Source organism: Lactuca virosa, chromosome 5 (assembly GCF_052849685.1).
Source record: "Lactuca virosa cultivar CGN04683 chromosome 5, Lactuca_virosa_CGN04683_v6, whole genome shotgun sequence".
NCBI classification, from domain to species: domain Eukaryota; kingdom Viridiplantae; phylum Streptophyta; class Magnoliopsida; order Asterales; family Asteraceae; genus Lactuca; species Lactuca virosa.
Genome location: NC_136430.1, coordinates 137,466,432 through 137,610,610, shown reverse-complemented (window position 1 = coordinate 137,610,610; position 144,179 = coordinate 137,466,432). Strand labels below are relative to the sequence as shown.

General features: G+C 38.3%; 1 long non-coding RNA gene across 1 annotated transcript; it reads right to left on the bottom strand.

Moving 5' to 3' along the window:
* Window positions 1-37,124: 37,124 nt before the first annotated feature.
* Window positions 37,125-38,792, bottom strand: LOC145117168 (uncharacterized). The gene is made up of 4 exons (XR_013712532.1): window positions 38,574-38,792; window positions 37,974-38,188; window positions 37,333-37,876; window positions 37,125-37,256 (listed from the first exon to the last, which is right to left on the bottom strand). It is a non-coding gene; the product is annotated as an uncharacterized LOC145117168 (long non-coding RNA).
* Between the last annotated feature and the right edge of the window lie 105,387 nt (window positions 38,793-144,179).

Sequence of the window (144,179 nt, the reverse complement as noted above, 5' to 3'; positions counted from 1 at the left end):
AGATGCTTTAGGGACGTAAAGTGAGGATAACGGGAACAGGTAATTGGGTTAGTAATTTGATGAAAATAAATAATGAACTTATTATTGTGGGTTGAAACCCTATATGCTCACCAGGCTCCCCAGCCTGACCCACCCAGTTTTCTTGTATTACAAGTAGTGGCAAAAGCATAGTTGGATGACTTGACGAGAGATTATGGATTTAAGACCAGATTGTGTTTTGTGGCCTAAGATGTTTATTTCTTTTTGGTTTATGCTTATGGTATGTATCGATGATTGACATCCCGAGTTTTTGTAATGAAAATACATTTCTTTAAGAAATGCTTTGACAAAATTTATATCATATTTTGTTTTGGGAACAAATTCCGCAATACTTTTCTTGACAAGTTACTCTGAATTTTATTAAAAAGCATAAACAAAATCGGTCTTTTCTGGCCGTAAAAATGGGGATGCCACATTTTAATAATGAATTGTTAATCAATTAATTAAATACATAATTGTTCTTTTAATTGGTCTAAGTAACAAATAAGACACTTGTGTTATGAAATCATGTTGGTGCAATGTAAATTCTCCGAGCTTACGTGATGGTTCATTGTGTTTGGTGTTTCGTTTGTGCTTTAATGCGGCTCTCACCTAATTACAAATTGCTCGTTTGATAATTTTGTAGTGAGTCAGTTCTAATAAGCACTCGTTTTAGTTAGATAAGTCTGCAGCTTGGTTAAAGAGCTTGTTTTAATCGAGTGTCTGGCGAAACGGGTTGTCAGAGCTTGTTGACAACCGCGTCCAAACTAGGAATTGTATAAAAATCATTGCACGTAACAATCCATGATCAGACGTCTAAATAAGTCTTTTGATGTTAATTCAATCATCAACTAGTTAGTACTTTGTAGCATTTACTTATCGTATTTTAGTTAACACATCCGATTTGTAGTTTGAAATTTATTTTTATGTAGTTGATCATATGATTTGATGTTGAATTTGTATTCTATCTGGTGAATTTGATTTCGTTTCAATCAAATGTTTGATTTTAATTTTAGTTCTTATTGTCCATTTGCATTAGGGTTAGATCATTCAAGTTATTTATTTTGCAAAATTCGTAATTGTTTTGTGAAATAGAGCAAGTAACAAGCACTAAATTGAGTTCTTTTGAATAAATATAGTGTAAATCATATTCACACATTCTTACGCTCCCGAGCTTGTGAGGAGTATTGAATATTTTTGGGAACATTCACATAAAGTTTAATGCAATCTTTCAATCTAAATCTAAAAGCTTATTTAGATTGGGTTAGTAAGGTTAGGTTTAATTCAAAGAGCTTGTTTTGGTTAAACAACTTGGTGAATAGGAAGTGTTAGAGCTTGTTAATGCTTTCAAGTACCAACTTAGACTGGAATTCAATTTGACATGAATTTATCACCAGCTTGCATCATTAGGTGAATATAACTTGAAACCAGATTGTTTTTATTTTTGTTTCTAGTACTTCTTTTATCGTATTTCATTTTAGTTTACTTGTTTTGCAAAAATCATCCCCCATATTTATTTTTGATGCATAGGAATAAAACATGGCTATTTTGGTATATTTATAAATTAAAACCGAGTCCCTGAGGATCGACCCTGTTTGCCACTATTACTATTATTTTTAAATAATATAAGTGCAAATAGGATTTATTTGTTTTATGGATTCGACATCTATCACCCTTTTACCCCAGATTTCCTTGTGAGAGTGTTCTTGAGCTTAAAAAGTGTATTTGTGGCCATTTTAGAGATTATTCAAGAAGAAGAAGTTAGTGAGCAAGCTTGGTGTGGCATTGAGCTTTAAGATCTTGCATCTAGTTCATCTTGAGGAGCTTCTGGAGGTATAAATTCTTAATCTTGTCATCTTATTCATTAGATTGAGCTAGGGTTTGCTATATTGTCCTCTTTTGGGTTCATTAGTCACCTCTTGGGAGTTTGAGCAACTCCAGAGCTTAGGAAGAGTAGATCTTAGGTCCCCTAGTTTATTCATACCATAAAAATGCAGTCTTGATGGGTGTTTTGACCTCATGCATGAGTTAAGACCCTTGGAAAGGTCTTAATGGGTTGTAAAGGGATGTGGGGAGCATATGGAACATGCAAACGCATAAAGTTGCCAACTTTATGCATTAAGACATCTTAATGGACTCAGATCTAAAGTTAGATGTTAAAATCCTAAGCATTAAGAGCTTAATGGTCGTTTGTGCATGTCTGACTTGTACGTCACTCGTAGTAGCATGCACGCAACGCGTACTGCTTAAGGAACTAGCGATGAGCGTACTGGAGTGGTACGCAAGGCGTACGCACTCAGATGGGTTTTGGTCTTGTTTTGGGCCCGCAAGCCATTTGTCCTTATTCAAACATTGGGTTTGGACTCCTTTTTGAGTTTTTGGCTAATTTTGGTGTTTTGGGGCCATAGTTGTTTTGGTTGGGCCTTATTGAGCCATGTGGCCCATTAATAAGCTTTGGACATGGACTTTGAGCCTATTAGCAAAGGAAAGACTCTTGGGCCATTATGGAAGGACTTGGGCTTAGGTAATTGGGCTCCTTAATTAGATTGTATTTAATCCTAATTTTGGGTTAATGGCATTATTGTTCAGCACGGGTGGTTTCAGACTATTAGGCGAGCAACTTTCGTGTTCAGCAGACTAAGGTGAGTCTCCTCACCATACCAATGGGTCGAAGGCACCAAGGTTGGCCCATTATTTGCTATGTGGTATGCTAGTTGATTATGCGGTATGTGGTATGCTAGTTGTATTTGTGATATTTGCATGAAAGACATCGGGGGGTTCCCGAGGCACTTGGGTGTAAGACCTTGGAGGGTTTCCATGGAATCGTTAGTAAAGACCTCGGGGGGGGGGGGGGGGGGGTTCCCGAGGCACTTGGGTGTAAGACCTTGGAGGGTTTCCATGGCATCCTTTGTAAAGACCTTGGGGGGGTTCCCGAGGAACTTGGGTGTAAGACCTTGGAGGGTTTCCATGGCATCCTTAGTTAAGACTATGTTGGGGTTCCCATGACATTGGGCTAAGACCATGTGGGGGTTCCCATGGCACCCAAAGTAAGACCCTGGAGGGTTTCCAAGGCATCCTTATATGTTTGTATGCATGGATTATGTAGCTTATATGACTGATATGTTTTCTGTGATTATGTGGATTGTGTGGGGTATGTTATGGGGAACTCACTAAGCATTAGCTTACAATTTGTTGGTTGTTTCATGTACTTCAGGATCTGAGGGCAAGAGCCCAGCGTGATGGTGCGGCATGCACTCCAATCTCCTGTTCATTGAGGAACCAGTTGAAATCATGGACAGGGAAGTGAAGTGTACTAAGCAAAGTCGCATTCCAATTGTGAAAGTTTGATGGAACGCAAAGCGTGGACCGGAATTCACATGGGAACGCGAAGACCAGATGAAGCAAAAGTACCCTCACTTATTCTCGCATTCTCAAATCTAGCGTCAAAAAGAATTTCGGGACGAAATTCCCTCTAACAGGGGGATGATGTCACAACCAGGAAATTCTATGCTTTTGTAATCATTATCAAGGACAAACTTGTAAACAAAATCTGGAAGCATGCATGATGTTTATTTAATGACAACAAAATTACATCAAAAACTCTATACAAACACTTCAAATGGTCAACGAAAGATTGGAAACCCTAAAAATCCTGGTTTAACTCCGTTATGGAGTAGGATTTCCTTATTGGGCCTAATGGGCCAATAAGTTTCCAATTTGACTAGTTTCGGCTTAGAACCCTTAATTGGGCTCTAATTCAACCTACTTTCATGAGAATTAACATTTTGGGCCATATTGGGCCTAAAAGGGAATAAACTACTCCAATAAGCCTTATTGGGCCATAACTAACTCAATTAGCTGTAATGGGCCATAAAACCCATTCCCTCATGCAAATTGGGCCGTGAACTATCCAAAGAAGCCCAATGGGCCGAAAAGTAAGCAATGGGCCTAAGAAATTCAATCAAAGCTAAGAGATTAAGCCCAACATCATTCTCTTCATATCTCTAGGCCGTTCTCGGCCCAATGAGTAAAAAATAATGTATAATGCAAGAGTGATTAGTGAGGTGCCACCTCACTAATAACCATTAGTCCTCCATGCAAAATACACAACATACATCCATAAACTCTCATGTTTCCATGCACCCATCATTTCAAGCTTCCCTCCCGTCTCTTCTTCTTGTCTTCGGCTGAGACTACCCACACACACACACCACCATTTCAATTTACTTCAAACACTCTCCAAGAACTTCTACACTTCCTCTAAATTTTCGAAGCTTTGTTTGGATCTTCAAGGAGTTTTTCACTTAGATTATCATCTTGGTAAGTTTTCATTTGGATTCATGGTTTAACTTCTTGATTTCCTCAAAGATCTCTCCTTAAACCATAACATTTCATGGATTATACCTCTTTGCTTCATAGATTTCGAAAACCACTCAAGGGAAGCTTGTTCAAGGCCGAAAACTTCTTCATCTTTTCTTCAAAATTGTGAGAAACTAAGCAAGGTGAGTTCATACCCCCTTGTTTTTGGGGGAGAATACAAGTAATATGTGTTGATCTATGTGTGTATGCTTGTTATATGTGATTTTTTTGGCTTGTGTTGTAAAAATATGATATTACTTGCTATATCTCGAAATATATGGCTAAAGGGTGAAGGATACATGAACTATAACAAAATAAAAAACATATTTCAAAGATCTAAGAATCTTTATGTTTAAAAGGTGAAAAACAAGGCCAAGATTGTCATAGGAGTCATTTTTGCAAAAATAACAAAGATTTGGTTAAAAGATGACATTTTCGATTTTACAAGGATAATATGGTATATATATATATATATATATATATATATATATATATATATATATATAAGACATGATTTTTATGGAAATAAAACTTCTCAAAGGACCAAAAACATAACTTTTTGCTTATTGGGCTTATATTTGGGCCCTAACGGTTTTTGGGCCCAAATTTGCGAAAATATGGAAGTTTGGGACTAAAATTGTAAAGTTATCAAAGTATAAAGTCAAATATGTGAATGAATTAAGTTCAAGGGCTGAAAATGACCTTTTTGGCTAAATTGGACTAATAATGCAAAGTTTTTGGGATTTGGGCCAAAAATGTAAAACTTACGGCAAATGGGCCAAAAATGTAGATTTTTAACAAATAAGGGCTGAAAATGTCAAAAGTTGTATTTTGGGATGAAATTATAATTTAAGATTTTATTTGGGCCGAAAATGCAAAGTTAAATAATCTAATGGACTAAAATGTCATTTTTCATCAAAAAGGACTAAAGTGTCATTTTGCACCATTAAGGGTTGAAAATGTAAATTTTGTATGAAAAAGGGACTGAAATGGTCAAATAAACATGTTGGGCCAAATGATAAATTTATAAACAATTTGACCAAAGATATAAAATTTCTACAACATGAAGGTTTAAAAATGGTATTTTTGTAAAAACTAAGAATATCGTTATAAACCAACATTGAGTATTTTAACATCGAAAGTAAACATTAAGTGTAAACCAAATCCCATACTACAACTTATATCGATAAACCTATAAATGATACGACGGTTGGGCCCAATGTTTCCTATTCGTGCTTATTGGGCTTCCGGTGACCCAGTTACACGATTATTGGGCCCAATATAATCAACACATGTTTATTGGGCTTCCGGTGACCCAATTACATGCCTAATGGATCCTCATTAGCTTTTACATGCTATTGGGCCTTCGTGGCCCATTTGCATTGCTAATATGGTCCAAATCAACTATCATATGCTTGATGGGCTAACGTGTCCGTCGCATACTCGACAGTCTGTAATAACTTACATGATTAGTGGGCCACAGTTGTCCTCTTTCGTGTTTGTTAGGATTTATTCATATTCATGTAAACATCAAGCGGGTTGTAATCAATGTTATTCAAATTCATGGGGTAATATTAGGGATTTAGTGAGAATTATCGGTTGGCACCAATAAATGTCGGCCGTAGCCTCTAGTTATAACCAGAGTCTCCTGGAGGGAGGGCGAAAGTTTATGTATAGATCTATACGGGGGTGACTCCCCCACACCTGAGCTGTTCGCTACAGTTAGACTCGGCCAGTCTAGGGTGACAAAATCTTAATTCAAAACCGGCATTTGATAAAATGCCAAGACAGGCGAATTAGTCATTATTATGCATGGTTATAACGACTCACATAGAGATCCATTACCATCTAAGTAATCATGGGAAATCATATTCATACGTTGCGACGATACAAAGTGATTCATACAATAATACAAAGCTATCATACTATTTATATTGGAAAACATCGGGTTTTCCGGGGAACGACATTATTCACTTCTACATACAACAACTACAATACAAAGAGAAATCATGAAGAACATTCACTTTTACATGTTTTGAAGTCACATACATATACACTTGTGAGATCATCACACCTTTTTCGTAAACAGCTTTTGTTACAGAAAATATCGAATTTTCTGGGTTTTACAAACAATACAAACTATTCTTATATCAAACGTGCTTATGAACTCACCAACATTCTATATGTTGACCGTTTTCAAAATAACTTGTATTCTCAGGTAACCGTTAGAATGAAGAATCATCAAGCGTGTTTCTGAAATTTCTTTTTGTGCAATGTCAATCGTTAAACAATTATGTTCTATGATGTTGTAATGTAAACAATGTACTTGATGTGAACAAGGTCAGTTGTAATATATTAATGCATGGTGATGTTTATGTTATGTTTCATGTATATTCAATGTGATGATATTTCAATTTAAGTCACACGAGCCCTCGGACGTTTCCGCCGTCTGGTTCGGGGGTGTGACAGATTTCGTTACTTAAAAATGAAAAAATTTATTCAAAATTTGGGTTGTTACATATCACACAATAACTCCTTAACTTTCGCAAAGGCCTTCTGAGCATCTTCCCCCCATGTGAAAGCTCCTTTCTTCAGATAGCTTGTGATTGGACTTGTAATGGTACTGAAGTCGCAAATGAACCTCCTGTAAAACAAAGCAAGACCATGGAACGATCTAACTTTTGAAACGTTAGTAGGAGTGGGCCATGACTTAATCGCCTCGATCTTGGACTGATCCACCGATACACCATCCTTAGAAACAACATAGCCCGAGAATATCACTTTCTCCACCAAAAACGAACAGTTATCCTTTTTCCCATAAAGTTTTTGTGTTATAAGGGTCTTGAACACTTTTCTTAAATGCACCATATGATCCTCCTCGCTTTTGCTATATACCAAGATGTCATCAAGGTATACGACTACGACCCTACCCAAAAACAATTTCAACACTTCATTCATCAATCTTATAAGAGTACTAGGTGCATTCGTAAGTCCCAATGGCATCATAGTCCATTCGTACCACCCAAGCTTGGTCTTAAAGGATGTCTTCCGCTCATCACCTTTACACATGTAAATCTTATGATACCCACTTTGCAAGTCACTCTTCGAAAATACTACTGACCCATGCAATTCATCCAACATGTAATCAATTCTAGGAATGGGAAACCTATACTTGATCATTATATTCTTTACAACTATACTATCCACACACATTCGCCACGTTCAATCCTTATTGGGCACGAGTAGGACCGAAACAACAAATGGAATTAGGCTCTCACGAACATAGGCCTTGATCATTAACTCGTCAATCTGATTTTGCAACTCCTTCATTCCCTCCAGATTGCAATGGTAAACAGCCTTGTTAGGAAAAGAAGCACCTGGAACAAGATCAATATGATGTTCAATACCACAGATTCGGGGCAAACCCAGTGGTAAATCAGTTGGGAATACATCTCGAAACTTCATGAGAAACTCAGCGATTGGACCTTCTTCTTTCGCAATCTCCTCCACCTTTGGTTCTTCTTTCGCAACAAGGACATAAACATCACCCAATTGGCTAAGAACATGTTCCACTTCTTTTTCGCTAGCCAACATAGTAAGGTTTGGCATTTTGGACTGCTTGTTGTTCATTGATCGCACCTCTATTGAGGACATGGGTGACAACACAATTCTTTTACCATTGTGGTTCAACTCATATTCATTTCTCTTTACCTTATACAATACATCCTTAACGAATTGCCAAGTACATACCAATAGATATGGCAAGCATCCATTGGAATCACATCACAAAAAATTTCATCTTTGTACGATCCCATGGCTAGGCCGACCTGAACCTGTCTCGTCACCTTTACATTGTTCCCATCATCTAGCCAATGAAGTGTATATGGTTGAGGATGGGCGGTTGTGATTAAGCCCAACTTCGTAACCATATCACTTGAAGCCATGTTTGTACAAGTACCACTATCGATAATCAAACTGCACCATCGGTCATTCACACAACAGTTGGTATGAAAAATCTGATCCCTCTTATCGCATTCAACATGCACCACTTGTGTTTTCAAAGCTCTAAGAACCAAATTCTTATCACATTTTGGTGCTTCGTACTTTTCCTCCCCCTCTTCTCTACCTTCACCAACTTCTTTAGTTGCAAGAATATCTTTCAACCCTGCTTCTTCGTCAAACAACTCATCCCAGATCGCAACAGCCTCTCTTAACGTCAGTACTCTATTGTTTGGACACACGTTCTGATAGTGCCCAAACCCTTGGCACTTGAAGCAACGAACATTGGATAAGCTAGTGTCCTTGTCCACATTATTCACCTTTGGTGTCGCCATAGAGCTATTCACAACAACAGGAGTAGTTGTTGTGGTCGTCTTCACACCTGTTTCAGATTTCACCCGAGGCTTGCGTTTAACATTTTCCCCACTAGAACTTCCACATAATTTGCCTTACCTTGAGCTTCTACCTTCAAACTAAGACTACAAATTGCATCAAAATCAAAACACGGATAGAGTTTCACCGTACCTAAGATGTTGTAATTCAGACCACATATAAAACGTGTCATCTTTTGTTCTTCTGCCTCCTCAATGTCTCCCATTAATGATAACCTATCGAACTCATTAATGTGTTCTCATACGCTTATCTTCCCTTGCTACAAACCTGTCATCCTCATATAAATGGTCGTCCTATGATGAGCTGGTACATATATCTTCCGAAGTTTCTATTTCAAGGATTCCCGAGAAGTAATCTTTTCTTTTCCATCTCGAGCCCTCCTGGTCTTCAAACCTTCATACCACAGTGAAGCTCCTCTACTCAACTTCAAGAATGCATACTTACAACATGTATCATCATCCAACTCCTTAAACTCAAAGATTTGATCAATCTTTCTCTCCCAATCCAAATTCACTTATGGATCGGTGCCACCAATGAACTCGGGCAATTCGTTGACCTTACAATCCTCATCATTCCTAAACTGTCCACGTCTAGCCTGCCTCCTATCTCCATCTTGCAATCCACACAAAGCTTCACATAAAACGTTCACAAAATTAGGATCGTCAATGTTCTTGGTTTCTTGATGCAACTTTAAAAACACCAAAAAAATCTATCAATCGAACAGAGTCGAACAACTTGTTAGGAAAATCGTAATTTGAGCTCTGATACCATTTATGACGCGAATACGGTGGGGGTTTGTTTTCAAGTAATATGAATGCAATAGAAAAAATAACTTAATCGACAATAAAACGAGAAAAGTTAGATTTGATAAACAATCTAGACCTATCCGTAAGGGTCTTTTAAGTTATCATATAAGTTATTTATATGGTGCCTAAAATACTCCTATAGTATTTTAACGTAATGTACTTGGTATGTTTTAAACTTGATATCGCGTTATGGGATCATAAAATACTCCTATAGTATTCTAACTCTAATGTACTTTGATCTAGTATTCTCTTGACTGGTGTTAGGTAAGTTTTAAGACTGTTGCAACACCACATCACTCCCAAACACATGTCGGTCACATCTCGAATGAATATAGTTGATCAGACTATATTGATCCTAGCTATGATTACATAACTGTTCAGGTTTGACGACAGTGTCCAACCTTTAAATACGTTAGTTCTGTTCTTCTCGTGATACTTGGTCTAGTATGTACATGTATAATCAAGTAGGTATATTTTTATAACTTATCGTTATACTCTTAAAATATATCATTATCCAGAGCACTTAAGCCCCATTGTATTTATAGTTGTATATCTTTTATCGGTTGATATACTTAGTTCACTATAAACAATGCTCTGATACCAATCTGTCACACCCGAAAACCGGAACGGCGGAAACGTTCGGGGGTGGAGGACGTCATGTTTAGTATCACAAGATATGCATTATAGTAAGCAAGTAATGAACAACCATTTCATTAGAAAGAAAGTGTTTACAATGTGTGTGTTCACAAAACATAGAATTCATAAGCAAATAACAAAACAAGACTTGAAGCTATAATGCTCCATCTTCTGAATTCCCAACACGAGTACCTGTCTACTAGGCTCCTGAGAATACAAGTTATTTGAAAGAGTTGATCAGAAATTAAGCTGGTGAGTTCATAAGATTTTAGTGATGTGAGTAAGTTGTAAATGTCGTTGTAAAATGTCGTAAGTTGTAAGTTCTGTTTAGAAAAGTTCGCCTGTTCCTCTAGAAAATCCTATATTTCCTACTTTAATGAAAGATAAGTAAAAATGACCCTACAATCCTTTCTATGAGTACTAAATGGATACAAGTTATATAAAACTCAGAGTAAACAAACAATCGACTGTGCGCATCTGCCCTAAGCCCACAACCAAACAAGGAACAGGAAGTAATGCGGATAGCACACATCCCATTGGTTGTTAGATCATTGTTGTATATAACCCTGGTATATTCACTTGTTACTCATGGAGTTAATTGTAATGGTTCCTTTATATTTAATGAAAATATTCTTTAAGAAAACCCTTATTTATTATAATAAAATGGTGACCACAGTGATTACTTTTATAATAACTTAGTTTATACTGGATATATATGATCTAATATCGGATAGAAAGTTAATTGAGTGAATCTGCCCTAAGTCTACAACCAAACAAGGAACAGGAAGTAAGGCGGAAAGCACACATCCAACTACCTGTTGGGTATTAATTATATATAACCATGATGTATAAACTAAAGTATTATAGAGTTAACCACCTATGGTCCTTTAAGTTTATACTGGTTTAATAAAATGGATTAAACCCTTAACTGGGAAGTTTCTAGCTTTGTATACCAAAAGTTCTGATTTGGAAAGTATGTTTTGTACTAGAAAACTGTGCATTGACTCTGTGTCTTATGACTTGACCCATACCTGGTACCCTTATGATGACTTAATGTATACTGAGCATATATATATATATCTAGAATCGAATAGAAAATAGACTGTGTGAATTCGTTCCAAGCCCACAACCAAACAAGGAACAGGAAATGAAGCGGAGAACACACATCCTATTACCTGTCGGATCCTATTGAATATATATATATCCTTTGATGTATACATTAAGGAATCATAAGGTTAGCATTATGGTCCTCTCTACTAAACGTAGCCTTCTACCAAGGCATCTAATGTTATGTGTGTTTGTTTCTTGCATGAGTTGTATATTTTCCCAAGTGAGACTATCATTAACCAAAAATATAGTTTGTATTGACTTTCAAGTGGTACTGTCACTTTTATGAAAGTAATGGGAGATGTAAGTACACAATTGTCATTTATAATGACATACGGATGTACTGATGACCTGAAACATGTTTGTTTTAATATGGTCAAAATGTGAAGGCTAGTACCCCTACTAAACGCTCTCACTGTCTAGAGATTAAGGGAACCAAACGCGACCTCTGCAAATTCTTGCAAGCCGTGTAATTCACATTAAAGTTATATGATCATGTATACCCAATATACCTATCACCTTTTGTTTAAAACAATGAGTTAGTGATTCATTGGTATAATTAGATCCTGTAGTAGTTCAATGCTATAGCAACTTAGTATGTTTGTTCTGTTTCTCATAATAGTATGTTTTGTTTGTTTCTCATCATAGTATGTTCTTTCTCATGTATGAACTGACTATTTGTATGCTTCATTGTACTAGAAGTAATGAATAGTATCTTCCTAAAATATACCTATTATAGTTTACTAATGTTGTTACTTGAACTGTTATTGAAAAGACTCATTTTACTACTAAGTTATGCTTGTACTTTAAAAACGAAGTTTGATTAACTATAAAGTAACATAACTTTAAAAGAGTTTTTGAAATGTTTTGATCACTTATAAAAGACATAAGCAACATTTTGAAAGATGTTTATAACAAAAAATTACACAATTATCATTGTGTTCAACTTGTATCCCCCCCCCCCCTTAAAAGCATTTAAAACAGTTAAAAGATTCATTACGGGGTATGAACTCACCTGAAGTGGGTGATTCAACGAATACGCGTGTAAGGATGAGAAGTTCCACGAATGAAGTCCCGAGACACAATAAGTCCTAAATGACATATATTGGCATGAATATAGTGTTTATAAGTAACTATATGAAAGGAAACACCTTCCGAGACTAGGAAACACCTTGACTAAGTGTTTGAATCACATGTGATTCATCAAAGGAGAGTGGAATGGAAATATCATGAGTTTACTACCATGGGTTTACGGACAAAGGGAGTTTACGGCCGTAAACTCATGGTCAAACATCCATAAGTGTTTGTTTGAAGGCTAGGGAAGCTTGAGGGACTTTTGCTCTACACAAGGATGAGAAAGACCAACACAATGGAGGCTTTTGATGAGTTTACGGCCCAAAGGAGTTTACAGCCGTAAACTCATGGTCATTATGCATTTTGAGAGTAGTTTAAGGTCCTATTCTCATCAATGAAGGGTTCTAGGTCACAAGCTTTGCATCTAGGAGGGTTTATGGCCAAAATGGCACCCTTAAAGGGGTTTACAGCCATGGGAGATGGCTTGGCCGTTAACTCCTTTTGTTCTTGTGTTCTTGATGTTTTCAAGGCTCTAAGCATAAGTCCTAACTAGATATCAAGTGTAGGGAAGAGTACTTACGATATAGAGGCTTGAAATGGTTGATTTTGGCCAAGAACACTAGTGTGTGTTCTTAGTGTTCTTGGTGAAACTTGAAGATTTGAAGATCTAGATGAAATGAATGTTTTCATGGATGGAATAGAAGAGTGTAACTAGATTAAGAGATGTATCAACAAATCAAGGAAGAACACTTACAACTTTTGAAGATCTAGGATGAAAATCGGGATGATAGTTGAGAGAGAAATGGAGTGTTCTTGAGTTGGAAATGAAATAATGAAGAAAGTTGAAGGAAATGAGCCTATATGGATGGAGTTTATGGCCCACCTTGAGTTTACGGCCGTAAACTCAAGTGTTGTGGCCGTGAACTCTAAATGAAAAGGGTAAGGCTTGATTTGTTGAACAATGTCTCTAGCGGGTACATTCTAACACTCATTCCTTAAGTGTATTAGGCTTAAAACTCCTTAGAATGACCTTTAACCAGGCTAGAACTCAATACCAATGAGTCTGACACTCAGTTGAGTTGACTGACTGAGCTTCCAAAACAAAAAAATTTCGGGTTGTCACATGTTCCGCTTGGGTTTGGATACTGGATGATGAATCTGTCCTGGTGGCTTTCCTGAGAACACAAACATAAAAGGATCGTTAAAGGACGTCTGGGTGTTCTCCCGGGACGTCGCTCAGACGATCAAGTTAGTTTTCTGGGAGAGGTAATTTTAGGGTAATATTCGAGAGAGAATATGGGATCCTTTCCTTGAGGCGGAAAAGACCCTTTTATACCTGTTTCTAACGGATCGTGGAGACCTCATCCAATGAGTGTGAGACGTGGCCTCCTCTGACTGGGAGGATCACGCCCACGTTAACTAACCGCCTGGTGACGTCAGTTCTGGGCGTCACCTAAGCCTCTTGTCACGTCCTAATTGGTCGTGAGTGAATGAGAGGATCACGGGGAATATTATTTCCTTGTGAAGGAAAGTGAGCTGTCGTCCTGGTCCTGGCTCTCTTAGGCCGAGACCGGGTCTTGACCAAGGCTCTGGTGCGGTAACATCTCTGTTACATTTTCTGTTATATTTAACATGGTCGTTCGTGGTAACGTTAACAAGTCCCTTAGACCAGTAGGATTTTGTTTTCGTGACATAGCATAGTTGTTCTGGTCTACCCACAGACACGTGGCGGGCTGCTATTGATAGCTTATGCATTTGGCAGGGCGAAATCACCGTTGTTTGGCGGTTTCATCATGAAAATGGTTCGCTGCCCCTTTTGTGGCATTTAAGGCTCTGTTCCTCCTGGCGTCTCCTCCTTACCTTATACTTGTCTCTCTTTGACTTCTTGTTCTTAGGAAAAACCCTTTCAACCATTTCTTCATATTTTTCCATGGCTGCCACTCGCGCTTTGGGGAGAGATCTTACCACCAAAGAATGGGGATCTTTTGAGTTCCGATTCGGGTTTGTTCCCGAACACAGAGTGCAAATCCCCCTGCCCGGTGCATCACTTTACAGTCCTCCTGAGGGCAAAGTCGGCATCCCAATCACCTTGTTCGAGGCAGGTCTGCGCTTGCCCACCACTGATTTCTTTAACCTGATTATCTAGGAATACGGGTTTTCAGTGAGAGAGTTGACCCCTATCGCTATAAACAATATAGTGGGTTTTGAACTCCTCTATCGTGCCCTAGGCCGCCTGCCGACTGTTTTGGCTTTCAAGCACTTCTTCAATGCATCTACTTAGTCGGGGACTCGAACCCTTTCTTGCCGGCGGGGAGCCCCTACTCTTATCCACAATAAGAAGTACAAAAAGAACTGGCAGGAGAAGTTCTTATGGGTGAACAACGATCTCATGGTGCTCAATTACCCGAGGGCTAAGGTGTACGTCGACCGTGGTCCTACACTGTTTGGTGCTGACAAGGAACTGGCTGATGTTTAAGAGAAGATCAGCATCAACGGTGAAGATTGGTTTGAATGCTTCTTGGCCGCCAGCGGGATGAGCGCCGCTTGGAGGGCTCGCGGGAAAATTCCTGAGTTCTTTGTTGAGAAAGAGGGTATTTCTCTTACGACTCCCCCCCCCCCCGCATTTTTTCCTTTTAAAAAATTGGCAAGTCATGTTTAAATCAGCGTTTTGGTTAACCGACATTGTTTTTTTTGTTGCCAGGTGTGGAGGAATCTGTTTCTTTAGAGAAATCTCTTCAGGGTCTGTTCGACGGTGAGCTTCAGTGTCGTGACGTCGATCTGGTGGAGTCTTCGTCGGGTCAAGAGGTGTTTCGCTTTCTTGGAAGCCTCTTCCGGTGGTCTAACTGAGACAGCCAGCACCGGTCCCCCTCTACGTAAGAAACGTAATCTGAGTTTCTTACTGGGGGGTACCAAGGATTGCAACCGTTCCCCCGATGAAAGTCCTCCAAAACTGCTGGAGGGGGCACAAACTAGGGAGACTGAACCGCCTTGTCATACGGGAGAAGGAAGCACCGAGAAAGCCAGCCATGTTCCCACAACTGGGGGGAGCCAAGGCGAAGACTGGGTCTTCGCCTCCCCAAGGTCTCACCTCAACCTCTTCTGATAAAACCACAACTATCCCCCTTCTTGTGGGTTCTCATTCGGATGCCTATAAGCCAACTTAGAGACTAATTGCCCAAGATCTAGTCTTCGATTACGACACCGCTCTCGAGTGGTGTCAGCATGCTTTTCCTCCTGCTACCATTGAGGCCCTAACTGTCCTATCAGACGAGCACATGACCGACGGCTTGCGCTACGCTTCCGCCCAAGTGTCATCTTACTTGGTCGCGACTGCTGAACGTATCTTCGATATGGAGACCCTCCAGTCTGACTCTGACAGGAAGAGCGTTGAATGCGAAGAGATGAAACCCCAGTTGGCGAAGTTAGAAGCTGACAAGCGCAGCTGGGAAGCTAAGCAGGAGGTAACGCTGCTCGAGAAGGCGAGCTTGGCGGATCAAGTGGCAAAGCTGGAGGTAGAGGTGGGGCGCCTGAACGATCGCATGTGAGCCCTGAGTTTTGAGAACGCCGGTCTGAGCGGGCGGACGGCAGAACTGGAGGTTGATCTGGTTGTTGAGAACGCCGCGAGGGGAGCGCTGGAAAAGGATATTTCTTGGATCATTAGTGACGGGCTCAGCCGGGTGGTGGACAAGGTAATTTAGAGCCCCCAGTTTCTCCAAGTTTTGGTTCAGGTACGGGTGGCTTGTGTGGCAGCGGGGGTGGAGCAGGGAAAGATGGCTGCTAAAGAGCTGGTGATCACCGGGGAGTTTAACCCAGAGGTTGAGTTGGACGTGGCCACCAAGGTCCAAGAGATGGAAGATGCCCTGGCTGATTTTACTGAAATAGACTTTGCTGGCTATCTTCGCCTATGTAATATGGATATAGTCGGGCTTCGTGACCTTTGCCAAGATGCTCAGAGCGATGGATCGGTCCCTGGCCCAAGCTCTTCCCCTGGTGATGGTAATACTCCTGCCCACAAGTAGTGTCGTTTCTTTGATTTGTTGTGATGTAATCTCAGTGAACAATTTTATGTTTCCTTTTTTTTTCTTTGCTGCCCTCAGAGGCAGCCTGAAAGTCTGGGAGTCCGACAATCTGACAATTTCTACTTAATATTTGTGGGTATGAATGTTTTTTGCTACCACATATTCTCTTGTTTGGTTGCTTCATGTATGGTTTATGTTGGCCATCACATGGTATTTTCGTAGGGTTTGCTTGTACCCCTGGCTTGCGTTCTGTTATTGGTGAGCTCTTTGTGCTTTAGTAAAGATGGTCTTTGATAAATTTGTTCTAATTTGCTGCTTAAAGACCCTAGGTGTAGCCAAGATCGTCATCTTGAGGCTCACCTGATTTTGTTTATTATATTTTTTTATTTGTGGAAGTTTATGACCCTTCTACACTCATGTCACATGTTCTTTCGTATGTTCGCTATAATGTAATTGATGAACATGTTTTGGGAGGAAGGTTATGAGCCTTCTCTATGCAAACTCACTAGTTGTTTCCTTGAAACGATTTCGCTCATGTGACGTTGGATGATCAGTCCTTGTTGTCACACGGTAAATGTACACAACCTCTTTGTTTTGTTTTTCAAGCTTGAAAATAAGGGGCATCTGAATTGGCCTTTCTGTTTACTCTAGTTTTGTTTAGAGCATAATAAGACTGAAAGTAGTAAAGTAATTTTTGCTAATTACATTTACATGTTAAAATTAATACACAATGCCTTCGCTAGCACTGATTCTACCTTTAACACTCGTTTTAAGAGTAAAAGTGACGCAAGTTTTGCGCATTCCACGTTCTTGGAATGACACGCCCGTCCTGAGTTTCTAGGGCATAAGCACCGTTCTTATGGGCTTCCACGATTTTGTATGGTCCTTCCCACGTGACACTGAGTTTCCCCAATGGTTCAACATGGCTAGACTCGTTCTTTTTTAACACCCATTCTCCGACTTTGAAGTTCTTGACCCATACTTTGCGGTTGTAATAGTTCTCAGTTCGTGATTTGTATAGTGCATGGCGCATTTCTGCCGCCTCACGCTTTTCATCGAGCATGTCTAGGTCCTAGCGTCGCCCTTCCTAGTTGGTTGCTTCCTCGAAACTGTTTGTTCGCAGGGATCCGTCTACTATTTCCAATGGCAAGACTGCTTTTGTCCCATAGGTTAGAGTAAAGGGCGTTTCTCCCGTGCTTAACCTTGCTGTGGTATGATATGACCACAACACGGTCGGGAGTTCATCCACCCAGGCAGACTTTGATCTGAGTAACCTTTTCTTCAAACAATCGACTATGGTTTTATTTGATATCTCAATTAACCAACGTTGGCCTGAGGGTGCGCTACTGATGTGAACTGGCGGTGGATTTTCGTGTCTTCGCACCACTCCTTGAAGGGACTTCCTTCAAATTAAGTGTCTTTGTTACTTATGAGGATCCTAGGAGTTCCAAAACGGGCCAAGATGTTCTTGATCATGAATTTTATCATCTGTTTGCCAGTGACGGTGGCCAGTGGTTCCGCCTCTATCCATTTGGTGAAATAGTCTACGGCTACCAGCAAAAACTTCACGCCTCCCCGCGCCGGTGGGAATGGCCCCACTATGTCGATCCCTCATTGATGGAAAGGCCATGGGGTGGTGATGCTGGTCAATGGCATAGTAGGTTGATTTTGGAAAGGGGCGAATTCTTGGCACTCCTTGCATTTCTTGGTTAGGGCCGCGACGTCGTTGTACACGTCCGACCAGTATACCCCTAGGCGGAGTATTTTGCCTATGAGTGCACGAGCGCCTTCGTATGCGGCTGCATCCCCGAAATGGCTTTCTTCGAGGAACGTCTGCCCTTCTGTCTTAGGGATGTACTTGATTCATGGGCTTAAATATCCTCTTCGGTAAAGTTGATTGTCCCTGATTGCAAAATACGGTGCTCTTATTTTGACTTTTCTTGCCTCCTCTGGGTCGTCCGGAAGCACACCATGGCGCAAGTAATCGACAAAGGGTTTGGTCCACTGTGGAGGGGCCGATATTGTATCGACCTTTTGGTTATCGATACTTCTTTTCGGGATTACTTCAACTAACACTTTCTTTGTGAGATGGTCATACGAAGTAGAGGCCAGCTTGCTGAGGGCATTTTCCCTTGCATTTTTTTCCCCCGGGAGATTTGTTTTATTGAAAAACTTTTGAATGTGCTGACTAAATTACGGACCGCGTCTAGGTATTTTTGCATCCTTGGGTCCTTTGCCTCGTATGTTCCGTTTATTTGGTTTGTGACAAGTAACGAATCACTGAGAGCCGCTAGTTGTTTTGCGCCAACCTCCTTGGTTTGTCTCAGACCTACTAAGAGCGCTTCGTACTCGGCCTCGTTGTTTGATACTTGGAAGTCGAATCGCAGCGCGCAAGTGATTTCTTCACCCTTTGGGCTTTACACGATCATGCCCGCTCCTGAACCTTCCTTGCTTGTTGTGACATCGGTGTATAGATTCCAGAGTTCTTTGCCAGCTTCAGGCTCGAGTGGGTCGACGGAAATCGTCGTTGGCACTCCCTTAATGGTATCTGGATTTCAACCAGGAAGTCTGCGAGGGCTTGGGCCTTGATGCTAGTCCGGGGGCGATAATAGATATCATGTTCGCCTAACTCTATGGCCTACTTGGCTACGCGCCCGGACTTTTCCGGCCTTTGCAACACTTGCTTTATTGGGTAACTAGTCAGAACATCCACCTTGTGGGCTTAAAAATACCTTCGTAGTCGCCTGACGGCGTATACCAGGGCGAGGACTAGTTTTTCCAAGGCCGGGTAATTGACCTCTGGTCCTTGTAGGGCCCTGCTAACAAAATGGATGGGAACCTACTTGCCTTCCCTCTCCACCGCTAACACAGATGAGATAGCTTCTTCGGAAGCTGCTAGATACATCTGTAGTGTTTCCACCGCTAACGTTAACACTCCAAAATATGAAGGTAAAAATTTCATTTTTTTAAAACAACCAAAAACCCATTTATCATTTACTAAAACACTTAAAGATATTTTATAATAAAAACAATTATCATAGTACAATCCCAAAATCTCAAGGTTGCGGAGAAATAAGGGTGTATGCGCTGCGATCAAGCCAGGCCCTTCCCTTTCGAACCAGGCGTATTTGAAACCATAAACAACAACTGTAAACACAAATATTAGTGAGTTCCCCAAATACCACATACCATACATAATATACAAGTCATGCATATCATAAATATCTAACATTCAATAGGGGGTGCTATGTGCCAGCCATAGTCTTGCCATTATGCCATGAGCTGTGTCATGGTCTTCTTTTCCAGGCCAGGGACCAAACCCTGGGTCTTATAGAAAAGTGCCAGGAGCCACCTCCTGGTCTTCCATTCAAGCATCACAAAGACAACTAGCATACAGTATACAACTACTTATCTACTTAACTACCAGAGTCTACACTCTGGTCTTACATACAGATTTGCCAGGAGCCACCTCCTGGTCTTTCATACAAATGCCAAGGGCTACCCCCTGGTCTTCCTATAATACATAAATCAATAAGTTGACATTGGTGCCTTCGACCCAAAAGTATAGTGAGAAGACTTACCTCGCACTGCTAAATCACACTGATAATCCTTGACTGCTGATCCGACAATTCCCCAAAATATCAATATCAAATAACACCCAATTAACAATTGGAGTCGAATCTATATCCTTCAATCCATACATAAGGTAAAAAGGACCATTTTACCCCTTACCTAGTTTTCCCCAAGACTAAGACCCAAACTTCAATCCAAAAAGGTCAACAAACCCATTAACCATCCAAGGCCCACATATGACCCAATTTTCCAAATTGGGCCCAAACCCCTACATGGGCCTTACCCTAAGGCTCACCAATTTCCCCTAGTCCAAGCACCTTCATTCAGATGGCCCAACAATGCCCCCAAGAAAATAAGCCCAAAAGATGGCCTAAACCCGAAGCCTAAACATGCGAGGCCCAACAGACCGAGTATGTGGGGTGTAGTCAGTACGTACGCACAATATACTCGCTTGGAGGCTTGTACGCTAAGCGTACCTACTTGTATACCTAGCGTACTCACCCTATTCAGCCCAAAACTTGTTTCAACACTTAATCCCTTAAGACAAAGCTCCAAAACATAGATCTGACTTCGTTGAGCTGGATTATCACATAAAGTTGCCAACTTTACGCTCATGCATGGCTATATGAAGCTCTTAATCTTAGTGACTTAATTCATGCATGTGACCAAAAATCCCATAAATCTTGCACCTTTATGCTTAAAGAGACCAATAAGAACTCGGATCTAAAAGTACAAGCCCTCAAAACGTCTTAATTCTTCCATCAACCCAAGAAGGAACAAAAACATAACAAAATAAGCTATAAGGAGATATAAACATCTACAAGCCAAGGTTAAAACTTGATGCCTCAGAAAGCTTGCCCAAAAGATGATGATTATAGATCCAAAAGCTTCTCACCAAGCAAGACAACTTCAAGCTTCTCTACTTCCTCCACAAAGGCAAAAATGGGCACCAAAGTCTTCTTAATAGCTCAAGAATTCCACAAAAAGGATAAAGGGTTGATTTAGGGTTTTAGGAGGTTTGGGGGCTGGTAAAGAAGCCAACACTAAAGACTTAAGATGCTTAAATAGGGTACAATAACTCAAAATTAGGGTTGCAAGCACCCCTCATACGCCCAACGTACTCCTCGTACACCCAGCGTATGAGGCCGAGTCTTTGTGATCCTTCCTCCTCCGTACGCTAAGCGTACACCATTGTACCGCCCTTCGCACCAGTACGCCCCGCGTACTCCCTATGTACACCCTGTATACTAGGGTTTTCTCTTAAACCCTAAAATACTATGAAGGCCATAACTTCTTCATTATAAAATCCGATTTTTACGATCTATATATCCATGAAAAGGTAACGAGAAGCTCAATTCATACTCACCATAAAATTTCCCGAACAAAAAACATGACCCACACCCAAATGGGTATCGATTTGCTACAGGGGGTTACAGTAGAGCGTACACAAGGGGTACGCAGGGCGTACTCGGATGATGAGAAAAACCTAATATTGAGGGTTTGAGCCCTATTTAAACAACCTTTGGTCCTTTAAACCTTTCCACCTTCAACCTCCATCCTCCCAAATGACCCCTTGCAAACCCTAATTTTTATTTGATATTTTTTGAGCTATTTTCGTGTGTTGTGTTCATCTTTGAAGGAAGAAGATCATTTGAGTGCACTTGGGAAGCTTCAAGCCTTGTGGATTTGGACATTTGACCTCCTTAGCAACCTCCTGAAGGTATAAGGTTCTGAACTTGATGAATACTTCACTAGATCATGTTAGTTCTAAGGTTCTTGTGCATTTTGGTCCCATAATCTTGGTCTAGTTGAGTATTAGCTACTCCATACCTTATGAGTAGCATTTTCAGATGTTTTGAAGTGCATGGAGTCATAAAAATGTTATCTTGATCCTTTCCTTTCATCCATGCATGAGTATTGGGGCTTAAAATCTTGTGATATGTTAGGGTTTTTAGATTTGGACACTTTCTAGTCATGTAAAGTCATCAAGTTGGAAACTTTATGATTAAAGATATTATTTGGGGTTAGATTTGAGATTTGGATGTAAGGACTTAAGGGAATAAGCACTTAATAAGGATATTGGGATTTGACTAAGTACACACGATGTACCATAGGAGTACGCAACGCGTACTGGATTGAAGCCCTGTAATTTGGGTAGGCACTCACTACGCCATGCATAGAGATGGAGTATGCATGGCGTACTCAGCCTGACTTGGAACTTTGACTTTTGACTTTTAGCCATTAACCGTTGACTTTGACCAAGTTTGACTTTAGGTCATTTTGGGTAAATTGAATATTAGATTGAGATTGGGTCACTGTATATTGTATAGGTGACCAGTAGAGTTAGTACTTAGAGCAACGATCGGTTCAGCTATCATTCAGACTGTGATGTGAGTTATCTCACTATGCTCATGGGTCAAAGGCACCAAGGACGACCCAATCATTGTGTTATGTACTTGATGTAGGATTATGATATCATTATTTGTTATTTGCGTATGTCGATATATTTGGATGGTTGGGTTGATGTGGGAAGCCAACAAACCCGGATGGTTGGGTTGAAACTCTATGTCAACAAACCCGAATGGTTGGGTTGAGGCAATGACCAACAAACCCTATATGCATGCACTGTATTATATTTCCATTGTGTTGGGTATTTTGGGAAACTCACTAAGCTTGGGCTTAAAGTTATGGATTTCTTGTTTTAGGTACTTCGGATGATCGGGGAAAGGCGAAGGCTTAATCGTACACATCTTCTGCAGTTTTTGATTTCCGCCTGTTTTGGATACTCTGATTTTTGTGGCATTTGTATTTGACACTTATGTTTGTGAATTGGGTTTTATGAAAAAACAAAATTTATTTAAATGAAAAATGAAAAAAAATTATCATGATTTTTGGGATGTTACAACATCCATTCGGGTCTCACAATCGCAACACATCTTTCGTGTTTCGCAATCGCAACTACCCTTCCAAGATTCACATCCGTTTACTAGGGACTGGGACGGGTTGAGATCGTTCACATCCATTCGCACCCAGTTGTAACCAACACCTGACTAGGACTGCGAAAGGTTACATTTCGCATTCGAATCACATTGGATTAGTGCAAATATCAATGGTTTTAGCATGTGTTTTTGTGGAATTTCCACACATAGACTTGCACGATAACCATTCTTGTGGAAGCGATTTTGAATAAAAAGTTGCGATTTTTTTTTTGTAAAGTAAAAAAAAAATTAGATATCGCAAAGTAATTTTTTATGTATTTCTAGGGTTCCTAGGGTTTTTTTTAGATTTATCCATTTTCTATTGACCTCCCACTATATATATATATATATATATATATATATATATATATATATATATATATATATATATATATATATATATATATATATATATATATATATATATATATTATACGCTTAAATATGTTTAAAAATGTACTTATAGCTTTTTATATATTTAAAAAATATATTTATATGTAATTAAAACATTTTTAAAATATATACATACATATAAAAGCATATTTTATATATTGAAAAACGTATATATATTCATAATAATAATAATAATAATAATAATAATAATAATAATAATAATTTAATTGTATTTATATTCTTTAAGTGTTATATGTTGTATACAAAGTAAACCATTTGTTCAAATCTTACCCATTGGTAACAGACATGTATCGGTTACAAGAAAGATTTTACCTGTGAAAAATAATTAACGGAAAATACATTATGAAATTGCACTATTATGTGGATTAAGGGAGAAAATCAAAAAATCAAACAAATTTCAGTAACAGGATAGGAGAAATACAAAACGTGAACCGGTTATCTTCTTTGCGTCAAGCACCAGGTTCACTCCTCCTTCTTAAAATCAGATCGATAGACCATAGTCACCAAAATAATTACATCATCTCCTCAAAATCAAATGATGGGATTCAAGCAATGCTCCGATCAAGCCGTAAGTTTAAGTAAAGTTGTGTATTTTTTTTCTTTGGGTTTTTCCTGGTGAAATGTTTGGTTTTATCCTTTGGGGTTTTTTTTCTTCAGTAAAGCCGCATGTTTAAGTAAGGTTGTGTATTTTTATTTAAATTGTGGAAACTGATTCAAATGTTTCGACAATATTAACTAATTTTAAAATGGGCTAATATCAATGTTCTAAAGGACGCACAATGGCGCGCGCCAATGCGTGCCATGGCCTGAGGCGTGGCTTCACCGTTACGTAAAACATCATAACGTTGCTGTTACGTGTGACAACCCACAATTTTTTTTTTACTTTTAAAGCCCAGTCAATCAACTCAACTGAGTGTCAGACTCATTGGTAATGAGTTCTAGCCCGGTTAAAGGTCATTCTAAGGAGTTTTAAGCCTAGTACACTTAAGGAATGAGTGCCAGAATGAACCTGCTAGAGACACTGAACCAAGAATCAAAGCTTAACCTCATCAAAGAGAGTTCACGGCCACAAAGCCAATGAGTTTACGGCCGTAAACTCATGTGGTCGTAAACTCAAGGGTATATATATGGCCCTTAGTCATTTCTAGCAATTTCTTGCATTCCAACCTCAAGAACACCCCATTTCTCTCTCAACTATCATCACAATCTTCATCCTAGATCTTCAAAAGATGTAAGTATTTTTCCTTGATTTGTTGATACATCTCTTAATCTAGTATCCTTCCATGATTTCATCCATGGAAATCATTCTTTTCTTAGATCTTCAAGTTTCACCAAGAACACCAAGAACACACACTAGTGTTCTTGGCCAAAACCGACCATTTCAAGCTTCTAAATCGTAAGTACTCTTCCCTATACTTCATATCTAGTTAGGACTCATGCTTAGAGACTTGAAAACATCAAGAACACAAGGACAAAAGGATTTTACGGCCAAGCCATCTCCTATGGCCGTAAACCCCTTTAAGGGTGCCATTTTGGCCATAAACCCTCCTAGATGCAAAGCTTGTGAACTAGAACCTTTCCTTGATGATTGTAGGACTTAAACTTCTATCAAATACATAAATGATCATGAGTTTACGGCTGTAAACTCCTTTGGGCCGTAAACTCATCAAAAGCCTCAATAGAGGTGGTCTTTCTCATACTAGTGTAAAGAAAAAGTCCCTAAAGCTCCCCTAGCCTTCAAACCAACATTTAGGCATGTTTGACGATGAGTTTACGGCCGTAAACTCCCTTTGGCCATAAACCCATGGTAGTAAACTCAAGTCAGTGCCATTCCACTTCCCTTTGATGAATCACATGTGATTCCAACACTTGGTCAAAGTGTTTCCTAGTCTCGGAAGGTGTTTCCTTTCATATAGTTGCTTATAAACACTATATTCATGCCAATAGATGTCATTTAGGACTTGTTGTGTCTCGGGACTTCATAGGTGGAACTTCTAATGCTTACACGCATACCCGTTTGAATCACCCACATCAGGTGAGTTCATACCCCGTAATGAATCTTTTAACTGTTTTAAGTGTTTTAGGGGGGGGGGGGGGAATACAAGTTGAACACAATGATAATTGTGTAACTGTTTGTTATAAATACCTTTCAAAATGTTACTTATGTCGTTTATAAGTTGTCAAAACATTTCAAAAACTCTTTTAAAGTTATGTTACTTTATAGTTATACAAAACTCCGTTTTTAAAGTACAAGCATAACTTAGTAGATAAACGAGTCTTTTCAATAACAGTTCAAGTAAAACATTAGTAAACTATAATAGGTATAGTTTAGGAGGATGCTATTCATTACTTCTAGTACAATGAAGCATACAAAGAGTCAGTTCATACAGAGAGAGATACTATTATGAGAAACAAACAATAACATACAGAGAGAGATACTATTATGAGAAACAAACAATAACATACAGAGATAATACTATGATGAGAAACAAACAATACCATACAGATCAAACATACTAGGTTGTTATAGCATGAGAACATACAGGATATAATTATACCAATGAATCACTAACTCATTATTTTAAACAAAAGGTGATAGTTATATTGGGTATACATGATCATATAAATGTGAATTACACGGCTTGCAAGAATTTGCAGAGGTCGCGTTTGGTTCCCTTAATCTCTAGACAGGGAGAGCGTTTAGTAGGGGTACTAGCCTTCACATTATGACCATAATAAAACAAATACGTTTTAGGTCATTAGTACATCCGCATGTCATTTTAAACGACAACTGTGTACTTACATTTCCCATTACTTTCATAAAGTGATAGTACCACTTGAAAGACAAATGCAAACTATTTTCGAGTTAAGATAGTTATAAACTAGGGAAAACTTACATTTTTACAAACGACAAACAGAACAGTCGAGGCTAGCACATAACAGTAGATGCCTTGGTAGAAGGCTACGTTTAATAGAAAGGACCATAATGCTAACCTTATGATTCCTTAATGTATACATCAAAGGATATATATATACCAATAGGATCCGATATGTAATAGGATGTGTGCAATCTGCTTCATTTCCTATTCCTTGTTTGGTTGTGGGCTTGGAACGAATTCACCCAATCTATTTTCTATTCGATTCTAGATATATATATATATATATATATATATATATATATATATATATATATATATATATATATATGCTTAGTATACATTAAGACATCATAAGGGTACCAGGTATGGGTCAAGTCATAAGGCACATAGTCAAAGCACAGTTTTCTAGTACAAAACATATTTTCCAAATCAGAACTTTTGGTATACAAAACTAGAAACTTCCCGGTAAAGGGTTTAATCCATTTTATTAAACCAGTATAAACTTAAAGGACCTTAGGTGATTAACTCTATAATACTTTAGTTTATACATCATGGTTATATATAATTAATACCCAATAGGTAGTTGGATGTGTGCTTTCCGCCTTACTTTATGTTCCTTGTTTGGTTGTGGGCTTAGGGCAGATTCACCCAGTTAACTTTCTATCCGATATTAGATCATATATATCCAATATAAACTAAGTTATTATAAAAGTAGTCACTGTGGTCATCATTTTATTATAAGAAATAAGGGTTTTCTTAAAGAATCTTTTCATTAAATATAAAGGAACCATTACAATTAACTCCATGAGTAACAAGTGAATACACCAGGATTATATACAACAATTATCTAACAACCAATGGGATGTGTGCAATCCGCCTTAATTCCTGTTCCTTGTTTGGTTGTGGGCTTAGGGCAGATGCGCATAGTCGATTGTTTGTTTACTCTGAGTTTTATATAACTTGTATCCATTTAGTACTCATAGAAAGGATTGTAGAGTCATTTTTACTTATCTTTCATTAAAGTAGGAAATATAGGATTTTCTAGAGGAACATGCGAACTTTTGTAAACAGAACTTACAACTTACTACATTTTACAGCTACATGTTACAACTACATTTTTCAACAACATTTTGCAACTTACTTACATCACTAAAATCTTATGAACTCACCAGCTTAATTTCTGATCAACTCTTTCAAATAACTTGTATTCTCAGGAGCCTATTAGACAGGTACTCGTGCTGGGAATTCAGAAGATGGAGCATTATAACTTCAAGTCTTGTTTTGTTATTTGCTTATGAATTCTATGTTTGTGAACACACACATTGTAAACACTTTCTTTCTAATTGAAATGGTTGTTCATTACTTGATTACTATATGCATATCTTGTGATACTAAACATGACGTCCTCCGCCCCCGAACGTTTCCGCCGTTCCGATTTTGGGGTGTGACAGATTGGTATCAGAGCATTGTTTATAGTGAACTAAATATATCAACCGATAAAAGATATACAACTATAAATACAATGGGGCTTAAGTGCTCTGGATAATATTATATTTTAAGGATATAACAAAGAGTTATAAAAATATACCTACTTGCTTATACATGTAAATATTAGAACAAGTATCATAAGGAGAACAGAACTAAAGTATTTAAAGGTTGAACACTATCGTTAAACCTGAACAGTTATGTAATCATAGCTAGGATCAATATAGCCTGATCAACTATATTCATTCGAGATGTTACTGACATGTGTTTGGGAGTGATGTGGCGTTGCAACAGTCTTAAAACTTACCTAACCACCAATCAAGAGAATACTAGATCAAGTACATTAGAGTTAGAATACTATAGGAGTATTATATGATAGTATAACGTAATAACAAGTTTGAAACATACCAAGTACATTACATTAAAATACTATAGGAGTATTTTAGGCACCATACAAATAACTTATATGATAACTTAAAAGACCCTTACGGATAGGTCTATAATCTTACAATGTATACTTCCAAGGTTATATATAATTGATAATTTATAGACTTAGAATTTGTGATCTACGCTTCACTACCTGTTCCTTGTTTGGTTGTGGTTTTGGAGTAGGATCACTTATTCGAAGGTCTATTTAATCTTAAGTTATATACAACTTGTATACATTGTGCAATTATAGGAGGACTATGTAAGGATCACCCCATAAAGTTACCTTAAATCTCATAGATTCTTTAGTCACTTCCATTCTCGCACGACAAACCCATATTGATGTAACCACTTCCTCATAGTAGACAACAGGGGAGTCAGGAGGAAACGAGGACAAGTTCATGAGAAGCTTTCAAGGAGGGATCAGCCTAAGTAACCAAAACGTCTTACACGTCACACTAATAAATAATAATCTTGTTAACTTAAATGAGCAAGTGGAAACACTACTCACATTATGTGTTAGGATTATTTTCTTACATGCAGCTGGTAACAGTTATTCAGGCAGCGGATATTCATTCGAGGATAGCCATTTCAAATTCATAGAGTTTATTAGGTATAGACTCTTTTATGAATTGTTTCTAGAACCCTATGGAAGTCAGGACCTGATACACCCAGAACTAGGATAACCTTGTCTTTTCAGCTTTCGGCTTGTGTCCATTGCATTAGACTTATTCCGTCTCATCTTTGTGTTCTTTTAGCAAAGATGCCTCCTCGCAGATCAAACAGACGCACTACTCTGATAACTCCAATACCACCTCCTTCACAAATCGATATGGCAGCTATAAACGCTGCAGTGGCTGCGGCTGTGGCAACAGCCATGGCTCAATATCACTCCACCAGTACCAGCGGAGGTGGAACGCCTACTGATTCTACTCAAGGTGAGGTCCCCGTGCGCTCGAGAGAGTTCTCCTACAAGGACTTCACCAAATGCCAGCCATTGTCCTTTAATGGGACTGGCGGAATCATTGCCCTCTCGCAAAGGTTCGAGAAAACAGAATCGATCTTCGAAATCTGTTCGTGCCCAGAAGGAAGCAAAGTGAAGTTTGCTGCCTGCACCTTCTCTGGGAAAGCCCTAACATGGTGGAACATCCATGTTAAGTCACTGACCCTATCAGTGGCTAACTCGATAGGTTGGGAGAACCTAAAAGAGTTAATGCTGGAAGAATACTGCCCGAGGGGCGAAGTACAAAAGCTGGAACAAGAACTATGGGAGCTCACTATGGTCGGCTCAGACATAGTGACCTACACTGACCGCTTCAGCGGCAGCTCTATGCCCCGGGATGGTTACCCCGGAGAGCAAGAAGATAGAAAGATACATTTGGGGTCTGACTGCTCCGACCCAAGGAAATGTGTTGTCTTCAAACCCAGCCACATTCGATAGTGCTAAACGCCTGGCTCAGCAACTCATCGACCACGGAGTCCGCCATGATGTAAAAGTCCCTATTCCCGAGCCATCTAGGGAAGAGGACTATAATCAGAAGTCGGGGAACAAGAGGAAGAAGAAGCGAACAACACAGGACACCCCGCAAGAACAACAAGCGATTACTATGTACGCCGCTACAACGCCTACTACTCCAGCACCTGCCAGTCGATATGCTGGAACCCTCCTGAAGTGTGGAAAGTGCAACTACCACCATACCGGAGTATGCCGGGAAATGCAGTGTCTGAACTGCCACAGAAAAGGACACACAGTCCGTTTCTGCAGAGCACCGGCTCAACCGATCTCCCAAGTCCCCGGAGCTAAAGAAAACCAAACCTGTTATGGCTGTGGTGAGACTGGACAATATCAGAGGGACTGCCCGCCCGATAACAAGGAACTCAGGCGCGGATGGACGTATTCTGATGATCACCACAGGAGAATCTACCCCGGAGTCGTCGACGATCAGCGGTACGTTTTCGAAATAGTAATTACTTTGAAAATTAAATTATATTCATATAAGATTAAAGCTTGGGGAAAACACTTAAAAAGTAATTATAATAACTCACATATTGAAATAGGTCACAGTATTCGATAGAACTAAAAGATCCGTTTAGAGAAGCTATGATGGCTTAGCATATACATCATGGTTGTGCATAACTAAGATGTTGCAGACTTAGAGTGAGTGATTCCGCTTAAATCCCTGTTCTTTAGTTGGTTGAGGATTTGAGGCAGAGTTACTCAGTCGACTGTCTTATTCATCTTAAATATGCATAACTTGTATCTGGCAGGCGATCGTAGTGGTACCAAGGAGGATCATGATATAAAGTATCATCACCAGTTATCAAAGCACTTTCATTTGTATGTATGCGCACATAGCGGTACGATACGTAGGAGTGTTAACATCAAAGGGAAAGCAGAAAGCCCTGGATCATTTACAGAGAGTTCATTGTCGAACACACTAGGAGTACATTGTCGAACACACTAGGGATACATCATCGTATAACAGACGTTTCTTTCAAGTTGGCCAAAACTTTGTTCAGTAAAGAGTTCGTTACTATCATTCGTCATGAGTTGGCGTGGTCCTCACCATACTAAGTTCATATGTCTTTATCGCCTCGATCGACAAGTTCTCGAAACTTTCGTCATTTGTAACGAGAGTCCGACCTAAACCTAAGTTTTATCTTTCGTATTCTAAACCCTGAAGTACTCGTGCGAAGGGTACTTTGTCCTCCGAAGCCTTATCGTCAGATATCCGCAGACCGTCACGAGATACCACTCGTCCAACAGACCAAGTTCGAGCACAGAGGCTATGGACGAATACAGCCCACCTATCACTATTCAGTGTATACGCGAGGGTGGTATATGATTATGATTACGCAGATTTAGTATGTGTGTTTCCGCCCTATCTCCTGTTCATTGTTTGGTTGTGGACCTGGGGCAGAGTCGCACATCCGACCGTCTTACTAATCCTAATCATATACGAATTGAATACACGAGGTAATGATAGATGGACCAAGTACGAATCCTATCATGAACACTAGGACAAAAGTTGCCAGGTCTACGAGTAGGTATTCTACCAATCAGAGGAGCGCAACCCCAGTAGTAAAGCTAAGAAAGCTAATTTCGGGACGAAATTCCATCTAACGGGGGACGATGTGACAACCCGAATTTGTTTTTTACTTTTAAAGCCCAGTCAATCAACTCAACTGAGTGTCAGACTCATTGGTAATGAGTTCTAGCCCGGTTAAATGTCATTCTAAGGAGTTTTAAGCCTAGTACACTTAAGGAATGAGTGCCAGAATGAACCTGCTAGAGACACTGAACCAAGAATCAAAGCTTAACCTCATCAAAGAGAGTTCACGGCCACAAAGCCAATGAGTTTACGGCCGTAAACTCACGTGGTCGTAAACTCAAGGGTATATATATGGCCCTTAGTCATTTCTAGCAATTTCTTGCATTCCAACCTCAAGAACACCCCATTTCTCTCTCAACTATCATCACAATCTTCATCCTAGATCTTCAAAAGATGTAAGTATTTTTCCTTGATTTGTTAATACATCTCTTAATCTAGTATCCTTCCATGATTTCATCCATGGAAATCATTCTTTTCTTAGATCTTCAAGTTTCACCAAGAACACCAAGAACACATACTAGTGTTCTTGGCCAAAACCGACCATTTCAAGCTTCTAGATCGTAAGTACTCTTCCCTATACTTCATATCTAGTTAGGACTCATGCTTATAGACTTGAAAACATCAAGAACACAAGGACAAAAGGATTTTTCGGCCAAGCCATCTCCCATGGCCGTAAACCCCTTTAAGGGTGCCATTTTGGCCATAAACCCTCCTAGATGCAAAGCTTGTGAACTAGAACCTTTCCTTGATGATTGTAGGACCTTAAACTTCTATCAAATACATAAATGATCATGAGTTTATGGCTGTAAACTCCTTTGGGCCGTAAACTCATCAAAAGCCTCAATAGAGGTGGTCTTTCTCATACAAGTGTAAAGCAAAAGTCCCTAAAGCTCCCCTAGCCTTCAAACCAACATTTAGGCATGTTTGACCATGATTTTACGGCCGTAAACTCCCTTTGGCCGTAAACCCATGGTAGTAAACTCAAGTCAGTGCCATTCCACTTCCCTTTGATGAATCACATGTGATTCCAACACTTGGTCAAAGTGTTTCCTAGTCCCGGAAGGTGTTTCCTTTCATATAGTTGCTTATAAACACTATATTCATGCCAATATATGTCAATATATGTCATTTAGGACTTGTTGTGTCTCGGGACTTCATTCGTGGAACTTCTCATCCTTACACGCATACCCGTTTGAATCACCCGTATCAGGTGAGTTCATACCCCGTAATGAATCTTTTAACTGTTTTAAGTGTTTTAAGGGGGGGGGGGGAATACAAGTTGAACACAATGATAATTGTGTAACTGTTTGTTATAAACACCTTTCAAAATGTTACTTATGTTGTTTATAAGTTGTCAAAACATTTCAAAAACTCTTTTAAAGTTATGTTACTTTATAGTTATACAAAACTCCGTTTTTAAAGTACAAGCATAACTTAGTAGATAAACGAGTCTTTTCAATAACAGTTCAAGTAAAACATTAGTAAACTATAATAGGTATAGTTTAGGAGGATGCTATTCATTACTTCTAGTACAATGAAGCATACAAAGAGTCAGTTCATACAGAGAGAGATACTATTATGAGAAACAAACAATAACATACATAGAGAGATACTATTATGAGAAACAAACAATAACATACAGAGAGAATACTATGATGAGAAACAAACAATACCATACAGATCAAACATACTAGGTTGCTATAGCATGAGAACATACAGGATCTAATTATACCAATGAATCACTAACTCATTATTTTAAACAAAAGGTGATAGTTATAATGGGTATACATGATCATATAAATGTGAATTACACGGCTTGCAAGAATTTGCAGAGGTCACGTTTGGTTCCCTTAATCTCTAGACAGGGAGAGCGTTTAGTAGGGGTACTAGCCTTCACATTATGACCATAATAAAACAAATACGTTTTAGGTCATTAGTACATCCGCATGTCATTTTAAACGACAACTGTGTACTTACATTTCCCATTACTTTCATAAAGTGACAGTATCACTTGAAAGACAAATGCAAACTATTTTCGAGTTAAGATAGTTATAAACTAGGAAAAACTTACATTTTTACAAAGGACAAACAGAACAGTCGAGTCTAGCACATAACAGTAGATGCCTTGGTAGAAGGCTACGTTTAATAGAAAGGACCATAATGTTAACCTTATGATTCCTTAATGTATACATCAAAGGATATATATATACCAATAGGATCCGACAGGTAATAGGATGTGTGCAATCCGCTTCATTTCCTGTTCCTTGTTTGGTTGTGGGCTTGGAACGAATTCACCCAATCTATTTTCTATTCGATTCTAGATATATATATATATATGCTTAGTATACATTAAGACATCATAAGGGTACCAGGTATGGGTCAAGTCATAAGACACAGAGTCAAAGCATAATTTTCTAGTACAAAACATACTTTCCAAATCAGAACTTTTGGTATACAAAACTAGAAACTTCCGGGTAAAGGGTTTAATCCATTTTATTAAACCAGTATAAACTTAAAGGACCTTAGGTGATTAACTCTATAATACTTTAGTTTATACATCATGGTTATATATAATTAATACCCAATAGGTAGTTGGATGTGTGCTTTCCGCCTTACTTCATGTTCCTTGTTTGGTTGTGGGCTTAGGGCAGATTCACCCAGTTAACTTTCTATCCGATATTAGATCATATATATCCAGTATAAACTAAGTTATTATAAAAGTAGTCACTGTGGTCATCATTTTATTATAAGAAATAAAGGTTTTCTTAAAGAATCTTTTCATTAAATATAAAGGAACCATTACAATTAACTCCATGAGTAACAAGTGAATACACCAGGGTTATATACAACAATTATCTAACAACCAATGGGATGTGTGCAATCCGCCTTAATTCTTGTTCCTTGTTTGGTTGTGGGCTTAGGGCAGATGCGCACAGTCGATTGTTTGTTTACTCTGAGTTTTATATAACTTGTATCCATTTAGTACTCATAGAAGGGATTGTAGAGTCATTTTTACTTATCTTTCATTAAAGTAGGAAATATAGGATTTTCTAGAGGAACATGCGAACTTTTCTAAACAGAACTTACAACTTACTACATTTTACAGCTACATGTTACAACTACATTTTTCAACAACATTTTGCAACTTACTTACATCACTAAAATCTTATGAACTCACCAGCTTAATTGCTGATCAACTCTTTCAAATAACTTGTATTATCAGGAGCCTATTAGACAGGTACTCGTGTTGGGAATTCAGAAGATGGAGCATTATAGCTTCAAGTCTTGTTTTGTTATTTGCTTATGAATTCTATGTTTGTGAACACACACATTGTAAACACTTTCTTTCTAATTGAAATGGTTGTTCATTACTTGATTACTATATGCATATCTTGTGATACTAAACATGACGTCCTCCGCCCCCGAACGTTTCCGCCGTTCCGGTTTTGGGGTGTGACATTAGGCGTGGCACGTGGAAAGACGTGATATGGCGTGCCATGACGCGTTATGATGCGTGATTTTTCGTTTGAAACAAGTTTTTTTGCTCTTTGTTATGTCTTTTCTAATCGGGGATACACATTTTGTGTTTTTTGTTAACTTTTTGTTATTGGTTATTGATACAACACTTCTAAATATAAATATAAATTAATACAAAATCGTCGCCTTACATTATGCCTTGAAAAACGCCATGGAGCGCCATGGCTAGTTAAGCTTGAGGCTAGGCCTTTCCGCCACGCCACGCCTCACGCCATTTAGAACCTTTGCTAATATCATAAAATTGAGTATTTTTTGATGTTTTAAGGGGTAGACTGGCTAACAATCGGTTACATAGACACATGAGTAGTGATTGGCGCGCTACGTTAGCGCTGATGTGGAGCTTTGCTTAATAATCGGAGGCACAACACACGAAAATAAGGTAACATGATTTGAACCCGACCCCTTCCACTTCCAAGCCAACTCCCTTATCTCTAAGCTTGGAGTTCTTTTGTGTTTGTGTTCCCCAAACATTGTATACGATGTATAATACCAATTATTATTATTATTATTATTGTTATTGGTGTTGTTGTTGTTGTTGTTGTTATTATTATTATTATAACATATTTATATATTTATACATATTTAAAAACATATACATATATTTATAAAAGCTTACTAGTTTATAACCTGTGGGAACCACACTTACAAAATTAATTAAATTTCTATAGTAAAAACTCAAAATTAATAATAAATTATTTAAACAAGTTATTAATTAATAGATTTTTTTAGTTATATAAAATTATAATCATTGATTTAAATAAATATGTGAAATTATATCACTTTATAATTTGTTTTAATTTTATTTAAAAATTTATTCTAATGTTATTAATTTAATGTAATTAGAGTGAGAAATTTAAAATTTGAAATGGATAATCAATAGGTTGACAAGTGACATGCATTAATTACGAGGCATAATACAGTGACACATGACAAAAAGAAAATAAAACATACATTAATTAGGAGGCCTAATAGGATCACACATGTCAAAAAAAGAATAAAAATATTTTTTTATTAAAATAGGAAGATTTATAAATTCGTAAGAATTATTTTTGAAATAGAAATATATATGTATTTATATATATATATATATATATATATATATATATATATATATATATATATATATATATATATATATATATATATATATATATATATATACTACTACTACTACTACTATATAATACATAAATAATTATGGGTCCTATAAATTTTAAGACCAAAGTCTTAAAAACAAGGAGATTAATTTATAACCATTAGATCTAATATGAATGGTCTAGATTGTGGAGATAGTAGGCGTGTTTTCTTTATTTTTTATATATTGTTTTTAATTGTCATGATATTTTACTGATTTGTTTTTCCATTTGTCTCTATTTTGTATATTTTAAATGCATGGATGAATGTGTGATATATATATATCTATACTACTACTACTACTATATAATACATAAATAATTATGGGTCCTATAAATTTTAAGACCAAAGTCTTAAAAACAAGGAGATTAATTTATAACCATTAGATCTAATATGAATGGTCTAGATTGTGGAGATAGTAGGCGTGTTTTCTTTATTTTTTATATATTGTTTTTAATTGTCATGATATTTTACTGATTTGTTCTTCCATTTGTCTCTATTTTGTATATTTTAAATGCATGGATGAATGTCTGAAGATGGAAATCATATTGTTTAATTTTACGTCGTCAATGTGTCTTTGTGAATGTTGATCTAATCCATATCTGATTGTTCTTATATATGTATAAAGTTTCAAGCCAGATTATTATGTATGTATTTTGCATTTGATTGAAGAAAAAATCGATGTTTTCTTCATAAGATTATGAGCAAAATGATTACGATCTATGTTTAACTTGTATCGGTGTTGAGGAAAAAATTCACTTGTATAGTTTAAAAACTCTCTAGAGTTTAGAGATATAGCAAATATTGTAGAGATAAGAAACGAAGAGTCTTATATGGAGTTTTTGACCTTATAGGTGTTTTTGAAAAACTTATTTATCTAGGTATACTTTTAAACATATTACCATATAGGGTTATTTAATATTTTATATTATTTTTTAAAACAGGCATACGTGCATAGACCACAAAGTAAAGTTTTATATGCACTCTAAAGTCTAAACCTTCACTGTAACCAATTCTTTATTTATTTAATATAATAATTTTTTTTAGCTTTTCTTTGCTTTTACTGTTTATTAATTGTTTTTTACAAACATCATTATATTTAACAAATCTTCTTATAAAAACCAAGAAATAATTTTTAAAGTTTAAACCAACCAACAATTTTTTAAATTTAAACCAACAAACATCATATTAAACTAAAAAAAATTCATAAGTAAAATATTTTTAGTACAAACCCAACAATCGTTTGTTACAAAAGACAAAAGAAAATAAGAAACATTCCAAATAACTTTGATTCGATAACCACTATCTGTAAAAAAATAAATAAAAAATAAGATATAAAGTTATACGAATGAACCAAAAAAATATTGAATGTCTTAATTTACCTTGGTTTAGACGGACGTTTTCTTCGATTGTGATCACTTTGCTTACTAATTCCACAATGGTTTGCTTTTCTTCCATCTTTAATGTCCATTCCATTTCGAAGTCTTGTTGAACGGGACGACCTTTTTTATTCCGTAAGAGCTCTAAATTTGGAAGCAATTTTTTAAACAATGATTGTGCCCAATACGCTTTATGAGTAAGTGGGGAAAATTCAGAAGCCCAAGTATCACAATATTTTACAATTGAATAACATTTATCAACATATTGCCAACTATTCAAAGAAAGTGTGGCACATGCACTTAAGACATGAGAACAAGGATATTTAAACACTTCCCACTTATCACATGTGCAAGTTTTTTGCTCCAAATTAACTACTTGCATATTTCTTCCTCTTTGAGTTATCAACTCAAATATACCTTTCTCTCGATTAAAAGATCTCAAGGAATGTGCACTTGCTTTTTACATCAAAGCTACTTGTTTGACAAGAACATGAGGGGTATATGCATCTCCATTAGCTCGTGAACTATTTCCTAAAGGGCGTCTCACCTCAAAGTAATGCACCAATTTATAAAAAGTAAGTTAGACACAAGCCGTGATTGGTAAAAAACAGGCACCTTTAAGGACATTATTAAAAATCTCTTACAAATTTGTTGTGAGCAATCTATATCTCCTCCCACCATCATGTGCAAGTGCACATTTCTTCCTCTTTGAGCTATCAACTCAAATATATCTTTCTTCTAACACATCATTTGCACCAACTTCATTATCAATTGCTATTGCATTGCTTGCAACAACAACTTAAGAGATTGAGTGGAAATCCTCATTGTGAAAAATGTCTAACATGACATTAGCATCCATCTACAATCAAATACATTAAAAAAAACAGAATTTGAAAAGTGTGATTGGACATATTGAAATCAGAAATCAAACAGCATCCTATCAAACAAACCAACCCTAACAAACATAAATCGATTTCACAAATATACAAATCAAAAATCGAATTTCAAACGAATCTAAACTAAAATCGAAGCAATTATAGCCTAAAAAACACTTGATTGAAGCAATTACAGCCTAAAAATTGAATTTCACAAAATGTAATCAAACAGGAATCGATTTTACAAATATAGAAATCAAAAATCAAATTTCAAATGAATCTAAACTAAAAATCGAAGCAATTACACCCTAACAAACACGTAACTGAAGCAATTACAGCCTAAAATCGAAGTTCTAATTCAAAACGTACCTGGAAGGCCGAAGTCGCTGATTACGTCGCTGGGGTCGCCATCGGAGTCGCCGGCAGTGGTGTGTCGGAGATGATGCTCTTGCCGCCGAAGTCGCTAAAATCGATTGATTATCGGAGTCTTGCAGTCGTTGACGATGGAAGAAGACGAAGGGTAAGAATCGGTTTCAGTAAGAAGTAAATTAGCGCACGGTTGTTTTTTTTTATTATTAAATTGCTAAATAACCCTAGATGGTAAATAAGTTTAAAAGTATACTATTAGCTAAATACGTTTTTTAAAAACACTATATCGTCAAAAACTCGTCTTATCTGCCTTTTTTTTTTGGCATACCAGCTTTATGCATGCCTATAAAATCTCTATCTCTCTGACATAAGATACCCTAATGTTGCGATAGTTTTTCCATCTAATCAATTTCAATTTTATTTTCTAATATATATTTGTGTCCTACGATTATATTGTGTTAATAATAATTTGCAAAACTTATATTCAGCACAATAATATTTAGAAACTAAACATAGGTGACTTCTGAAACTAATAAAAAATATATTAATTAATTCAATTATAACAACATATGTTATTGTTATTTATATTTAATAAAATTTCGTATATTAGATTTTTATTATTAAAAATGATTATCATATTAAGTAAATCTTATATTTTAAAAGTTATAATGCTTTGGTTGGAATTTTTTATAAGTAATATAGACTTATATGATATATGACCTATATAAAATAAGATACTAGCCATTATTTTATAATTGTTTAAAATTTATAATAATCACTATTTTTAAAAAAAGAAGGATTTAATTATATATTTTTACTTTTATGTAGTCATATAAAAAGTCTAACTATTTATTTTTTTAACGGTCGTTATTTTAGAAGTTGCATGATTTATTTATGCAATTTAGTTATCTCTATTTCATAAAAGAGATATACATATGATTGTATTAAATTTTTTTATTTAATAATACAAAAAAAAAACATATTTTGCTTATAAAATGTCCCTACTTAGTTTTTTCTTAATAAATACATACGAAATCTACATATTAAAATATATAAACTGTATATAATTTTTTGTTTTTTATATATATATTTTTTCTGTTGCTATGTTCTAATAAAATTACCGAGTTCAAAAAAAGATAATCAAATATAATTTTTATACAAACATTTTTTTTTTGAAATCAACAACCTACATTGTTATCATAGTTAGGGAAAATGACTTTTGAGGGTAATTAACTTTTGCGTTTGTACTCTTTTGGTCCCTTTCCTTTTTTTGTATTCAATATACCATCGAACTTGTTGTTTGCGTTCACCATAACCCTTTTGACCGGCTTTTGACCTGTGATAGCCGGTCAAAGGGTTATGGTGAACACAAACAACAAGTTCGATGATATATTGAGTACAAAAAAAAGGAAAGAGACCAAATGAGAACGAACTCAACAGTTGGTTACCCTTCTGAGTCATTTTCCCTGAAAAGTTAAATGAAATTAAAGTTGCAAAATTATCAAAGACTGCAACCTTCTTTGGCTATAACGTATATGAAGAGCGTTTCAAAGGGGTAACCTCGTTAAAACATGGTCTATGCTATGCTTACTGTAGTTAGCTGTCAACACTTCTCTACAAAAGGATATGACTGTGTATGAGAGGTATATTTATCAGCATAAACGTTTACCTCTAAGGTATATTATGGTGATGTGTCTACAAAAGCAACATGATATTGTATATATTGATGTTGTATCTTATCCCATGAATTCGATCTTAAAACTAATTAAAATAAAAAATCACAACACTTGTGATTCCACTCGTTTGTAGACTTGTCTAGAATCCATGATACGCTAAATCATTTGATTGGAAATGTAAATGTAGTCATGAAATGCATCTGCTTAGTCAAGATTCCCCTAATAAGTATTCAAGTGCATTACAAAGTTGTACATGTATGAATAATGTTCTTTCGTGGGTTATGTTTTGAAGAGAAGCAAGAATGAATCTCATAAAGTCATTAATATCAGTAGGAGATGACGTGAGATTTGTTGTAAATGAGTAAAAGGAAAATTAATCAGGAGGGTAACCAACTGTTGCATTTGTTCTCATTTGGTCCCTTTCCTTTTTTTTGTACTCAATATATCATCGAACTTGTTATTTGTGTTCACCATAACCCTTTGACCGGCTATCACAGGTCAAAAGCTGGTCAAAAGGGTTATGGTGAATACAAACAACAAGTTCGATGGTATATTGAATACAAAAAAAAGGAAAGGGACCAAATGAGTACAAACACAAAAGTTAATTACCCTCAAGAGTCATTTTCCCTCGTAGTTAATACCGGAAATGACAAAAAGGTGTTGCATGTAGGTTTGAACAGAATCTCTTGCTTTTCAACATATTTTGTTAATCATATTATTTTAAATTTCTTTAAATTTAAAATTTACATGACTTTTATTTTCGCATGTATATATTTAATGTACATTTATCATTGTTATAATGAATAATATCAATTTAAAAGATAATGAGCCAAAATATTTAAACAGTTGTAAATAAATTGTGTTATCATATTTAAATAGATAGCGTTTTAAAATATAAAAGCGTTCCAAAGATTTTAATCGATCATAAGTTTAACCTAACTTAACAACATGTTTTTTTAACTCTAAATTTCTAACACACTTTTATTTGTAAAGGAAAATGACTCTGGAGGGTAACTAACTGTTGATTTTGTTTTTATTTGGTCTCTTTCCTTTTTTTGTACTCAATATGTAACATCCCAATTTTCAAGGACAAAAATTTCATTTTTAATTAAGTAATTTATAAAATAGTTAACCAAAACATTGCCGTTGTTACATCAATTCATAAAAACCATAATATCGCATCTCAAAACCAATTCACCAAAAGTAATGAAAATCAGAGTACAATCCCAGAAAGCTCCATGCGGAATCATGTGTGTGTGTGATGCGCTGCTACACCGCCGGCTCCTTCCCCTTGAATGAAGAGGTTGTTGGATTAGGTGTCTAAGCCCATAACTATAATTGGTATGTACTTGAATTGATAGCAGCACAGTCCTTTTGGGTTGCCCTCAACCTAGCAACTGGACAAGGAAATTATGAAAGGAGAGATATTAATTTATAAGATTAATAAATTAATATATATATATATATATATATATATATATATATATATATATAAATGATTTATTAATATGTTAAAAGAGTAATATATTAATTAGAAATCATTATGTTTAATTAATAGTTAGCCAGAAATTAATCAGAATTAATTTTGGGGTTAAAAGAATTAATTATAAAGTGCAGGAACTAGTTTGCAATTAACTAATAGTTGAGTGGAAGGTTCCAGAACCCCCTTGGAAGGAGGTGGACGAAATTCTTAGGGGAAACCATAGAGATTTCGTCCAAGGGGTCCAAATAAGGCCTTTGGATCTTGCTTAGGCCCTAAGCAAAGGATAACTAGGGTTTTCCCTAAACCCTAGATCCCTCAGCTATTTAAGGAGCCTCCTGGCTCACATTTGAGGTCACTGATTTCTTTGGAAGAAACCCTAAGGCAGAAATTGCATACTCTCTCCATCCTCTCTCCTACTACTTTCCTTCTTGCTAGTTCTTGGGTGTGATTCCATTAGAGGCATTACATTTGTGGTGCTAAGCTTCCAAGAAGATCAAGATCAAGATCAAGAGGATTATCAATTGTTTGCTATAACAATTGAAAGGTATGTAACTCCTAAACCCTAGTTTGTTAATTTCGAAATTAGCCTCTCTCCTCTAGGGTTCTTGTTTTGCAATTCAAAGTTGTATGTTCAATAGTTAAAGATAGATCCAAAGTAGGTTGCATGTGAACTTAGGAATTGTTTTCTAGTTTATTTGTTTTACCTAAAACCCATCAGTGGTATCAGAGACATTGTTTGTTTTAAATTGAATTGCTATAATTGTTGAATTGCAAATTAGGGTTTATAGCTATTAAACCCTAAAGGCCAAATTTTCGATTTCTAGGGTTTTGGATAAAAGGGTTTTTTCGAAAACCCTAGCCTCCAAAGAACCCTAATCGAAATTAGGGTTAGGGTTTTGAAAACCCTAGCCTCCTTCCTTGTAAATTTCGAAATTGCTAGAAGTTTTAGGGTTTCTTGTTTTGGATAATTGTTACTTAATTAGATTAATTGGATAATTATCCTTACCCTATTTTTCGAAATTTAGAGGGATAAGGATTAGGATTAAATTAATTGATTAATTTAATTAGATAATCCTTACAAGATTTAATAATTTGATTAATAGTTAATTAAAAGATAAATATTAAATCTAGTTAATTGGTTTATTTAAATTTAAATTTAATAGTTTGAATTTCGAAATTTATATAAACCCTTGAAGTTTTAAAAGGTTTTAAAACACACCCTATATATGTATTATGATTAAAAGTTTAATATTATATATGTATAAGAATATGGTCAGTCAAATTGCTAGTATGCCTCATTCACGAAGCTAATCTATAAGGGGGGTATAAGGAAACTGCCTATAAAATGGTAGTTGAATGGGTGTCCACTCTCACCCACCGCTTCCTTGATTAGTGGAGGGTCGTTAGCAGAACGGATTTGATAGGAAAACTACTTCTCATTAAAAGTATAATGACATTAAAGAAAGTACTAGAACATTATTTTTAAAATCCCAACTCTAGTTACTTTAGGAAAAATGTGAAAAGTATGCTAATCCATGAAATTGCACATTATGCTTTATTGGTCGTTAGTGGAGCGTGTGTGGTTAACCAGCACACTAAAGGGCACTAATAAAGAGTAGTAATGGGTATCTCATAATTGTCATTTTGATGGAGCGTGTGTGGTTTACCAGCACATCAATAGTTAATGATAAAGACAATGAGGTTACCAAGCACATTTGCATGGTTATTCACATCTTGTTTGTGATCCTCGGCATCCCAGTCACAAATAGAAGAGCATAATCTGAGATTAAAACATGCCATTGAATAGTTTCGATGTATCTCAAAAGAATTAGGAATTTCACTTCGTTTGTTTCGTCTAATGGTGGAATTGGTGAATCGTCATTCACCTACCTTTATGAAATTTACACTTGGATCTCGGCATCCCATTTCTAAGTTGTGAATCTTCATAGTTGGATCCTAACCTTGATATTTTATCTTTGGGTTATTATATTGAGGTATCTTGAAATCTAACTAAAACTTTCTTTCTTTTCAGATGTCTACTCCTGGAAGCACTTCTGCTTCATCCTCCTCCAACCAGAACTTCTCTTTGCTCAATATCTGCTCCAAAGTCGTTATGGATGGCTTAAACTATAACGATTGGATGCGCAACATCAAGATGGCTCTTCATTTTGAGAACAAAGAATATGTTCTTGAAAAAGGAGCTCAAAGAGCTTGATGAGTCTGAAGCTACTCCTGAAGATCTTGCTGCCTACAAGAAACATTATGACGATGCTACCAAAGTGGCGTGCATCATGGTGGCAACCATGTCCCCAGAACTGCAGAGGTACTATGAGGACTACTGGCCTTTTGAGATGAACAAGGACCTTATGGAAAAGTACCATAAGCGAGCTCGTCAAGAAAAGTTTGAAGTAGTCAAGTCACTCATGGCTTGCAAGATGAAAGAAGGGGAATCGGTTGTGTCACATGTGCAAAGAATACAACGCTACATAGAGCGTTTGGTCAAGCTCAACATTCACTTTGATGAGGAATTAGCCATTGACATGGTCTTGAACTCATTACCTGATTGTTATGGTCAGTTTATTCTAACTTACCATTTGAACAATACTGAGCAGACCTTGGCCCAATTGCACAACTTGTTGCAGACAGTTGAGGCAGGAATGAAGGGTAAAAGTATACCCTCCACGCCTACAAGTGCCCCTGTGTTGGCTATTGGACAGGGAAAGGGGAAAAAGAGGAAAGGTCCTCCCAAGAAAAACTGGAAGAGCAAGGCTCAAGCTGGGTCGTCTAGTAATGGCCCAAAGGCTAAGCCCAATGGTTCCACTCCCCATGTTTCTGATCCAAAAGAGGCTGTTTGCTTTTACTGCAATCAAAAGGGGCATTGGAAGAGATCTTGCCCACAATATCTGCAAGATATCAAGGATGGCAAAGTGAAGCCATCTTCGGCAGGTATTTACACTATTTTTGCTAATAACTCGTTATCTTCTCGTTCATGGGTCCTTGATACAGGATGTGGTTTTCATATCTATTCTGATTTGCAGGGACTAAAGGAAAGTGAGGAGATAGAGCGAGGAAGGATAAACTTGATCATGGGAAACAGAAAGTCTTCACCAGTGACCAAGATCGGAGTTTATCAGCTTCTGCTTAGCAATGATGTTAGATTAGATTTGATAAATTGTTGCTATTCGTCTGAGATGACGAGAAACATTATTTCATTTCATGCATTGTTCAGACAAGGTTTCAAATATTCTTTTAATGATTTGAATGGTTCAATTTCTGTTTATAAGAATGGTGTTTTTATGTTTGAAGCTTTACCTTGTGATGGTGTGTATGAAACAGTGACTTGTGTTGATAGCTTAGGAAATAGTGTACTTAATATTGACTTGTCTAATAGTGTAGACAAGGCATGCTTGTGGCATTGTCGTCTTGGACACATTAACAAGAAACGCATAGCCCAACTCCAAAAGGATGGAGTGTTGGAATCATTTGACCTAAAATCAGATGATATGTGTGAATCTTGTCTTTTGGGAAAGATGACAAAATCACCATTCACAGGGTCTTGTGAAAGAGGTGAAGGTCTGTTGGATCTCATACACACAGATGTGTGTGGGCCCTTCAGATCAACTACAAGAGATGCTAATCGATTCTATGTGAATTTCACTGACGATTATAGCAGATATGGATATATCTACTTGATCAAGCATACGTCAGAAACTTTTGAAAAGTTCAAAGAGTTTAAGCATGAAGTCGAAAATCAATTGGGCAGAAAGATAAAGATACTTAGATCCGATAGAGGCGGGGGAGTATCTTAGTATCGAGTTTAACGACTATCTGAAAGAATGTGGGATAGTCTCACAATTGACTCCTCCTAGGACACCACAGTTAAATGGTGTAGCTGAGAGGCGTAATCGAACCTTGTTAGACATGGTTAGTTCTATGATGAGTTGGACTTCGCTTCCCATTCACTTCTGGGGGTATGCCTTAGAGACAGCCGCCCACATCCTCAATCTTGTCCCTACATAGAAGGTTGCCAAAACACCTCACGAAATGTGGACAGGGAAAGTTCCCTCGTTAGCACATATTAAAGTCTGGGGTTGTGAAGCTTTTGTAAGACGAGAGACTCACGACAAGCTAGCAGCTAAAAGTGAGAAATGCGTTTTCATTGGTTACCCAAAGCAGTCTTTTGGATATTTGTTCTACAGGCCTAGTGAGAACGTGGTCTTTGTAGCACGAAGAGGAGTCTTTCTTGAAAGAGAGCTCATATTCAAAGAGGACAGTGGGAGCACTATTGACCTTGAAGAAATTCAAGAGTCAGCCAATGAAGGAACCTTAGGTGACACTAGCACTCAACCAGAGGAAACAGTTCCTGTTGAACCAATCGATAACTCATTACCTCTTAGAAGATCCACTAGGGTGAGTGTGCCACCTGAGTTGTATGGTTTTCATATTACTTCAGATGGTGACACATTCATAAGTGACAAAACACTGGTAAACTTAGATGAACCAGTTACTTATAAGGAAGCAATGGTAGGCCCAGAGGCTTCCAAGTGGAAAGAGGCAATGGACAGCGAGATTAAGTCCATGTATGACAACCAAGTTTGGAATTTGGTTGATAGTGCACCAGGTCGTAAGACAGTTGGGTGCAAATGGATCTTCAAGAAGAAGACAGACATGGATGGAAATGTGCATACATTCAAGGCTCGACTGGTTGCAAAAGGTTTCACTCAAACCCTAGGGGTTGACTATGATGAGACCTTCTCGCCAGTGGCTAAGATTAAATCTATTAGGATATTGCTCGCCATAGCTGCCTTTCATGATTATGAAATCTGGCAGATGGATGTCAAAACTGTTTTCCTTAATGGGAAGTTGGCTGAAGATGTTTACATGAGTCAGCCAGAGGGTTTTGTTGATGCAAAGTTCCCCAATAGAGTGTGCAAGCTTGAGAAATCCATTTATGGATTGAAACAAGCATCTCGCAGTTGGAATCTTTGCTTCCATGAGAAAGTCAAAGAGTTTGGTTTCTCTAGAAGTGAAGATGAGTTCTGTGTGTATATCAAGGCTAGTGGGAGTATAGTAACTTTTCTGGTGTTGTATGTCGATGACATATTACTCATTGGTAACGACGTTCCAACCTTGAAAGAAGTTAAGTCTTGGCTTGGAAAGTGTTTTGCCATGAAAGACATTGGAGAAGCTGCCTATATTCTTGGGATTAGAATATTGAGAGATAGAAAGAAGAGACTAATTGGACTTAGTCAGAGCACATACTTGGATAAGGTACTAAAGAGGTTTAGTATGGAAAATTCCAAGAAGGGAGAGCTACCTATCCAGAGCAATACCAAATTGAGTAAGACTCAATGCCCGAGTACAGATGTTGAAATAGATGACATGAGTCGTGTACCTTATGCTTCTGCTGTCGGATCGATCATGTACGCTATGACATGTACTCGCCCTGATGTGGCATTTGCTTTGAGCATGGTCAGTCGCTATCAGGGAAACCCAGGTAGAGCTCATTGGATAGCAGTTAAGAATATACTCAAGTATTTGCGAAGGACAAAGGACTGGGTCCTTGTGCTTGGTGGCAGTGATACTTTGAGAGTAGATGGTTACAGTGATGCCAGCTTTCAGACGGATAGAGATAACTTCCGTTCTCAGTCGGGCTGGGTGTTTTTACTGAATGGAGGAGCAGTTACTTGGAAGAGTTCCAAGCAAAATACAGTGGCTGATTCTACTTGTGAATCAGAGTACATAGCAGCAAGTGAAGCGTCGAAAGAAGCAGCTTGGTTGAGGAACTTCATCGGGGATCTCGGAGTTGTTCCAACCATCCAGGAGCCTATGGAACTGTTCTGCGATAATGAAGGAGCGGTTGCCTTGACAAAGGAACCGAGAGATCATGGTAAGACCAGACATATCGACAGAAAGTACCATTTCATCAGACATAGAGTTGAAGAAGGCCATCTTATAGTAAAGAGGGTGTCATCTGAAGATAACCCAGCAGATCCCCTCACAAAGGGTCTGAGTAGGGCTAAGCATATTCAGCATGCTCGGAGCATAGGACTGAAAGATGATATTAGTTTTAGTAGTTAGATTAGTTTTGTTCTGAAACTTGTAACAAAGTAAATGCAATTGACTTTTGGTGATTAAATAATAAAGTATTATTTATAAGTTTGGTTTCTGCCTTTTGTCAATTGTTTATTATTGTGTTTCATTTTTGCATGTTTTACTTCCCGAATAATAAGATTATTCAAACTCCACAGTCACTCATACTTTTGGAAGTAAGTAGTGAATTAAGACTGTCATGAACTGGATTGTAGATTGTCTAAGGATAGACATGGCAATAGAATTGCTGCAACGTTCATGAGTACTCAGAAATTGAGATTTGAGTACTGGATAAACCCTCGCTCAGAGTATCACTTCATGGAATTCATCACGAGTAATACTGAGACGATAATATCTTATCATCTTGAAACGAAGATATATGAGTTGCAATTTACAAGTGGGTCATGCATTGGTGATACGAAAACGCATCAGTAACTTGGTGTTATAAAACGTATTGTCATGCATAATTTGATGAGTAAAAGATACAAGCATATGAGTTAACGTTTATTCGTTCCTTTTTCCCTAATAGGAAAAGCGATATCTGTGGGCCCCTCGATGATTTGGTGTTGACTTATGTGCTGGGCCCATCCAGGACTAAATTGATGTGTTCAATTAGAAGTCCTACAACATCACAAATCAGGAATCGGGAAACATAGATTCTGGACAAAGAGATTGATTACATTCCATGTCTTATGTCTAGGGATATCTAGCAGAACTAAGGATTATATGATCAATTATCTTAGGACACGTAACTGACTGGGTCAGAGTTCGGCAGCAGCTTTTGGAAGCTACAATTTGCTGGTCAAATTTAGAAGGCATACTAGCAATTATAGTTACAGACTTATCCAAGTGGGAGACTGTTGGATTAGGTGTCTAAGCCCATAACTATAATTGGTATGTACTTGAATTGATAGCGGCACAGTCCTTTTGGGTTGCCCTCAACCTAGCAACTGGACAAGGAAATTATGAAAGGAGAGATATTAATTTATAAGATTAATAAATTAATATATATATATAAATGATTTATTAATATGTTAAAAGAGTAATATATTAATTAGAAATCATTATGTTTAATTAATAGTTAGCCAGAAATTAATCAGAATTAATTTTGGGGTTAAAAGAATTAATTATAAAGTGCAGGGACTAGTTTGCAATTAACTAATAGTTGAGTGGAAGGTTCCAGAACCCCCTTGGAAGGAGGTGGACGAAATTCTTAGGGGAAACCCTAGAGATTTCGTCCAAGGGGTCCAAATAAGGCCTTTGGATCTTGCTTAGGCCCTAAGCAAAGGATAACTAGGGTTTTCCCTAAACCCTAGATCCCTCAGCTATTTAAGGAGCCTCCTGGCTCACATTTGAGGTCACTGATTTCTTTGGAAGAAACCCTAAGGCCGAAATTGCATACTCTCTCCATCCTCTCTCCTACTACTTTCCTTCTTGCTAGTTCTTGGGTGTGATTCCATTAGAGGCATTACATTTGTGGTGCTAAGTTTCCAAGAAGATCAAGATCAAGATCAAGATCAAGAGGATTATCAATTGTTTGCTATAACAATTGAAAGGTATGTAACTCCTAAACCCTAGTTTGTTAATTTCGAAATTAGCCTCTCTCCTCTAGGGTTCTTGTTTTGCAATTCAAAGTTGTATGTTCAATAGTTAAAACATAGATTAAAAGTAGGTTGCATGTGAACTTAGGAATTGTTTTCTAGTTTATTTGTTTTACCTAAAACCCATCAGAGGTACCTAAAACAAAAACTGGAACTGTAAGCACAAAGCTTAGTGAGTTCCCCCATCATACCACATACCAAAACCACATACATATTGTCGGGCAATTCTGGGGTGCCCGACCTACCCGTGTCAAGCCATTCTGGAGTGCTGACCAACCCGTGTCAAGCCATTTTGGGTGCTGACCTACCCACGTCAGGCTATTCTGGGGTGCTGACCTACCCATGTCAGGCTATTTTGGGGTGCCGACCTACCCTCCGGTCTATCCCAACCGAACACGGGGACTATTTCACCCCCTACTGCTAGCATATAATATCATATCATAATCATGCTGTGAGACATATCTGGGGTGTCCGACCTACCCATTGGTCCTAACCACCGAATCGGGGGCTAGTCCCTCCTACTGATACTATCTCACATAACATAACATACTAACATACACACATATCGAGCAATAGCAAACCAGATAATTATCACAAAGACAATCATCTCAACTAAACATCTACTAGTGGGCCGGCCTTGGTGCCTTAGACCCACTTCTACTGGAAGGTAACTCACCTCGCTGTCGCGTAGTGTCTGCACTGATCTTGGTGTGGAATACGACTCTCCCCGACTCCTCAATTCCCTACACGACAACTCTTCTAAGTTATCAACTCATACTCGTAACCCTTACAAGGGTCACTCAATCCCAGTCAATGTCAAAGTCAAATCCATGGTCAAAGTCAACATCTGGTTGACTCGACTCGCCGAGTTGGCCCGCCAACTCGTCGAGTCCCCATATCCACAAAATGCCATAACCCCGTCCTTACTTGTCGATTCTAGCAAGAGCTCGACGAGTTCGCCTTCAACAACACATCGAACAATCTTCATCCGACTCACCGAGTTCGTTCTTGAACTCGCCGAGTTCATCTTCATCCATAAGAAGATGTTCAGTCTATGACTCGCCGAGTTGTATGAACAACTCGTCGAGTACATCTTCAAAGATTGGTAGATTGCCTTGGACTCGCCGAGTTTGCTCAAACACTCCTCGAGTCTCATGATTCCCAGGTCCCTTATGAGTCTAAACAACTGAGGGACCTTCCACACTATCATCTGGTCCATCGACAGAAAGGATTTGGTGGTCGATACACCCCGGCCCGCCGAGTCCCAAGAACGACTCGTCGAGCCCATCCTTAACCATTACTATACAATCGATTTAAATGGGTCTTAACACATCAAAACCATAGATCTGGCCTCCTAATGTCCATTTTACACGTAAAGTTCTAAACTTGGTGCACATGCATGGGATCTTTGGCTCAAAAAGCCATAAAAGATGGTCTACAAGATGCATGGGGTGTTTATGGCAACAAGGTGGGCACCTTTATGCCATAAAAACCCCCAATAGCCCTAGATCTGAAGCACAAACTCACTTCTTACACTAAATCTCGAATACATCCTCACTAGGGCTTAGAAGGATGTAGAAAAGGTCCAAAATCAAGATCCAAGCAATGATTAGACAAAGTTTCAGCTTTATATCTCAAAGAAGCTGGAAATTAGTTCAAAACTCTGGATCTTCTTGTTTCCCCTTGATCTCACAAGTCTCCTTCTCCTCTTCAAGCTTTAATCACACAAAAGTAACACAACAAGGCTCAAGAACACACTAAAAACGGCTAGGGTTTCGATGTAATGCTTTCTGGGAGTAATAGGGACTATGGAGGCTGAGATAAGTTGTTTAAATAGGGTACAAACCCTCAATTTAGGGTTTCACTCAAACAGCGTCTACTCGCCGAGTCGATCTACCGACTCACCGAGTAGGTCACTTAACTCCCGCGTCCACGCCCGATCCTACTCGACGAGTTGATCCTTCAACTCGTCGGGTCCCCTCATTAAAATGATAATTCTTCATTTAAAAAAAATACTTATTAGGAACCGGGCGTTACAAATCTCCCCCACTTATCTTAGACTTCGTCCTCGAAGTCTGCTGTGGCGAACGATTTTGTAATGTTCTCGCTTCTCGGCCTCCGACCCCCAAGTCTACTCGGATTCCCTTCGACGTTCTCATTACACCCTTTCCTAGGGTATTACATGGCTACATAGAATCTTCGCCTTCCCTACCACCACAACTATTGGTCTCCTTACGTAGTTCAGGCACTCTCCGGCCTGATTATCATGCAGCGAGACAGCTGCCTTCTCATCCAATATGCGCCCTTCCGCAATAGCAAGACGTGAAGTAAACTGCGAATCTAACTAGGTTTCCCCCAGAAGATCTAACCGATGTGTCATCTGGCCAATTCCAACAACAATCCTGACGATCCAAGGTATCGGGGTCTCTACTCTTCTTTTCCTGAAATGAATCCTTTCGTGCTGACGGGATCCTACATCCTTCCGCCCCAGCAACTGTAGCCATAAACAACCAGCCATCTCGCGGAACACTCATACCTGGTCCAATCAGCCTCGGCTGGAATACCAGGCATGCTTACGATAGGTCCAGTCATCCCTAGGATGGAATACCCTCGTATCACGCACATGTTTGGCCCAATCAACCCTCGGGCTGGAATACCAAACACGTCAGGTCCAAACAATCATAGGGTCCGATCATCCTCACGATGGAATACCCTAGATTGAATACTACTATTTACATAACTTGGGCTAAACCCATAACTTGAGATCCAAGGACATATCCTGACATCTCACTCGAAACCCTCTGAATTATCACAACCCACTTCTACCCGTCATCTGAAACACCGAGTTCCCACCTGGTTACCGAGCCAAAGGCTCCCATGTAGTCGCCCCTTGTGACTTTCGATCAGAATCCTTATCTGCCAATAGTTGTCGTTAGTTATCTTACTGCTATGGTTCTAACAGCCTCCCGATCCAACCGATCGGGTCCATGCGTCGAATCCTGACGTCACCGCATCCACGGCTAAAAGCGACTGCTACCTGACCAATGGTAGCCGTATATCATAAGCAACCTTATACGATCCATTGCTTCCCTGATCCCATACTGTAGCGGCGCTCCTATAGTCTTATTACTAGCTCAACTAGATTTAATCCATCGGGGAAATTCTTAAATCCGATCCGTGATTTCCGTGTCCACACTGCTGCACCCCAAACTGATGGGTACTACTGTTCTCCTCGTGATCTGACATCACTCCCATACTACTGACAACCTTGTGAATGCTACAGCTACGCCCGCAGACTTACAACACTTCCAATACTATCTGAGAACCCTGTGAATGCTACGGCTACACCCGCAGACTTACAATACTTCCGAACCGGGTCGAACACATACTCGACCTAACTCTCAATTGAACTTGCATTCTAATTGGACCTCTAACCTGGTTTCCTAAACCTGTTTCCTGATGTCAAGGAAATGAGTGAACCAACCGTTGGAACGTTTTCTGAACTCCCAACTCGCCCAATCCTCAACCTAGACGTCCACTTGACCGCCTTTCCGCCCTGACGGGGATGCAAAACTCCTCCTAGTTTCACACCTATTTCTGCTCCTGAATACCTGATCGATTCTCCCCCTCTTAGATTCGACTAAGTCTTCATGGCGAGTGGGAATTGAAGGATTCCCAATAACATCACAAAATTCAAATCCATGAGGCTTCAACTGCCTCGAAGCATAGGCGATAACATGCCCCCCCCCCCCCCTCTGCATCAATACCGCGCCCAAACCCAAGATGGACGCACCGCAATATACCACAAAATCATCCATGCCCTCTGACAGGGCTAAGATCGGCGCCTCGCACAATCTCTGTCTCAGAGTCTCGAATGCAGCCTGCGGCTCTGACCCCCAGCGAGGGACCACGACTTTCCTTGTCAACCGTATCAAGGGCACGACCATCTTGGAGTAGTCCCGAATGAATTTCCGGTAACAACCTGCCAATCCCAGGAAGCTCCGAATCTCAGATGGAGGCTTCGGGACCTCCCACCTCGTCACGGCCTCCACCTTGGCCGGATCGTCTGAAATCCCGTCCTGATTGACAAGGTGCCCAAGAAACTGCACCTCGCACAACCAGAACTCACACTTGGAGAACTTGACATACAAGCTCTCCCTCCTAAGAGTGTCCACTACCTCTCACAAGTGCTCCTCATGCTGCTCCCGAGTCTTGGAATAGACCAAGATGTCATCAATGAAGACTATCACAGACCGATCCAACATCGGTCTACACACACGATTCATGAGATCCATGAACACGGCAGGAGCATTGGTGAGCCCAAAAGGAATCACCATCAACTCATAATGACCATATCGCGTCCGAAAAGCAGTCTTCTGCACATTCTCCTCTTTGACCCTCATCTGATGATAACCCGAAAGCAAATCCATCTTGGAGAACCAAGATGCTCCCTGAAGCTGGTCAAAGAGATCATCAATCCTCGGGAGTGGGTAATGATTCTTCATCGTTACCTTATTCAGCTCCCGGTAATCTATATACATCCGATGCGACCCGTCCTTCTTATTCACAAATAAAATCGGGGTTCCCCAGGACGAACTGCTCGGTCTAATGAATCCCTTGTCTAACAGCTCCTGCATCTGTGTAGACAACTCCTGCATCTCAGGAGGAGCTAACCGATACGGTGCCTTGGCTATCGGAGCCGCACCAGGAACTAGGTCGATCCTGAACTCTACCTGCCTCTCCGGAGGTATCCCAGGCAACTCCTTGGGGAATACATCCGCGAACTCTCGTACCACTGGCACATTGCCCACCGTCGCCTTACCCGCATCCCGGGTATCCATAACATAGGCGACATATCCTACACAACCCTGCTGGAGGTAGCGCCTAGCCCTCGCTGCTGAACATAAGACTGGTCCTTGCTGTGGCCTCTCACCCTGAATCACCAGCTCTCCCCCATTTGGGGTCCTGATCCACACCAACTGCTGCGCGCAGTCGATCACTGCCCCATTGGGGATTAGCCAATCCATGCCTATAATAACCTTGTTCCCCCGCAAAGGTATGGGAACCACGTATACCAAGTAGCGCTCCTCGAACAATCTCAAAACACAGTCTCTGAAAACTTCTAATACTCGCACTGACCGGTCGTCCACAATCTCGACCTCTAGAGGGCAATGCAACATGCCCGAAGACTCAGGAAACCTCTTGCTAAGCGCAAGAGAAACAAATGATCGGGTAGCACCCGAATCAAACAATACCTGAACTGGGATACCGTTCACATAGAACGATCCCGTCACCACATCGGGTGCGGTGCGTGCCTCCTCGGCTGTCAACTGAAGCGCTCGGCTCCGCACCACTGGAGCCTCTGACTTGACCTTGCGGCCATCCGCAACTCATGCAGTCGCTGGAGTTGGCGCCACCGCTGGCGCTACTGCTGTTGCCGTCAATCTGGGACAGTTGGCCTTTTTATGGCCCCTCTGATTGCAATGAAAGCAAATCATGTCTGATGTCTGAACCGTGGAAGAAGGGGCAGTACAATCCCTGCCAAAGTGCCCCGTCTTGCCGCACTTGTAGCAGCCCGAAGATCCTGCTCTAGAAGCTCCCTCATGCGACCTGCCGCATTTCCTGCAGCGGCTCTGGCCTACTGGCCCTTCGACCTAATGTCGGATCCCTTGGGTTTCTTCCCTGAAGCCCCCGTGACCTGCTCAGTCTCTGCCTTCCTCTTCCTGAGGTGCTCCAAATCAATCTTCCTCTCCCGCGCCCTGGCAATCATGGACTCCAGGGTCTGGCAAGCTGAATAGCTGACATGCTCCCGGATATCAACCCTCAACATATCATGGTAGCGGGTCTTCCGCATCTCCTTGTCCCCCGCATACTGAGGTACCAACAAGGCCCTCTCCCTGAACTTGGCGGTGATCTCCGCCACTGTCTCAGTCGTCTGTCTCATATCAAGAAACTCTCTGGCTAGCTGCTGAAGCTCCACAGCTGGCGCAAACTCAACCCTGAACCTGGTCACAAAATCTGACCAAGTCATAGCCTCGATGGCTAGGGCTCCCAGCGAGTCACCAACTGACTCCCACCAATCTCTAGCTCTATCCCTCAAACATCCCGCAGCAAAGCGGACCTTCGACCCCTCCGGGCAGAAGCTCGTCAACTGCGTAGACTCAATGTCTGCGATCCATCTCCTGGTAGCAATGGGGTCCTTCACCCCGTGAAATTCTGGCGCACCACTCCCCCTGAAGTCATTGAAGGATAGTGTGCGCGTACCCGACTGGCTGGACGCCGAGTCCCTCCTGAATGCTTGGAGGCGATCCTCCATTAACTCGATAATCCCCTCCTTGATCGACCCGAACATGATAGGGGTCGACTCAAGGATACCTCTAGTGATCTCATACGCGATGATCCTGATCCTGACCCAGGTCCTGCTCGGATCCCGCACCCGAGCCTGATCCTGATCCCGCACCCGAGCCTGATCCTGATCCTGACCCAGGTCCTGAACCTCCTGCTCCATGTCGCGTAACCGCCATAATGAAAATGAAAACGTCGGGATCATACATACTCTCGAGAGGTCTTACACACTCTCCAAGTTTCCTAGTTCCATCTTGGCCCTCCTTGACTCGAGTACGGATCCTCTGCTTCCAGTAGTACGGGCCCATACTACCTTCCACATCTATCCATACTTTCCTCAAGGATTGCTTCAACTTCACCAAGTCCCTTTTCCGATACTGCTTTCAACTAATCTCATCCTAGGCTTTCCTAGGGCACCCTCCGACCTACTCTCCGCCATCAGCTGCACTAGGAGTCCCTACCACCTTTCCCTAACTGGCTTGCGAATATTGTTACATATTCGCTTACTAGTTAGTTAAAGCTAGCCAGAACCCCTATAGCACAAAGCAAGCAACATTCGTGCATTGAGTAACCAAATCAAGCATAACCTAATCAGGCTATCTCACTGCTGACTAGCAGCTCTAACATACGACTCAATAAGCTCCTACAGCAGGCATACAAGGTATCCTTCCTAGATCCTTAGCCTATTCTAGCATGTAGTTCTCATGAGCACATAACAGGCATACAAGGCATCCTCCTAGATCCTTAGCCCTAATCTAGCATGCAGTTCTCATAATCATATAATATAATAAGTATGGGTATCTTGGGGAAAACTTACTTGAGCTCGGCCGGTCGCACGCATCACACACCTCGTTCTTTCTCAAAATTCTTTAACTTAGATTTTAGAAAACCATTTTCTTGTAAAAACCTTTCAAGCCCTCGATTTGAGTCCGGACACCCCCGAGGGTGTGTCCGAATCCCTCAAACCAAGGCTCTGATACCAACTTGTAACATCCCAATTTTCAAGGCCAAAAATTTCATTTTTAATTAAGTAATTTATAAAATAGTTAACCAAAACATTGCCGTTGTTACATCAATTCATAAAAACCATAATATCGTGTCTCAAAACCAATTCACCAAAAGTAATGAAAATTAGAGTACAATCCCAGAAAGATCCATGCAGAATCATGTGTGTGTGTGATGCGCTGCTACACCGCCGACTCATTCCCCTTGAATGAAGAGGTACCTGAAACCAAAACTGAAACTGTAAGCACAAAGCTTAGTGAGTTCCCCCATCATACCACATACCAAAACCACATACATATTGTCGGGCAATTCTGGGGTGCCCGACCTACCCATGTCAAGCCATTCTGGAGTGCTGACCAAACCGTGTCAAGCCATTCGGGGGTGCTGACCTACCTATGTCAGGCTATTCTGGGGTGCTGACCTACCCATGTCAGGCTCATCTGGGGTGCCGACCTACCCTCCGGTCTATCCCAACCGAACACGGGGACTATTTCACCCCTTACTGCTAGCATATAATATAATATCATAATCATGCTGTCAGACATATCTGGGGTGTCCGACCTACCCATTGGTCCTAACCACCGAATCGGGGGCTAGTCCCCTCCTACTGATACTATCTCACATAACATAGCATACTAACATACACACATATCGAGCAATAGCAAACCAGATAATTATCACAAAGACAATCATCTCAACTAAACATCTACTAGTGGGCCGGCCTTGGTGCCTTAGACCCACTTCTACTGGAAGGTAACTCACCTCGTTGTCGCGTAGTGTCTGCACTGATCTCGGTGTGGAATACGACTCTCCCCGACTCCTCAATTCCCTACACGACAACTCTTCTAAGTTATCAACTCATACTCGTAACCCTTACAAGGGTCACTCAATCCCAGTCAATGTCAAAGTCAAATCCATGGTCAAAGTCAACATCTGGTTGACTCGACTCGCCGAGTTGGCCTGCCAACTCGTCGAGTCCCCATATCCACAAAATGCCATAACCCCGTCCCTACTTGTCGAGTCTAGCAAGAGCTCAACGAGTTCGCCTTCAACAACACATCGAACAATCTTCATCCGACTCACCGAGTTCGTTCTTGAACTCGCCGAGTTCATCTTCATCCATAAGAAGATGTTCAGTCTATGACTCGCCGAGTTGTATGAACAACTCGTCGAGTACATCTTCAAAGATTGGTAGATTGCCTTGGACTCGCCGAGTTTGCTCAAACACTCCTCGAGTCTCATGATTCCCAGGTCCCTTATGAGTCTAAACAACTGAGGGACCTTCCACACTATCATCTGGTCCATCGACAGAAAGGATTTGGTGGTCGATACACCCCGGCCCGCCGAGTCCCAAGAACGACTCGTCGAGCCCATCCTTAACCATTACTATACAATCGATTTAAATGGGTCTTAACACATCAAAACCATAGATCTGGCCTCCTAATGTCCATTTTACACGTAAAGTTCTAAACTTGGTGCACATGCATGGGATCTTTGGCTCAAAAAGCCATAAAAGATGGTCTACAAGATGCATGGGGTGTTTATGGCAACAAGGTGGGCACCTTTATGCCATAAAAACCCCCAATAGCCCTAGATCTGAAGCACAAACTCACTTCTTACACTAAATCTCGAATACATCCTCACTAGGGCTTAGAAGGATGTAGAAAAGGTCCAAAATCAAGATCCAAGCAATGAATAGACAAAGTTTCAGCTTTATATCTCAAAGAAGCTGGAAATGAGTTCAAAACTCTGGATCTTCTTGTTTCCCCTTGATCTCACAAGTCTCCTTCTCCTCTTCAAGCTTCAATCACACAAAAGTAACACCACAAGGCTTAAGAACACACTAAAAACGGCTAGGGTTTCGAGGTAATGCTTTCTGGGAGTAATAGGGACTATGGAGGCTGAGATAAGTTGTTTAAATAGGGTGCAAACCCTCAATTTAGGGTTTCACTCAAACAGCGTCTACTCGTCGAGTCGGTCAACCGACTCGCCGAGTAGGTCACTTAACTCCCGCGCCCACGCCCGATCCTACTCGACGATTTGGTCCTTTAACTCGTCGATTCCCCTCGTTAAAATGATAATTCTTCATTTAAAAAAAATACTTATCAGGAACCGGGCGTTACACAATATACCATCGAACTTATTGTTTGTGTTCACCATAATCCTTTTGACCGACTTTTGACCTGTGATAGACAGTCAAAGGGTTATGGTGAACACAAACAACAAGTTCGATGGTATATTGGGTACAAAAAAACGAAAGGTACCAAATGAGAACAAACTCAACAGTTGGTTACCCTCCTGAGTCATTTTCCCTTTACTCATTTATAGAAAATCACATGTCATCTCCTGCTCATATTAATGACTTTATGAGATTGGTTCTTGTTTCTCTTTAAAACATAACACATGAAAGAACATTATTCATACATGTACAACTTGTAATGCACTTGAATATTTATTTGGGGAATCTTGATTAAGCAGATGCATTTCATGACTAAATTTACATTTCCAATCAAATGATTTATCGTATCATGGATTCTAAACAAGTCTACAAACGAGTGGAATCACAAGTGCTGTGATTTTTGAGTTTATTTGGCTTTAAGATCGAATTCAAGGGATAAGATACAACATCAATATGTACAAGATCATGCAGCTTTTCTAGAGACATCACCATAGTATACCTTGAGGTAAACGTTTATGCTGATAAAGATACCTCTCATACACAGTCATATCCTTTTGCAGAGAGTTGTTGACAGCTAACCACAGTAAGCATAACATAGACAATGTCTTAACGAAGCTACCCCTCTGAAACGCTCTTCTTGTACGTTATGGCCTAAGAAGGTTACGGTCTTTGATACTTTTGCAGCTTTAATTTCATTTAACTTTTTGAGGAAAATGACTTAGGAAGGTAACCAACTTTTGAGTTTGTTCTCATTTGGTCCCTTTCCTTTTTTTTTGTATCCAATACATCATCGAACTTGTTGTTTGTGTTCACCATAACCCTTTGAGCGGCTATCACAGGTCAAAAACCGGTCAAAAGGGTTATGGTGAACACAAACAACAAGTTTGATAGTATATTGAGTACAAAAAAAAGGAAAGTGACCAAATGAGAACAAACTCAACAGTTAATTACCCTTAAGAGTCATTTTCCCTATTTTTAACCCAAAATAACATGTCTAAAGAAAAATTAATCATCGGAAAATATTCTCCAAAATAAAACAATCAACGTGGGGAAATTATTCGCCGAAAATAAAGTAAATGCAGCTTAAAAACTTCATATTGAAAAAAAAACTATTTGCAAAAAAAAAATCTAAATACGACCGCTGCATCGCACGGGTACCTTACTAATATATATATATATATACTATATTATAATACATATATCTTATATGTCTTAAATACAATTATTAAAGCTTGATGTACAACAAAATGTTGCATCTCTTAAAAAATTGTCTTAAAAACAACTTATAAAGCATTGTTTACATGTAATTGATGCATAAAAAAATAGATAGTCGGTTCAGCAATCCTTACTCCTTCATCCTACTCTCCGAAGTTGAACATATCACACGGATCACGATCCTAGCTTTATACATCCAATGGATGAGAATGGTTTCAACAAACACAAAATCAATCCAATGGATAAAATTACCCATGTTGTATTTAGACCCTTCGTTTTTCCCACAATCCTAGACAGCCGAACCCAAATTAATTTTGAATCCACACTCTCTCTCAAAATATGATCCCCCTTCTTCTCTATAACTCAAACAAACGACTGGATCTCTCACCAAGGACCAACTCCGGCAACGACACCACCTCCGTCTCCAACATCAACCACCATCGCTAGTACTAACATCAGCCACCGCCGTCATGACCACAATTCTCTGTATCGCCTGTTTTCTCTACCCTTAAAAATCGAAGGTAAACCCTTCAAACAGATCTGATCTGGGGATTTTTGTAGCAACACATATGCCTTTTCATTTATTCTACTTTCAAGGTTTCCCATGTACAAGATTTTGTTTTTTGATTTCCCACATACGAATATTTTTTGGTTATTCATATGCATCTTCAAATAAGTTTCTGATTTTCTGATTTTTTTTATTTTTATGTCGGTGTTGATTTATTACAGATACCATGTTTTTCAACAAGATAATTAAAAAGATTTATTGAAAGCTGTACGAAAGGTTTTAAGCTAAAGTTTGTACATCAAGAAGAAATGTGACAGAAGGTATGCATTTAATATTTTCCAACAAAGAACCATCTAGCTGAAATTGTGCAAGAAAGAAACAGGATTCCTTCTATTTACATTAGCTGCTTGCTGTCAAGGAACATGCCAAACTAAAGATCGGGAAAAGTTTAACGAAAATAAGGTACACTAATTCAATAATTATACCACCAATATCTCTCTGAATACCCCCTCTCTAGCGGTATGTGTATTTAACTCTTTTATGCATATATGTACAGGTCCTGAAATGGGAGGACATTGGATCAACCGACCCAAATTTCTCCTGCAAGATAAAAGTTTAGAAAAGAGAGTTGTCCTTTTATCCGATCATGGTTGCTCATACATCTATCTCCATTCATTAAAATATTTAAAGTTGGATTAATAAGCAGTGCAAATCTAAATGAATTTCATATTGCATCCGTGTAAGCTCTAATTCCATGTCTCCTTCTTTAGCTCCGCCATTTAGGAATCATATGGTTTTAAGGAGCAAACTGGAGCTTCATGTTGAATTAAGTATAAGTTTGTTTTATATTGGTATCATTTTTGGTATTATATTACATATTTTCAGGTTAAAAGTTTCTACATTCAGATTTATGTTTTATTTCATCTTTATTTATCATTGTCACAACTAGCAATTGTAATGCTTTGTAAACATTAAACAAGGATAACATTGTAACTAAAACATGAAAGCAATGTATGATGCTTATTCAATGACAACAAAATTCCATCAAACACTCTATTCAAAACACTCAAATAGTCAACAAAAGGTTGGAAACCCTAGAAATCCCAGTTTAAGTCCATTATGGACTAGGATTTCTTTATTGGGCCTAATGGGCCACTAAACCTCCAATGTGACTATTTTGGGCTTAGAACTCTTAAATGGGCTCTAATTGGACCCACTCTCATAAGACTTAACCTTTTTGGGCTTTATAAGTCTAAAATGGACTAGTTTACCTTTAATGGGCCTTATTGGGCCATAACAATCCAATAAGCCCTAAAAAGCCACAAATCCATTCTTTCATGCACGATTGGGCCGTAATCCACTCCTAAGGGCCCAATGGGCCATAAGTTTTCCTTATGGGCCTCGTGAACTCGAGCCAAGGCAAGAATAGGCCAAAGTGATTTCTTCCTTCTTCCTTAGCCCATTTCGGCCCAAGTAAAACAAAAAATATATATATAAAAGAATGGATAAATGAGAGTTGACTTTTAATGGTGCCACCTCATAATTATACATGGGGTATCCATGCATCATTCTCATGTTCCCATGCATGTCAACTCATCTCACTCTCTCCCCTCTCCTCTCTTCTTCTACTCTCGGCGGAGGATCACCAAAACACACACATATCACAACAAACTCTCTTAAGTTCTCTCAAAGCTCATCCATATTCTTCATCCAAAATTCTCGAAATTTTGCTTGTGTATCAAGAGGATTTCAAGAGAATATCATCACTTCTTGGTAAGTTGTACTTAGATCTATGGTTTAGTTTCTTGATTCTTTTATAAATCTCCTTCTAACTCATGAAAGTTCATGATCATGCTTCTTAGAACCTATCTAAGCCAAAGTCTTCTCACGAAGCTTTCTAGGGCCGAAAATAACATCAAACTCTTCCATTCTTTCTTCAAATCGAAAACATCAAAGCAAGGTGAGTTCATACCCCTATATTTTCGGTTTTCATATGATTTATGGGGGAGAATACAAGTAAAATGTGAAGATCTATGTTTATTTGTATGTTATGTGTGATTTCTTGTGTTTTTGTGGTAAATATGTGCTAAAAATAAAAGATATTTCGAGATCTATAGTTCAAGAAGGAAAAATATGTGATCTAGGTCATATTTCACTTAACATGTCAAGATAAACTACTATACAAGCTTTAAAATAACATACTACAACATAAAACTTATTATTGGACTATTTTTGTCAAATAAACAAAAGTTTGGGAAAAAGTTGTCATTTACGGATTTTACCAGGCTCAAAGTGTCAAAACAGTTAAAATAGAAGTTTTCATGAACATTATGCTTTTCAAAGGACTAAAAACGTAAATTATAGCCTATTGGGCTAAAATTTTGGGCTTTTCGACCCATAGGCCCAAATTTGCGAAAAACAAGGTTTTAAGGGGGCTGAATTGGTAAATTTCTCAAAACAGTGGGTAGAAAAGTAAATAAATTTATTTCAGGGGTTAAAATGACCTTATTTGCCAAAAAGGATTGAAAATGCAAAGATTTTGGATTTTGGGTAAAAAGTGTAAAAATTGAAAAAAAATGGATTAAAATGCAAATCTTTTAACTAAAGGGTTGAAACATTCCAAAAATTTACTTTTGTGCTTAAAACATTATTTAAATAAGTGTTTGGGTCAAAAATGTCAAGAAAAATAGTCCAAGGACCTAATATGTCATTCTTTTTATAAAAAGGACTAAAATTGCCAACTTTACTAAAATAAAGGGCTGAATAGGTCAAACTAATATTTTTGGGTCAATTGTGTTAATAATAAAATAATTGGGTCAAAATATACAAAACTTTATAACTTATGGGTTTTAAATAGAAAAATAACTATTTTTATAAATCTATAAATCGTTATAACACAAATTCGTGATTTTTACGACGTATCGATTTAACAACTCGAATCATTAATACTATACAAAACAAGTAAATATTCTAATGGTTGGGCTTGAGAGATTTAAATCATGACTATTGGGCCTTCGTGACCCATTAACATGACTTTTGGCCCAACATAAATAATACATGTTATTGGGCCTCTTGTGACCCAATTACGTGCTTAAGGGACCCTCAATGACTTTTACATGCTATTGGGCCTCAGTGGCCCATTAGCATTGCTAGTAAGGTCCAAATAAACCTTATGTGAAATGGGCCAACGCGCCTTTTCGTATATTCGACAGCCTTAAATAACATACGAAATTAGTAGGGCCTAGTAGTCCTCTTCTCCTCGTCTGTTAGGCTTACCTTCCCTTCAAGTAAACTAGAATCAGATCATTAATCAAGGTTAATCAAATTCATGTGGATTGAGTGAGTAATAACGGGTGACACCAATAGGTGTCGGTAGTCTGTAGTTGTAATCAAAGTCTCCTGGAGGGAGAGCGAGAGTTTGTGTATAGATCTATACGGGGGTGACTCCCCCACATCTAAGCTGTTCGCTACAGTTAGACTCGGCCAGTCTAGGGTGACAAAGTCTTAAGATCAAATTTCGGTGTTCATTAGAATGCCAAGACATACGAACTAGTCATTATCATGCATGGTTATAACGACTCACGTACAAATCCGACATCATTAATCAAGGGAAATCATATTCATTCGATGTAACGATACAATAATGCAAAACAATCGTAACTTTTATCGGGAAACATCGGGTTTTCCGGGGAAATCAATTTTGCTCATTTGTACTTTCAAAAACTATAATGCAAAACTACTCATTTATACTCATGTTGAAATCATTCACGCATATACTTACAGGATCATCACAACATTTTCAAGAAAAGTTTTAATACAGAAAATATCATATTTTCTGGGTTTTACGAATGACATAAAATACTTTACATCAAACACACTTATGAACTCACCAACATTATATATGTTGACTGTTTTCAAAATAACTTGTATTCTCAGGTAATCGTTAGACAAGGAAGCATCCAGTGTGTTGAAAGTTTCTTTTGTAGTTGCTAATCACCAAACACTTTATATTTTAGAATCATGTAATGTAAACCTTGTACTTGATGTAAACAATGCCAGTTGTACTATGTAATGTTTGGTGATGAATGTGTTATGTTTCATGTATATTCATTGTGATGATATTTCAATTTAAGTCACGTGAGCCCTCGGACGTTTCCGCCGTCTGGTTCGGGGGTGTGACAGGTTGGTATCAGAGCGCTGTTTATAGTGAACTAGCATATCTAACCACACATTGATATGCAACTATAAACCCATAGAGGGACTAAATAACTCTGAACAAAACAAATAAAATATACTAATAAACACTCTTATCTACGCGACTTAGAAAAATGAACATAATAACAAATCACATAAGATGATTGGGAGAACCTGACATCCCGGTTAAGCTAGGACTGTTCACAGTTGTATTAGGGACGAATGTAGCCTGATCAACTACATTTCTTCGTAATACCACTATCACATGCCCTGGAACGAATCGCGATGGTCAGCAAACCCAGGGCATACCCTATTGTTAATCAAGAAGAATGCATCAACCCAATTTTTATAACAACTAAAAATATTTTAGGATTAATAATAGCTTATTTATATACCTCTTTACGTGTTCCCCCTCACAGTCACCATGGAAGAGGAGCATCAGGGCATCCAGTTTCATCAGGTCTTGGTGGTCCATGGGATGATTGAGGACGACCTGGGGGAAGAGCAAGGGAGAGCACACGGCGTTGGACCCGACGAGTACACAGACACGGACTACGAGTTTGATGGAACCGATGACGATATGGAGGAAGAAGGAGGCACAGACGAAGCCTCCTTCACACCACCTACTAGCGAGACACCACAGAACCACCCCGCCCCACCAGGAAATCCCGTAAGAGGGAATCATTCTCCGGAGGCTGAGGCTGCCGCACTACGACAACAGCTATTCGCCATGGAAGCACGAGCGGTGCAGGCGGAACAGGAAAGAGATAAAGTCATTGGAGAAATGACTGAGATGGCCCAGTTGTTGGCACAACACTTCAGCATATGATCTCACTACCACCCTTGGGTGCTTCCTAGTGTGTTAGGACCAGCTTTACCCTACTAGTGCTATGCTCTCTATGTTCTCTATATTATGTACTACCGACTCCATGTTTAAGTGATTACACTACTCATAGAGTCGTTATGCTGTCGAAATTTGTACCTCTATGTATGCTCTTTCGAGCAAATTTTCATGTATCAAAGTACGGGTATTATTAGTGAAAAATATTATGTGTTTTATGGTGATGTTGTGACCTGCTATGTGTTCTATACTATTATTGTTTGGTGTGAATATATGGGAACAATTAGATACAAAAATCGATTCACGAAATTCTCAACTTAAAAACAATACATACTCAACATCTTTCTGTTCCGTAACAGCAAGATGCCTCAGAGACCAAACCGCGGAAATAACCAACCACCGACACCACCTGAAGTCAACTTAGTTGCATTTCAAGCCGCTGTATCTGCTGCAGTCACAGCAGCCATGACGCAAATCCACCAGGGGAACAATGGCGGAGGAAACGGGCAGGGAGCTGGAAGTTCAAAGAACGGAATAAATCAAGGACCTACCAAAACATGCTCTTACAAAGACTTCACCAACGCCAAGCCACGAACCTTTAATGGAATGGGAGGCGTTATAGCCCTAAAGAGGTGGATTGAGAAAATCGAATCCGTCTTTGAAATTTGCAGGTGTCCAGATGGGTGCAAGGTCAAGTTCGCAACATGTACCTTTGTTGATCAAGCTCTTTCATGGTGGAATGGTCACATTGAAGCCATGACCCTTCCAGTGGCAAACACGATGCCCTGGGAAGAACTGAAGGAAATGATGTTGGCAGAGTACTGCCCTAGAGGCGAGATACAAAAGATGGAACAAGAATTGTGGAACTTGACAGTTCAGAACTCCAACATCGAAGCATACATATCCAGGTTTAGTGAGCTATCCCTTCTGTGTCCGGGTATGATCACCTCGAAAGGGAAAAAGATTGAGAGGTTCATCTGGGGATTGACTGCACCTATCCAAGGGAATGTCATTGCGGCAAACCCTGAGACGTTTGATAGCGCCAAAAGATTGGCCAAGAAACTGTATGATCATGGCAGCAAGAAGAGTGTTAAGATTGTGGAAGCGGATGTTAAGAAGGAAGAAGAGAATAAGAAAGGGAAGAACAACAAGAGAAGAGGAAAATAGAACTCTGAATCATCTAAGAAGCAATAGACAGTGACTGTCCACGTAGCAACCCAAGCTACCCCAGCACCACATGCTCCAGCCTCATCCATGCCGAATACTCCGAAGCAGTACACAGGGAATCTTCCCAAGTGTAACAAATGTAACTACCATCACCTCGGGGAATGCAGAGAGATGATGTGCACAAGATGCAACCGGAAGGGCCATACAGCAAAATATTGTAGGACCCAGTTTCCACAAAACTAGATGCACAACAACAACAACAACAACACCAAGGACGGAGCCAGTTATACCTGTTATGGGTGCGGGAAAAACTGGACATTTCAGACGAAATTGTCCCAATGCGAACACCCAGGCGACAGGAGCAGCATGAAGAGTGCTGACTATGGGGCAAGGAGAAGCGGTTCAGGATCCCGCTGTCGTCACCGGTACGTTTCTCCTTAACCACTCATATGCATGCATCCTGTTTGATACCGGAGCAGAGCGAAGCTTTGTGAGTAACAAATTCAAACACTTGCTAAAACAACAACCCCAAAAGCTTAATGAAACCTTTACGGTGGAAATGGCTAATGGGAAAACAGAATCAGCCGGGGAAATCTATGTAGGATGTACCCTAACTTTAAATCAGCATATCTTTCAAATAAACTTGATGCCTGTAACTATTAGGAGTTTTGATGTGATTGTCGGCATGGACTGGTTGAGCCCCCATCATGCCGAAATTATGTGTCACGAGAAGGTCGTTCGCCTTCATCTCCCTAATCACGAAACCCTAATAATATACGGAGACAAACCCAGTACGAACCTTCGTCTTATCTCGTGCATTAAGGCACAAAAGTGTCTACAAAAGAAGGACTTGGCGTTTCTGGCACACATAGTGGATAAGTCCAAGGAAGAGGTCAATATTCGAGACATCCCGGTGGCTTGCGACTTCCCGGACATTTTTCCCGAAGATCTTCCGGGGATACCCCCAGAAAGACAAGTCGAGTTCCGAATTGACCTGGTACCGGGAGCTATGCCAATGGCCAAATCACCCTATAGGTTGGCTCCTGCGGAGATGTAAGAACTGTCAAGCCAACTCAGTGAGCTCTTGAGTAAAGGATTCATCCGACCTAGCTTCTCACTCTGGGGAGCTCCGGTCCTTTTTGTTAAGAAGAAGGACAGATCCTTTAGGATGTGTATCGATTATAGAGAACTGAATAAGCTCACTATCAAGAATCACTACCCACTTCCACGAATCGATGACCTGTTCGACCAGCTCCAGGGAACAAATTACTTCTCTAAGATAGATCTACGGTCCGGCTACCACCAGCTCAAGCTTCGGGAAGAGGATATTCCCAAAACCGCTTTCCGAACCCGCTATGGACATTATGAATTCGTTGTAATGCCCTTCGGTCTAACGAATGCCCCTGTCGCATTCATGGACCTGATGAATCGAGTCTGCCGACCATTCCTCGACAACTTTGTCATCGTTTTCATCGACGATATTCTAGTCTATTCTCGAAGCAAAGAGGAGCATGGCCGACATCTCCGGCAAATCTTGGAAACCCTACGAACTGAAAAGTTATACGAAAAACTCTCTAAATGCGAGTTCTGGCTCCGAAGCGTAAACTTTTTAGGTCATGTTTTCAGCCAAGAAGGGATACATGTGGAACCTTCTAAGATCAAAGCCATTGAAGGATGGGCAGTCCCAACGACACCCACATAAATTCGTCAATTTTTAGGTCTCGCAGGCTATTACAGGAGATTCATTCAAAACTTCTCCAAAACAGCCAAGCCACTTACCATGCTTACACAGAAGGGTGTACAATTTAAATAGACAGAAAAGCAGGAGGTTGCCTTCCGAACTCTGAAGCGAGCTCTCTGTAGTGCACCAGTATTATCACTACCAGAGGGAACAGAGGACTTCGTAGTTTATTGCGATGCTTCGAATCAGGGTTTAGGCTGTGTACTCGTGCAGCGTGGTAAGGTAATAGCTTATGCATCCCGACAACTAAAAACACATGAGGTGAATTATACCACCCATGATCTCGAATTTGGAGCTGTGGTCTTCGCTTTGAAAATTTGGAGGCACTACCTTTTATGGTACCAAGTGCACCATTTTCACTGACCACAAGAGTCTCCAGCACATTTTGAATCAAAAGGGGTTAAACATGAGACAGCGAAGATGGGTTGAGCTGCTAAACGATTATGAGTGCGAATTCAAGTACCACCCATGCAAGGCTAACGTGGTAGCTGATGCCTTGAGTCGGAAAGAATACTCCAATCGTCGTGTGAAGAATCTTTCAATAACCATCCAATCCCATCTGTCCTCACAAATCAAAGCAGCCTAGTTCGACGCCATGAAGACAGAAAACAGAACGAGCGAAGCGTTACGTGGAATGGAAAAGAACTTCGAAGTCAAGGAGGACGAAACATATTATTTCATGAACCGAATTTGGGTCCCTAAACTTGGAGGATTCAGAGAAGTAGTCATTAATGAAGCTCATAAGACACGATACTCCATCCATCCAGGGTCAGATAAATGTACCTGGATGTCAAGCAATGTTATTGGTGGCCTAACATGAAGGCAGAGATTGCCACTTACGTTAGCAAATGCCTCACTTGTGCTAAAGTGAAGGTAGAGTATCAAAAGCCCTCGGGACTATTACAACAGCCGGTAATACCCGAGTGGAAATGGGAAAGGATTACTATGGACTTTGTGACCAAATTACCCAAGACAACAGATGAATTGGATACCATATGGGTAATAGTCGATAAGTTGACAAAATCCGCTCATTTCCTGCCAATAAAGGAGACATACAAGATGGAGCGACTAACAAGAATCTACATCAAGGAAATTGTGAGACTCCATGGAGTACCAATATCTATCATCTCAGATCGAGATAGTAGGTTCACTTCACGCTTTTGGAAATCGCTACAAAAGGCTATGGGGACACAACTCGACATGAGCATTGCTTACCACCCACAGACGGATGGTCAAAGTGAGCGAACCATTCAAACGCTTGAGGATATGCTTCGAGCATGTGTGATAGACTTTGGAAGGTCGTGGGATACCCACTTACCTTTAATTGAGTTTTCGTACAACAACAATTATCACACAAGCATCAAAGTTGCTCCTTTCGAAGCCTTATATGGTCGTAAATATAGATCCCCGTTGTGTTGGACAGAGGTAGGCGACACTCAACTGGCAAGAGGGCAGACACCAAACAATGCACTAACAGGATCAGAAAACATACGCGAAACGACAGAGAAAATAGTTCAAATCAAAGCTCGACTTCAAGCATCACGCGACCTGTGACAACCATCAAATTTCGGTCAAGTCAAAGTCAAACAAAGTCAACAAGTTAAACCGGTCAACTCCATTAACCCTTGTATGTTAGGGTTTACGTTATGTAATCACTGTATAATTCGCTATTTTAATGAGAAAACATCATTTGGAAAGTTCATGTGTTTGATATTCCTTAGCCTTAACAGTGCTAAACAACGAACCAAAGCGATAAAACACTATTGCACAATCATCGGGATTGTGTAGGACACTAAATCATGGCTTAACGGGGTCTATGGACCTTGCGTTGCGAAGCCGGACACTCAAAAAGATCACAAACGAAACCTCTCTCAATCTCATTCAAACCCTACTCAAGATTACTTGACGCTAATAGGATCAAAACTCATACACTACGATATAAATTGACGTTAATAGCAACATAGTATAGTACAACGTTATAACTATAATCAAATTAAATTATGATACCATATTAAAACAAATCAAAGTATAATGCTCTAATTAAATTTAAAAGAATCAAACTTGAATGCTATAATTAAACTTCAAATCAAAGTAGATTGTTATAATCAAATAATAACTCATCTTTTATAAAACTCCATTTTTATAAACTTTACATTAAATTTTATAAAACTCTATTTTTATAAACTTTACATTAAATTTTATAAAACTCTTATATTAATTATGTAAAAGATGCTTGTGTTAGTGAGAAATTATGAAGACCACCAAAAGCAAAAAGATTATTCTCATGGTCTCCCACTCACACCTCCCATCCACTTTCCTTTCCTTTTTCTCCCAACACATTATTCTCTTCACCACTTAAACCTTCTCTATTCTTTCTCTCACTCTCAATCTCGAAATTCATCCAAGAAATACTCATATTCCAGCCAAGAACAATCTATTATACTCAAATCTTCATCCCTCTTGAAGCATTCATCAAGGTATGTTGTTAAAAGTTTCAAATTCATACAAGAAACAAATTAAATCCACCAAAATATCTAAAACTCATTTTATGCATAAACCTGATTTTTCTCAGAATCCCATCAATAAAATAAGAAGTTCTGGAAATTTTCAGAAAATAACTTATTTTTATTGAATTACTATAATTATTGCAATAAAGTAGGGCAATAATTCACATAAAATACTTTTTGCATTCAATAAATTCTGAGAAAATTCTGGGATGACCAATATATTGTCTAAACATAATTTATGAAGTTTCATGCATTTATATTACTGTTTACTATTATTTATGATTTTATTGATTAATTAATAATGAAATATATAAAAAATACTTCCCACAGTCACAAATATCCGAAACTTATACACCGGGCTCTATATCATGTTATAAAACTATGGTTAATTTTACAGAATTTTTGGGAATCATTTAGTATTTTTCCCGAATTTTGTTGTTGTTTAATCATTAAAGTATTAAATAAACACTAAAACAGTTCAGAAAAATATAAAAATTTTACAGTAATTAATATTGTAGGAAATAATGATTTCCTAATAATTTCATAATTTTTCAATACTGTGTACTATTTAAAACCATTTTCCTAAGTATTTAAGCATGTAAAAATACATTTTAATGATTATTTCATATAAATAATTGTTAAAATCTGTAAATAATTATAATTGGGCAAGTTATTATTTTAATAAGAAATTATTAAAATCTGGCCTAAATTGAAAATATAAATTAATTATGCAAAGTAATTAATTCAATTTAAAATTCATTTAACAAATGAATACCTTAATATTATAATCAAAATGAATTATTGTTAATTCATCTAATATAAGAATATGTGTCTAATTATTTGTATTAGTACTCTATTCTCGTTTAGCAGTTCCTAAACCAAAACTATTAATTATATTAGGTTCTACGCCATTTTGACCCGAACCGTCTATCGTACGACACACGCATTTCATTTTGGGACTAATGTGAGTAATCTACCCCATACTTTATAATTTTCAATACTTTTGGGGTGTATCATATGGTTCTAATATATTCCAACTTCATTTTATTGTTTTATCACAATTGAGACATTGTTGGGACATTTATACGTGAGTCATTAATTGTATAACTATTGTTTGTTTACGCTACATGTACTTGTAGTGCATTACCATTTTTAGTCTAATCTCCATGACTATGCCCGTATTCTTGAGGTACGTTATGGACAATAATAGCGCTATTAGGTTGACCACCCCGCCTTGGGACGCTAAGGTGATTGATCGCACGTGGTTGAGTGTGTATGATGATTAGATGCTCCATCCTATATATATTTATATATATATACATATGTATATATAGGGTGAGGACTTATTGTTGTTGTTATCATTTGTTAATCAATTTTTGATTTATAAACCATTATCTCAAATACAATTGTTTGCCGACTTCAAAAGAAAACAAATTTCAAATTATAAATGTTTCAACTTCACAATTTTCTCTACTAAAATTAGATTACTCACCAACTCTCGTAGTTGACCTGTTTTTACCCATGATGCAGATTTGAAGAATGAAGTTGATGAAAAATAGGTTGTGCCTTAGAAATCCACAAGACTATTTAAATTTGATGTAATAAATGTTGTTCGTATTTGGATTTGTATTTATATGTTGTGGATCTTGTTTGCATACTTAGTACTTAATTGAATCTAATCATATTATAACATAGTTGTCATGAGACTTTGAACAATATATCACGCCTTGATCGATTCCGACAAGGATCGGGGTGTGACAGATTGGTATCAGAGCCCTTGACTATAGGGAATTAGGTTAATTGCCTTGACCTAGTCTATAGCCTCTAGGGTCCTCTCGTATGCTAGTTTATAAAATGCACACACAACTGCATGCAATTCACACTTAGAAAATCCTAGGAATACCTTTGTGTGTTAATTGCTCCCTTATGTGCATACGTATTACTCCTGACACTTATATGTGTGCATACACTTGTGAATATTCTCCACTTTCTCTGAAAATCACACACATACTCAAGTTGTTTAACAAAATGTATATACATATATGTATTCCTTAGAGCTCATAGGAAATTCAAAGTCATCCACTCTAGTTGGGTAGGATCATAGTAATGGACGTGTAGTAACTGGAAGGGGGAGGTGCCGGTAGCCCGAAAGTCCTGACTAGGTAAGCATTCGTATACATCCCAATCAACCGAGGGACCAGTTTGCTTATCTGGGGACCAAAGGCGAGAGTTCCCAAACCTATAGGCCAAAGCGCGTCATTCACATTACTTTTGAGCCATCAACATACCCGACCTTATCAAACGTATCCGAAAGGATACACTCCAAAATGGCCAACTCATTGGACTATTAAGTTCCCTAATGGGCCTAGAAGTGGGAAATAAATGTGAAAACTTAGTTTTGTGGGGGCCCACGCAAGTGCTACATGTTTCACATTTAGTAACCATGGAAAGCCCAAAAGCTGCCCAACACTCCTAACCATGGCCCAACAAGTGTTTTACAATTATTTTACCCAAAAATGTCTAAAAACTTTATTTCCATAATCAATTTACAAATAACTCACAAGTCCATATGCGTGTTTCTCGTAGTTGACTTGTTCCTTGTTTGGTTGTGGACTTAGGGTAGACTCATTAGGATCAACAGTCTAATAAAATTTTAATTACACGTAACTGGGGGCATGTCGAGTGAATCTTAGGAGTGGATCAGACATGGAACAAATCACAAGATTATAATCAAGTTATTCCTACTAAATTCATAAGTCTATTTATATAGACCTCTAGTATAGAGTCGTCGGCGTAGTCGTGTCGGCAATCTAGAATATGGCTAAATACATAATACAAACTATAATACCTAAATTATACAAAATTTTCTGCATAAAAAAATCAATAGACAAACAAACACAATGAAACTAAAAAGGGTATCAAACTATCAAGAGAAAAACACATACAATGTAGATTAAAATCCACTAATTATAACAAAATGGCTAAAAGAAAAGGTAAGGACTAAGGATTGTTAAGTCCTCTCTTCTTATAAATAGCTTTGAAGCAAGCTTGCCTAAGCTTCTTTGTTCTTTCTGTCAATTCCATACCTGGCAATTTCTCCATCATCTTCTTGTGCCCTTCTAACGTCTCTATCTCCTCCTTTAATCCCAACTCCTAGTTTTTTTTTAAAAAAAAAAGGTAGATGCAATATATTTTTCGTGTGAGTTCACAAAATTTACAATGAGTTAAGTTTATATAAATATAAATCAGGAAATCGTAGTAAATCAATTGAATTGATGTGGAATATGCCTAGGACCATTGTTTATGTTATAAAGAAACTAATAATTAAAATTTTAGAAAATACCAAAACTACTTTGGTTACCAAGTGCAGGCATGCATGCATGAGTAATGTATAGAAGGTTATTATCGTAATTTACCTTGGCATTTTGAATGAGGGATTGTAGGCTCGTAAGTTTTCTATGAGGCCATCTGTTTATGTTTAGCTCTCTGCATCTTTTCTTCAACAATGTTAACCCTATCCCTAGTTCCTTTGCCGCCATGATTATCGGCATCTCAAAGTACTTCGCTATTTCTTCAAACTCCAATGGTCTCAATCTCTTTACCACCTTCCGGCCACCGTGATCAGTGGTGGCAGCACTAGAACTACATGTAGCCTCACCACCGGATTTACAGTCTTCATTGAAACTAACCAATGGTAAATTACCATCCTCCCAACAATCCCATAAGCTTATGTCTTTAAGGGGATCCAAATCGTGAAACTCATTTCTAGAAATGATGTTTTGATCTTTGTTAAGTACTATGGAAACGTTCTGATCGAGCACTTCATGCAATTTTTCCGACAACTCGTAATCAGGACGGTCGAGCCTGTCACCACTGCAAAAATCCAAAAACTCAAGATAATCAAATCCAACACGATGGAAGACTCTTTTTGATCACTACAAATCCAAACCATGTTTTGATCAATATAGACAAAATCACTTTTTTATGCGAAAGATGGGGTAATGAGTGACGTTTATATATACCTGAAAAGATCTTGATGATCAAAGTACTGAAACCAATCGAGGTCATATATGGGGTTTTGATGATCTGCAGGTGGATCCATTTGTAAGGGAGAAGTTAAAAATTGCGGTAAGAATGTGATGATTTATATAAGTGAAGTGGGAGAAGTAATTAATAACAAATAAAGAGGAAATGAATATATATGGTCTATGAGCCGTAACCTTCTTCTTCAATTCACACACATATACGTATATGTTGCTGCAAATTATGACTTATGTGCCTCATGCATTTAATGCATCACATGCCTACTGCATATTCTTGACTTTGAAGCTACGTACCAGTTTCGAATTTCCCCAGTAGCACACTTTTCATTAGAAAGTACTCCAAGTCTTCACACATGAACCAGTTATAAAGTACTCCAAGTCTTCACACATGAACCAATTAGAAAGTACTCCAAGTCTTCACACATGCAAATTATGACTTGTGTGTCGCTATAGGTAACTAATAAAACTTTATTTTTTTTAACCCCTTAAATATCAGTACAAGCTTCTAACATCGACGTTTAAATTCTAAATTTCTTTTTATTACTAAAACTAGCATCAATTCAAGTATATAAACCATGAATCTTGAGAACACGGCAAAACCCAAATAAGTCTTATCATCTATGTAAAAAACTCAGGGTTTTTACTAGTGAATCTATCAGTGGCGGAGCTTGAACAATTAACTTGGGGGGGGGGGAAATATTATAAACTGAAATTAACAAAAAAAAAAATAATAATAACAGATTGTTTTCAACAAATAAACACCAAAAACACCTAGAAAAAGAATTACAACTCAGCCCGACGGCCTTTAATGTCTTTAAAAACAGATTATGAATGATATATTAGTAAGCAGACAGCAATTTCTCTTTCAATGTTTTGATCTTTCCCATGATTATATCTAGAAAAATCAAAATGAAGGAACAATTGATTCAATCAAAAAAATCAAAAATCAAAATTTGAACAATAACCAATAACTCATTTAACAATAACCAAATCAATCTTTGTTTTCACTTTTCAGTTTTGTTTGAAGCTGCCTAGCTGTTAAGCATAACCAAATCAATAACGAAATCTAAAAATAAAAATAAAAAATCAAACTAAAAACAACAGCAACAGTACAAGACCCAACACCAACAATAGCCAAATCTATAAGTTCATAACTTATAAATCAAATTGGCAAATCGCCAAATCGCAAATGACAGCCAAATTAAAAAGAAACTCAGTAAGACAGTAGTAACGCATAAATAGGCAACAGATTGACAGAAAACAGCAGCAGCAGTGCAATACGCCAACACCAACAATCAACAATCTTACAATCAGAAAAGAAAGAACAGCTGAACAGGATTTGGGTCTCGGGATTACATACCTGATTTCTGTGAGTGAGACCAGGCGAATGACTTGGCGAGACAGCGACAAACGAACAGCAGGCGAGATAGGCAGCGAATTGGGCAAATGGGGATGAATCGATTTTGATTTCTTGATACCGCTTGGACGCTTGGAGAATTTGGAGTATTGGACAATTCTGATTAGGAATCGGGAGGGGCCAAAGCCCAAGTTTGAAGATAGCAGGCTTATAACTATTTTATTTTGAACTACAATTCCTACTTCTAGCCCAAAAATCAGGAGGGGGCCACTGCCCCTCCTGGCCCCAATAATACTACGCCCCTGGAATCTATGATGGCTAGTGTAAACATTATGGTCATATATCATTAAGATTCTATGGACTTAGAATGTGTGATTCCGCCTCATTCCCTGTTCCTTGTTGGGTTGTGGGCTTAAGGCGGGGTCACCCATCCGAATGCCCTTGCAATCTTAATGATATACGACTAGTTTACGCCAAGCTACTATAAAAGAACTGGTAGGACTTATAATGCAAATTTCGTCAAAATTTGTTGAAACATAAGTAATGATGGAACTCGCTAACTACGTTATAAAATATTCATAGTGGTAATACCAAGGACAAAAACAGGGAGTATAAAAGCACACATAGAATACTCTATCATCCCAAAACAATAAACTCATTTTAAATCGACTCAGTTCAAGTTACAATAAGAAATTTCCAAGGTCGTTATGTGACATCAGGCGGGTTGTTCCTCACCAAAATTAATTTCTTGTACTACGAAACGTTTTCCACATCTTTTTCCAAACTCTTGAAGTCCCGGTCAAAATGCAAATTTCGGGACGAAATTCCCTCTAACGGGGGGATGATGTGACAACCATCAAATTTCGGTCAAGTCAAAGTCAAACAAAGTCAACAAGTTAAACCGGTCAATTCCATTAACCCTTGTATGTTAGGGTTTACGTTATGTAATCACTGTACAATTCGCTATTTTAATGAGAAAACATCATTTGGAAAGTTCATGTGTTTGATATTCCTTAGCCTTAAAAGTGCTAAACAACGAACCAAAGCGATAAAACACTATTGCACAATCATCGGGATTGTGTAGGACACTAAATCATGGCTTAACGGGGTCTATGGACCTTGCGTTGCGAAGCCGGACACTCAAAAAGATCACAAACGAAACCTCTCTCAATCTCATTCAAACCCTACTCAAGATTACTTGACGCTAATAGGATCAAAACTCATACACTACGATATAAATTGACGTTAATAGCAACATAGTATAGTACAACGTTATAACTATAATCAAATTAAATTATGATACCATATTAAAACAAATCAAAGTATAATGCTCTAATTAAATTTAAAAGAATCAAACTTGAATGCTATAATTAAACTTCAAATCAAAGTAGATTGTTATAATCAAATAATAACTCATCTTTTATAAAACTCCATTTTTATAAACTTTACATTAAATTTTATAAAACTCTATTTTTATAAACTTTACATTAAATTTTATAAAACTCTTATATTAATTATGTAAAAGATGCTTGTGTTAGTGAGAAATTATGAAGACCACCAAAAGCAAAAAGATTATTCTCATGGTCTCCCACTCACACCTCCCATCCACTTTCCTTTCCTTTTTCTCCCAACACATTATTCTCTTCACCACTTAAACCTTCTCTATTCTTTCTCTCACTCTCAATCTCGAAATTCATCCAAGAAATACTCATATTCCAGCCAAGAACAATCTATTATACTCAAATCTTCATCCCTCTTGAAGCATTCATCAAGGTATGTTGTTAAAAGTTTCAAATTCATACAAGAAACAAATTAAATCCACCAAAATATCTAAAACTCATTTTATGCATAAACCTGATTTTTCTCAGAATCCCATCAATAAAATAAGAAGTTCTGGAAATTTTCAGAAAATAACTTATTTTTATTGAATTACTATAATTATTGCAATAAAGTAGGGCAATAATTCACATAAAATACTTTTTGCATTCAATAAATTCTGAGAAAATTCTGGGATGACCAATATATTGTCTAAACATAATTTATGAAGTTTCATGCATTTATATTACTGTTTACTATTATTTATGATTTTATTGATTAATTAATAATGAAATATATAAAAAATACTTCCCACAGTCACAAATATCCGAAACTTATACACCGGGCTCTATATCATGTTATAAAACTATGGTTAATTTTACAGAATTTTTGGGAATCATTTAGTATTTTTCCCGAATTTTGTTGTTGTTTAATCATTAAAGTATTAAATAAACACTAAAACAGTTCAGAAAAATATAAAAATTTTACAGTAATTAATATTGTAGGAAATAATGATTTCCTAATAATTTCATAATTTTTCAATACTGTGTACTATTTAAAACCATTTTCCTAAGTATTTAAGCATGTAAAAATACATTTTAATGATTATTTCATATAAATAATTGTTAAAATCTGTAAATAATTATAATTGGGCAAGTTATTATTTTAATAAGAAATTATTAAAATCTGGCCTAAATTGAAAATATAAATTAATTATGCAAAGTAATTAATTCAATTTAAAATTCATTTAACAAATGAATACCTTAATATTATAATCAAAATGAATTATTGTTAATTCATCTAATATAAGAATATGTGTCTAATTATTTGTATTAGTACTCTATTCTCGTTTAGCAGTTCCTAAACCAAAACTATTAATTATATTAGGTTCTACGCCATTTTGACCCGAACCGTCTATCGTACGACACACGCATTTCATTTTGGGACTAATGTGAGTAATCTACCCCATACTTTATAATTTTCAATACTTTTGGGGTGTATCATATGGTTCTAATATATTCCAACTTCATTTTATTGTTTTATCACAATTGAGACATTGTTGGGACATTTATACGTGAGTCATTAATTGTATAACTATTGTTTGTTTACGCTACATGTACTTGTAGTGCATTACCATTTTTAGTCTAATCTCCATGACTATGCCCGTATTCTTGAGGTACGTTATGGACAATAATAGCGCTATTAGGTTGACCACCCCGCCTTGGGACGCTAAGGTGATTGATCGCACGTGGTTGAGTGTGTATGATGATTAGATGCTCCATCCTATATATATTTATATATATATATATATATACATATGTATATATAGGGTGAGAACTTATTGTTGTTGTTATCATTTGTTAATCAATTTTTGATTTATAAACCGTTATCTCAAATACAATTGTTTGCCGACTTCAAAAGAAAACAAATTTCAAATTATAAATGTTTCAACTTCACAATTTTCTCTACTAAAATTAGATTACTCACCAACTCTCGTAGTTGACCTGTTTTTACCCATGATGCAGATTTGAAGAATGAAGTTGATGAAAAATAGGTTGTGCCTTAGAAATCCACAAGACTATTTAAATTTGATGTAATAAATGTTGTTCGTATTTGGATTTGTATTTATATGTTGTGGATCTTGTTTGCATACTTAGTACTTAATTGAATCTAATAATATTATAACATAGTTGTCATGAGACTTTGAACAATATATCACGCCTTGATCGATTCCGACAAGGATCGGGGTGTGACACGACCGACAGAAGAGCTACGCTGATAAACGGCGAAAGCCCTTGGAGTTTCAAGTCGGGGATCGGGTGTTGTTAAAAGTCTCTCCCTGGAAAGGGGTGATTCGTTTTGGGAAAGGGGGAAAACTAAACCCATGGTACATTGGACCGTTTGAGATTCTTGTCCGAATCAGTCCCGTGGCTTATAGACTGCAACTACCTGGTGAACTCAACAGTGTACACCCCGTGTTCCATGTTTCCAATTTGAAGAAGTGCTTATCCGACGAAACTCTCGTCATTCCATTGGAAGAAATCGAAATCAACGAGAATCTCCTGTTCATCGAGGAACCAGTTGAAATCATGGACAGGGAGGTGAAGAGTACTAAGCAAAGTCGCATTCCAATAGTGAAGGTTCGGTGGAACGCGAAATGTGGACCAGAATTCACATGGGAACGCGAAGACCAGATGAAGCAAAAGTACCCTCACCTATTCTTGCATTCGCAAATCTAGCTTCAAAAAGAAATTCAGGACGAAATTCCCTCTAACGGGGGGATGATGTCACAGCTAGGAATTCTAATGCTTTGTAAACATTAAACAAGGATAACATTGTAACTAAAACATGAAAGCAATGTATGATACTTATTCAATGACAACAAAATTCCATCAAACACTCTATTCAAAACACTCAAATAGTCAACAAAAGGTTGGAAACCCTAGAAATCCCGGTTTAAGTCCATTATGGACTAGGATTTCTTTATTGGGCCTAATGGGCCAATAAACCTCCAATGTGACTATTTTGGGCTTAGAACTCTTAAATGGGCTCTAATTGGACCCATTCTCATAAGACTTAACCTTTTTGGGCTTTATAAGTCTAAAATGGACTAGTTTACCTTTAATGGGCCTTATTGGGCCATAGCAATCCAATAAGCCCTAAAAAGCCACAAATCCATTCTTTCATGCACGATTGGGGCGTAATCCATTCCTAAGGGCCCAATGGGCCATAAGTTTTCCTTATGGGCCTCATGAACTCGAGCCAAGGCAAGAATGGGCCAAAGTGATTTCTTCCTTCTTCCTTAGCCGATTTCGGCCCAAGTAAAACAAAAAATATATATAAAAGAATGGATAAATGAGAGTTGACTTTTAATGGTGCCACCTCATAATTATACATGGGGTATCCATGCATCATTCTCATGTTCCCATGCATGTCAACTCATCTCACTCTCTCCCCTCTCCTCTCTTCTTCTACTCTCGGTCGAGGATCACCAAAACACACACACATCACAACAAACTCTCTCAAATTCTCTCAAAGCTCATCCATATTCTTCATCCAAAATTCTCGAAATTTTGCTTGTGTATCAAGAGGATTTCAAGAGAATATCATCACTTCTTGGTAAGTTGTACTTAGATCTATGGTTTAGTTTCTTGATTCTTTTATAAATCTCCTTCTAACTCATGAAAGTTCATGATCATGCTTCTTAGAACCTATCTAAGCCAAAGTCTTCTCAACAAGCTTTCTAGGGCCGAAAATAACATCAAACTCTTCCATTCTTTCTTCAAATCAAAAACATCAAAGGAAGGTGAGTTCATACCCCTATATTTTCGGTTTTCATATGATTTATAGGGGAGAATACAAGTAAAATGTGAAGATCTATGTGTATTTGTATGTTATGTGTGATTTCTTGTGTTTTTGTGGTAAATATGTGCTAAAAATAAAAGATATTTCGAGATCTATAGTTCAAGAACGAAAAATATGTCATCTAGGTCATATTTCACTTAACATGTCAAGATAAACTACTATACAAGCTTTAAAATAACACACTACAACATAAAACTTATTATTGGACTATTTTTGTCAAATAAACAAAAGTTTGGGAAAAAATTGTCATTTACAGATTTTACAAGGCTCAAAGTGTCAAAACAGTTAAAATAGAAGTTTTTATGATCATTATGCTTTTCAAAGGACTAAAAACGTAAATTGTAGCCTATTGGGCTAAAATTTTGGGCTTTTCGACCCATAGGCCCAAATTTGCGAAAAATAAGGTTTTAAGGGGGCTGAACTGGTAAATTTCTCAAAACAGTGGGTAGAAAGATAAATAAATTTATTTCAGGGGTTAAAATGACCTTATTTGCCAAAAAGGATTGAAAATGCAAAGATTTTGGATTTTGGGTAAAAAGTGTAAAAATTGCAAAAAGTGTGGATTAAAATGCAAATCTTTTAACTAAAGGGTTGAAACCTTCCAAAAATTTACTTTTGGGCTTAAAACATTATTTAAATAAATGTTTGGGTCAAAAATGTCAAGAAAAATAGTCCAAGGACCTAATATGTCATTCTTTTTATAAAAAGGACTAAAATTGCCAACTTTACCAAAATAAAGGGCTGAATAGGTCAAACTAATATTTTTGGGTCAATTGTGTTAATAATAAAATAATTGGGTCAAAATATACAAAACTATATAACTTATGGGTTTTAAATAGAAAAATAACTATTTTTATAAATCTATAGATCGTTATAAAACAAATTCGTGATTTTTACGACGTATCGATTTAAAAACTCGAAGGATTAATACTATACAAAACAAGTAAATATTCTAATGGTTGGGCTTGAGAGATTTAAATCATGACTATTGGGTCTTCGTGACCCATTAACATGACTTTTGGGCCCAACATAAATAATACATGTTATTGGGCCTCTTGTGACCCAATTACGTGCTTAAGGGACCCTCAATGACTTTTACATGCTATTGGGCCTCAGTGGCCCATTAGCATTGCTAGTAAGGTCCAAATAAACCTTATGCGAAATGGGCCAACGCGCCTTTTCGTATACTCGACAGCCTTAAATAACATACGAAATTAGTAGGGCCTAGTAGTCCTCTTCTCCTCGTCTGTTAGGCTTACCTTCCCTTCAAGTAAACTAGAATCAGATCATTAATCAAGGTTAATCAAATTCATGTGGATTGAGTGAGTAATAACGGGTGACATCAATAGGTGTCGGTAGTCTGTAGTTGTAATCAAAGTCTCCTGGAGGGAGAGCGAGAGTTTGTGTATAGATCTATACGGGGGTGACTCCCCCACACCTAAGCTGTTCGCTACAGTTAGACTCGGCCAGTCTAGGGTGACAAAGTCTTAAGATCAAATTTCGGTGTTCATTAGAATGCCAAGACAGACGAACTAGTAATTATCATGCATGGTTATAACGACTCACGTAGAAATCCGACATCATTAATCAAGGGAAATCATATTCATTCGATGTAACGATACAATAATGCAAAACAATCGTAACTTTTATCGGGAAACATCGGGTTTTCCGGGGAAATCAATTTTGCTCATTTGTACTTTCAAAAACTATAATGCAAAACTACTCATTTATACTCATGTTGAAATCATTCACGCATATACTTACAGGATCATCACAACATTTTCAAGAAAAGATTTAATACATAAAATATCGGATTTTCTGGGTTTTACGAATGACATAAACTACTTTACATCAAACACACTTATGAACTCACCAACATTATATATGTTGACTGTTTTCAAAATATCTTGTATTCTCAGGTAATCGTTAGACAAGGAAGCATCCAGTGTGTTGAAAGTTTCTTTTGTAGTTGCTAATCACCAAACACTTTATATTTTGGAATCATGTAATGTAAACCTTGTACTTGATGTAAACAATGCCAGTTGTACTATGTAATGTTTGGTGATGAATGTGTTATGTTTCATGTATATTCATTGTGATGATATTTCAATTTAAGTCACACGAGCCCTCGGACGTTTCCGCCGTCTGGTTCGGGGGTGTGACAATCATGTTTTGTTTGTGTTTTTTATTGTAGCTTTCAGCATCATGGGTTTTTGTTCATTCTTTGGAATTTTTCAGATTTATTGTCTTAATATCAAGGTTGTAAAAATCGCTCGACGTTAGCTAGTCGGTGGACTGGGGTCAAGGGATTAATCGGCTAGGTGGAGATTAACCGAGGGATTAATTGGGGACCATTAATTGCTAATTTGTTAGATTTAAAAAGATTAAATATGACTAATATCATATAAAAGTTCATAAATACCACTAATATCATAACAAAATAGGTTCATATGATAAATACAGCACTAATTATACCTCAAATAGTTTCTATTGAGATATAACATCTTCAAAGTGTTAAAATTTAATCGGGTTCTACTATTTCAGTCATTTTGTATGCTTGGATTAATCGCTAGGCGCTCTCTAATCGGTCAAGCAGCGCCTAGGGATTAATCGGAGATTAATCGGGACCTAATCGAGATTTTTACAACACTGCTTAATATAAACGGTCTCTGTACATATGTACATGTTTCCTTTGTCTTTTGTTAAAGATCTCTATTTGGTGTTCTCTTACTGGAGAGTTCACTAGAAACTAAAAGAGTAATATCATGCTTGGGCTTCTACAAGGAAATGGTTAAATGAAGATTGCGTTTTGTATTCATTTTGCTGGTCATTTTCTGAGTAGTATATATATCTACAAATGTGATTTAGTGACAATTTTAAAGTATATGTTATTATATCGAAATAGTGTATTTGGTTGATTTGTTTACTATATCAATTCTGCTTTGAAGTATTTAGAAACGAAATAAACACTTAAATTTTCATTGTCAATTTTTGTTTAGACTATTTTTTTTTTAAAGTTGCATGAAAGATCTTTATTTTTCTTGAAAACACATAAAGCCTAAAACGGAAGCAATTTGTTGTTAATTATAAATGTTAGAAATGGGATATATGATGGATATTTTATATATAATACAACGGCAAGTTAAATGGATGAAATAAAAAAATTATAACAAAACTTTCTTTATCTTCATTATATACAAATATAAGTTAAAAATTTTGAATAATGAAAGTTTTATAGATAAAATTATAGACTAACGTATTTTAGAAACTAAATAGAATGATGATATTACAATATAATAGCTTTTTAAGCAAAGATTGCATTATAGGTTAAAGACTGCTACTAGATTTTACAAATCTAAGATGGTTAATTATTTTAAAACAAGTATAAACATGATAATGATCTTTTCTAGACTTATCAGCAAATTTCAGCTCACATAAATTTAGACTATCTTTTGCAACTTTATTGAATATTTATCCATTATACAAATATAGACTGAATTAAACATTTGGTTTTAAACTTAATACTTCAAACTTTTAAATATAATTATAAGTTGTTCTTATAAGAATATATACCTTTAGACGTTGACAATTTGACATCAATTACGATAAATAAATAAAAAAATTTAACTTACAAAAAAAGATATTGATACTGTAATTAATTTTTTTAGGCTATTAAATATTTATGTAAAGCTTAAGTTATAAAAAAGTAAATACAAGAACGTAAACATAAAAAATTGTAAATATGTCATGAATCTGAAATATATCATTTATTTGGACAAATAGACACGTAAACATTAAATTAACAAATTTTATTTGTAAATATATATTTTTGTAATAAGTAATTGTTTGATAAACGATTTGAAGATAGTAGCAAATTTATTATAAAAAAATGTTCACATTTACCAAAACTCTTTGTGATTGGATTCATAATTCACAAAGCTTTGTATTGAACATTAACTCACATATATTATCGTTAATTTACAAAAATGTTATGTGTGTTGCGAATAGAAAGAGTATTTTGGGGGTACTGGTAAACTTTTTTTTATTACAAAATGTAACATTATTTGTTAAATGAAAGTAATCATCGTCCGCTATCAAATAAAAAGTAATAGATGAAAATTACTATTTGCTGTCCGTCTAGAGACAGATGATCGACGAAAGGAACAAATCGTCGGAATAAAACAAATCGAAAGGAAATGATTTGACGATCGCCGAAATGACACTAACTTTCGTTCGGAAACTAATCGCCAGAATGAAACAAATCACCGCTGCCGCATCGTGCGGGTACGCTACTAGTATATATATATATATATATATATATATATATATATATATATATATATATATATATATATATATATATTGTGTGTGTGTGTGTGTTTAAGTTCTATGAAAAACAAGAAACCCTAAAAAACACCCTAAAAATCATAAAAATGCATAAAAAAATACTTAGACATCACAAATCTTTTTTTTTGATTTTATATTATGAATTTTCGCAGCTTTTTCTTTATTTTCGGTGAATTTTTTTTTGAAAAAAAACCAAAAAAAAAATCATTTTTTTATTTTTTTTTCAGCGATTTTGTAAATAAACCTGCGCTTTTTAGGTAAAAAATGTCAAAAAAAATATTTGTGGTCTCTAAGTATTTTTTTATGCATTTTTATGATTTTTAGGGTTTTTTTGTTTTCCATATAACTCTTCCTTATATATATATATATATATATATATATATATATATATATATATATATATATATATATATATATAGGGAGTGGTTCAAATCAGAAAAAAAAAAGTTAAGAACCCTAAGAACTATTTTTTTAAATGTTTTTATTAAGGACATTTTGGTTAAATCAAAAATTAATATAATATTACTTTTCAATTCCCTACTTTACAACTAGTTGCAATTTTATGTTGGACAGCCGTCGGACCACCGCTGGAACGTCGTTGGACTGCCGCGAAACCACCATCGGACGAACGTTAGACTAACACCAAATTCAATGACATTTTCTGGTCGTATTCACAGCTTAATAAAACAAACATTGTAGTTCTCATTTTTGTTAATACTTTTTAATACATACCATTTTATTTTTGCAGGAAAATATACAATGTTTTATTAAAAAAAATTGATTTACGTCTTGACAAATTCATTTTTTTTTCTAAATTGTAGATTTCTTTAAAAAATATATCGTGCATAAGACATATTCACAGTTTAAAATATCATATTCATAGTTTAATAAATATATTAATTCTCTAATACACAGTATAATATTTTCATACATATATTCATTTATATTTTAACACTAAAATTTATATAAAATATACAATTTAATGCAGTCCATTTTTAGTTTATTACATAAAATTCACAGTATAACATAATACATTTCATTATATACTAATTTACATATTCAAAAAAGTCAACGTCACAATCGTCAATCCTTCCAAATCAGATCTATATATAAAAAAAATTGGTTAACAACTTAAATACTACATTCACAATTTAAATAAACTAATTAATTCACTTATTTATAGTTTAATGCAAAATAATTATAAAACTAATACATTCTTACATATTTTTACAACACAAAAAATACATATATTCACAAGAAAGCTAGTACAAAAATTCATATATACATCATTCATATTTTAACATAAAATTCATTAAAAATTCACATCTTAATATAGTCAATTTATAGTTCAGTACACAAAATTCACAGCTTAATATAATAAATTCACAGTTTAATGCACAAAAATTATACATTCACAACCATATTCTCAACTTAAAACTTACATTTATACCTTCATATCATTAGCATAGTGTTTCTTTCTAAGTTTATTTACGCAAATATTTTCAATTTAAATTTTACATACTTGATTTAAAATTAGATAAAGTTATATGTGTATAATGTTTCTTTCATCTCCTATTTCAGAAGCAAACAAAGAATTATAGAAAATTCACAACTTAATACAGTTAATTCACAACTTGATACAGTTAATTCACAATTTAATACAGTCAATGCACAGTTTAATATAGTCAATTCACATTTTAATACACAAAATTCACAGGTCAATGTTATACATTCAAAGTTTAATACACAAAAATATACATTTACAATCATATTCTCAACTTAAAATTTACATTTCAAGACTTTATATCACAACTTAAAAAAGCAGTTTAGGAGTCTTATTCACAATACTTCCAAATTAAAAACATACTTGATTTTGTTGAAGCATTTCCTAAATACATTGTATGCACCATAAAAATTCTCATAATAATTAAACATTGTAGGACTCTCGTTCATAGTTTATTAAAACAATTCAAGACTCTCATTAATAGTATTTACAGCTTAAAAACATATTACTTTACTCATTCACAATTAAAACTTAGTTTAACAAAACTAAACAATAGTTGAAACATTAAAACATCATAATTCACAGCTAAAAAAAACTAAAATTCACATTATTTAAGAAAACACTAACATAGTAAGACACATTCTAAATTCACTTCAGAACATAAAAATCATAAAATATGAAGCGTAAATAAGAATTTGATGCAAATATTATAAATAATAAGAAAACAAACATGGATTCACAACTTAATAACAGAAAAATTATGATTAACAAAACTAAACAAAAAATGAGAGACTAAAATATCAAATTCACAGCTTAACAGAAGAAAAAATCAAAACAAAAATCCACATACGTGATGCACAGATCTGATATGTTTCATCAGATATCAAAGAGAGAGATGGAGACGAGTTGGAGGTGTTTCACCAAAGTGACAAGGCAACAACGGTGGTGGCAGTTGACAAAGGTTTTATATCTGGTCACTCAATCTCATTGAAACTCGTAAATCTGAAGTCGTAAATAGTAGATATTGAGGCGAAAATCATAAATCTAACACTAGAGATTGTAGATCTATCACAGGAGATCGTAGATATAGACAAGAACACTTTTGATCTGATTGAAGACAAAGGTTTTTGGAGGTCGACGACAGGAAGTAGAGGTTCGTAGAGGAGATGGGCACCAGATCTGAACAGATCTAGTGGTGTTTAATGGAGATCGAGAGTAAAAGATAGAGATAAGATGGAGATGTCACCAGAGCAACATCATATAAGTAGTAAGAGTGTGGTGGTGGAGGAGGTTTCCATCAGTAGTAGGGACGCTGCTAGCGACGAAAATTTACTCCTGTATCTAGGTAATAAACAAAAAATATGTATGAGATGTGATACAGAGATGGAGATAAACGAATGTGAGGAAGACAATGGTGTTTGTTGGTGGTGCCGAAGGTATCTGGTGACGGTGGAAAGTCGCCGACAGAAGGTGGTGGCGGTGGAAATCCGCCAGAGATAGGAGGTAGAAAAAGGGGTTGATATGTCTGAGAAGAGAATGAAGCTTTGTAGATCTAATATTTTGATATGATGTTTTTAAGTTTAAGATCTAAACATTATATCTAGTAATGTGTTTGTGAAAATAGGTTTAGACTTCATTTTATTTACAGTAATGCCATTATATTTTAAAAATAGATGGAAAGAATACACTTATAAGCACAAAATAGTGGTTCTTAAAGTTCTTAACCTTTAATGGTTCTCACTTGATATTTTACCTATATATATATATATATATATATATATATATATATATATATATATATATATATAGAGAGAGAGAGAGAGAGAGAGAGAGTGTGTGTGTGTGTGTGTGTGTTAGGTTCATATATAAACTCTAAGTACTGTATGAATGTGTGACTAATTTTGAACCAATCAAAGTACAAGGGTAATTTCGTAACTTTGCAAAAAATTTCTTTTGGTAACCGAAAGATAATATTATGTATTTATGGATTTCTCCTTTTAAGGGGGTCCTTTATTTTTTTCCCTTTAAATCAATCTTTCACCATTTCCAACACGATCCCGAAAGAAACTAGAAGGACACACCCCATGTGTGTGGCAATCGGCTCTGCCTTCTCTCTTGAATTGTCGTCATCACATCCACTCCTCCCCTCTCCATCCATGACTGCGGAAGGGACATTTAACCGATTGCCGATGATTTTTAATTTACATCTTTGATTGATTTTAATGGAGGACATTTAATTAATTTCAACTTTAGCTCTTCGTAATAAGATATGTATTTCTTGGTTTATATTTCCAGTAGTTTAGGTTTTTCTTAGGGTTGCATTCATGTTGTTGTAAGACAGTGATTATTGATAATTTTCTTATTTCACATGAAATTGCTATCAATCGATTTAAGACGTTTCAACGATATTTTATTTTCCATGGCAAGTATAATGGTGAGAAAAGAGAATTTTGATTAAAAAGTAAATATGTGTAGCAAGTTTGGAGTACAATCGTTAAATCTAATTTACTATTAGATAGTTGGTGCTTTTAGATTTTAGATTAAACAAAGCATATGTTATATATGATGAACCGGCCAATTACATATATCTTCACTTAACTGTGATTTTATTATTATTATTATTTTTATTATTTTTTTTTTCATAAATGCTTATGTTCATATTTATCTCCAATTAACTATGAAATGTTTTTTTTGTTTTGCATAAATTCATAAGTGTACATGTATAGAAAAGAGTATGGTTATGTTCATATATATATATATATATATATATATATATATATATATATATATATATATATATATATATATATATATATATATCATACACTAAATCTTTTAGGTTTGTAAACCTATGCACATATTTGAAAACCTTGAGGTTCATTTTTTAATATCTTTTAATATTTTTATTGGGTTTTGTTGGTTAAAAACTTAGGATGTAGTTGAAAGAGGTACAAGAAAGATGTAGTTAAAAACTTTTGAAGATTATGACAGAAAGAGGTACAAGATGTTGATCACACCATTAATGCTCACCCAAGCAAAGCAGTACAAGCAATACTAAAATCTCCCCATTCACATATTCTTTAAGAATACAACAACATTCTTAATGAATAGAACTAGAGGAATGGAGTTGCAAACCAAACATGTACAAAACAAGAATGTTTCATGTATTTATATTTTTTCATGTATTATTCCTAAAGAATGTCTTTTATTCGTTAAAGAATGTTAAACAATTCTTCAAAAATATAAGTTATGAATTTATATTTTATTTCTTATTCTTCAAGAATTTCATTCATGTACTTGTAATTCTTGTCTTATTCTTCCATTCTTATAGAATGTTATTTATTTCAAGAATATTGTTTATTTGTTGAACAACAAATAATCTATATTCTTCAAAAATGTTCTCTGCAATTGAAATGTATTATTATTGTAATTTTGCAAGAATATTTGATTCTTTTTCAACTTAATCAAATTATTAATCCTTATTCCCCTAAAAGAATCAACTTAAAGTGCACGATAAAACATTACATTCTTCAAGAATTCTCTTTGCAATTGAAATTGATTAAAAAATAGATAAAATTGAAATAAATACGTGATAAAAATTCAGTCAAAAACATATCCTTACAATCCATCATTACTTAATTTGTTTAAAACCGAATTGTCCAATTTAACCTTCTTGGAGTTTCAATAAAGAAAATAATTAATTTATTTAATTATCAGCATGCCATTGTTGATTATAACCATTCATTCTTTTAATCTAATGATCAAAATTTGGTCAATCATTAAATTTTAATTTAAACTGTTCAATAAATATTATAAATTATTTTTTTTAAAGAAAAAATATATATCCCTACAAAATAATTATATTATAATTTAAAACTATAAAAGTTTTATTAAAGATTTAAAAAAACTATGAGTCCATAAGTTTGTAATAAAATAATAAAGAATACATTATTTTATTATAAGCCAGATCAGTTGTTGTTATAAATTGTTATTATTGAATATTGGTATTTAATTTTTAATTTTAGGACAATTAACGTTTTCAAGTAATAATATTTGGATATATTTGAAATTTTTTTACGAGTAAATTACTGAAGTCGTCCCTATGGTTTGGTCAAAATTACACGTTTGATCTCTAACTTTTTTTTTCACTCGGATCATCCTTGTGGTTTGATTTTGTTGTGTTTTTCGTCCCTTACATACATAAAGCTAGGGACCAAAGGTGCAATTTTGACCAAACCATAGGGACGAAAACGAAAAAAAATCAAACCACAAGGACGATCCGAGTACAAAAAAAAAGTTAGGGACCAAACGTATCAATTTGACCAAACCATAGGAACGACCTCTGTAATTTACTCTTTTTTTAATATTAACGTAGACATAATAAGTATTTTAACTTCTATTTTTTTTAAAACAAAAATATAACATTAAAATATATTATTTGATTTTAGAGCTTTAAAAAATAAAATATTCTAACGTCACAAACAATTAATGAAGAGATTTTCCAAATCTATAATGTATAAAAAATAAAGAGAAATTAAATTGTTCCTATTTTTATGTCTACAAACGTTTCTATCCCATAAAATTATGACAAGTGTCATTATTTCATATTTTTTCAACTAACTCATTAATGCTATATTAGAAATATATCAAATAAAATTAAATTGAATGATGATTTGTCATAATTTTAGTGGGTAAGAATAATTGTAGGCATAAAAGGTAGGAAGTAATTTAATTTTTCAAAAATAAAATATTGTATTTACAATATTTTAAACATAAAAGAAATTACCTTTTTAAAATTGAAAAATAGCTTAATACTAAATCTAATTAAACAATAAGTAATAAATTATGAGATTTATTTCTAAATTATTTACTTATCTCTTTTTTGGAGACATTTGGTATTTGCTTTATGATAGAATTTAAAAGAGTAAAACATAGAGACATTCGGTATTTGCTTTGTGATATAATTTAAATAGAGTAAAACAAAAAAAAAAAAAAATAAACGTATAGGTGACTAAGGGGGTGTTCGGATAGGAAAAAAAGAGGGTGTTTATTGTTTATTGTTTATTCGCACCAAAATAAGATAAGTTTAAGTGTTTGGATAGAATCCTTAAAAATCAGCTTATTGTTGTAGGGATAAGCTAAATAAGCTTATTGTTTATTCCCACCACAAATAAGCTAAGACCGGAGGGTATGGGTGGGGAGTTTCCCTCACTTTTTGTAGGCCACACCACCTTTTCCCTTACTTTCCTTTCCCTCACCTAAAACCTAAGAAATGAATGGGAAGCTCCCCTCACTATTTTTTTTATTTTTTTAAAAAAATATATTTCATACATATATTATACTCGGGAATTAAAAACCATGAATTTTGATATATTTTTTATATTTTTTTATTAGGTATATAATTTTATAAATATTAAAAAAGATAAAAAAAAAAAAATTGGCCAATAGAATGAGGAGAGAGAGTGCGACACCTCCTCCCCCCACCTCTTTCCTGTGCCTCCCTTCCCGCACCGCCGGTGCGGTGTTCCTCCGTGCGGGACACTTCCCGCGGCACTCCCCGCTCCCCATACGGTCCGACCTAATAAACAATAAGCTAATAAGCTATAATGTAATTTATCCAAACACCCCTTAAAATCCAATTTATACATGTATAATGTATTAATCAATATTCGTTTTTTAAACCCTAAACCTCATATCCTTTCACCCACCATTAAAATAAGCCGTCTCTATCACCACCGACTACCATCTTCTCCAACTCCAATACCGCAATTGCCACCTCCTCTACCTCAATAACTGACGCCACCAACCCACCACCTCAAGACCTCATCCGCCTCTATATCTAACTCCATTGCCGACACCATCACCGTTGCAACTACATCCTCCCTCCCCGAAACATAAACAACGATCTACTTCATTTTCCTTCACATTCTACCTCCTCCTCCTCTTTGTCCATGCTTTCGCCAGGAACCCATCTCAATCTTCAGTCTGACTAGAACTTGTCCATGCGATTTGTCACTGAATCAGATCTAAGAAATCTGAAACAACAAACGATGAAGAATATGGTTCGTAGGTCAACAACCACTTATTCTTCCTTTATCCATGGAGCTCTATTTTATGTTATCTTTTGGTATGTATAGACAATAGTTAATTTTGTATTTTGTAGGAAAAAACATGTCGTTCATAATTCTTTTTCCAGATTTTCTCATGGTTTCTGTTTTATATTTTTTAGGAAAAAAAAAGGTTTCTTATATCTACCTATTTGGTAAAACAATGATTTGTTTGGTTCGCTTGTTAATTTGCTTTTGTTTTTAGTTAAGTCAAAAGTATTTTTTTTTTTTTTGATTCTTACATCTCCATAATCTTGTAAATATTCTTTAAAGATCAAATAAAGAAAATTGCTTTCATATTTTAAGATTCAAGAATATTTTTTGTACGTTTCTTTAGTTGATCTTTAAATAATATTTTTTTGGTTCAATTCACCTTTTGAAACTTAGATTTCAAAGCCACGCTTTGAAAAAAAAAAATCTATGAACATAAATATGAGATTTGAAATACAAAAAGTGTTACTTGGTTCATGTATTTGAATTTAAAATTTATTCCACCAGTTACGGAGGAGGGAGTCGTTCCCTCTCAACCCACCGAACCCAATGAACCCACTGCCACATCAGCTTTTCTATTTGATTTTTCTTCATCTTTCCCAACCCACAACACACGGAAATCCTATCTTTCTCAACCCACTCAACCCACTCAATTAAAAAAAATACTAAACAACTAATGTACAAATCTTAAAACACACGGTACAAGAGAAAATGAGAGAGAGGATGAAGTGGGTTCGTGAAACCAATTAAACAACCGGCTAAAGAGGGAGTGATACCGTTGATAAATCTATTGCTAATTAAGATTTTACCTTGATTATTTTGTATTTTTTTTAATTGAGTGGGTTGAGTAGGTTGAGAAAGATAGGATTTCCGTGTGTTGTGGGCTGGAAAAGATGAAGAAAAATCAAAGAGAAAAGCTGATGTGGCAGTGGGTTCATTGGGTTCGGTGGGTTGGGAGGAGGGAGTCGTTCCCTCCCAACCCACGGAACCCACTGTCACATCACTTTTTCTCTTTGTTTTTCTTCATCTTTCCGAACCCATAACACATGGAAATCATATCTTTTTGAACCCACTCAATTAAAAAAAATACAAAACAATCAAATGTAAAATCTTAATTAGCAATAGAGTTATCGGCGGTACCACTTCTATTTCAACGAGTGAGTTGATTGGTTTCACTAACCCACTTCATCATCTCTCTCTACTTTCTGTTTCTTATTTTCTCTTCTACCATGTGTTTTAAAACTTGTACCTTAGTTTTTTTGTATTTTTTTTAATTGAGTGGGGTGAGTGGGTTCAAAAAGATAGGATTTCCGTATGTTGTGAGTTCGGAAAATATGAAGAAAAATAAAAGAGAAAAATGATGTGGCAGTGGGTTCGGTGGGTTGGGGGGAACGACTCCCTCCTCCCTTATAGCACAAACAAAAAATAACACCAAAACTTGTACAACCACTAACATAAAGAATCAAAACAAAATGTTATAATCTGTTTTCTTTATAGAAGTTGTTTAAATGAAAATAACATAAAAATCATGGTAAAAGTAAAAGTTACAAATTTATAGAAATAATGCAAAAATATAACAAAACATTTCGATAAAGATGATCCAGACGATTTTTGCTTCTATGAATGATGGCGGCAGATCTTCAATTTCTCTCTTAGAAATTGACCAAATTTTAGATGTTTAATTTCTATCTTAGAAATTGCCCAGGTTTTTATTTTTTATTGAAATTGCAATTGAGGGTTATTAAATAATAACATGAAATTGTTTTGTGTTTGTTTGGAGTGTTTTGTATCCGTTGATTGATTACATGTCTGTCAAATTGTTTCTTAGCCATTGGATTAAAAAGAACGCCCCGTTAGAAGTGAACTAGTGAAGGTTCCCCGCTTTGCGGGGGGTCGGAAGCCTTCAATTTTGTTTGGGACTCAACATCATTATAAGGTCTCCAAATTCCAAAGGGCAGTTAAAAAATTAAACATTGAAATTTTACTTAAGAGAATAATAAACAAAAATTGCATTATCAACATTCATTTAAACAATATGGCCCTCGGTATTAACATGAGGGTACAAAAGAATCAATGCAAACCACCAAATGAGTGGAAAAAATTAGTCAAAGCCTCATTAGAAACAACATTTATTAACTTTTCTTTAAAAAGAAATCACATATATAAATAGAAGAAAAACTCAAATAAACAATAAAGAAAACAAATAACACTTTCAACATATTTACAATTTCTGTGATTTGTTAAATATGTAATAATAAACCATATATGTATCTCTAAGATAGTATTCTTATTCCAACTATTGATACTTGGTATGACCTTTTTCCCCAAATACTTGCTTGGTCAAAAACAGCTTGTCAGCAACTTCCAAAAAACAAACACCAAAGCTTTTTGAAGTATCTCATGTGGTTGATGTTGGTGTTGGATTGGATTGCATTCACTAATTGTAAACTTAGGCTAACAAACACTTTATTAGCAATACACAAAAAAAATTAATATATTATATAATTCATATTAAAATAAAAGTTATTAATATAGAAAAAATATTAATATCTTATATAATTTTTATTAGAATTCAAATGGAATGCTTTTATACAAATTTAAATACAATTCTAATGTTTTGGTCTTAAACAATAGACATATAACACTTCATAAGAAAAGAAACTAGCAGGTAAAATAAATTGAAATTACTCTTTCACTAAAAAAGGAGTTGAAGCAATTTCATTTCTGGCCAAGAAGACATCAATACTATAATAACAATAAAAAAACTTTAATTCAAGAATAATACTATTTGAAGATATTTGAAAACCTATACAACATGTATTCAATTGTAGAGATTGAGTGGTTGAAAGAAGAAACATTGGAGAGATAAAATAGAAGAAAACGTTAATAAGACAAAATATGCTCATCTTCCCCTTCCCCTTCCTCTAAATTCTCCCCTACCACCACCACCACCACCACCACCATCATCATCTCTTTCAAAACTAAATATGCTCATTATGATATCATCTGCTTTTGTCACATGACCACCCCTATGTTCCCGAAACAATGACACCTCAACAATGTCAAAGAATTAAAAGAAAATAGAAACAAACGATAAATTATAGACCACTAATTGCCCTTTAAAGAAAGATCAACAATATATGCTTACATGAATGTCTTCTAAATCAAATTGGTTTTGAAGTTGGCGTCCAAGATCCTCATCTTGATTCAAATTAGGGTTTTCTTGTCTTGATGAACAACTCCCAACAGCTCTTTTTCTCTCCCACTCATCTACAGTTAAAACAGCAGATTCCTCCTCCTCTTCCTTACCCCCTCCCTCTTTAATACCTTCTTTTGGTCTTGCTTCAGTAGAAGGTTGGTTTTGTGTGGATTTCTTAGTAAGAGAACCAGACTTCACATTCTCATTCCCTTTTATACCCTTTTTAATAACAGTGGGTCCAGAAGCTTTAGATGTTTCCTTTAACTTATCTGCAATTAAACAAACCAACATTCATAAGCTACAAATACCAACACATTTTTACAAATACCATCGAGAATAAATAAATAAATAAATAAATAAAATAAGACTCAGGGATGTTCACATTAGGTCAGAAGGAATCAGATTCATCTTTGTTAACATTTAGTTGTTCATATAACTCATCCATTGATAAAGTATCACTACTATCTAAAGATGTAGCTTCTTCCTTGTATGATTGTCATAAATACAATCTAATGGTGTGCTTGGAGCATTAACTTGGAACTTAAGTTACAAGTTTGAGTTTTTTGGACAAAAAAGGGTAGAGGATAGCATAGTAAATTTATTATTACCTTGTACAGTGTCAAAAACTTCCATTTTGGTCTTGGAGGATGCTAATGGACAAAGGACGGATGTCATATTGGGAATTTCCAAATGTCATTTTTGCTGAATATTAACAAAAAAACATTATTCTATTAAATGTTATACATTTGTAACAATCAATAATGATGCGACCTGATTACGAACCACTGGCCGTGAGAGAGATTTGTCGCTCCTAAAGCCTCAGAGGTCACACAAGAAAGAAACCTGTCAGCCGTTTTCCGGGAGGAGGTCCCGGAAAGACGCTCCGACGGTCAAGTCAGTATGCTGAAGGCTATAATGAGAGTGAGAGATTGAGGGTAGGGATCACTTGCCTTACCGGGACCAAGGTGAGGTCCTTTTATAGTGGAGATCTTCCTCGGTCTGTACTAGGGACCGGTACTGCAGTCCCGACAGGATCCGTCGTTCTTATTGGGGAGCCCTGCTCCACATTCGTGTTCAGCCTAGTGATTGGTCCAGGTGATTGTGCTCTGTCTGGACGCTTTGTCACCTGGAGCCGTTGTCTCCGGGCTGTAGCTAAAGGACAATATTCTGGTGAGGGCGAGCCTTCTGTGGGGCCGCCTCGCGGGGGTCCGAAATTGCCGAGTCGGATCCCCGTCTGGGGCGCTTTGTCGAGGCTTGCCTGTTCCGGGCCCGCTCTAAGGGGCATGTCATCAAGTCACCCCAGTCCAGTAGTCATAGCATACACTACCTAGCTATGATGTTCTGGACTTAACTACTGGTACACGTGTCGTTGTCTCACTCAGCTGTCGCTTCATTTCCTGCGATGTGACGTTTCGACGTGTGCACGTCGGTTACGTCATGTGTCAGAGATTTTCGCAGACCCCGCCTTTTTTCCTTTTATTTCTCTTCCACCGGTTTTCCCTTTCATTTCCCCCTCTGCCTTCTCATCCTCTTCTCTCTTCCTCTCTTTTCTTTTCGCCATGGCTATCACTCAAGGTTCGACCCCTAGTTCTTCTGAGTTCGTCACACTTCAAGAGGCGTATGGTCTTACCACGGCTGACGGGGTGGAATTTCCTGTCCCCGGATCTTTGATTACTCGACCTCCTCCTGGGAAGGTGGGTGTTTACCTGAAGACTTTTGACGCTGGTCTTCGTATTCCCTTGACCGACTTTCAGGAGGAGATACTCCGCCGTTGTGGGTGTAGCGTGCAGATGCTAACTCCTGGCGCTGTTCACAAGGTGGTGGCTTTCGAAATGATATGCTGTGCTAATGGCATTATGCCTGATTATTTCGTCTTCAAGTACTTCTTCCGGTTTGCTGCCACCAATGACAAGTATACTTTCTCCGCCCGTCGGGGATGGCATAATCTTGTTATTGACAGCAAGCCTCCCAAGAATTGGCAAGACCGGTGGTTGTGGGTTAATCGGGAGTTGCTCGGCGGTGAACATCCCCGGGCGACGATGCCTTCGGACATTATTCCCAAGCTGTTTCCTCATAACCAAGCGACTGCATGTCACACCCCCAAACCAGAACGGCGGAAACATTCGGGGGCGGAGGACTTCAGGTAAGTATCACAACACATGCAATATAGTAATCAAAGTACAAACAACCATTGCATTAGTAAGTATAAGTTTTACATAAGTGTTTAAACATTACATATTCAAACACCAAAGTAGGTACAGTAGAAGACAAGAGCCGCAGTACGGTACTAGGTAGTCTTCTCAAAAGGTTGAGGAGTGTACCTGTCTACTGGATTCCTGAGAATACAAGTTATTTTGAAAGAGTAGATCAACATTTAAGATGGTGAGTTCATAAGTATTTTAGTTCTATAAAGTATACTCTAAGTTCTTGGAAAAGTTCGCTGGTTCCTCCAGAAAATCCTATATTTCCTGAGGTGATAAACTGATAACCTCAATAGTTCCCTCTGCAATTACTTAGTTTATACTAATTATATATAACCTAATATCGAATGGACAGTTAAATGGGTGTATCTGCCCTAAGCCCACAACCAAACAAGGAATAGGAAGTAAGGCGGAAGTCACACATTTCACTGTCAATCGGATATTACTTATGTATAACTCTGATGTAAAAACTAAAGAATTATAGAATTAACCACTAAAGGTCCTTTATGTTATACTAGTTTACAGAGAGTGAATGACTAAGTTCCAATTGTAAAAGTAGTTTAATCCCATAAACCGCTTCATTTGTAAAAGTAGTTTAATCCCATAAACCGTTTCATTTGTGAAAGTATTCTTAGTTATATCCGTTCTACAGTAAAACATTAGTATTAATCCTGGAAAATATTATATTATCCATAATACTTCTTTGTGGTTTTAAATGTTCCAAAACCAGAAGTACAAGTATATTTTCCATACTTGATTTCATGATACGTAGTTTTTACTGTAAGTAAAAACTAACAGAAGGTATATTTGGTCATGATGTAATTATCTTTTCTTACTGTTTTAAGAGAAGTATATTACTAAGTAATTTACTCGTTGTTTTATCCATGTGAGTTTTAGTAACCATACTAATATGACTGATGTGCCTGATGCGACGTTATTCAGGCGTCGAAAACGATATGACATTTGACACCCTAGGCCTGCCCGCCAAACTGTAGCGAACAGTGAAGGTGCGGGATTGTCATTCCCATATAGATCTATACATAAATTCACGTTCTCCCTACAGGAGATTCTGGTTAATAAGTCAGGACTTAAGGTCGTACTTAGATAAGTACACCACGAAGAGTCTCACAAATTTATTGTTTCAACGAGATTTACGATGTATTATTACCCCGTGATTTCTAACCATGGTACGTTGTGTTTGTACCCTTGTTAATGCAAACCCGGTATGATGTATTATTACCCCATGATTGCTAACCCTGGTACGTTGTATTGTACCCTTGTTAATGCAAACCCGATATGATGTATTATTACCCCGTGATTGCTAACCCCGGTACGTTGTATTTGTACCATTGTTAATGCAAACCCGGTATGATGTATTATTACCCCGTGATTGCTAACCTTGGTATGTTGTATTGTACCCTTGTTAATGCAAACCCGGTATGATGTATTATTACTTCTTTCATATGTTATCCATATACTAAAGGTATTATACATATCCTGGTATAGATAAATGAATTGTTGGTAATTTCCTTGGAAAGTATACAATCGTGAATCATACTTGTATATTTAGTTTTGAATCATAAATTATACCTATTATAATTTATATGTTCTATCTGATTAGCATGATTTCTCATGGATGAACACCTTTGCTCAGCATATTACAAAGGTAATGATACCGAATGAAGTAACCTTTTATATTCATATATGTATATATATATATATATATATATATATATATATATATATATATATATATATATATATATATATATATATATATATATATATAATTAAGAAGGAAACGACCTTCGGACAAATAACATCACCTTAATTCCACATCCAAACAAGGAAAAAGAAATAAGCTAATTCATTAGTCCTAAGCCCTTCAAATCTTATTTATATATTTATACATATATAAACCTGATTTTGACAATTATAATTTGAAATAGTTTATAAAACATTTTTCAAAGAATTTAACGGAATTTACATGACTTTAAAGATTTAACATGGCTTTAAGTCATTTTGGAAGTATTTGGTAATCCTTAAAAACATAAAGAAACCCTTTGTGTGATTATTATCACATACAATTATTAACACAATTTATATTGTGTTCAACTTGTATTTCCCCCTAAAAAGCATTTAAAAACCATTAAAAAGGTAGATTATAGGGGTATGAACTCACTTGATAAGTGGTGATTTGGGCAGCGTTTCGTTTCTATAGATGATCTTTCTCGAAGAAACCGCGAGTTTTTGATTAAAAACCGGGCTTTATGCGGGCAACACTTCGACTGGAAAGAGGTTAGCTTCTCGAGAATTCCGGGGCTTCGGGGCTTGCTTCAGGTTTTTGATACCATACCGGGGCTTCAGGGGGTTGTAAGAAAGTTTATGGAAGTGAAAGGGGTGAAAAAGGACCAAAAATGGTGTAAAAATGGCTTAAGAACCGGAGGGTCTCGCAGGCTATTTATAGTCCGAAACCTCGGATCCGAAGCAAAGGGAAGGAGACGCGTGTCTCGGACAGGTGGCGAGGGGGTGGCTTCAGTTTGGACAGCTGGCGAAGGCGAAGGGGAGTCAGCAGCCACGCGTCAGAAGGAGAAGCGAAGCTGCAGGCGGTCTCGGATGCGCGTCGGACCAGGAGAGGACCGAACTTCGGTCCAATCAGGAGGTGCCACGAGTACTTCGGTCCAATCAGAAGCGAACATGTGTCCGACAAGGGGAAGTATCGCATGCGAGGTGATGTTTCCGGATGCCAGCCATGCAAAATTTCCCGGTTTTCAAGATTTTTCGATCCCCTCCCTGGACCCGCTTCTTTGAGAATTCCTGCGCTGGTCACCTTTGCCACTTCCATGTTGATTGCCTTATTTCGATCCCCTCCCTGGACCCGCTTCTTTTGCTTCGTTTCCTTGGTTCCCGGCTTTATCATCAACTTGTGTTCTATGATTCCTCGATCGACCCCTACCATGTCAGCGGGGGTCCATGCAAACACATGTTTGTACCTTTGTAGTAGTAGGACCAGTGCTTCTCTTGTTTTTGGGGGAAGGGCCGTTCCCATAGTCACCTATTGATCTGGGTGCTCCCTGTTGACCACTTCTCCCCCGTCCGATAGATCTGGTTTTGGCCTTTTGGTTTCTGCTGAGATATCCTTTGGTTGCATGATTTCGTAACATTTGAGTTCCTTCAGTGGTGTGGCCAGAACTATGTACGGTCCTTGACTTGTGTTGAATTTGACTATCCCGTGGACCGTCGATGAGACTGCTCCGAATCTTAATAGGGTTGGGCGCCCCAATATGATGTTGTGTTTTAGGGATGTCGTATGACTACACAGTCGATCAGGGCAGTCCGTCGTCTAGTTTTGTCCTGACCGACTAACATGAATGGTAAGTAGATCATACCTAGCGGCCATAGGTTGTCTTCGTGAATCCCGTGAGCTGGCAATATTCTGAAACAGTGCTCATAGATGATGTCTGTTGAGCTTCCGGTGTCGATGTATACCCGATGGATGACTGCATTCTTGATTGATCCCTAGATGACCAGGGGGTCGTTCCCATTCCACCCGTTTGGGCGTGGGTCCCGCATGGAGAACGTCAGCCCCTGCATTGCCTCTGTGATGTCTCGCATGTCCTCCATGCGCTCCGCCCCCTCCCCCCCCTTTGCGGTGGATTGTTAGAATCTCCAGTTTTGGCTCTATCTTCCTGGGAGCGTCCTTTGGGTTGTCTGCATCGAACTTGGCTCGTAGACTTTTGGCGATTTCTATCACATTGCCTTTCAGCTGTTTTTCTTCGATTTCCCTTTTTAGCACCGCACAATTGACTGTTTCATGTGTTCGACTCTTGTGGTACTCGCAGTACCGCGTTTTAGTGCCTTTTGCTGCTGGCTTCTCATTGACCGTGTATACTTCTGTCCTTCTACCCGCCTATCGTCCCCAGAGAAAGGTCGAAAACGGTTTGGCGGTCGCCTGTCTCGACTCATGAACCTGTTACCTCCCCGAGGGTCGAGGGGGATTGTGGGATAGTGATTACGTTTACCAGCAGAGGTTGTCATGGCATTGAGGTACGCCTGCTTTGACGCTTCACCCTCTTCTTGGCGTAGGTAGCGCTCCACTCGTTCTTTTAGTTTGGCCCTTGTTTTGGGTTGTTTGCCCATAAGTTTTTGGGATAACGATCCCGACAACGGTCCCCAGGTAAATGCGCCTGCGATTAGCCCTTCTTCGTGATCTGGAACATCTAACGTAGCCTTGGTGAATCTGGTGAAGTAGTCCTTGACTGACTCTCCTTCCCTTTGTTTACACCCAATGGTTGAGTGGCAATCACCTTTGTATTTCCGGAGTTTTATGAAGTTTGTTAGGAATAGGTATTTCAACTGGCTGAAGTTGTTAATGCTTCCCGGTCGTAGCGTTTTGAACCATGTTCCTGTGTTACCGTCCAGGGTAGTGGGGAAGTACGTACACCAGAATCTCTCATCCAACTTGAGAGACGTCATGGTCCACTCGTACGTGTCGATATGGCTATCTGGGTCGATAGTTCCGTCGTACGTCTTAAGGTGAGGTAGTTTAGCGGCGTTGGGGATTTCATACTCCAAGAGTTCTTTGACGAACGGCGACAGAACGCTTCGTGACGAGCAATCTTGGGTTGGGATTTGCTGGTTGAAATGGTATCCTGGTTGTTGCATTGCCAGGAAGGGCTGTACGAGCATGTTGTTGTAGGCACTCAGATCTGGTATCAGTAAGCCATACTGGTTAAGTGGCTGGTTCAGGGTTCGGGGATTATATGTCAAAGGTATTTGTTGCTGGATTAAGGGCGTCTGTTGTTGGGCCATAGGTATTGGTTGTTGGACTATGGGTGTTTGCCGTTGTGCCGTGGGTATTGGTTGTTGGACTATGGGTGTTTGCTGTTGGGCCATCGGTATTGGTTGTTGGGCTATCGACTGTTGGGTTATAGGTTTTTGTTGGTAAAAAGAGGATGACATCCTTGGTGTGGTGATTGATGTTAGTGACTGGTGGTTTCGTGGTTGTGATGCAACGCTCGTGTTAAGCATGATGTCGTGTAGGGTAACGATGTTGAAGAATGGAAATGGCATGGTGAATATCGGATGGTTTTGGGGTAAGGTAGCATGTGTGATGGTGATGATAGGAGTTAAGGGTGGATCTCGTGGCGTAGCCGCTGCAATGTATGGCGGTGGGCCGCCGGGACTTGGTATGGCATCAAGGTTTGGCGACGGGTCCCCTGATGATGATGGTGCACCGGGGAATGGCGGTTGTTCTCCGGGGAGTGAGACGACTGGGGTGTCAACTGCCTCCAGTGGTCCCATTGGATGTATCGGATTGTGTGGTGGTTCCGATGGTTCTCCGGTTGCTTTTTCCGCCATGGTTGGTTTCACGAGGGGACAAGGAGTAAAGGGTTTGCGTATCTGTTGTCACACAAACGGATGGCGCCAAATGATGCGACCTAATTACGAACCACTGGCCGTGAGAGAGATTCGTCGCTCCTAAAGCCTGAGAGGTTACACAAGAAAGAAACCCGTTAGCCGTTTTCCGGGAGGAGGTCCCGGAAAGACGCTCCGACGGTCAAGTCAGTATGCTGAAGGTTATAGTGAGAGTGAGAGATTGAGGGTAGGGATCACTTGCCTTACCGGGACCAAGGTGAGGTCCTTTTATAGTGGAGATCTTCCTCGGTCCGTACTAGGGATCGGTACTGCAGTCCCGACAGGATTCGTCGTTCTTATTGGGGAGCCCTGCTCCATGTCATACCCGAAAACCAAGAACGGCGGAAACGTTCAGGGGTGGAGGACGTCATGTACAGTATCACAACAATGAATAGTAGTAAACAAGCAACAACATCATCCATTGCATTAATAATATAATTTTAATACAAGTGTGTTCTGTCAAGTTTAAAGACATCAAAAATATAAATCAAAATGAAAGATGAGTCTTGAACGAGCTCCATCTTCTCAAAACCTGGCTCCGGTACCTGTCTACTAGTGACCTGAGGATACAAGTTATTTTGAAAGAGAGTATCAGCTTTAAAGCTGGTGAGATCATAAGTATTTTAGTGTCTGTATTTGTATGAAAGTGCTTGTAAGTATGTGATGTGTAAGTATGTAAAAGCTTGTGAATGTTTGTAAAAGGTTTGAATCTCTTAGAAAACCCTATGTTTCCTACTAAAAGTAGCCTTCTACCAAGGAATCAAGTAACTGTGTGAGTGTCTCTTGTAAGAGTGTGTATTTTCCCAAATCTGACTATCATTAACCAAAAATATAGTTTTTGCATTACAGTTCCTTGTGTGAAGATCACAAAGTGAATGCAATGGGGAAATAAAATAGCACTGTAGTATTGTATTAAGTAACTACTGCTGTACTAACTACCTTAAACCATTTGTCATTTAAAGTATTTATGTGATCGGCCTGTACCATACTACCTGTGACAACCGTCAATTTTTGGCCAAGTCAAAGTCAACTGAAGTCAACAAGTCAAACCGGTCAACTCATCTAACCCTTGTACATTAGGGTTTCCATTATGTTTCTTATTGAACAACTCGTAATCTTAATACAAAGTATCACTTAGAGTTTTCACGTGTTCGGAAATTCTAAACCCTAATCAGGGCAAATGATGAAACTACTCGATAAAACATTATTCCTTAACCCTCAGGGGCATATAACAATCATAACGAGACTTAACGGGATGTACAAATCTTGCGTTGCGAAGCCAAACACTCAAAAAGGTCACAAAAGAAGTCTCTCCCAATATCTTTCACTCTAACTCTCCCAAAACTCTCTAAGTAGGAGAAATCACTACAAGTGTGTGTAATCTCTCCCAAATCTCTCCAAGTATGTGAAATCTCTCCCAAATCTCTCTTTGTATGAGAAATCTCTCCAAGAATGTCAAATCTCTCCCAACTCTCTCCAAGTATGTGAAATCTCTCCCAAATCTCTCTCTGTATGAGAAATCTCTCCAAGAATGTCAAATCTCTCCCAAATCTCTCCAAGTATGTGAAATCTCTCCCAAATCTCTCTCTGTATGAGAAATCTCTCCAAGAATGTCAAATCTCTCCCAAATCTCTCTAAGTATGCCAAATCTCTCCAAGTATGACAAATCTCTTCCAAATCTCTCTCAAAATCTCTCTCAAAATCTCTCTCAACTTTTTATAATCACTCGGGGCATCCCGACCCTCGAATTTGATGAAAACAGCTCGGAAACGGAAGACTACGCGAAAAACAGCCTTAAGGAGCCGAAACTCCTCTTAGGAACCGAAACTCCTCTTAGGAGCCGAACCTCTTAGGAGCCGAACCTCCTGAGAACTGAAACCCTCTCAACCGAAATGGACCGAGCGGTCGGTCTATTTCGGTCCCCTGACTAATCAGAACCGAGACCTGACTTTCGGCTCTTCCCTTCTTACCTTCGGTCCGAGAAGACTTCTCACTTTCGGTCCGAGAAGCACCTGCGCAGCCGAACCCCTCCACTCTCGGTCCCTTCTGATGAGCAGCCTGCGAGACCTCTCGGTTCCCATGCACAACCGAGCCTCGCCTTCGGTTCTATGCTCCTAAGGAGCCGAACCTGCGCACCTTCGGCCCTGAAGTTCGGATTTCAGCAATTCCTACCCGGTTTTCAATATTTTTAGCGTTTTGAGCCCGTTTTTCGAGATTTTAACGCGATATTTTCACCCAAACTCGTATTTTAACATAATAAACCCCAAATATTCATATTTTAATTATATTTTGGGGAAAATCATTGCCTAAGAATAAAATCTAGTTGGTAAGATATTTAGGAGGAGTGTTGACTTATCCTTTGAACAAGGACACAAGCAACCTCCCCATACCTTCATAGTACAACCCCTAGTCACTATTCACCCATACCTAGTCAATCATTGTCCTTTTCCCACTCTTTTTCAGCCATAATGTTGAACAAAAGCTGGAGATATCCTCCCCTCTCCTCCCACTTTATTCACTCTTTCTTAAGAAGAACAAACACCTCTCTTCCACTTTCTCTCTCTAGAAATTCGAGATTCAAAGGCTGGTCTTGGGTTTTTCCTTCATATTTGGTAAGTATCTTCCTCCCACACTTAGATATTCTACTATCTTTCATCCAAATCATAGATTGCTTACACAAATATCGTCATATTTGTGTTAGATCTTCAAATCTTCAAGCACCTCCCAAGTGTTCTTGAGTTGAGCACTTCTTTTCACCATCATCCATCTACTGAAATCACTCAAGGTGAGTTCATACCCCTATCTTTTCATGTTTTTCTTAAGTTTTAAGGAAGGGAATACAAGTTAAAACACCAAGAACTCAACTAAACTCATTTAACAGCCTTCATCAGAAACATTCAACTCCATTCACGGACTGTTTTGGTCAACTTAAACATTTTAGTTTTCAAAACTGTATTAGGTGCAAATAGTTCAGGTTCATACCTTTAAAATGAATACTTGCACATCACCATACGATTTTCCTACAATTTATGGTGATTTTTACAAAACTGCCTATCATTTCAAAAACAAATTCGGACCAGTCTATGAATATGAACATTTTAACACAAGTTAAAGACTTCCAAAAATCATAATAAAAATTATGAACAAACTAGACAAATTTTATGAACTCTCAGAATTTACGGATTCAGTTTTCGACTTCGTATGATTTTTCTATGATTTTTCTAAAACAGTGCAGAACGGTTAAAAACTAGTTAACAGCTTATAACTTTCATAACACTTTGTATTATGTTGAGCAAAGTGTATAAAAATAAGTTCTAAATATTGAATGTATTTTCTTGTTAGTTTATCATCATAAACTAAAATTTAGTCATTCATGATAAGGTTTACTCATTCATTTCGAATACTTATAATAAACTTCAATAAGCATAGTTTATGGATTTTTACTACATGAAAAAGGTTTTACTCTCAAAACAAATGAGTTTTTCATATCTTTACGTAATAAACTATAATAGTAATAGTTTAAGGATTTCATATCACTAATTTATTCAGAAAAGGTGATTTTACTTCCTTCATGGAAGAGGTTTTAATATCAAACTGTGTGTAAACTAGTTAACTTAGGATGTGAGGCAATTCTCTCCCCGTACGTTCGAGTACGGGATCCCAATTCCTGTAAGTTATAACCAGAGTCTCTTATAGGGAGAGCGTGATAATTGTGTATAGATCTATATTGGGTTTGACACCCCACACCTTGCTGCTAGCTATAGTGGGACCTGCAGGTCTACGGGTGACAAGAGTCATAGTATCTTAACGTCTGAAAAACGTTGTGCAGGTTATTTTTCGTCATAGTATGGTTATAGCGACTCACATAGGTAGTTAACAATCTTTCAAGTTTACATGGAAACTTCTACTTTAAAAAGGGGTTTTACTTCTAAACTAAACGAGTTTATGCTGATTTAAAACCACTTTTATATCTTTAAGTATGGAAAATACTTGTTTATTTCCGATCCTGGGATTTAGGACCACATAACTTTTATAAGGAAAATATAGGATTTTCTTTGGAATCATATCTCTGTTAAAACTATATTTCATCTAGAATTGTTAGACTTCAGCTATAATTGCTAAGTGTATATGCTAGAGTTATATAAGAATCTAGTCATAATCGACTTAGAATTGGTGGGCCCGCCTTACTTCCTGTTCCTTGTTTGGTTGTGGACCTAGGGCAGACCCATTATATTCGACGGTTTATTTAACTTAAATTTTATATAACTTATATACACTGGGCGATTATAGAAAGAAATCTATGGGTCTTTCTAGGGTTCATTATCGCATAACATAGAAGCATTCATTTCACTTAATAAAGAAAATATTGAATTTTCTGGAAACATACTTTGTCGCTTTTACAAGGAAAACGGTTTCTTTCTCAAACAAAACTCTTATGAACTCACCAACTTAATTGTTGACACTTTTTCAAAACTACTTGTATTCTCAGGAAATCAATGAAACAGGAAAACCAACAGCATTTTGAGGATGGGACGATAAATCGTCAAACGTTTCATTTTGTGATCATAATGTAATTGATTTTGAAACATGTAAACTTATTCCATGGTGTAACCTTTTCAATTATATTTATGATGGTTGTATTTACTTTGAGCACTATTATATTCGTTGTTGTGATACTATACATGAAGTCCTCCACCCCCGGACGTTCACGCCATCCTTGGTTTGGGGGTGTGACACTACCGACTAGTAACACGACGATGTAAGACGTCGCAAGGAATGACGTTTGGCACCGGTAGTCTTGCAAGTCCCACTGTAGCGAGCAACAAGGTGTAGGATAGTCAATCCAATATAGATCTATACACAAACTCAACGCTCTCCATTTAAGGAGATTCTGGATACAAAACGGGCCATGACAGGTGATGCCATGCCCCGTTACATGGCTCACATAACTGTAATAGTATTCTTGTATATGTACTGTATGTACTAGCTGTATTGTATGTTCTCTCTCTGTCTAGTATGTATGTATGTTCTCTCTGTATTGCACAATAGTGTGTTCCCTAGTATAATGTATAGCATGTACTAGCTGTATTGTAATGTATAGTGTATACTAGCTATATTGTGATGTATAGTGTGTACTAGCTGTATTGTAATGTATAGTGTGTACTAGCTGTATTGTGTGTTCTTTCTCTGTCTAGTATGTATTTATGAACTGACTCCTTGTATGTTTCATTGTTCTAGTAATAGTATTAGTAACTTCCTAAACTACGCCTATTGTAGTTTACTAGTAATATGATTTGCATGTATGAACATGATTGTATACCTTTGCTACCCAAGGGTATTGAATAGAATGAAGGAACTTTTATATCTATATACATATACATGATATATAACTAGGATTCAAACGACCTTCGGACAAATAACCGATACCCTAAGTCCACAACCAAACGAGGAACAGGAGGTAAGGTGAGTTATCAGTCCTAAGTCCTTTCAATCCTACTTATATAACTATATCTATAAAGATATACATTTAACAAAATATAAGTGTAAAAGAGTTTAAGTAAAAGTATTTGACATGTAAAAGAGTTTGATAAAAGCATTTGGTATGTAAAAGAGTTTGTAAAACAGTTTGAAGTAGTTTGTTTGAAAACACAGTTTGAAAAGTAAGAAATCCACTAGTCTGGTAGTTATTAATCACATGTGATTGATATAATAACTATAATAGATCAACTTGTATCCCCCCATAAAAGCATTTAAAAACATTTAAAAGGTTAATTAAGGGGGTATGAACTCACCTGTAGTGAGTGGTTTGGATGAACGGATGGTATAGGATGCTAAGTGTCAAGTGAAGACTTGTACACACACAAGGATCCTAGTTAACATATAATAACACATATATGTATCCAATTAGTCATTAAATAACTAATTAACCAAGTTAAGACATCCTAAGACATGTAAAACACTTGATTTAAGTGCTATAAGTGCTAAGGATTGCATCTAAGGGGTTGTAGGGCTTGGCTATTGAGTTTGGGGTCCAAGGGTAAACTCTTTATGAGTTTACGGTTTTGGGACCAACTCCAATGGAGTTTACGGTCGTAAACCCATGAGTTTACGACCGTAAAATCATGGTACTTTTACCATTTTGTGTTTTGAAGCTTATAAGTCCTAAAGAAGCATTCCTACTTCAAGTCTAAGCCTGTGGAAGTGATTAGGGCACCATTTCACCCCTTTGTAGAGTTTACAGCCCATGGACCATTTCTCCATGGGTTTACGGCCGTAAAACCTAATGGTTTATTGTCTTTTTGATGTTTAAGGTCCTAAGCACTTTAAGGATATGATCTAGACTAGTATCCAAGGCTTGGTAAGGGACTAGGGCACACTTTGGCCCCTTCATTAGGGTTTACGATCTAAGAACATGTTGGACCGTAAACACCTTTGATCTTGAGTTCTTTTGTGTTTTCTAGATGATTAAGAAGTGTGACAAGCCTTATAACAAGCCAAGGTAAGAGTACTTACTATGCAAAAGCTTGAAAGGGTGTTAAAAGTCCAAGAACACTAGTGTGTGTTCTTGGTGAAACTAAGAACACTTGAAGATCTACACAAATGGAATGATTTCACGGATGGAATCATGTAAGATCACTATATTAAGTAAGATATCAACTTATTAGGGTAAGAAACACTTACAAAGTTGAAGATCAAGAAGAAAAATCGGATGCTACTTGAGAGGATTTGAGTTCTAGACTTGAAATGGTGAAAAAGTGTTAAAAATGGCTAAGTGCCATATTTATACCCTTGGGGTTTACGGCCGTAAACACCTTGTTTAGGTCGTAAACTCCAAACTTTTGGAGTGTTGGGACTTTATTGAACCCTAGGGTATCCTCTCTCCTGTTATCTCTTGAAGTACTAAGCTTTAAAACACTCAGACTGACTCCAAATTGCTTAACAGTTAGCAGAAACAGTTTTGACTTCTATTGAAGTGAATGGTTGTACAAAATAGAAATTTTGGGTTGTCACATCATCCCCCCGTTAGAAGGTATTTCTTATCCATCCCTCGCAGGGATTCACTCGCTACATTTTCAGGTTTCAAAGCGTCGAGCTGAGCCTCCTTAATTTGCGTGGACAGGTGTGAATGGATAGTCATAGTCAAAGATTTGACTCTACGACCAGAATATTCTTTCCTACTTAGGGCGTCAGCTACTACGTTGGCTTTACCCGGATGATAACGAATTTCGCATTTGTAGTCACTGAGTAGCTCGACCCACCGTCGTTGTCTCATGTTGAGCTCCTTCTGGTCGAATATATGTTGTAGGCTTTTGTGGTCTGTAAAGATAGTGCTTTTTGTACCATACATGTAGTGTCTCCAGATCTTCAGAGCAAACACAACTGCTCCTAGCTCAAGATCGTGGGTAGTGTAGTTGACCTCGTGTGTCTTCAGCTGTCTCGAGGCATAGGCGATGACCTTATCTCGCTGCATCAGAACACATCCGAGCCCTTGATTTGACGCATCGGAATAGACAACAAAGTCTTCTATCCCTCCGGGGAGGGATAGTATCGGTGCGGTGCACAAGGCTCGCTTAAGTGTTTGGAACGATCTATCCTGCTTCTCTTCCCACTCAAAGGCCACGCCCTTCTGGGTCAGTGTTGTAAGAGGTTTCGCAATGCGAGAGAAGTTCTGAATGAACCTGCGATAGTCGCCAGCGAGGCCTAGAAATTGACGAATTTCTGTAGGCATCTTCGGTGCTGACCAGCTCTCAATGGCTTTAATTTTGGAAGGGTCCACGTGTATTCCCTCTTCGCTAACCACGTGCCCTAAGAATTCGACTCGTCGGATCCAAACCTCGCATTTCGAGAACTTCGCATAGAGCTTCTCCGAACGCAGCGTTTCTAAGACCTGTCGAAGATGTTGACTATGTTCCTCCTTACTACGAGAGTAGATAAGTATGTCATCGATGAAGACGATGACGAACTGATCCAAGTAAGGACGACACACCCTATTCATTAAGTCCATGAATACTGCAGGCGCGTTTGTTAATCCGAACGACATCACTACAAATTCGTAGTGCCCATAACGAGTTCGGAAGGCTGTCTTCGGAACATCCTCCCCTAGTACTTGTAGTTGGTGATATCCGGACCTTAAGTCGATTTTTGAAAAGAAGTTCGCCCCTTGAAGTTGGTCAAATAAATCGTCAATACGAGGCAGAGGATAACGATTTTTGACAGTCAGTTTGTTGAGCTCCCTGTAGTCGATGCACATACGGAACGATCCGTCTTTCTTCTTGACGAACAAGACTGGAGCTCCCCAGGCTGAGAAGCTTGGTCTTATAAAGCCCTTGCTGAGCAGTTCGTTAAGTTGACAGGACAGTTCTTGCATCTCTGCCGGTGCTAGACGATAGGGCGATTTGGCTACGGGAGTAGCCCCTGGAACTAAATTGATTCTGAACTCGACTTGACGTTGCGGAGGTAATCCTGGGAGTTCTTCCGGAAAGATGTCGGGAAAGTCACATACTACTGGAATGTTCTGAATGTCTTTTGTTTCTTGACTCACATCGACCACATGAGCAAGGAATGCGCGGCATTCCTTTCGCAAGAATTTCTAGGCTTGAATGCTAGAGATGATACGAAGGTTCGTGTCGGGTTTGTCGCCATAAACTACTAGAGTTTCGCCAGACGGAAGATTAAGGCGTACATCCTTTTCATAACACATGATGTCGGCACGATGAAGGCTCAACCAATCCATGCTGATAATGACGTCGAAACTTTTAATTGAGACCTGCATGAGGTCGATCGAAAACGAATGGATATCTAGAGTTAGGGTACACCCTAAGAATATACTGCTAGTGCTCTCGGTCTTTCCATTAGCCATTTCTACAGTGAACGGTTATTTAAGTGCTTGTGATTTTTGCTTAAGTAAATGAGCAAATTTTTGGTTCACGAAACTCCTTTCCACTTCACTATCAAACAGTATGCATGCATAAGAGTTATCGAGGAGAAACGTACCGGTGACCACTGTGGGGTCGACAACCGCCTCCTCGTGGCCTATGGCCAGAACCCTTCCCACTCCACCGGCATTCCCTGCCTTCAGGCAGTTCCTCTTGTAGTGGCCAACCTCGCCACAACCGTAGAAAGCTTGGCCCACACTAGCGCTAGGGACTTGGGTGATTGGTTTTGCTGGAGCCTTGCAGAAGCGGACAATGTGCCCCTTCCTGCTGCAGTTAGAGCACTGCATTTCACGACAGGCTCCAACGTGGTGGAAGTTGCACTGGTTGCACTTAGGCAAACTTCCAGCGTACTGCTTTACCGGAGCACCAGCGGCAGGTGCTATCGCAGCATGAACTGCCATGACCTGCTGCTTTTTGGCAGCCTTCTTCTTCTTTTTGTCATCCCAGAACTTCCGCTTGGGATCAACGGTTTTGGCGGGTTCTGAGATGGCTAGGGTTGTTGTTGCGGCCGGGGTATGAACCCTATGGTCAATAAGCCGCTGTGCCAATCGCTTGGCACTATCGAATGTAGTGGGGTTTGAAGCCAAAACATTTCCCTGGAATGGAGGCACCAGCCCCCATATGAATCTTTCTATTTTCTTCCCCTCTGTATGAACCATGTTGGGACAGAGGGCCACCAGTTCACAGAACCTGGCGGTGTAGGAGACTATGTCGGAGCCTCTCATGGTTAAGCTCCACAGTTCCTGCTCCAGTTTCTGGATTTCGCCCCTCGGGCAGTACTCTTCAATCATCAGCTCTTTCAGAGCTTCCCAGCCCATAGAATTTGCCACTATTAAGGATAGTGACTTGACATGGCTATTCCACCATGTCAGGGCCTTTGTCTCGAAGGTGCATGCCACAAATTTGACTTTGCTTCCCTCCGGGCATGAGCAGATCTCGAAGATCGACTCTGTCTTTTCGAACCATTGCGAGAGGGCAATGACTCCGCCAGTCCCTTTAAAGGACAGCGGCTTGCAGCTGGTGAAGTCCTTGTAAGAGCACTCTTTCAAGCGCACAGGGATTTCACCATGAGTAGATTGAACATGTGTTCCCCTTCCAGTGGAACCTGAAGAATGATATTGAGCCATGGCTGTTGCCACAGCCGCAGCTACTGCAACATTTAGAGCTGCCGTATCGATTTAGGGAGCAGGTGGGGTTGCAGTTATCGGAGGATCGCGTCTCGTTGATCGACGTGGAGGCATCTTTCAACTATAAGTTTACAAAGATGAAGATATTGATAAGAATTTAATAGTAAGAATTTGATGAGAATGCCTCATGGACTAACTCTCTATAGTCCAACAACACAATTGAATATCACGATTGAATGTAGATCTAGTACTAACAGATGATAGCATTTGGATAATAATTTCCATGAGATTAGATATCTGTCAATAATACTGGTATTACAGATGTAACCAGCTCGGGAAAAATGACCTAGAAGTAGGTCTTACATCAAACCAAGATGGGAAAATTTTGACAGATCTACGACCTAATCAAGACCTAACAGGTCCAAGTTCTACCAAAGATAGGAAATTAGACTAGAGTTTTTACATAAACTAAGTTATATCCAAAAGAGAAGTCAAGGAGACTCTATCGGCGACGAGAACTACTAAAGTGAGTTCTTGACTCCGACAGAAGGCGTTCTATGTCCCTCATGCGCCTTTCAGATCTTGCTTGCTGAGCTCGAAGTTCTCTGACTTCAGCTTGGGTTTCAGTAAGTTCCCTCTGCAGAGCTGCATTGCGGACCTGAGTCCTCTCATGAGCAGACTCTAGCTGGCGAATGCGGACTGTGTTAACGCCAGAGTTAGCGTCAATCTCCACGACTCGGTCGATAGTTGCTCGACCTTGCTCGATGTTCCGAGCAATCCTACGGACCATGATGGGTAGGACCCTGTCAGCTGAACCTCCCTCGGTGAGGTTATAGAAGCTTCTGTCTCCATTGTAGGGCATGGGTTGGCCCTGATCCTGACTCCATCTGTTCAAGTTTGTGGCCCACAGAGGTGTGGGTCCTTGAAATGTTGGACGAGGGTTCGGGTCTTGAGCAGCTGGGGGTAGGTTATTGACTTCAGGTTCTGAGTCAGAACCATCAAAAAAGCCTTCAGCTTCGTGATCATCCAAAGGGATTGGGTGATCATCTTCTGGCTCTTCTCCAAGCCATCCAGCATTGCCTTCATTGGGATAGTACGGGTCTCCGGGGATATGGAATCCAGCCATGAAATCTATGCGAGAAAAGGGATATGAGAAATAAGCACGCAAGTAATTTATAGTAACACAAAATACCCCTATAGTATTTTAGGTTTATGTTCTGTTCTAAGGTTTTCATTGTGGTAGTGTTGGTAAGTTTTTAGACTTGTTGTAACCTCACAACCACACTTAGGCACATGCTAGTCAATCCTCGGATAATATAGTTGATCAGGCTATATCTTCCCAGCTTTGACTATAGGTCTATAAGTCTACTTGTGCTGCCCAACAATCATAATACTTTTGTTCTATCCTAGTGACACTGATTTTAGTATGAATGCAGGCATGTATACTTAATTAAATATTTTATTATTTAAAAGTATAAACTCTTGGTCAGAGTATTTTTAATCCCATTGTATTTATAGTATGTATATCTTTTATGGATTGATATACTCAATTCACTATAAACAATGCTCTGATACCAATTTGTCACACCCCAAAACCAAGAACGGCGGAAACGTTCGGGGGTGGAGGACGTCATGTACAGTATCACAACAATGAATAGTAGTAAACAAGCAACAACATCATCCATTGCATTAATAATATAATTTTAATACAAGTGTGTTCTGTCAAGTTTATAGACATCAAAAATATAAATCAAAATGAAAGATGAGTCTTGAACGAGCTCCATCTTCTCAAAACCTGGCTCCGGTACCTGTCTACTAGTGACCTGAGGATACAAGTTATTTTGAAAGAGAGTATCAGCTTTAAAGCTGGTGAGATCATAAGTATTTTAGTGTCTGTATTTGTATGAAAGTGCTTGTAAGTATGCGATGTGTAAGTATGTAGAAGCTTGTGAATGTTTGTAAAAGGTTTCAATCTCCTAGAAAACCCTATGTTTCCTACTAAAAGTAGCCTTCTACCAAGGCATCAAGTAACTGTGTGAGTGTCTCTTGTAAGAGTGTGTATTTTCCCAAATCTGACTATCATTAACCAAAAATATAGTTTTTGCATTACAGTTCCTTGTGTGAAGATCACAAAGTGAATGCAATGGGGAAATAAAATAGCACTGTAGTATTGTATTAAGTAACTACTGCTGTACTAACTACCTTAAACCATTTGTCATTTAAAGTAGTTATGTGATCTGCCTGTACCATACTACCGACTAGTAACACGGCGATGTAAGACGTCGAAGGAATGACGTTTGGCACCCGTAGACTTGCAAGTCCCACTGTAGCGAGCAACAAGGTGTAGGATAGTCAATCCAGTATAGATCTATACACAAACTCAACGCTCTCCATTTAAGGAGATTCTGGATACAAAACGGGCCATGACAGGTGATGCCATGCCCCGTTACATGGCTCACATAACTGTAATAGTATTCTTGTATATGTACTGTATGTACTAGCTGTATTGTATGTTCTCTCTCTGTCTAGTATGTATGTATGTTCTCTCTGTATTGCACAATAGTGTGTTCCCTAGTATAATGTATAGCATGTACTAGCTGTATTGTAATGTATAGTGTATACTAGCTATATTGTGATGTATAGTGTGTATTAGCTGTATTGTAATGTATAATGTGTACTAGCTGTATTGTGTGTTCTTTCTCTGTCTAGTATGTATGTATGAACTGACTCCTTGTATGTTTCAGTGTTCTAGTAATAGTATTAGTAACTTCCTAAACTACGCCTATTGTAGTTTACTAGTAATATGATTTGCATGTATGAACATGATTGTATACCTTTGCTACCCAAGGGTATTGAATAGAATGAAGGAACTTTTATATCTATATACATATACATGATATATAACTAGGATTCAAACGACCTTCGGACAAATAACCGATACCCTAAGTCCACAACCAAACGAGGAACAGGAGGTAAGGTGAGTTATCAGTCCTAAGTCCTTTCAATCCTACTTATATAACTATATCTATAAAGATATACATTTAACAAAATATAAGTGTAAAAGAGTTTAAGTAAAAGTATTTGACATGTAAAAGAGTTTGATAAAAGCATTTGTTATGTAAAAGAGTTTGAAAAACAGTTTGAAGTAGTTTGTTTGAAAACACAGTTTGAAAAGTAAGAAATCCACTAGTCTGGTAGTTATTAATCACATGTGATTGATATAATAGCTATAATATATCAACTTGTATCCCCCCCATAAAAGCATTTAAAAACATTTAAAAGGTTAATTAAGGGGGTATGAACTCACCTGTAGTGAGTGGTTTGGATGAACGGATGGTATAGGATGCTAAGTGTCAAGTGAAGACTTGTACACACACAAGGATCCTAGTTAACATATAATAACACATATATGTATCCAATTAGTCATTAAATAACTAATTAACCAAGTTAAGACATCCTAAGACATGTAAAACACTTGATTTAAGTGCTATAAGTGCTAAGGATTGCATCTAAGGGGTTGTAGGGCTTGGCTATTGAGTTTGGGGTCCAAGGGTAAACTCTTTATGAGTTTACGGTTTTGGGACCAACTCCAATGGAGTTTACGGTCGTAAACCCATGAGTTTACGACCGTAAAATCATGGTACTTTTACCATTTTGTGTTTTGAAGCTTATAAGTCCTAAAGAAGCATTCCTACTTCAAGTCTAAGCCTTTGGAAGTGATTAGGGCACCATTTCACCCCTTTGTAGAGTTTACAGCCCATGGACCATTTCTCCATGGGTTTACGGCCGTAAAACCTAATGGTTTATTGTCTTTTTGATGTTTAAGGTCCTAAGCACTTTAAGGATATGATCTAGACTAGTATCCAAGGCTTGGTAAGGGACTAGGGCACACTTTGGCCCCTTCATTAGGGTTTACGATCTAAGAACATGTTGGACCGTAAACACCTTTGATCTTGAGTTCTTTTGTGTTTTCTAGATGATTAAGAAGTGTGACAAGCCTTATAACAAGCCAAGGTAAGAGTACTTACTATGCAAAAGCTTGAAAGGGTGTTAAAAGTCCAAGAACACTAGTGTGTGTTCTTGGTGTTCTTGGTGAAACTAAGAACACTTGAAGATCTACACAAATGGAATGATTTCACAGATGGAATCATGTAAGATCACTAGATTAAGTAAGATATCAACTCATTAGGGTAAGAAACACTTAAAAAGTTGAAGATCAAGAAGAAAAATCGGATGCTACTTGAGAGGATTTGAGTTCTAGACTTGAAATGGTGAAAAAGTGTTAAAAATGGCTAAGTGCCATATTTATACCCTTGGGGTTTACGGCCGTAAACACCTTGTTTAGGCCGTAAACTCCAAACTCTTGGAGTTTTGGGACTTTATTGGTGCACAATAAACCCTAGGGTATCCTCTCTCCTGTTATCTCTTGAAGTACTAAGCTTTAAAACACTCAGACTGACTCTAAATTGCTTAACAGTTAGCAGAAACAGTTTTGACTTCTATTGAAGTGAATGGTTGTACAGAATAGAAATTTCGGGTTGTCACACTCCACATTCGTGTTCAGCCTAGTGATTGGTCCAGGCGATTGTGCTATGTCTGGACGCTTTGTCGCCTGGAGCAGTTGTGTCCGGGCTGTAGCTAAAGGACAATATTCTGGCGAGGGCGAGCCTGTTGTGCGGCCGCCTCGCGGGGGTCCGGGATCGCTGAGTCAGCTCCCCGTCAGGGGCGCTTTGTCGAGGCTCGCCTGTTCCGGGCCCGCTCTAAGGGGCGTTTCATCAAATAAAGTACACAATCATGCTTCTGACTGGAAATTGGTGGCTGGACACCACCACACGAACATAATACAACATACACAAACGTCACCATATAAACAGAGCAAAACATACAAATATAGGTGACTACCAGAGGCTATTTCACCCCCTTTTGTTACATGAACAGAAGATCCAAAATCATATTTTCGTAAAGGTGAACTCATATAGGCTGGACAATAATAAGTCCAATATATTGACAACAAATGTTCAAGCAAATCAGATAAAACATTCAAGGCCGTATCTTTTTTTAGATTTATCTGAAATAAAGTGTCACACCAAGAACAAAAAAAATTAACTTTGATGTTCGTTTTCAAATGATTATATACATATAATCAGAATCAAATTAATCAAATTATCAGTTGCTTAAAGCTAAGGATAATTTGATAACTTCATATATATCTCTCAATAATCAAGGGCGACTCTAAATACACAAATCATTAGACAGAAATTCACAAATATTAATACATCATAATAATAATTTATATAGAGATAAAGAGATACTATAAATCGTATGTACATACCTAGAAGGGAGGTTGTCAACGTAGTTGATTAGCATCTTGAGCTTGTCGTCGCCATCGGAGGCAAGTCCGGTGTGCGTCTCGACAGTCATGGCGTGAGCAACCTGGGGGAGGAGTGACCGGTCGTTTTCACTAGCTTTGAGGGTTTTGGAGTGGTGGTGTAAAGCATCAACATAAACTGGGTCTGAACGCGCTGGGTTTTTCTGGGTATGAAGCGGTGGATTTTCTGAGCACATAAATGAGAAAAGCGGTGAGTTGAAGGGGAAGTCGCTAGTGAGAGAATACAGTCTAAACATCGTAAAAACCTGATAGGAGGTGATGGGAGGAAATCGTAGGTGGAGAGTTTATGTAAAAAATCGAGAAGCATCGAGTCGGTGATGGAAGCAGTGATGGAAGGCAGAGGACCGGTGGGATAAAACTAACTGGTGTCATCACACTAATCCCATTCTTATTGGGTCACAATGACGGTGGGCAACATGTAGATGAAGTGGAGCAGATAACAAATAAATAAATAAATAAATAAATAAATAAAGTAAAATACAAAAAAAAAAGAAAAAAAAAGAAAAAACCTCACCAATAGGATGCAAGAACTCTTCACCAAGGACTTCTAAATTAGTATGTACATAAATGAGTTGGTTTTGATGGTTGAATCTTTCTCTTTATAAATCAATTGTATAGATCGTTTTAATGATCAAGATCAAGATCACACCTCCTTCTTAATTTAAGAAGGAAGTCTAAATTTCTTTATATATATATATATATATATATATATATATATATATATATATATATATATATCATTTTTTGTGTCTCGTTTTTTGAATATAAAACATTGTATTATGATATTTTTCGTAAATATATAACTATGTAAAAAAAGTTGCTGTGTTTTAAATAAGCAGACAAAAAATATTTTGTTCAAAAAAGTTAACTATTTTATAGTCGGTAAACATTTACATACACCCTAATATTACATATTTTATTGTTAATATAAATATCTTTCTAATAAAATTAAAATATGAGTATTTTTGACAAAACAATGGTAAGGGGAAATTATAATTTATTTTTTGTATATATGTTTGATAAAAAAAAATAGTTTTAAATGTGTTTTTTAATATGGTTTTGTTTGAGTTTAATAATTACACAAGAAAAACACTTGAGAGTTGCTTGAATTCACCTTGAGTGATCTCTTAGGATGGATGTGTTTTTTAAATGTGTTTTTTAATATGGTTTTAAATGGGGTTATGAATTCACCTTGAGTGATCTCTTAGGATGGATGATGAAGAGAAGAAGTTTCCAAGTCAAGAACACTTGAGAGTTGCTTGAAGATTCGAAGATGCTATGAACAAATATGATGATATTTGTGTAAGGAATCCATTAAGTGAGTGAAAGAGTGTTGGATATTCAAGTGAAGGATGAATTTACTTACCAAAATAGGATGGGAAGCTCAAAAGTCCTTGGAGAATCACGAATTCTTGGAGAGAAAATGAGAGAGAAAAGTGTATTTGCTTTTGGTGAAGTGTCTGTGACCTAGGGAATGTGAGTAGTATAGGTTCTTTGTGTCTGTGGGTTTAAGGAGACTTGTGGGGGAAGAATAAGAGTACAATGAGTGGATAAGTCTGATGTGAATAGTGACTGAGGGTGGCCATAAAGTGGTATGGGAGGTAGCTTGTGTCATAGACTTATAGAAAAGTCAACACTCCACCTCAAAATCTAACCCACTAGATATTATTCTTAGCCAAAGATTTCCCTTAATATGTGTTTAATTTATGAATATATAGGGTCTCTTATGCCAAAATATGAGTTTGGGTGAAAATCCCGCGTTAAAATCACGAAAAACGAGCTTAAAACAAAGTCGGGGTAAAAAACCGGGAAATAGGGGTGAAGTCTGCGAAAATCTGAGTTCAGGGCCGAAGGTTCGGTCCTTGGATGCTTAGAACCGAGAGGAGTTTCAGTTGTTGGATGAGAACCGAAAGGAGGTTCGGTCAAAGGTCTCGCAGGCGAAGCCGTCAGAGGGAACCGAAAGCGAAAGCAGGCGAGAAACGAAGGCGAAGGCTCTCGGGTTCGGTCTCGGATCCGCTTCGGCTCGTCAGAGTTTCGGTTCTTCAACCGTTCGGTCCCATCAGGTTCGGTCCAAGCAGGTTCGGTCATTGCGAGAGGTTTCGGTCCAGGAGGCTTCTTAGGGTTTCGCTTCTAAGAGGTTCGGTTCCATTAGGGTTTCGGTCCTATAGGGCTGTTTTTCGCATATACTTCCCGTTTTGAGCGGTTTTTGGCTCCGTTAAGGGTCGGGATGTCCTGAATGATTATAAAAAGTTTTGAGAGAGATTTGGGAGAGATTTGAGAGAGAGAGATTGATAAAGGGAGATTGAGAGAGACTTCGTTTGTGACCTTTGCGAGTGTTTAACTTCGAAATGCAAGGTTTGTAAACCCCGTTTTGCCTTGTTATGAGCGTTATACGCCCCCAAAGAGTATGTATTAATGTTTTATCGAGTTGTTCCATCAGTTACTCTGATTAGGGTTTAGATTTTCTGAACACAAGAAGAATTAAAGTGATACTTGCATTACGATGGTGTGTTGTACAATAGTAAGCACGATGTAAACCCTAATATACAAAGGTTAATTGAGTTGACCGGTTTGACTTGTTGACTTTATTTGACTTTGACTTGACCGGAAATTGACAGTTGTCACATCATCCCACCGTTAGAAGGAATTTCGTCCCGAAAATTATCACTTTGACCGGGACTTCGAGAGTTGGGGAAAGATGCGGGTATTTTTGTGTCATCTGGTCTTCGCGTTCCCAGGGGAACTCGGGTCCTCGTCTTACGTTCCAATGGACCTTCACAACAGGGAAGCGACTTTGATTTCGTTCTTTTGATCTTTTGATCGATGGTTTCTATCGGTTTTTTTTCCTCGAAGTGGAGACTCTCGTTGGTTTTGATTTCGTCGGGAGGTATCACAAGAGTCTCGTCAGACATACATTTCTTTAAATTTGACGCGTGGATGGTTGGATGTACATTATTAGGTTCTTGTGGCAGTCGGAGTTTGTGTGCGACTGGGCCAATCCTGGCAAGGATTTCGAATGGCCCACTGTACCTTGGATTTAGTTTCCCATGTTTACCGAAACATATCATTCTTTTCAACGGTGAGGCTTTTAGCAGAACTCGGTCACGAACCCGCAATTCCGAGGGTTTGCGTCGCTTATCTGTGTAGCTCTTTTTTCGGTTTCGAGATGCTTTCAGCCTTTCTCGAATTTTTACTAAGTCATAAGTAATAAATTCTCCTCGGAGCGCTGCATAGGGCCTGCTTTAGTGTTTCTCGTTTGGTTAGATCGGTAGGGAGTATATGGGTTCGGTTTACGCGACTAGACTTATTCGGATGGTAGAACGTTCACTCGCACTCCTGGGTAGCGTTGTCCCGAAGTTCATGGTAGGACTCGTACCTGGTCCATCTATCAATAACTTGCACATATAGGTCATATTTAATTAGGGTTTGTAAGACAGTTGGATGGGTGACTCTGCCCTAAGTCCACAACCAGACAAGGAACAGGAAATAGGGCGGAAACACACATCCAATGTCCATAGAATCTTAATTATATATTGTCCTCGCGTATACACTTAGTAGTGATAGACTAACCGTATTCGTCCCAAGCTTCCGTGCTTGATCTTGACCTGCTATACGGGTGATATTCTCGAAGGGTTTTCTAGGAATAATTTGAAAAGGTTCAGAAGGTATAATTCTCTTCCAATGAGTGCTTCTGGGTTTCGCAACGAGGGATGGTCCGGAGGTCCGTGTCGGATTTGTGTTTATGAAAGGCGAGGGTTTCGATATTCAGTGGGTTAGGTGAAGGGTCTTTTCGTAGCCATTTAATCGGGAAGGTGAGGACTATACCAATCGAAATCGAATGACAACAACAGATCTTTTTAGTAATACATGTGTTAAGTTGTATTCGTAAGAGATATTCGTTAGCGTGATAGTGCATCCTGTGTTTCTTTTCAGTGTGTTCTGTTTTGATTGATGTTATTGTTACTGCAAATGATTCATACCACAGCAGCTAGTACTGGTAGTAAGTGTGTGCTGATAGCTAGTAATGATACTTTATATCATGATCCCCGACCGATCACTATATGATCGATCGGTATATGCAAGTCGTATGTAAATTGGTATTGATGAAACCGTCGAGTGAGTGGCTCTACCCTAACCCCACTACTAGACATGGAACAGGAGTTAGGACGGAATTATTCGCTTTAAGTCTGTAGTATTTTGATTATAATTAACCGTGATGTATACACCAAGTCATCACAGCTCACTGGTAATGATCCTAAGATCATATATAAGTGTCTTTGATTTGATTGAACGAGAGAGTATTTTAACTACTTTTTGAAAGACGATAAAATTCATTAAAAACATATGATACTTAAACGTTTTTGTTGTTGGAAACATTACAAAAGTTCTAATAAGGTTCCTTGTTGCTCCTGCTGGTTTGGTTGTCACACTTCTCCTGCTCCTCCGTCATTCCTCTCAGTTGGACAATCCCTCTTGAAGTGTCCCGTTTCACCGCATAGGTAGCATACTGGACTTCCACTGGTATTGGTGATTGAAGCGATGCGCTGGATCTGGGTCCTGCAGAAGCGGGAAGTATGTCCGTTCTTGTTGCAGTTTTTACAGTGCGGCACCCGGCAAACCCCATTGTGATGGTAGCCACACTTGTTACACTTTGGAAGTGTTCCCATATATTGTCTGACCGGTTCTTGAGTGACAGACATTGTGGCTAGTGTCGAGGCATGAGTCGTGACTGGTGTTGTAATTACAGGGGCAGCCACGAATTGTTGTCTTTTAGCGAGATTTTGAGATAGATTGCACTTCTTTTTGTCCAGAAACTTTCGTTTCTTGCTCTTGGGTTTGTGGTCTGAGGCGTCTTCATTGGTAGACACCTGCTGGTGTTCTTGACTGTTACTGCGGTTAGCATTGCCGACATCACCTTTGTATCCGTTGGCGTTGTTAGCATTGAGTTGCACCATGACGGCTATCACGGCTGCCGTGACCGCATCATGAAAAGTAGCAGAGTCTATCTGCAGGATTGCTGCCTTGCTTGTTGGCTGGTTACCTCATTGTGAAGACATAATTCTGTTGCATGGGGAGAAACGATTTTGTGAGTGGGGATGATTATCTCTAGTTATATCCTTACCATTTATATACACATATATAAATTTTTCACTTTACTGAACTATTCTTGATGTTTCTGCTAACGTTCCTCAGACGGAGTTATGGTCGTGGGTAGAAGTAGGTTTTGTACGGGCGTTAAGTTTTACCCATCCTAGGATTATGTTTGCCCCAAACACACTTAGCTGAGGTGTTCTGATGGGATCCGGTGCATTAGTGCTGATATGATAGCACCCTATAGGCCTACGAAAAAAGCACCTTTCAACTATGAGGCTTAAAAAAGAAACATCCCAAAAATACAACCCAAAAATTTCGTTTTTCAAAACATCATTAAAACCATCATTTCATTACCAAAGTATAAAATCATAATAGTGTGTTTAAAAATCTCATAAGATCCATCACGTGTCAAATCACATGTCAAATATCATATCAAAATATTAGAGTAAAACTCCCAGGCGGGAAACTGTGGTGTGTGCCATGCGATCATCCCGAGCCCTTCCCTTTGCTAGTGGAAGTACCTGAAACCAAAACTGAAAACTGTAAGCACAAAGCTTAGTGAGCTCCCCAAACTACTACATACCATACACATATAATATGCAACTGGGAGATACGGGCCCCGCCCACACTCATGGAGATACGGGCCCCACCCACAGTCTGCTAACTAGGAGATACGGGCCCCGCCCACACTCATAGAGATACGGGCCCCGCCCACACTCTCTGTCTATGAGTTACAGGCCCCGCCCACACTCAGCTACTATGAGATACAGGCCCCGCCCACACTCAGCTACTACTCTATCATACAAGTATCACATAGAAACAAGTATACTAAATTATCATTCAATCCTGAGTCATATTACAACCAAACTACTAGAAGATACGGGCCCCGCCCACACTCAATAAACTAAGAGATACGGGCCCCACCCACACTCAATAAACTAGGAGACACGGGCCCCGCCCACACCCAACTAATAATAAACATATACTGCGGGCCGGCCTTGGTGCCTTAGACCCGTTCCTACTGAAGGGACACTCACCTCTTGTGTCTGGCTGCTGAATCCCTGAGTGAGAATTATCTAGCTGCTGCTCCGGGGACTCTCTGGCTATAATTCCCACAATGACACATAGTCAGAAACTGATAACTAAACTCAGGGTGAAATGACCATTTCACCCTTGGTCAACAATAATATTCTGGTCAAGACACATTTCCAGTTGAACGGACTCGCCGAGTTGGTTCGACAACTCGCCGAGTCCCAACACTCTCATCTACCCCCAACCCGACCCTACTCGTCGAGTCTAGCAAGAACTCGACGAGTCCTCTATCAATCATAACATCAATACAATCTTCATCTGACTCGCCGAGTTCTTCCTGACGTCGTCAAGTTTATGCTTATCTTAAGAACGTGTCTAGCCTGTGACTCGCCGAGTTGTATGAACAACTCGTCGAGTTCATCTTCATAAGTTGGGAGATGGCCTTGGTCTCACCGAGTACGTTCCTGCACTCGCCGAGTCCCATGGTTTCCAGATCCATGGCTATGTCTATTTCACCGAGTCCTTTCCCTGGACTCACCCAAATCCCTTCTGAATTAAAATGGGTTCCTCTGATTCATAACAGTCTTTGGGCACCAACTCATGACTCGCCGAGTCCCAAGAACGACTCGCCGAGTCCATGCATGTCCAAGTCTAATAATTCGATTTATGATGTGCAAAACTCTTCCAGAAGGTAGATCTAGGCTCCTAAGATCGGTATAGCACGTAAAGCCACAGACTTTACGTTCATGCATGAGACTTTTATGCCCAAAGGACCAAAAATGGGGGTTTATTTCATTCTTGGGGTTCTCATGGCCATAAATATGGCACCTTTATGCCATAAGGACCCTCCAAGGTTCCAGATCTGAGTGTAAATCGACTTGGGACGTCCAAGTCCCAAGGAACAAGCTTCTTGGACCGAAAACTTCATAAAAATGGCAACAAGAAGATCTAAGAAACTACAAGTCAAGTATGAAGCTTGATTACCAGAAAGTGAAGAGAAACTGATGTTGTTCTTGGATCTACTCTTTGTCCCTTGAATCTTTTACCTTCCAACTCTTTCACTAGCTTCAAAATACACCAAACAACTCTCAAAACCACCAAAGAAGCTCAAGACCACTTATGGAGGATTAGGGTTTCGGGATTAATGCTCTGGAGGTGATGGAGGTTGGACAAGAGGCCGATAATGTTGCTTAAATAGGGTGCAAACCCTAAATATTAGGGTTTGCCCAGACTGGCCTACTCGTCGAGTCAAGGCGCGGAGTCGCCGAGTAGATCACTTAAACCCGCGTCCCATCCTGACATCTACTCGACGAGTTAGGGCTACTACTCGCCGAGTAGCTCTTTATAATATGACATTTAATGATTTGAATACGTACCAGAAACGGGGCGTTACAATTCTCCCCCACTTGCCTTAGACTTCGTCCTCGAAGTCTGCTGCATCTGGAAACAACTCCGGGTAATGCTCTCTTATCTCCTCCTCGGTCTCCCATGTCCACTCCGAGCCCTTACAGTGCTGCCACTGCAGCTTCACTAACTCCACTCTCTTGTTCCTCAGCTCTTTCACCTTGCGATCTAGAATCGCCACTGGTTTCTCGATATAGTTCAGGCTATCGTCAACCTGAATGTCCTCCAGGGGTACCACCGATGAATCATCCACTAAGAACTTCTGCAACTGAGAAACATGGAACGCGCTGTGGATCTGGCTGAGCTCTGCTGGGAGATCTAACCGATAAGCAACCCGCCTTACCCGGGCCAAAACCCTAAACAAACCAATGAACCTAGGGCCCATCTTGCACCGCTTCTGAAATCTGATAACACCCTTCCAGGGTGACACTTTCAGGAGGACCATATCGCCCACCTGGAACTCCAAGTCCGAACGCCGCTTGTCGGTGTAACTCTTCTGCCGACTCTGAGCAGTCTGGAGCCTGCTCCGGACTTGCTGAATTCACTCCGTGGTCTTGAGTACTACCTCCGTACTTCCCATGACTCTCTGAACGACCTCACCCCAGCATATTGCGGTCCTACACTTCCTCCGTAGAGCATCTCGAAGGGAGGCCGGTCTATACTGGAGTGGTAGCTGTTGTTATACGAAAACTACACTAATGGGAGATACGTATCCCAACTGCCACCGAAATCTAACACACATGCCCTAAGCATGTCCTCGAGAGTCTGAATCGTCTTCTCGCTCTGCCCGTCCGTCTGAGGGTGGAAAGCGGTGCTGAAATGGAGACGAGTACCCATCTCGTCGTGAAACTGCTTCCAAAATCTGGAAGTAAACCGGACATCTCGGTCTGACACCACCGAGACGGGCACCCCATGACGTGCCACTACCTCTCGCACATAAATCTCGGCCAACTTCTCGACCGAGATGCTCTCCTAGATTGGTATAAAATGAGCGTTCTTGGTCAATCAATCCACGATGACCCATATCGAATCAACCCTACGTGCGGTCCTCGGAAGCTTGGTAATAAAATCCATAGTAATATCCTCCCATTTCCACATGGGAATATCTAACGGCTGCATCTTGCTGTGCGGCCTCTGGTGCTCCGCCTTGACCTTCCTGTAGGTCAGGCACCTCTCAACGTACCAGGCGACGTCCCACTTCATGCAGGGCCACCAATAATCCGAGCGAAGATCCCTATACATCTTCGTCGCCCCTGGATGGATGGAGAACCGAGACTTGTGGGCCTCATCCATCAACACTTGCCATACTCCTCCCCAGTAGGGCACCCAGACCCTCCCATGCAGGGTCAACAATCCCCGACTGTCATAATCAAAAGAAGCCGCTCGGCCAACTATCCTCTCGCACTTCTGGCGCTCCTCCTTCAGGCCTTCAACCTGCGCCTCCCTAATCTTCTCCAACAGGGGAGTAACTACTATCATCCTCAAGCAGATATCTCGAATCGGAGCCGCTACCGCCTTGCAGCTCAGGGCGTCGGCCACTACGTTGGCCTTGCCCGGGTGGTAGAGGATCTCACAATCGTAATCCTTTACCACATCTAACCACCGACGCTGCCTCATGTTCAGATTTGACTGATCCATGAGGTACCTCAAACTCTTGTGGTCCGTGTAAATAGTACACCGGAACCCATAGAGGTAATGCCGCCAAATCTTGAGGGCGAACACTACAGCCCCCAACTCCAAATCATGCGTCGGGTAGTTAGCCTCATGAGGCTTCAACTGTCTCGAGGCATAAGCTATCACATGCCCCCGCTGCATCAATACTGCTCCCATACCTGTGATCGAAGCATCACAATAAACTACAAAGTCATCTACTCCCTCTGGCAGGGTAAGGATCGGTGCCTCGCACAATCGCTGCCTAAGCGTCTCAAAGGCTGTCTGCTGCTCAGGAGCCCAGCGAAACACTACCGACTTCTTGGTCAGTCGGGTCAATGGTACTGCTATCTTGGAGAAATCTTGGATGAATCTCCTGTAGTACTCTGCCAGGCCCAGGAAGCTCTGAATCTCGGATGGAGACCTCGGGACCTCCCACTGCATCATGGCCTCTATCTTGGCCGGATCAACTAATATACCCCTCTGATTGACAAGGTGCCCCAGAAACTGCACCTCGCGCAACAAGAACTCACACTTGGAGAACTTTGCGAAAAGCCTCTCCCTCCTCAAGGTCTCTAGCACCTCCCTCAGGTGCTCCTCGTGCTGCTCCTCTGTCTTGGAATAGACCAAGATGTCATCAATGAATACTATCATAGACCGATCCAGCATCGGCCTACAAATGTGGTTCATGAGGTCCATGAACACGGATGGAGCATTGGTGAGCCCAAACGGCATCACCACAAACTCATAATGACCATAGCGGGTCCTAAAAGTGGTTTTCTGCACATAATCATCTCTGACCCGCATCTAGTGATATCCGGACCGTAGATCAATCTTGGAAAACCAAGATGCTCCTTGAAGCCGATCGAACAAATCATCTATCCTCGGGAGTGGGTAACGGTTCTTCACCGTTACCTTATTCAGCTCCCAGTAATCAATGCACATACGGTGCGACCCGTTCTTCTTTTTCACAAATAGGATCGGGGCTCCCCATGGTGAACTGCTCGGCCTGATACAACCCTTGTCTAGCAGCTCTTGCAGCTGCATAGACAACTCCTGCATCTCGGGAGGAGCCAACCGATACGGTGCCTTGGCTATCGGAGCCGCACCAGGAACCAGGTCAATCCGAAACTCAACCTGTCTCTCAGGAGGTATCCCCGGCAAATCCTCCGGGTACTCTCGTACCACCGGTACCTCATCAACTGTCGTCTTACCCTTATCTCGGGTATCCATAACATAGGCGACGTACCCCGCGCAACCCTGCTGGAAATAGCGCCTTGCTCTCGCTGCTGAACAAAGAATCGGTCCGCGCTGTGGCCTCTCGCCCTGAATAACTAACTCTCCCCCCACTAGGAGTGTGAACCCTCACCAACTGTAGCTCACAATCAATCACTTCTCCATTGGAACTTAGCCAATCCATACCTACTATAACCTTGTTCCCTCGCAGGGGAATATGAACCAAATCTACTGGGAACTGCTCATCGAATAACCGCAGTATACATCCTCTATGAACTCTCGCGACCCTGACGGTCCTGTCATCTACTATCTCCACGTCGAGTGGGCAATCCAGCTCCCCCGAAGCTCTGCTAAATCACTTGCTAAGCGCAAGCGACACAAATGATCGGGTAGCCCCCGAATCAAAACGTACCATAGCTGAAATGCCGTTCACTAGGAACGACCCTGAGCACATAATCATAACATAAACAATAATCAAATAAAATGATAATATGAAGATGCAGAAGATACATACCAGTAACCACATCTGGAGTCGCTCGCGCCTTCTCTGCTGTCAACTGGAAGGCTCTGCTCTTCGCCACTGGCGCCTCAGCTCGGCCCTGACGGCCGTCTGTAATCCTCATAGTAGCAGGAGCAGGTGCCACCACCTTTCCTGATGATGCTAGACTCGGACACTGGGACTTCTTGTGTCCCCTCTGATTGCAATGGAAGCAAATCAGATCAGATGCTGTGGTGGTAGCAGTGGTAGAAGTAGCGGTACAATCCCTGCTCACATGCCCAGTTCGGCTGCATTTGAAGCAGCCCGAACTCCCCGCCCTGCACGTCCCCTCGTGCGACCTGCCATACTTGCCGCAGCGGCCTCGGCCCTGCTGGCCCTTCCCTCGGGAATCTGGCTTCGGCTTCTTGCCTGAGCCCTCCATGCCAGATACCGACTCTGGCTTCCTCTTCCTCTCTATTTCTAAATCTATCTCCCTCTCACGAGCCCTCGCAATCATGTCCTCCAGCGTCTTGCAGCTAGAACGGCTCACAAACTGGCGGATATCACTCCACAACATCTCATGATATCGGGCCTTCTTCATCTTCTCGTCCGCCACATACTGCGGAACGAGAAGGGCCCTCTCCCTAAACTTGGTGGTAATCTCCGCCACAATCTATGTCGTCTGCTGGAGGTCCTGAAACTCCCTAGCAAGCTGCTGCACCTCAATGACAGGTGCAAACTCGGCCCTGAACCTGGTCGTGAAATCAGTCCAGTTCATCGCATCCAATACAGTGTCATCTCCAATGACTCTCCCGACCTCCTCCCACCAATCTCGTGCCTTGTCCTTCAGAAGACAGGATGCTAGTCTGACCTTGTCCCCCTCGGGACATCTGCTGGTGCAGAACGCATTGGCGACATCCGCCAACCATCTGGTGCTCGCAATGGGGTCCTGAGCCCCATGGTAGTCAGGAGCTCCACAAGCTCTGAACTTCCTGAAATTCAACGAGCGCGATCCCATCATGGCCGCTATCTCTGTACGGAATGCGCTCAGCTTCTCATCCAGAAGCTCTAAGATACCCTCATTGACCGACCCGAAAATCACAGGTGTCTGGTCTAGTATGTTGCGTGTGACCTCCGAGGAGATAAACTCCCTGGTCTACTCATCTAACTGTCCGGCTCCAGAACCTGAGCCTGATCCCTCTCCGGCACCGGAACTGCTGACTGCTGGTCTGGGTCGTAAAACCACCATTCTGAAAATACATCAAAACCAATCATCAGAATACTAATATAACTGGAGGGATCACATACACTACAAGTTCCCAGGTCTTATCTCAACCTTCCTTGATTCGAGTATGGATCCTCTGCTTTCGGTAGTACGGGCCCATACTACCTTCCACATCTATCCGTACTTTCCTCAAGAACTACCTCGACTCCACCAAGTCCCTTCTACTACTACTACTACTACTACTACTACTGATTTCATACTAAACTCTTCCTAGGCTTGCCCTAGCGTAATCTTCAATCCACTCTCCTCCATCAGCTGCATAAGAAGTCCCTGCTTTTTTTCACTAACTAGCTCGCAAATACTATTGCATATTACTTATACTAGATAATTCTTCGAATGAGAGATCCTACTCTACAACGGTTGGACTCAGACAAGAGCTGCGAAATAGAGCTAGACTTAACCTTCTGAAATTATTTAGTCCTTGCAATATGCAATGTAACATATTGGTTTACTACTTAGTGAGAGATAACTAAGACTCCTAAAAGCACAAAGCAAGCATCATTCGAGCATCGAATACACATAATCAAGCATTTACTAATCAGGCTATCTTACTGACTAATCTGTAATAGCATGCAGTTCATAGAGCTGAGATACATATAACAGGCACATAAGGCATCCTTCCTAGATCCTTAGTCCTAACTAGCATGCAATTCTCATAAAGTTGATACACATAACATAGCATAAACTTGTATGGGTAATTTGGGAGTACTTACTTCAGCTCGGCTGATTGCATGCACCACACCCTTTTTCTCTTTTCAAAGTTCTTTTCTATTAAAAAATCCTTTTGTAAAAATGATTTTCTTTTGAAAGTCTCATACTACTTCCTTAGTTTGAGTTCAGACACACCCGAAAGTGTGCCCGAATCCCTCAAACCAAGGCTCTGATACCAACTAGAAACATCCCAAAAATACAACCCAAAAATTTCGTTTTTCAAAACATCATTAAAACCATCATTTCATTACCAAAGTATAAAATCATAATAGTGTGTTTAAAAATCTCATAAGATCCATCACGTGTCAAATCACATGTCAAATATCATATCAAAATATCAGAGTAAAACTCCCAGGCTTGAAACTGTGGTGTGTACCATGCGATCATCCCGAGCCCTTCCCTTTGCTAGTGGAAGTACCTGAAACCAAAACTGAAAACTGTAAGCACAAAGCTTAGTGAGCTCCCCAAACTACCACATACCATACACATATAATATGCAACTGGGAGATACGGGCCCCACCCACACTCATGGAGATACGGGCCCCGCCCACAGTCTGCTAACTAGGAGATACGGGCCCCGCCCACACTCCACTATCTTTGAGATACGGGCCCCGGCCACACTCATAGAGATACGGGCCCCGGCCACACTCATAGAGATACGGGCCCCGCCCACACTCTCCTGCTATGAGTTACGGGCCCCACCCACACTCAACTACAATGAGATACGGGCCCCGCCCACACTCAGCTACTACTCTATCATACAAGTATCACACAGAAACAAGTATACTAAATTATCATTCAATCCTGAGTCATATTACAACCAAACTATTAGAAGATACGGGCCTCGCCCACACTCAATAAACTAAGAGATACGGGCCCCGCACACACTCAATAAACTAAGAGATACGACCCCCGCCCACACCCAACTAAGAATAAACTTATACTGCGGGCCAGCCTTGGTACCTTAGACCCGTTCCTACTAAAGGGACACTCACCTCGTGTGTGTGGCTGCTGAACCCTGAGTGAGAATTATCTGGCTGCTGCTCCGGCGACTCTCCGACTATAATTCCCACAATGACACATAGTCAGAAACTGATAACTAAACTCAGGGTGAAATGACCATTTCACCCTTGGTCAACAATAATATTCTGGTCAAGGCACATTTCCATTTGACCGGACTCGCCGAGTTGGTTCGACAACTCGCCGAGTCCCAACACTCTCATCTACCCCCAACCCGACCCTACTCGTCGAGTCTAGAAAGAACTCGACGAGTCCTCTATCAATCATAACATCAAGACAATCTTCATCTGACTCGCCGAGTTCTTCCTGAACTCATCGAGTTTATGCTTATCTTAAGAACGTGTCTAGCCTGTGACTCGCTGAGTTGTATGAACAACTCCTCGAGTTCATCTTCATAAGTTGGTAAATGGCCTTGGACTCGCCGAGTACGTTCCTGCACTCGCCGAGTCCCATGGTTTCCAGATCCATGGCTATGTCTATTTCACCGAGTCCTTTCCCTGGACTCACCCAAATCCCTTCTGAACTAAAATGGGTTCCTCTGATTCATAACAGTCTTTGGGCACCAACTCACGACTCGCCGAGTCCATGCATGTCCAAGTCTAATAATTCGATTTCTGATGTGCAAAACTCTTCCAGAAGGTAGATCTAGGCTCCTAAGATCGGTATAGCACGTAAAGCCACGAACTTTACGTTCATGCATGAGACTTTTATGCCCAAAGGACCAAAAATAGGGGTTTATTTCATTCTTGGGGTTCTCATGGCCATAAAGATGGCACCTTTATGCCATGAGGACCCTCCAAGGTTCCAGATCTGAGTGTAAATCGACTTGGGACGTCCAAGTCCCAAGGATCAAGCTTCTTGGACCCAAAACTTCATAAAAATGGCAACAAGAAGATCTAAGAAACTACAAGTCAAGTATCAAGCTTGATTACCAGAAAGTGAAGATAAACTGATGTTGTTCTTGGATCTACTCTTTGTCCCTTGAATCTTCTACCTTCCAACTCTTTCACTAGCTTCAAAATACACCAAACAACTCTCAAAACGACCAAAGAAGCTCAAGACCACTTATGGAGGATTAGGGTTTCGGGATTAATGCTCTGGAGGTGATGGAGGCTGGACAAGAGGCCGATAATGTTGCTTAAATAGGGTGCAAACCCTAAATATTAGGGTTTGACCAGACTGGCCTACTCGTCGAGTCAAGGCGCGGACTCGCCGAGTAGATCACTTAAACCCGCGTCCCATCCTGACATCTACTTGACGAGTCAGGGCTACTACTCGTCGAGTAGCTCTTTATAAAATGACATTTAATGATTTGAATACGTACCAAAAATGGGGCGTTACAAAAAAGGTGAGATGATAATGAGTCTTGAATAAGGGTTTATACGTCGTGAGTTATCTAACTAAGTTTATCTTAGTTCTAAGTGCATCGTGTTCCAATTTTTATGGTGTTCTGAAAACAATTCATAAGGAGAGTCTATATATAATAGACTTATGAATTTTTGGTAGTGTTGCTCCCAATGAAATAATATGCATGCCCATTTCATTTGTATGATTCTAGTATATTTATTTTTTAGACAAAGGTTTTGAGCCTGATGCAGGTCTACACCACATCATTGCAAAGAAAAGTTTGGACCGTAAATAAATCCCTCGACTAGTGTAATCACTAACTTGCAGGGTCGAGCTTACACATGGAGGAGAGTAGCACCAACGCACACTCATATCCCTAATCTACGAGGTCTTGTGAGTAACATGAACTCTGCTCACGATAATACGTCTCCAGTGGTGCTTGAAACGAAGTCGAAGCGTCCTGTAGTTCTACCAACCTACGCTCGGCTGCGACCACTCTCTCTTCGAGTGTCGAGTGTCTATCCTAACGCTCTCTTGCCTTCGCCCGAGTGGCGACAAGGTGCTTAATGAGTTGGTCTCTGAAATAGTATTCGCTTTCCAAGTCTCGAGTTTGTGAGATGGTAGCGTCTGTAGTAGCATATAGTTCCTGAAATCGATTCGCAGTCTCCCTGTTTTGGTCCCCGATGGTTGAGGTTACCGCAACCTCGTTGGTCTCCAAATGGCAATCGTTGTCGCTGCTGGCGACTCCACCCCTCGATCAATGTTGCCCAACGGGGGACAAGTTCGATGTAGTCGAAACGGTTCGCAAGAGCCCTGGCTATGTAAGGAGAGTTGTCGACCTCTGGCTCCACTTCCGACTCTTTTCCTAATCACCCACTAGCTTTCCGGGTTCGGAAAGTAGGGGTCTCCTGGTAAGTAAAATCTTGCCATGATGTGCATGCGAGAATAGGGGTGAGGTAAGAGGCATATTATAATCATATTCCTAGAAATAGTTATAGGGGTTTGATCCTCCTTAGTTACTTCTATAATGACATGGTGCATACCAGTTACATATAACAAAAGATATGATAGACCTTCGAATAAGTGATCATACTCCAAAACCACAACCAAACAAGGAACAAGAAGTAAAGCAATGATCATAGATTCTAAGTCTATGATATCTAAGTTATATATAACTTTAGCGTATCCACTTAGTGATTGTAGATCTACTAGCAAGAATCTGTTTAGTTTTCACATAAGTTATAGTACCATAAAATACTCTTATAGTATTTTAAATGTTATGTTTGGTTCTTAACGATTTTCTTGTATGGGAAGTTTTTAGGTTTGTTGCTGACTATGATTATTCCCTGGCATACATTAGTCACACCTCGGATAAATATAGTTGATCAGGCTATATTCATCCCAAGTCTGTTTACATATCCCAGGGTCTACTCGTTGTGTCCAACTCCTCATTTTACTTTTGTATTGTCCTTGATATGATACTATATTAGTATGTATGCATCTACTCATACTTTTAACAAGAAACTATTTATTTCTAAACGTATAGTTATTTGAAAATATTTAATCAGAGACTTTAGTCCCAATGTATTTATAGTTTGTATATCTTATGTGGTTCGATATACTTAGTTCAGTATAAACAATGCTCTGGTACCAATCTGTCATACCCCCAAACCAAGGATGGCGGAAACGTCCGGGGGTGGAGGACTTCATGTATAGTATCACAACAACGAGTATAATAATGCTCAAAGTAAATACAACCATTAGAAATATAATTGAAAAAGTTACACCATAGTATGAGTTTACATGTTTCAAATCAATTACACTATGATGACCAAAAATGAAAAGTTTGATAATTCAACGTCCCATCCTCAAAAGCTATTGATTTCATATTTCAATGGTTTCCTGAGAATACAAGTAGTTTTGAAAGAGTGTCAACAATTAAGTTGGTGAGATCATCATAAACTGGGTCTGAAGGCGGTCGTTTTCACTAGCGTTGAGGGTTTTGGAGTGGTGGTGTAAAGCATCAACATAAACTGGGTCTGAAGGCGGTGGGTTTTTCTGGGTATGAAGCGGTGGGTTTTCTGAGCACATAAATGAGAAAAGCGGTGAGTTGAAGGGGAAGTCGCTAGTGAGAGAATACAGTCTAAAAATCGTAAAAACCTGATCGGAGGTGACGGGAGGAAATCGTAGGTGGAGAGTTTATGTAAAAAATCGAGAAGCATCGAGTCGGTGATGGAAGCAGTGATGGAAGGCAGAGGACCGGTGGGATAAAACTAACTGGTGTCATCACACTAATCCCATTCTTATTGGGTCACAATGACGGTGGGCAACATGTAGATGAAGTGGAGAAGATAACAAATAAATAAATAAATAAATAAATAAATAAATAAATAAAGTAAAATACAAAAAAAAGAAAAAAAAAGAAAAAACCTCACCAATAGGATGCAAGAACTCTTCACCAAGGACTTCTAAATTAGTATGTACATAAATGAGTTGGTTTTGATGGTTGAATCTTTCTCTTTATAAATCAATGGTATAGATCGTTTTAATGATCAAGATCAAGATCACACCTCCTTCTTTAATTTAAGAAGGAAGTCTTAATTTCTTATATATATATATATATATATATATATATATATATATATATATATATATATATATATATATATATATATATATATATATATATATATCATTTTTTGTTTCTCGTTTTTTGAATATAAAACGTTGTATTATGATATTTTTCGTAAATATATAACTATGTAAAAAAAGTTGCTGTGTTTTAAATAAGCAGACAAAAAATATTTTGTTCAAAAAAGTTAACTATTTTATAGTCGGTAAACATTTACATACATCCTAATATTACATATTTTATTGTTAATATAAGTATCTTTCTAATAAAATTAAAATATGAGTATTTTTGACAAAACAATGGTAAGGGGAAATTATAATTTATTTTTTGTATATATGTTTGATAAAAAAAATAGTTTTAAATGTGTTTTTTAATATGGTTTTGTTTGAGTTTAATAATTACACAAGAAAAAAGAGTAGTCTCGTTGATTAATATCATAATTTTTACTAATTGCCTACACAAATATTAATAATCAACTAGACCACCTATTGTCTAATGACCGATGAGAAATTAATACCAGCTTGATCAAATGTAGAAAAAAATAAAGATTATTAATACAAGACTAGTCAAAAATAAAAAAGACAAAAGGTATCATTTGTCACACCCCCAAACCAAGGATGGCGGAAACGTCCGGGGGTGGAGGACTTCATGTATAGTATCACAACAACGAGTATAATAGTACTCAAAGTAATTACAACCATCATAAATATAATTGAAAACGTTACACCATAGTATGAGTTTACATGTTTCAAATCAATTACACTATGATGACCAAAAATGAAAAGTTTGATAATTCAACGTCCCATCCTCAAAACCTATTGATTTCATGTTTCAATGGTTTCTTGAGAATACAAGTAGTTTTGAAAGAGTGTCAACAATTAAGTTGGTGAGATCATAAGAGTTTTATTTGAGAAAGAAGCTGTTTTCCTTGTAAAAACGATAGAGTATGATTCCAGAAAATTCAATATTTTCTTTATTAAGTGTGAAATGAAAGCTCCTATGTTATGCAATAATGTACCCTAGAAATACCCGTAGATTCCTTCTATAATCACACAGTGTATATAAGTTATATAAAATTTAAGTTAAATAAACCGTCGAATATAATGGGTCTGCCCTAGGTCCACAACCAAACAAGGAACAAGAAGTAAGGCGGGCCCACCAATTCTAAGTCGATTGCGACTAAATTCATATATAACTCTAACATGTACACTTAGCAATTATAGCTGAAGTCTAACAATTCTAGATGAAACGTAGTTTTAATTTCATAAAAGCCATATTGTGTAAACCTGGTACTTTGTAATGTAAACTTCAAAAAAAAATTCCTTTATTTTCCTTATAAAAAGTCATGTAGTCTTAAATCTCAAGACCGAGAATATGTGTGTGTTTTGTACCTATAACGTGTTTGTAGTTTTAAATAGATAAAACCCCTTTTTAAAGTAGAATTTTCCCCGTAAACTTGAAAGATTGTTAACTCCCTATGTGAGTCGTTGTAACCATACTATAACGAGAATTAACCTGCAACAACTTTTTTAAGACGTCAAGATCCTATGACTCTTGTCACCCGTAGACCTGTAGGTCCTACTGTAGCTAGCAGCGAGGTGTGGGGTGTCAATCCCAATATAGATCTATACACAATTATCACGCTCTCTCTACAAAGAGACTCTGGTTATAACTTACATGAATTTGAACCCGTACTCTAAGAGTACAATTTAAGAATTGTCTCACAACTTACGTTAACTAGTTTACATATAGTTTGAATATGAAACCTTTTCCGCGGTGGAAGTGAAATCACCCTTTATGTAATAAATTCGTCATATAAAATCCATACACTATTACTATTATAGTTTATCATGTAGTATATGAAAAAAAAAACCCGTTTGTTTTGAGAGTAAAACCCTTTTCATGTAGTATGCTTTTATTGTAAAATCCATAAACTATACTTATTGTAGTTTATTATATGTGTTCGAAATGAATGAAAAACCTTATCATGAATGACTAATTTCTGTTTCTGATGATACACTAACAAGAAATACATCCAAAATTTAGAAACTTATTGTTATGCACTTTGCTCAACATACTACAAAATGTTAATATTGTAAGCTTTGTAACTAGTTTTTAACCTTTCTGCACTGTTTTAGGAAAATCATAGAAAAATCATACGAATTCAAAAACTGAATCCGTAAACTCTGAGAGTTTAGAAAATGTGTCTAGCTTATTCATAATTTTTATTATGATTTTTAGAAGTTTCTAACTTGTGTTAAAATGTTCATATTCACAGACTGGTCCGGATTCCTTTCTGAAATGATAGGCAGTTTTGTAAAAATCACCATAAATTTTTGAAAACATGTATGGATATGTGCAAGTAGTCATTTTAAAGGCATGAACCTGAACTATTTTCATATTAAACAGTTGTGAAAGATATTAAGTTTAAGATAGTCAAAACAGTCTGTGAATGGAAGTAAACTTTCCTGTTGAAAGCTGATGTTTGAGTTTAGTTAAGTTTTTGGTATTTTAACTTGTATTCCCCCCCCCCCCCCTAAAACTTGAAGAAAACATGAGCATGTGGGGTTATGAATTCACCTTGAGTGATCTCTTAGGATGGATGATGAAGAGAAGAAGTTTCCAAGTCAAGAACACTTGGAAGTTGCTTGAAGATTCGAAGATTCTATGAACAAATATGATGATATTTGTGTAAGGAATCCATTAATTGAGTGAAAGAGTGTTGGATATTCAAGTGAATGATGAATTTACTTACCAAAAGAGGATGGGAAGCTCAAAAGTCCCTGGAGAATCATGAATTCTTGGAGAGAAAATGAGAGAGAAAAGTGTATTTGCTTTTGGTGAAGTGTTTGTGACATAGGGAATGTGAGTAGTATAGGTTCTTTGTGTGTGTGGGTTTAAGGAGACTTGTGGGGGAAGAATAAGAGTACAATGAGTGGATAAGGCTGATGTGAATAGTGACTGAGGGTGGCCATAAAGTGGTATGGGAGGTAGCTTGTGTCATAAACTTATAGAAAAGTCAACACTCCACCTCAAAATCTAACCCACTAGATATTATTCTTAGCCAAAGATTTCCCTTAATATGTGTTTAATTTATGAATATATAGGGTCTCTTATGCCAAAATACGAGTTTGGGTGAAAATCCTGCGTTAAAATCACGAAAAACGAGCTTAAAACAAAGTCGGGGTCAAAAACCGGGAAATGGGGGTGAAGTCTGCGAAAATCTGAGTTCAGGGCCGAAGGTTCCTTGGATGCTTAGAACCGAGAGGAGTTTTAGTTGTTGGATGAGAACCTAAAGGAGGTTCGGTCGAAGGTCTCGCAGGCGAAGCCGTCAGAAGGAACCGAAAGCGAAAGCAGGCGAGAAGCGAAGGCGAAGGCTCTCGGGTTCGGTCTCGGATCCGCTTCGGCTCGTCAGAGTTTCGGTTCTTCAGCCGTTCGGTCCCAGCAGGTTCGGTCCAAGCAGGTTTGGTCATTGCGAGAGGTTTCGGTCCAGGAGGCTTCTTAGGGTTTCGCTTCTAACATGTTCGGTTCCATTGGGGTTTTGGTCCTATAAGGCTGTTTTTCGCATATACTTCCCGTTTTGAGCGGTTTTTGGCTCCGTTAAGGGTCGGGATGTCCCGAATGATTATAAAACGTTTTGAGAGAGATTTGGGAGAGATTTGAGAGAGAGAGAGAGATTGATAAATGAAGATTGATAGAGACTTCGTTTGTGACCTTTGCGAGTGTTTAACTTCGAAATGCAAGGTTTGTAAACCCCGTTTTGCCTTGTTATGAGCGTTATACGCCCCCGGAGAGTATGTATTAATGTTTGATCGAGTTGTTCCATCAGTTACTCTGATCAGGGTTTAGATTTTCTGAACACAGGAAGACTTAAAGTGATACTTGCATTACGATGGTGTGTTGTACAATAGTAAGCACGATGTAAACCCTAATATACAAAGGTTAATTGAGTTGACCGGTTTGACTTGTTGACTTTATTTGACTTTGACTTGACCGGAAATTGACGGTTGTCACATCATCCCCCCGTTAGAAGGAATTTCATCCCGAAATTAGCACTTTGACTGGGACTTCGAGAGTTGGGGAAAGATGCGAGTATTTTTGTGTCATGTGGTCTTCGCGTTCCCAGGTGAACTCGAGTCCTCGTCTTACGTTCCAACGGACCTTCACAACAGGGAAGCGACTTTGATTTCGTTCTTTTGATCTTTCGATCCATGGTTTCTATCGTTTTTTTCCACGAAGTGGAGACTCTCCTTGGTTTTGATTTCGTCGGGAGGTATCACAAGAGTCTCGTCCGACATACATTTCTTTAAATTTGACGCGTGGATGGTTGGATGTACATTATTAGGTTGTTGTGGCAGTCGGAGTTTGTGTGCGACTGGGCCAATCCTGGCAAGGATTTCGAATGTACATAGTTTTACTTTATTTCTAGTAAAAACTATCTGTTAGAACTCAACACTCAATTTTACATAATATCTCATAATATTATTAACTTTTTAAATTACATAACACGATTTCAAAACGTGTATGTTACAAATACCTCCTCCTTTTGAGGATTTCGTCCCCGAAATCACAATGATTTAGACAAATGAGGATATTTCGCTCTTATCTCATTCTTATTTTCCCTAAGTATAATTTGAATCTTATCAGTGGTGTCTTGAATCATTTCAGGACCACCAAGGATTTTTTGTCCTACATTATGCCGACATAATGGTGTTCACAGTTACTACCGAACTCTAAGACATATGCACGAAGCATATCTTCTACTGTTTGGATTGTTCTCTCCGTCTAACCATCTGTCTGGGGATGATAAGCTGTGTTGGGAGCAACTCGAGATCCAAATTCATGTTTCATACTCGCCCAAAAGTGAGAAGTGAAGCAAGTATCACGATCGGAATTAATCTTTAGTGGCACACCATGTCTCGCCACAATTTCGTCTAAGTAAACTTGTGTATTTTTCCATTAGAACCGTTGTACGTATGGCGAGAAAATATGCTCTCTTAATCAGCCGATGGATAATTATCCAAATGCTATCTTTCATAGTTTTCTTCTCCTCTTTCAAGGTATTAACTGTATAAGCCGGATAAGTAGAATATCCCTTCGATATAAATTTACGAGGTTTTAAGAAAGAAGTTATTATTTTCAACGTAGACATAAATAGAATCCTCTTCTTCAATAGGGATGCATACTATCTCTTCGTAGCACAAGATTTTTGCGTGGTTCTTCGACAACCAATCCATGCCGAGAATAATATCAAAGTTGGGCAAGGAGATAGGAATTAGGTTAACAAGAAGATTATAACCTTCAATTCCTGTGACACTATATCTATAGACTTTATCAGCAAGTAATGATATATTTCCTATGTTATCTATATGAAATTATTGGACAATTGCGTAACAGGCAATTTGAAAAGAATGTGCGAATTTATAAGGCACGAAAGAATCTGAGGCATCACAATCAAATAAGATGTGAGCATATCTAAAGTTTACGAGAAATTACTAGTCACAACATTCGAGTCCTAACTTACTTCTTCTATGGTAATCTAAAATGTACGGTATTTAACTTTTGGTTTTCCAAACAATTGTCAAACTCTTCAAACTTCTTTCTTACTAGCGGTGCTCAAACCTGCACCTGCTCATCATTCTCTATTGGGCCTTCGATTCGAATCTTTGAGTTAAAACTCAATTCTCATTGCAGACTCCTGCTCCTTCTTGGTTTATAGACTAAACCCAAGATAAGGTCTTTACCTTTGCTTTAACAACAACTCGAATGGTCTTATTCTAATGACCTTTGATTTTATAACGCATAAAACACATAACGAACCAAACTCTTGTATTAGAATCAGATTGAATAAATTGAGCTGATGGAATAAAGAAAACAAAAAGAGTTTGATCATAACGTGTATGCTTCGGAATAGAAAGAATAACACCACGTATCTCTAATTCGTGCTTTCGGACATACACATCTTTTAGCTTTTGGCACCTCCTCCTTTTTAGTTGGAGTACTCTTTGATTGTTGAACGGAAACTTGACTCTCCGTCATTTGACTAGTAAGAGTAGGGCAGAAACATTTCTTGTGGCCAGTAACACCACATAGCAAGTCACATCTCTAGATAATGATTGCTCAATTCTTTAATGAAGATTGTTATATTTCTATCGACCATCTCGACCGTCTCCTTCTTGACTGAAGTTTCGTCATTACTCAATACATGGCTTTCTAAACCAATCAAGTTTATCTTTGTAGATTTATATTAATCGGACTCCACTCTTTATGACATTAAGATTTAAATGATAATTATCTTCTTAGTCATTACCGAAATGAAGGTAACGATACACATGAATAAAACGCAATCATTTACTAGCTTC